The sequence below is a fragment of the Protomyctophum parallelum genome, assembly GCF_964188405.1.
Source record: "Protomyctophum parallelum genome assembly, chromosome: 17".
Classification (NCBI taxonomy): Eukaryota; Metazoa; Chordata; class Actinopteri; order Myctophiformes; family Myctophidae; genus Protomyctophum; species Protomyctophum parallelum.
This window is the reverse complement of record NC_139719.1, coordinates 20,271,981-20,416,159: the sequence shown is the minus strand read 5'-3', so window position 1 is coordinate 20,416,159 and position 144,179 is coordinate 20,271,981. Positions and strand designations below refer to the sequence as shown.

At 42.9% G+C, this 144,179-nt stretch overlaps 2 protein-coding genes across 2 annotated transcripts; one reads left to right on the top strand and one right to left on the bottom strand.

Annotated features, from left to right (window-relative positions):
• Positions 1-21,387: 21,387 nt before the first annotated feature.
• LOC310874944 (alpha-soluble NSF attachment protein-like) lies at positions 21,388-22,272 on the top strand (the record flags this gene model as incomplete). Its single annotated transcript, XM_083787881.1, has 1 exon — positions 21,388-22,272. One exon carries the CDS (start codon positions 21,388-21,390, stop codon positions 22,270-22,272), a length of 885 nt encoding a protein of 294 aa, XP_083644007.1.
• Positions 22,273-66,153: 43,881 nt separating this feature from the next.
• Positions 66,154-120,965, bottom strand: uts2r (urotensin 2 receptor). Its single transcript, XM_083787879.1, has 4 exons — positions 120,571-120,965; positions 116,449-117,239; positions 113,569-113,952; positions 66,154-67,834 (listed from the first exon to the last, which is right to left on the bottom strand). Exons 2-3 carry the CDS (start codon positions 117,235-117,237, stop codon positions 113,572-113,574), a joined length of 1,170 nt encoding a protein of 389 aa, XP_083644005.1. The 5' UTR covers positions 117,238-117,239; positions 120,571-120,965; the 3' UTR covers positions 66,154-67,834; positions 113,569-113,571.
• Positions 120,966-144,179: the final 23,214 nt, after the last annotated feature.

Below are 144,179 nucleotides of genomic sequence, written 5' to 3'. Positions count from 1 at the left end.
CATTTGGCCCTTACATCCATAGTTATTTAAAAATGTCTTGAGCTGTGCCTTAAAGCTATCTACAGAGTAGGGGTGGGACGATGGGTACCTCACGGTACGATATATTGGTGGCGATGTTAGGGCCTCTGTAATGATAATCTCACCATATTCAATATATTGAGATATTCAATATATTGGCTGCAAGAGATTTCATCAACGATATATCACTTTCTGTAACTAGAATTGTATTATTCCAAAATCTTACAGGATGTTTTGTGTCACAAACTGGCCAAGAATGTACTCCTGCCTCCTCCAAACGGTAAAACACTGACTGCAACTTTGCAACTTGTCCACAACTTGTCTGTCCACAACAATGGGTAGCCTAGTACTAACTACTAGCCTAGTTCAATATCACGATATTGGGAGGACGATATGATATATATATATATATATATATATATATGTATCGTGGCGATATATATATATATATATATATAGCGCAATATGGATGTATCGTCCCACCCCTATACTACAGAGGCTGCCTGTCTGACAGTAATGTAAGAGACTCAGATTATAGGACTGATATGTGCAGTGTGCTATAGGAGTGTTTTATACATACTAATATTTGACTGGCATGTGTTATCTCTGTAGAAGTGCATGCTTCTAATCACCCTCATTGTCATTAATAATTAACCATGTCCCAACGTGTGTGTGTGTGTGTGTGTGTGTGTGTGTGTGTGTGTGTGTGTGTGTGTGTGTGTGTGTGTGTGTGTGTGTGTGTGTGTGTGTGTGTGTGTGTGTGTGTGTGTGTGTGTGTGTGTGTGTGTGTGTGTGTGTGTGTGGAAACACTATACGGGTGTGTACTACTGGTCTGGCCCTCAGTGAGTTGCATTTGGTGAATGTGGCCGCCAACCTATAAAATGAATAGACTTTGTATGTATTAGGGAACGGCACAGGATGTTCACTCTCTCATGGCTTTCTGTGTCTCTCTCTGACATCTATCTTTTTTTTTTCCAAGGCCCCTTCTATAGAAAGATCTTTTGAAATATTTTCTAAACATTCAACCATTGTGCTGATGATCAGAGTTTGAATTAATGTAGAATTATGCGCAGGATGTATTTCGCACACTGATGTGAGGGGACTTCATTTTATTTTCCTCTCTCACACTTATGCCAGTGTGCCAGTGATCACCCTCTCCTGTGTGCCAATGTTGGCACCCGGTTGCCTACCCCATGGTGTATACAGTACTATACTGTAGATATATCTTTATTTCCTGCTTTTATTGTTAGCATGTTGCTATGCTGCTGCAATGTCAGAGACATTTTGACCAAAAAGCCCATCTGGGACAAGGAATAGGAGATACAGGAGATTGAAAGAAACGGATAGAATGGATGATTATGGTGCCGACGATCTGAGATGGGCGACACAGCTGCAACCCGTTGCTAACCTTAAGTAGCATTATGGCTGGATCGATCGAAAGCTCTATAAAAGCGCAATTGCCATTGATCTACAGCAATGGCGTTGAGGGTTTTATTAATTAATTTCATTCGATGCTGGAGCACAGTTGAACCCAGACAAGACTGAGCTTCTCTTCTTCCCAGCTAAGTCCTGGCCTACGCGGGAGCTAACTATTTCCGTAGACAACGCCCTGGTAACGTCTGTCCCAACAGCCAGGAATCTTGGTGTTGTCCTGGACAGTCAGCTCTCGTTCAAAACTCACATCACAGCTGTCACTCGATCCTGTAGGTTCACACTTTATAACATACGACGAATTAGACCGTTCCTCACCCAGGAATCAGCCCAGCTCCTAATCCAGACAACAGTCTTGTCAAAACTCGACTATTGTAACTCCCTCCTTACTGGCCTACCGGCATGTGCACTTAAGCCTCTCCAGCTGATCCAAAATGCCGCAGCTCGCTTGGTCTTCAACCAGCCAAAATTCTCACATGTCTCCTCCCTGCTCCGCTCCCTCCACTGGCTCCCGGTCGCTGCCCGCACAGAATACAAAACTCTGATGCTGGCATTCAAAGCAACCAAAGGTATGGCTCCCCCATATCTTGCAAGTATGATTGAACCATATACAAACCCTCCCGCGCACTCAGATCAGCCAACGCAGGGAAGCTGGAAGTACCCTCACTAAAAACACCGGGACAACGCTCCACACGTCCCAAACTCTTCTCCCTTCTGGCTCCAAAACTGTGGAATGCACTTTCCATTGCAGTCAGAACTGCAGCATAACTCCCAATCTTCCGCCGTAGTCTGAAAACCCACCTTTTCAGACTCCATCATGGCCAATAGCACTTACCCTACCCCCTTAGATAGCATTTCTGTAGACTTGGATAGCATTTGATACAGACTTATAGCATGTTATGTAGACAGCACTATAATTGCATTGTATGTAGTCATAGCACGTCATAGTACATATGTATAGCATAGTAGTATATATGTATAGTTTATATGTATAGTTTCATTATATAGATATTCCCCTGTTACTTTCTTAGCTTACGCATGTTTCATGATAAATGCTTTTTATGTGATGTATTCCCATGCTTTTTTGTTCTTGCTTAATGTAAATCACTCTGGATTAAGAGCGTCTGCTAAATGCCTAAATTGTAAATGAGGTCGTCTGTATGAAATCTGAAATGGACAACAAGCGTGAGCGGAGAAAAAGAAGCGGGGCGCATAGAGGGGAACAATGTGATGAATGTCCATAGAAGCACATAATCATGCTGATTCATGCACCCTGCTGCTGCTGCTGCCAATCTTTGGGGAGCTATTTTCAAGAGAGCCTTTCGAGACCCCTGTGTGCGCACCGTGTGCGTTGCCAGCCTTTAGACGAGCATGGTTTAGCAGCCCCACATAGCCACAGCTGGCTCTATGGAATATGGATGGATCAGTGGCTGGTTCCCAACCTTTTTAGCTCGAGACCCAAAAGAGAAATTAGACGATTGCCCCGTGACCCACACTAGTGAAAGGTGCGTGTGTGCTTGCGTGCGTGTGCATTCAAATTGAAAGTTAATTCGTTTCTGCATGTGTGAAAAAGCTGTGATACTTTCAGGTAATCAGTAACGGGTCGTTTTGAGGCAGCAATCTGATTGGTTGAAACAGCCTTCTAGCCGTGGTTCAAACGAGCACCACTTGACTCCACACCTAATCAAAACACATAATTCAGCTGCTCTGTTCTTCCAGAGCACAGCAAACTCGGTGGCTATAGGCTAGCTAGTTTCTTGGGACATTTGTGGTCGTAGTGACTACATCTGTCATTAAATAAATGTCTTTTCAGCGATTTTCTTAGTTTTAAGGGTAACTGTTGTATAATTGCAATATTAATAGTGCTTAATTGAGTACTATTGCAGGTCAAATCAAATTTGATAGAATGAGGCCACGCGGTAAGATACCCACACTGTTTCTGTGATCCGAGAGCTCATTTCCTCTGTACGTTTCATTGATGGACAATATTGTGCTCAGCTGGCTTGTGAAACAGGAAGCCCATATCTTAAGTGGCAATATTATGTGGTTAAAAATAGTTCAACATGCCACCGCAATTTCCTGTAACACTTGTGCCTGCAAACCGGTTGAGAGAGGAGATAATTGACGGGGGAACAACCACACACAAGTCGACCTAGTGAGGTCATCTCGGCACTAATCAGCACCAACACAAGTGGTCTCCGTGAACTCATACACAGCATGCACTTTGAGCTGACAGGCTGTCACAGATCCTCTTCCTGTTATTCCTGACTTGATGTAGTGTTTTCAAATCTAGGCCAGGTTTTCGGTTTTGACAAGTTAATAACCGTATATTCAGTGAGAACCCGAAGAGTGATACAGTTACTGCATAGGTTTCGTTGACTAGGAGAAAGTGGCCCTGAGTGCAGCCACAAATCATGTGGAGTCTGCGCAATATTGAAACCTGGATGAACTTCTGGTGGAGCTAAAAGCTGAGCCGACCCAGCCTAGGGATTATGCTTCCTCTGGCTTGACTTCAGTAAAAGTAATTTTTCAGTATTATTTCCAGTTTGATCATCACACACACACACACACACACACACACACACACACGCACACACACACACACACACACACACACACACACACACACACACACACACACACACACACACACACACACACACACACACACACACACACACACACACCTAGCTGACATTTAAAATACAATAACGTAATTAGATTTTTGCCCTTTTGTTGCTTTTTCAATCTTTTTTCAAATGATAGGCTAATATTTATTTGGTGTTGCTTTAATTTTAGTTGCCCAGAGATATTTATTGACTTTGAGGATTATCACATCAAAGTCTTGCTCATCCTAGAGTTCTTCCTTATCACTTGCATCAATTTCTCCTAAAGGAACTCACCTTTAAGGTGGCCTTACACTAGCTGATAAGCGGGCATTTTTGACGCTCGGGAAGTGCCCGACTCAATCGATCTGCTCGGGGCCGCTCAGGGATCGGGATATCAAGAATGTTTGATATTTGCTCTGCCCCGCTCTGATTATCCTGTGTGTGGTGCTATCAGATTTCAGATTGAAAAAAACCTTTGTTAAAGATTTCGGGAGATTAGGAAAACTATTTTGGAAACGTCTGAGTATGATCAGAAAATCCATGATTCCATTTGTGCAGATTCCAATATCAGATGGCCATCTTGGATTTTGCAAAAATGCAGATCTTTGGATACTGGTTTTTCATTATCTCGACATCTAGATCACTTACGATCATGATTTTTGGGGTATCCAATGGTGCTAATAGAAAATTAACAATGGCACAGTCATCATCAAAAAAAATTGGGGTGGGGGGAAGAAACATTTTAATATAACATTTTCCACTATTTTGACTTCTAGATTACACTTGATTCCAGTGGTCAATACAAGATTTTCAGGAAATTAAATGCAAATTGAAATTCAGGTTTCTAATTAGAAATCAGTATAGGTAGGCTACAGCTGATCAATGGCACATATTTAGGTCACAATCTGGAATTGATTGATATATATATATGATTAGCCTTGTACCTGAAGAGACAGAGACAGATGACTTCTGTCATTGACACAAAATCGTGTCATTTAGTTACACCCAACAATAAAGTTAATCAGCTCTATACGTCATCCTCACTATCATCATTGCTGTCACTATTCAGTATTTAAGTCCGTCATTTTGTAGTGTTACGTTACGTCCGGGTCCAAGTGGCACCAGCTCCCGTCCGCATCTCATTGTAAATAGAATATCTAAACGCGTGAATCTTTGTACAATGACGTTATTTTTCAGAAAGTAAGCCATTGAGGGTTAAAATGGGTCTTAATGCTTCCAATTCGAGTAGAATTATTAATGTTTTGTGTCGATGACAAAGAAAATATATGATGTGGAGACAATAAAGACTATTATTATCATTATTATTGAAGGTGGTAACTGTCCATTTGCTCAGTACAATATTTCGGGGGCATATTTAGAATGTGTGCAGGCTTGAGTATGTTGAATCTACAGTAGTTTGCAATTAATGAGGATTTAGTTAGACACAATGAAATAAAATGGCGATAGTATCCAGTGTGGGGCAGATTTGGGAGAGCAGCAGCTTTGTTTTTGTGAGGAAAGCGGTAAAATGAGACTTTAGTGGTTTTCGTCTTAGATTTAGTCCGGAGCGTCACAGTATAACTCTATGGGGACACAAAAGCGACACAAAAGTAGGACCCGGAAGTCTCTCTGGAGTTTTACTTTTACTGCAAACGTCATGAAATTGATCCATGAATTAAGTGATTCACCACGCAGGCAATACAAAAGCAGACCTATCCTGAAAGAGGGAGTTCCATGAAAAGTCTCTGTCATTTTCTATCTGCTGCAATAGATCATTGCGACAGAAGGTTGCAGTTAAAGGACCACTTCACCACTTTGCAACCTATCTTCATATAGGTCCTCACTAATAATCATGAAAAAATGGCACGATTTTTTTCTACTCAGTCTGTGTCTCATAGGAGGGCTGTGGGCAGTTTGGAAACAGTCTTCCAGTGACATCATCATTAGGCAGACTTTTTTTTTTAAACAAAAATGTTTAGATTTTCATTATCGCGAGAACGATGGCTTCCATTTTCGCATTGCAACTTTTCAGGACTAGAAAGCCTGCAGTTTCTATTAGCTTGTATTCTCCATCGATGATGTCACTGGAAGACGGTTTATGAACTGCCCACAGCTGTCCTATGAGACACAGACCGAGTAGAAAAAATATTGCGCCATTTCTTCATGATTATTAGTGAGGACCTATTATATGAAGATAGGTTGAAAAGTGGTGAAGTGGTCCTTTAACTGTGGAATCGCGCATTTCCCGTCAGTTGGTGTGTCTCGGCGCCATATATGGTGGTCGGCGGTGAGAGAGCACGTGACATCATCAGGGATGGAGCACGTGACATCACGTGACATCATTCTTTATCTAGCCTCTTCATTTTGATCTCAAAGTGCACCAGATTGAAGACTAGGATGTCCTAGTGTACAGACAACCTCAATTTCTGTGTTATCCGATACGGATACCTCAATTTCTGTGTTATCCTATACGGATACCTCAATTTCTGTGTTATCTGATACGGATACCTCCAATTCTCATCTCTAATTATGACTGCCTTGCCAGGCTATCTCTCATTAACTTGGCGTCACTCACAGCAGTCCGACTCATGGTGGAACGCCTACATACATGACTGCTTTATATAATGTGCTCTTCTTCGCACTTTTAGGCCTGGCGTGGGAATTTAAAAAATGTCTTCTAAATCAGACAGTTTTCTATCTCAGTGGTGCTCAAAATTTCATGTCAAGGACCCCAAAAATTATATGTAATTGGCCACCGACCCCCATCTAAAAATATGTTATTCTAGGAACCCCTCAGAAGCAAAGAGTTGAGTTAAAAACGTTCTGAAAGAATATAATATTCAAAGATTTGCGCCTCATTTTCATGATTTTTCAAAAATAGCAGATCTACAAGCTTGTAGCGCTATGAGCTTGTAGAGCTTACAAACACTGCTGTTTATTTCCAGTGTGACAAAATGCACAGGCGAGAGGTGTATTTATATTCAGGTTCAGGTTCAAGTTCATTTAATTGTTTGTCCCCGAGTGGCGATTTGGTTTACAGCAAGGCATAACACAGGCAGCATGAAACACAAAAACACAGTAAAAAGGCACGCACAAGTTGCACATAGAAACCGCTTATGCTGCAATTGACTCGACAGACATTTTATTGGACTGTCCTTGTCCATAACACAATTTGTTTGCAGGTTAATCATTACAACTAGGACCCGCGTGGTATAAGTCTACAATGGATTGTTACGATATTATAACTTATAATAATGCAATTCTCCTTGGAGAAACTTAATGGGAATTGTAGACACCACACTGTTTAGCTCTATAGTGTGTTGTGAATCTAATCATGCCTTGCTTTCGATTGCAGTATTGTTACAGTCAATTTGTGCAATGAACTGTGACTTTATTGATCGCCCAAACAAAATTCAGGTGTCAGCAGATACTGACCCCCATGCTGTCAAAGTCCTTGTACAGTACGGTATGTGTGAAAGCATACTTGGCCATTGAATGCTGATTGTCATTCCGTACCTCTTCAAGTGATGCAAATTTACTCCCGGAGTATTAGAGATGACATGGCTGCAGTGTGCCAGCATGTTAATGGTGCATCGACCACCCACCCATGCTTCAATTACAGGTGGAGACAGATAGACACATGCCGTCTTCCCTGCAAACTGAGGGCAGAGAGCCCTCAGTTTAAATAGAGCAAACCCTTAAAAAATGTTTGGGATAAGGTCATTGTTGAGATAATTCACCGACAGGGTGTTTAACCACCGACGCGAAGCTTATTTCACAGCTACTTAATACACAAATTAATAAATGTACCCAAAATTGACAACAAAACAAAGTATTTCCTAGCTTAAGGTTAATGAAAGCATTCCAAGTTGGCCCCGTAGAGGCAACGAGTCGCCTCGGAAACAAAGAAGTGAGTGTTGATCAAATTGAATTAATTTCTGCATAGAGCATTGTCTATTTCTCGCTTCAAATGTTTTCAAAAACATTCTTGAAAGCATGTTTAGTTAAATGACATTGTGTGGTAGTTTAACCTACATGGTTGTAATTTTGGGTAGCCTATACACAGCATAAAATCCACACAGCAGAGCGGCTGCAGCCAGGTGCTCTGAGGCTTTGATTAGTTATAGAGCGGAGCGGTCATTATCCAGAAATAACACGCAGATGAATTTGGCCAGACAAAATGGACAGGGCCACAATGGGCACTATGAATTCAGGCGAGACGAAAAGTTCAAAATATATCGCTCCTCTCTCCCGTCCTCTGTTGCATAATGAGATGCAGGAGTGCTCTTTCGCTTGACTGTTTATCTCTGTGTGGTTCCTTTCCTGTTTTCAGGTAGCTCTCCTTCGTCTTTCCCCACCTCCTCCTCCCCCACACCTCAGTGTGTCCCTGTCACCATGCAGCCCTCGAATAAACATAGCCTGTCTAATGCCTCATGTAGGTATGGCATGGTTTATATTTAGCTGTTGGTTTCCGTTGCACAGTGAAGAATTAATTAGGCTTGCTCTTCAACACTAATAGGTGATGTTAAATGTCAAGAATCGCTCTTCCAGTTGTCATCTCTCTTTCAGCATCTCACACCGTTGTTCCATCCACACCAATTTCATCACCAGTGAATGTGCATGCACATCTCAAACTACAATTGCTTAATACAAAGAGTTGAGCATATAAGAGTGTAGAAATGGATCGAGCAGAAGAGAAATAAGAAAGAGAGACTTGCAGAAATTCCATCATGATGTGATGTGTCCAGCATGAGGATTCTGCTCGCCATTTCTTTCAGACTATGTGCTCTCTACACTCCATGCCTGAGTTACATTGATCTCTCTCTCTCTCTCTCTCTCTCTCTCTCTCTCTCTCTCTCCCTCTCTCTCTCTGTCTACAGAGAGAATACAGTTTGCTATTTTCAATTGGATAGGGGGGGTAGGCTACTGTCAACGTATCGTGATGCGATACTGAACATACATTTCATATTAAATTATATGAAGCGTGACCACATCACTCCTAACCCTAATCCATATGAGCTTCTGAAGCTTCTTACTTGTCACTTTTAAAGGCCTACATGGACATCAGGCTCCCAAGTAAATTTTAAGGATCTAAGGCTTTCTTGGATGTCCTATAACGACATCCAAGGGGTGATCGTGGCTTTTGCGGCAGGCGCGCCTATAGGCTTTGGAACGCCCTCCCTGAGGATCTGAGACTATAGCACAATCAGTGCTCCCCTTCAAATCTCTTCTGAAGACACATCGTATAGGTTAAGTGCTGAGGAACTCTCCACGGTACTGGAATTGTCCCTCACTCATTTATGTGGTCACGTGGTGGAGGACCTATTACTCCTCCTCCCCACACCTGTGGGGCAGCAGTCGCTCAGGGTAGAGTGGCCGGTAGAGCAGCCAATTACGGCGCGTAATTTCTTTCTACGTCCGAGCATAGACATGGTAACGCCCCGCCTGCCTCTGATTGGCCTATACCGACACTGCCCGTCTTGACCCGCCAGCTGGTCTCTGTATGATCCGGTCGGGAGCTCTTCTACAATAATTAAAGTTACAAGTTACTGTCGCGTGTTGCCATTCTCTTGTACTATTATTTCCCACAACGGAGTAGCCTTGCATCTCGGAGGACAGGCAAGACGGGCAGTGTCGGTATAGGCCAATCAGAGGCAGGCGTGGCGTTACCATGTCTATGCTCGGACGTAGAAAGAAATCACGCAATAGCAACCGTGAAGTGTCCTTGAGCAAGACACTGAACCCCTAATTGCTCCCGATGTGCAGGTTGGTGCCTAGAATGGTTTCCTCCACCGTGTGCGCGTGCGCAAGGTTGTCTTTATTTGTCTCCCTTGGGAGAAATTTGTCTTGGAGACAGAGTCACAGCTGCATACAAATGACAGACACGTTCACATAAGAAAAGGAAAAACACCTTGAAACATACAAAACAAAGATATTATCATATTGCACACATTCCCTTGAGTGCAACTTGTCAATAAAGTGCATTCGGCAATCCCTGGATCTCTTATTGAGTCAATAAAGTGCATTCGGCAATCTCTGATTGAGCATTTTTATTGACAGGGGAACAAAAGAGTGTTTAAATCTATTATACACATACCGTGGAGTTCTATATCTCTTACCGGACGGCATTAGCTCGTACTCTCGGTACAACACATGCAAGGCATGTGAGAACTGAGAACACAGTTAAGTCTCACCCTCTGTGGTCTCCTAGAGAGAAAAGAAAAGTACCATTTTATTATAAAGGGGTTCACATTTAACCGAGTTAATTTATGCAACAGAATGTCTGGATGTATAGTAGTAAAAGCCGAGCTGAAGTGGATCAAAAGTAATGGCGTATGATACCTTTTACTTTATTTGTTTATTTGGACAGGACATTGCATATTAATGGACGTCACGTAAATACACCGGATATAGCACAGTTGCTCATTTTCATCCGCAGTCCTCACAGGAAACACAAAACGGAAAAACAGACAGTCAAACAGTGGATTACATTTACATGACATTACATAGGGAACACAGCATACAAAATAAATACACCTAAAATAATCATAAATGGTTGCGGCTTTGGTTTTCAAGCGACTTGAAATTTTTTTCAGATTGTATTTAAAAGAGGGAAATGTAGCACAATCCCTTATACGCAGAGGAAGGCCATTCCATGCTACACAACCCTGTACTGAGAGGACATTTTGGCCGAATGTTGTTTGCCGGGGCGGCACTTCGCAGTCTCCTCGAGTGGTTGCTCTGGTACTGATTCCCCTATATCGGGCTTTCGTTTAATGAATTCACTTAGGGGGGGGCGGGCACAGACCATGTAGGCTGTAGGGTGTGTGTGTGTGTGTGTGTCTCCACTCCTAAGGGAGACGGAATTTTGTTTAATTAGTTTGTTGCTGTTTTTATTTATGTATGACTTTGATGCCCCTGGGGCCGCGCCGGTAAGATAGTTTAAAGCAGCTAACATGAATTTTAAAATGTTTTTTAATATTTAATATCATATTGTCTATGTCCCTCAAACGTATTTCTAATGGTTTGAGCCTCAATCACCACTCTGATATAACCATGGCATTTCTGTTTTGCTTCTGAAGCTGTTTTAGCTGCAGTACCACAATGTCCTGAGGTGGTGGGGGTGCTCATTATAATACTGATGCTAGATAAGCACAGGCTTGTTTGCATTCCGTGTCAGCTTGGAAAATCAACAATGGCCGACATTGTAAAGTTGTAAACAAAGTGGAAATGCACATTTGGAACTGAAGACCGAAGAGAGGGAGGAATTATACAAAGTAGGGTGACATTGATGACATCACAAATACGACCAAATCAGCTGAGCTGTTCCTGAGAGCAATTTCCATAAAAGCCCCTATATGATGAGAAATCCTGATTGTTCAAAATTGCAATTGCATAGTCGGGATAGAAAATACACAGGAGAGCTAAAAAAACACCCAAAAAGTTGAATTTGATGTTATAGTCCTTTAACATTTCCCAGCTGCCAACACAGCCTTCCCTCCCCTATCTGTCTGACAGCCATTTCCAGGTTTGTTCACCGTGTTTGACAAACGCAGGCGTTAAGAGAAGAGACCGGGGAAATGACACTCTGGTAATTATACCCTACAGAGGACAAGTGTAGGATTTAAGCGGTCCATTACTGACACTGACAAATGAGTGTTCACCCCCTCTTCCACAGCTCTCGTTTGTCATGATTGCCTTTATTCCAGCCATCACAGCCGATTGACCCTCGGGATTTCCCCTATGACAGATTCTGCCTCATTCTACAGCTGGGCTAATTAGACATGATCATGGGTAGGGGTCAAGGATAGTGTCACTGGAAATTACACGAGTGGGTGATATGAGTACGACTAGTGTTCAGAAAGGACATGAATAAACGTGACCTTGACCTTGATGTACTCTTGAGATGCTAATGTTCAAGCTTTTTTCAAGTCCGGACCCCCAAATTGACATCCAGCAAGCCATGGATCCATTTCAAACTAGAAAAATGTGAGATCCCTGCCAGGCCGGGTTGCCTACCCAAGCCTGTGAAATTTGGAAGGCAGTCATAGGCAATTGGAATGGAATCTGCTAAATCTGACTGATGAATCTTGATCACATGTGACTCCAAAGATAAGGATATTATGTACCGATTTGTGTGGAAATGGCAGAAAATCTATTGCGGCACAAATGGCTGCAGGTCTATATGTTGAGTCGCGTCATGTTCCAAGGAATCCAGGGAAAGTTAAGTAGAGCTTATAGCGCCACCATCTGGCCAATTTGAAATGGTTGCAGTGGAGGCTTTTCTTTGGCCTACTGGCAGTTTATGTGCAAAGGTCTACAAGCAAGAGATTGTGTATTCAAGTGCTCAAGCAAAATTGTATCATGTATCATAATTTTGCATGGAAAATAGCAGTGATATTGAAAGCTATTGTCCCAATAGTCACTCATAGTCATACATCATTTTTCTGTTAGAATAATTTTAATTAAACACCACATGGAAGCACGTGATTGAAGCTATTCAACTGATAAGGTCGGGTGCATGTGTATACCCACTGACAAACCAAGCACTATAGTAACAGTGACCATAAAGATAGTTTAAACAATGGTTCCAGCTCAAGTGGATGGCATGAGTCCACAAATGATATAGTTATTGTTATAGTTATAGTGATTGATTCACAGATACCTTTTCATCCTTATTGCATTATAGACTCACATGGCAGCTCAGTGACATTGATCTGAGAAATCATTCAAGTGACGCAAACTACTGAAAAACAAAGCCATAGTTCCACTATGACCTGCAGCTCCATGGGTGGAGAAATTAGAATAGCAGCATGCTAACATCACCAGGTGTCCTGACAACTCTCCAGAGTGATCTGTGAGGCTATGAATGAGGTGCTGATCAGCAACCATAATTATGGAAACATTAAATTGAATCATATTATAGTCACAGGGGGTGAGCTCAAGTCTCCAGCGATTTGCATGGAGAATTGTAAACTCGATCCTCAGGTTCCCCCCGGAAAGCTCTTCTGATAAAAATAGAACAGCAGCAGCTTCAAGCTTCTCTCTTCTCCAAGCGCCACATCTCGTTCCCTTGTGTGAGGGACCGTGGGAAGGGTGAGTTCCACCCTTAGACAGTGCAGCAAGCACCTATACATTGACATAACAACGCGTCATCAGAGCGGAGGGAGGGGCGTCAGCTGCGACTCCGCGGCTCCGCCCACCCCCCGGGGTAAGATTTGTGATTTGTGATTTGCTCTCGTTCACTGCAATGCAATTTGCGGCATTTTCAAAACAATATTGCGCAGAGTAGCGATTATCAAACGTATTTGCAATGCCATACGTTGAAAGATCTGTTGCCCGCGGACAAGGCACGTTACCTCCGCAAGTTAGATATTATCGGCATAGGTGTTTGCCGTATGTGATTAAGGATTGGAAAAAGTTGCATTGGCAGCCATAGAAAATTCTGCCCAGGGTAAAACACCGGATGTGATGTTTTTGGGCGTTCCTGTCTTGTTAAAAAACCGGCTGTGACGTTTTTGGGCGTTCCTGTCTTGTTTCGTGTCAGTGTATCTAGAGTGTCGCAGTCCCGCCGCCTTTCATGACGACGCCAGGCCCAGGAAATAATTCCCAATGCATTTTTCCCATAGACATTTCAAAAAGTATTTATTTAAAGACCTTTTAAGCGTCGTACAAAGCCAACTCGAGTTGTGACAAATCACGATATAATTACAAGAAAACAACAAAAAAAGTGTTGTAACCTGCGTTTTATTCCTTCTTTCTAATTATTTGTTCGGCCCAAAACATTGTGTTTATTGTCATGATTTGTCACGACTCGAGTTGGCGTTGTCCGCAGCGTAAAGGTCTGTAAATAAACACTTTTTGAAAAATCTATGAGGAAAATGAACGGGTACATTCTTTTCCGGGTCTCTCGAGGGAGGGCGGGACTGCAACACTTTATTGTCTCGTCTCTATCTCCAGGCGAGTCACCAAGACCTGCATCAATCACCACCTTAAAGCTCTCTCCGGCCCAGTCTGTGGTCCCCACATGAGGTCCACCTGTGCTCAATAATCCCTGATTAGCGCCTGGTTGCACTAACCTAACCTTGGCGGTCATGAAGTGCTTTGAGAGGCTAGTTTCCCACCAGCACAGCATGGGATACTCTGATTGTGGATGCAACAGCCAAGGACCAACAATCCGTCATGATTAATGGGACACTGCAGGGTGAGCACTTTCAAGTACCTCAGTTCAGTGCACACACAGAGCCGTCTGGGAGAAATGCAAGGCCCTGTGTGAACTTTTTATTTATTAATTAATGAATTAATTAATGCTTATTTAATTCAAAGGAGCATTCAGTGATTTGGGTGATTTGGAAAACCCCCCGGTCCGCCCCGGTAGCAAGATGTGCACATGCACACGCTCTACAGTGGGGGGGAAATGCAACAGGCCAACAGCACGCACACCAAGGCCCGCCTCTGCTCGATCATGATTGGCGGAAGGCCCCTCTCATCCTGATTGGATGAAGACTTGGCCACCTAGCCAAAAATGAAACCTACGGTTTTTTGACCCCAGGGGCTCACTGGGGACAGGGAGGAACTCCTTATATGGTCAGCACTCTATAGTAGGGAGGATTATCACAACAAAACAAAAAAATAAGTGATATCTGAATTAAGTGAAATCACTGAATACACCAACTCTGACATTCATGATTTAACACTGTGATTCAGGGTGGGACGATAATGTGTACCTCACGATACGATATATGTGGCGATATTAGGCCCTCAATAATGATAATATCCCAATATTCAATTATTGCCGTGCAATCCCCCCCGCCCCCTCCTCCCTCCATAGACTCTATGGAGAATAACATGGGGATGGGGTCATCTTAAATTGTCTAATATAAGAATTGTGGTCCAAAAATAAACAAACCGTCTGTTGGGGAGGTGTTTCTGTATCGTTTACGACAGTCAGTCAGTCATTATGTTGATACAGTCTGTCCTGTGGTCACGGCCAGAGGAGCGGGGAGGTGGGTGGGCAGGGGGGAGCCCATGGCAACTGGCACGGCAATTAAGGCTCATTCACAGTCTGGATTTTCTGGTGGTGAGGTGCCCACCGGAGCTGAAATAACGTTGAGCGGTGGTGAGTAAAAACAGAGAAGGTCTGGGGGGCGATGGTTTGCTCTTCACCCGCGGCTTGTGATGTCATGTTGTAGTTTGGTGGTCACCTCACCACCGAAGATCTATGTCTATGAATAACGCTTTAGTCACTTGCGGGCCACGGCCCCACTGGCTAATTTGGCCCTGGAGAGACGTATGGTCGTTCCCACTTCAAAGAATTGAGAATAACAATAAGCACAAGCAACAAGGATGTTTGTTATACTCACAACAAGCAGCAGAGAATTGTGAGGAGGATTTTCCTCTTGGCTTGCCGCTTTCCTTGCAACAAATTCTGAAATAATTTCTTCATAATCGAGTGTAGATATAACGTATAATTTCTTTTGCGAGGATGGAAAGTCAAGAGATAAAGAAAATGTGTCAGTAAGATCCAAAGGGCAACTTTGCAGGGAGTAATATGTCCCGTTCCTTTTTTTTTTTTTTGAGAAACCGCAGTGTTTCTGGCACAGTCTTTAGGGCACTGCAAAAAAAGAAAAAGAAAAAAAAGCTGCCTAGCTCGAGGCCCTCTGCAGCTCCACTCCTCCTCGCACTACCCTAGTAGCACTGTGTCAAATAGGCAATACCAGTATTACCTCAGACAGCAAGGACTATTCAAGGCCTCCGAGAAGGTCAGCTGTCTGTTTTAAACTCGTTCTGTGAACCAGTAAACACCAACTCTGACAATCATGATTTAACACTGTGACTTACGATATTAGGCCCTCGATAATGATAATATCCCATTCTTTGATTATTGCGATATTCAATAATTGCAAGAGATTTCATCAACGATATATCACGATATCTGCACACACAAAGGGCAAAAATCAAGAATTAGTTGCCTCAACCGATTCTATATTTCTACTTTTCAAACCGATCATAATAAATAAATCACGTTTTGTGTCCCAGTAAAATGGTAATTTTAACTTTTTTTAATAACAATATTGCCTATGGTAATAACATCAACACATCAATTTAACTTGAACAACCAATGTCAATATGAAGCTATATGATTCCCTACTTTCATATGACATCAAACAAACAAAAAAACCTGGCAGTCCCTCAGTCAAATCTGGTCATAAATATAATGTATAACTTCAACTGATTCAAATATCGGTATCTAGGCCTACAGTTAGGCTAATGACAAGTTCAGATGCAAATAATAAAATAAAAGATATGGTAGGCTATATCCTATATCAAAGCAGCTTATATGAACAGTGCAACACTGCAGTGTTGCAGAGAGAGAGAGAGAGAGAGAGACACACACACACACACACACACACACACACACACACACACACACACACACACACACACACACACACACACACACACACACACACACACACACACACAGGGGGGGGGGGTCGCGTTAGTAACAAGCTAAGCTAACAGCATATCCTGTATACAGTAATAACTAACTTTGTTATGTTTTACGGACGCTATTGATAGATAATTTCGGTACATTGGTTGTTTGTGAATGATTGCAATGTTCCATGTCACTTTGACTCTGAGTGCTTAATTGTCCCGTACACTCTCAGCCCAGAGAGATAACTCATTTGATGGCCTTAATTCATTGGCGCCCCATTATCTTCTCTCTGTGAATAACATGTTTTTGGACTCGGTCTCCGGTAATCTAAAATCTAAATTTATTATAACAAGAGCTGTGACACACACTTTTGTAAACCCCTGAAGCCGAATACTTCCTAATGTCAAAAGATTGTTTTGAATCCTTTATTATATAACTATAGAGTTCTCCCACTGCATCATCAGTGGGAGAACTCTCTGATGCTGTTTTGGACTACATACTCCCCCAATACGACGGAATTATCATTTTAACACTTTCTTGCGTGTGTCAATTCTTTCTTAACGAGGAGATTTCCATCCTTAAAATGTTTATTATTATATAGTATACATTTTTCTATAATGCTAAGGTTACATTACATTTTACAACTACTTATAAAACTTAAAGAGGTATTTTTTATACTTTGGTCCTTCGAAATTACTGATATTGGGTTAAGAATTATATATCATAATTAAATTTGTTCATCAGCCGTGCCACCCGTTTTCCCTCCCGGAATTATTCCTCGTTACGGACGCTCCGCTCCCGCGATTATTTATCGCGGGAGGAAGTATCGATATCACATTATCGTCGATATATCATGCTTTTCTGCCTTTATTGATAGGATATAGTGGAGAGAGACAGGACACGGGGAGAGAGAGAGAGAGAGAGAGACAGGACACGGGGAGAGAGAGAGAGAGAGAGAGACAGAGACAGGACACGGGGAGAGAGAGAGAGAGAGACTGGGAATGACACGCAGCAAAGGTTGTCGGGATCGGGACTCGAACCCGTGACACGCCGTCAGGTATCCGCCTATATGTGGTGTGCCCCGTTTTTTTTTTTTTTTTTGCACACTTAGAACCCTTAACTACAGATATTCTGTCGGAAACTTGTCATTTCAAGCTACAGTGACATTTTCTAGCATTCGGTTCCACAGACCTAGTGGCACATTAAGATTAGTGGGAATCACCAAATTAAGGCCATGTTCAGTGAAGTTTAAAACTGCCGGGGAAATATAAGCTCAAGCCCCTGAAATGTCACAATCTTGCTCTTCAGTTGACTAAAACTCTCTCTTATAGCTCTCTGAATTGGTAATTTGGGGGCATTCGGTTTCCACACAGTAGGCGGCCCTTTGCCCTTATAATCCATTCCATGCTGTGCAGTGGGACCTGCATGATAAGCAGCCAGTGTGTTTTATGTGGGGTGTAAGAGTGTGGGAAGATGAGCAAAAGAGTGTGTGTGTGTGTGTGTGTGTGTGTGTGTGTGTGTGTGTGTGTGTGTGTGTGTGTGTGTGTGTGTGTGTGTGTGTGTGTGTGTGTGTGTGTGTGTGTGTGTGTGTGTGTGTGTGTGTGTGTGTGTGTGTGTGTGTGTGTGTGTGTGTGTGTGTGTGTGTGTGTGTGTGTGCGCGTTTGCCTATTGATACAGCAGCAGCCGAATGGGCCCAGCAGGCTGCAATAAGGCTAATGAGTGGCCTCACCGGGTCACAGTGATCAAAGCCGAGGCCAAATGAGCTCTGATGTCCATCGGCCCGGTGCTTTGATATGGCAATACGGTATAAGCTTAGTCACACTTAAAAGGGCACACAGTGAAAGCAGGGCTTGCGGTTCATAGCTTTGACATGGATATACTGTTCCATAAACATGGCATCGCCGCGGGTCAATCCAATGACAAGTAATGGTGGAGATTTAAGTCATTTTAGGCGAAGCAACATGGCATGCATGCATGTGGGTATTCATCTCGGTAATAATAGCCAGTGTGTATGATCAGATGTTCTGCATGGATATGAAGAATCTAATAATTGCAATTCCTTTGCCGCTTGTATTATATGCCTCAAAAACACATGGATGATTATGTCTCCCTCCCTGCTTCACTTTTCCACAGTCTTTCGAGGCTCACTAGCCTCCGCCAAACACAACTAGAGTCAAAAATGCAAGTCAAATTCTGAACCAGCACTCTTTGTCCCTAATCATCCGTCTCTCAATCGGTGGAGAGACTGTGTGATCGATAGCCAGATGGCACAAAACGTGGAGAAATCAGCACTAATGAAATCTAAGGGAACTTGATCGAAGTGTCACCTAGATCGATGAGCAAACGCAGTTCTACGGTTCTACAGTAATCTAATTAGCCACCCGCAGCTCCAAAATCAACACGATAGATATAGGGTTTAAGTGGTTAAGTCAGGAAAAAACAAAACCCGCCCAATCCTCTCACTAGAGGATAAAATCGCTAGTTACTCTCAGCCCTGTGTCAAGCGCCACACCATTGACTGAAATTAATCAATGTTCCAGACAGCCGCTTGGCTATTCACCATTCACAGCAGCAACATGCAGGCAGTTATCCATAATTATAGTATGTCAGATAACCAGCTAGATGGATGTTGTAAAAAGCATATAAAAGGCATATATTCTTTGTTTTCCAATAGAGGGTAAATAAATCACACTTGTGTGAAGTGAGGGGCGCTCCTATCATCGTACATCATCATGGTGTAACATGTCTTATTTGCTCATATTGACACATATGACGTAACTAAATTGTTATTGTTAATGGTGTAGGACAGAAATAGCCAATTTGCTCGTCCACATAATGTAAATTCCCCATTCATTGTCAATGGGAATGTCTCTCTAGATCGTCCTCAGACGAGCCTTCCATCGTCGCTTCCAGTCATCCCGGTTCTCCATACATCTGGCCAGCTCGTTGGTACTTTGCGCTCCTGCATCTTTCTTGAGTACATCCACATACCTTAGTGTGGGACGTCCTCGTGATCTATGCCTGTGTGTTGGTTCCCCAAGCACCAGTTTGCTGGCTGGCAGTTCTTGATGCCTTTGGCAGTCTCATTCTCCTGGCTGCTATTTTCTGGCTCACCCTTGGAGTCTTGTTAGTAACATTTACAGTCTTGCTGATGTTAAGTACTGCACACAGCATTCTGGTGTAGCACCCATCAAGGGACTTCTGCAGGGTTGGCTTCAGGGTCCAGCATTCACTGCCATATAGGAGAACAGACTCCACCGTTTCGTAGAAGAAGCTGAGTTTGATTTGACGGAGGAGATTGGAGTTCCATACAATTTAATGTTTGTGTAAGACGATGGCCATGGACAAACTTTTCCCTGGGAAGTGGCATATTCTGGTCTATTCCAGTTTATATCCTGCAGGCTAGGCCACTTTAACCAATCTTAAGCCTTCTCCCCCCTGTCATAATGAACTCAAATCGATGTTTTGTGATAAATGTGTTTCTCTCCTTACCTCAGGGAAATCTTTGTGATTGATGCTATGTTCTAAGATGGCATGTGTAACTTAGAGAGAGAGAGAGAGAGAGAGAGAGAGAGAGAGAGAGAGAGAGAGAGAGAGAGAGAGAGAGAGAGAGAGAGAGAGAGAGAGAGAGAGAGAGAGAGAGAGAGAGAGAGAGAGAGAGAGAGAGAGAGAGAGAGAGAGAGGTTTTGCATACTCAATTCATAATTAACGTTTCAATTTTGGAGCTCTGGCTCATGGACTAAAAACCAAAAAGAACTGAACCGGTTCCCATTGGGAACCAACTGGTGGAAAAGGGGCCAGAGAGACCGAGAGAGGCATGGAGTGTGGAGAGCACATATTATAGTCTGAAAGAAATGGCGAGCAGAATCCTCATGCTGGACACATCACATCATGATGGATTTTCTGCAAGTCTCTCTTTCTTATTTCTATTCTGCTTCATCCATTTCTACACTCTTATATATGCTCAACTCTTTTTATTAAGCAATTGTAGTTTGAGATGTACTGGCTACTGTGTGCATCACTGGTGATGAAATTGGTGTGGATGGAACAGTGGTGTGAAATGCTGAGGATAGTTTTTATTGTGAGCGAGCATGTTAATAACCTGACTCCGTCAGATGGGGTGGAATTAAGTTCACAAGTGCATGATGGAGTGTGTGACATCTAACCTGACTCGGCAGTATTGAGTTCACAAGTTCCCTCCTCCTGCCTGGATCTGGTCTCTCTCAAGCAGAAACGACAAACTACTTCATGGCCGTGACAGAACTTTTCTTTTTGGATGTATGGGCTATACATCCAAAAATAAAAGTTCTGTCGGATTGCATTAAACAACGTTTAATGCTTAGAAAAACCACTCTTGCTTAGAAAATCCACCATTTAAAAAATCACCCCGTGTGAAGTGAGGGGCGCTAGCTCTTATCATCTCATGAACAGTTAACTGCATTTATGTGATTGGTTAGCCAATTTGCTCGTCTACATATGACGTAGATTTTCCCTTTATTGTCAATGGCATTTAATGTTTGTGTTGCCACAAATTGACGTCATATTTGGGGCGGACATTTGACCTAATTTCTCCTTTCATTGTCAATGGCAAATATGAGACGTGTGTGGACAAAAGCTGTATATAGGAGGGTGCTAGCGCCCCTCAGAAACGTGTGAAAATGAGAACTAGGAATGCCTGCGCAAATTGGTGCTGTTACTAGGCATGCATGGCAATAGTTTGTGTAGTGTGTGTGATATCACATGTTCTTATACTTCTGTTGTAGATACATACAGTACACATGCCTCCCTCATAGCATACTTACCAGCATTAGTCATCAATGGATACCTGGATATTTAGGAGAAAGTAGGGACCGACTATTGAGAAAGAAAACGGAAGCACACCCAGTGGGGATGGACAAATCTGGTACAGAGAAAGCAGCCACGGCATTGGCCGAGGCCGACAAGAAAGTTAAATCGTCCCAGTCATTTTTTGGAGCACTGTTTGGTGGCCCCTCAGGGATGGAAGAGGCATGTGACATGTACGCAAAGGCAGCCAATATGTACAAGGTGGAAAAGAATTGGTGCGCTGCGGGAAATGCCTTCTCGCAAGCTGCCCGTCTTCAGCTACAAATGCAGAGCAAACACGATGCAGCAACTAACTTCATAAATGCTGGAAACTCCTTCAAAAAAGTAGATTCACAAGAGGCCATAAACTGCCTAAATCGAGCTATTGAGCTATACACTGACATGGGGAGGTTCACTATTGCAGCTAAATATCATATCACCATCGCTGAAATATATGAGACTGAGCTGGTGGACATTGATAGGGCTATTGCTCATTATGAACAGGCAGCAGACTATTACAAAGGAGAAGACTCCATCAGTTCTGCAAACAAATGCCTTCTCAAAGTCGCAACGTATGCAGCTCAGCTGGAGCAGTACCCACGAGCCATTGAGATTTACGAAGAGGTTGGGACCCACGTGATGGACAGCACACTGCTGAAATACTCCGCCAAGGACCACTTCTTCAAAGCAGGACTCTGTCACTTCTGTGTAGACATGCTCAATGCAAAACTCGCCGTGCAGAAGTATGAAGAAATGTTTCCGGCCTTTTCGGATTCTCGAGAATGCAAGCTGCTGAAGAAACTTCTGGATGCGTACGAGGAGCAGAATTTGGACGCTTATACTGATTCGGTGAAGGAATATGACCGTGTCTCCCGACTGGACCAGTGGCTCATCACCATGCTTCTTCGAATCAAGAAAACCATAGAAGAGGACGAGATTGACCTACGTTGACTTCCATGACACCGGCCCCATAATGGGCTCTATGCAACACATGCCGTTTTGGAAAGAACATGGGCCCCTTCCCTACTTCCTTCAGGTGTTATTGATGATACTAAATGAAGGCTCTGTTCCATTCTGGACAAACAAAGTCAGAGTGCCGTTATTGTGCGTGTTGGCTCACTGAAAACACTCTGCAACACCAGTGGGTCTCAAAGTGTCCTTGAGTGGTTTGGGGGTCCTTGAAATTAAAGAGTTTGAAAACCACTGCACACAAAATGGTTATGCTGTGTGCATATAGCCCATTCAAGCCATTTATAATCCCTGTTTGTCTTTTCATCTTATCCTTTCACGCATTTCTTACTCCCCCTTTGATCTTAATTTACAGTAGTCCGTGAACCAAGCACCCTATCAAGTGCATTCACTTGATATTTCTTTGTGGTTGCAAAATGCACATTTAGCTACTATACTCCAGGCCCATGCCTGGTTTAGCCAGGGGAGGGCGGTGTTGGACAGTGTCTTGACTGTCTTCAGTGCGGTTGGGTGCAATTCCCCGAAGATCCTCATGGGGGCCCTCCGGCCCCCACAGACTCTACGTCACTGCAACACAGCCCGGTGTAGGCCGCCGTGGCCGCGATCTGTGCGATCTGTGTCAGAGGAGCACTCCTTTATTCTTTGAGGGGCGCTCAATGCATGGAGCCTCTCCAATGCATGGCTTTTGAAGAGTACGTATTGTGGGAGCCATGAAGTCTATATGGGATTTTAATGTTTTTTTAGAGAGCATGACGTAAATCATTTGATAGCCAAATCTATGGACTTTGAGGATATTACAAATAGAGCACTTATGACGAAAATAGTTTGCCAGCCAAGTCTATGGTCTTTAATGTTTGCTTAGGGCACTAAATGAGGACATAAGATGTCATGTGGTCAATATAAATTCAGTGGGCGCACCTCACTTCGCATGAGGGTTTTTTTTTTTTTTTTGGAGAATGATTGTCCATTATTGTTATAATATACATAGTTGATACTGTAGGTCATTGTATAACAGGTACAACTGGTAGTCTTGACAACAAGTACAAGAACTACTACAGTCATCACCGAGTAGGCCTTTTACGCACTGGGTATAGGTACTCTAACATCGGGTTGACAGGTACAACAATTTACAAATTAGGCATTTTAGCAGATGCTCTTAATCCAGAGCAATTTACAATAAGCAAGAACAACACACACATGGCAATACATCAAATACATTAACCCATTCTGGGCGGGAACCCCTTTTGGTGTTAGCATTACGTTATGCTTTAGCTATTGAGAAATAGCAGATCTACAAGCTCATAGCGCGCCACCGAGTGGCGCACTACGAGCTTGTAGGTCTGCTATTTTTTGCGCTCCGGTCTAGTACTGAGAAGGTACCTGCGACAGGCAGTGCTGCTGCTTTTAGTGGAATTGAAAAGGTTGTTAGTTACATAATGAAGTGTTCATCGATTTCATCACCAAGCTTATAGAGAACACTCATATATCAGCTACCGTAGCCTCATTGCATACACTTCAAAGGGCAGTCTGTCCCTTTTAACTGAAGGACAAAGTATATGTCCCTTTTTCCTGAGCTGCCCAGGCCTGCCCGGCACTCCATCGTCTCCTACTCATAATCGAATCAAGATTCAAATCAGATTCTCCCTCAGATTTTGCCATTGGTTCCAGTTGTGCTCAGCATGCAGAGTGCTGCTGGGCTGTCCAGCACACTGCAGCTTTGGTGAGCACAGTGTCCCAGACTATTAGTGATGGATCCATATCGGTGAAAGCCAGCCGTTGCTGCAGGAAGCAGCAGGGCCATAGATTGTCTGGAGGAGTTGTACTGTAATCAATAATCAAAGATCTGACACTCTGGGCCCGGCAAGCTCAACTCTGAGCCAGCGAACAGCCATTAGAATGTTATTGTAAAATGTTTCATTGATTGTGTGTGTGTGAGGTGTGTGTGTGTGTGTGTGTGTGTGTGTGTGTGTGTGTGTGTGTGTGTGTGTGTGTGTGTGTGTGTGTGTGTGTGTGTGTGTGTGTGTGTGTGTGTGTGTGTGTGTGTGTGTGTGTGTGTGTGTGTGTGTGTGTGTGTGTGTACAACCCTCACACCTGCATCGCTAGTGTGTCTGACTGACATCAGTGCTTGACTTGTCAAACATTTTCTGTTTTGTCTGACAGATCAGAATGATCATGTTGAAAATCTAATCTCTAGCAACTGGGCGCCAGTGGCTCAGGGGTAGAGTGACCGGATGGAAACCGCAAAGTTCCCAGTTCAAACCCGGGCTCCCCCAGAGTTATAGTGAAGAAGTGGTGGTGCATCTGTAACCGATGGTCTCTATGGGAAATGAGAACAGGAATGGAAGATGTGTGGGCTACGCATTATTATGTATCCCACCGCAGTTCTAGGAAAGCCCCGCTGTGATTGGCCAGTAGTCGTTGTGATTGACAGTTCTCGTTTTTGCGACCAGTCATTAGTCCTACAACTACAACCTATCTCAAACCCTCACCCTAAACCTAACCTCCCGCGGGGCAGCACACCTAAACCTAACCTTAACCCATGTCTAACCAATGACTAGTCTAAACTAAGTATGCACCCCCCTAAACCTAACCCGAACGGCCTAACCTCAGTAAAACTATGCCTTCCCGTGAGCCAATCAGACACATGGTTGAACGTTGGTGGGATTCATAATCACGCGTGGGCTACGTGACTGGGTGTGGGATCTAACTGGCGTCATTCAGTTGAGAGGGGGAACATACGTTTGTCTGACATACCAGCAGTCCAACATGCAACATGCGTGGCTGGTTTGTCTCTTCTGAAATCTACCAAAAAGGTCTCTCTGTGCAGCCGTGACAACTGCAGTGTCAAGGGTGATATCGCCTCGCTGCAACTTAGCACTAGCTGCATTACATCGTTGAGAGTATACAGTGTCCCAAAACGCTGCCATTTCCAGCATTTCCATTTGCGTAGCACATAGCGCACCGGCTTCATTGCACGTCTCCCTGTTTTCAGCTTCACCCTCAGACAAAATCCTGAGCCTCTCTCTTGAATCTTTTGGTAATTTTTCCACTGTGCTTTTGTCGAGTCAGCACGGCAGCTCCAGCATGTATTGGATACATAGTTTTAAGTTAGATCGATGTGCACAGTTCCAACTAGAACTGCACTCTGTCGAGTGCATACTTGCTTGTTGCACACTAGTAGGCCATAAATGGCCAACTAGTGCGCAAGCAGAGCGCGCATGTAATGTTTTCGCCCGCTGTAAACTGCCAAATCTCAGTATCTCTGTGAAGGAATGTTTGAAATGATTAATGTTTAGATGTAATTATTTGCTACCTACTATACATGTAAACATTTAGTATTAAGTATGATTCTAGTTTCTATCTATATAAGAAATACTGTTTTATCGTTGTAGATATATTCTGGATCCCTTTTTTTTTTCAGAGAAAAATAAATCACTTATATGTGTTGAAAAAAAGGTATATAAACTGAATTAAAATATGTTATACAGTATACTTTTTCTGTAAACGGTGGAATCTCAATATCTCTGTGAAGGAACATTTGAAATGTGTAATTATTAGGTGTAACTATTTACTACCTATCTAATTTATGTATGTAAACGCCTATAAAAGAAAGTATATAAACTGAATTAAAAATTTAATTTTAATTTTAAATCTATTTCATGTTAGACTATAGTGATATTAATACTAAATCATGGTCAGAGTAATATGTGTCTCTAACTTCAATTTCTATAATAATACTTTCACATTTGTTAAAATATACATGATCTAAAATATTTCCGTAATCTGTAGTTGGATTTGTATTTAATTGTTTAAAGCCTAATTTTGACATGTAGGTCTTTATACTTCTTTCTATCTTAGTATTATGGTCTTCATTGAAATCTCCTATTATCAAAATTGCAGAAGTCGGAGATGATATATACTGTACCATGTATTCGAGAAATGTGTTTAATTTTGAAAGCTCTGTTTTAGGTGATCTGTACATAAGAATGATATATAGATTTTTATCTTTTACATGTATACATATATGTTCTACTTTCTCTAATATCCTGCTTTCAGTTGGAATTTCTTCAATGGAAATATCTTCTTTTATAGCAAACATAACTCCCCCACCTATATCTTTTTCTCTATATCTTTTCCTCATCCGCAGAAAAACATCAAATCTGTGCCCGTATTGCTGGATCAATGATGACGAAATGACCATATTTCTTACGTCATCATTTAGAGCTAGTCATACACGTATTTCTTACGTCATCATTTAGAGCTAGTCATACATCAAATCTGTACCCATATTGCTGGACCAATGATGACGAAATGACCATATTTCTTACATACACACCACGTACTCTAGTCCCAGCAGATCAGGCACAATTTGGTAAATTATTTTTTTATTGATTATGTATATAGTATACGTATGACTAGCTCTAAATGATGACGTAAGAAATATATATAGTATATATATAGTATACTGTATAAAGTGTGTAGTTGTAAGTTGATTAGCGGTATTCTGTGGTCACTTTGGTCCAAAAACCGTGACAGCCGTTCCGCCATTTCAGGACCCCCCCAGAAAAACATCAAATCTGTGCCCGTATTGCTGGACCAATGATGACGAAATGACCATATTTCTTACGTCATCATTTAGAGCTAGTCATACACGTATTTCTTACGTCATCATTTAGAGCTAGTCATACACATACACACACATTTGAGGCTTACGCAGAAAAACATCAAATCTGTGTCCGTATTGCTGGATCAATGATGACGAAATGACCATATTTCTTACGTCATCATTTAGAGCTAGTCATACACGTATTTCTTACGTCATCATTTAGAGCTAGTCATACATCAAATCTGTGCCCGTATTGCTGGACCAATGATGACGAAATGACCATATTTCTTACATACACACCACGTACTCTGGTCCCAGCAGATCAGGCACAATTTGGTAAATTATTTTTTATTGATTATGTATATAGTATACGTATGACTAGCTCTAAATGATGACGTAAGAAATATATATAGTATATATATAGTATATAGGCATATACTATATATGTATACATATATACTCTATACTCTATACTGTATAAAGTGTGTAGTTGTAAGTTGATTAGCGGTATTCTGTGGTCACTTTGGTCCAAAAACCGTGACAGCCGTTCCGCCATTTCAGGACCCCCCCAGAAAAACATCAAATCTGTGCCCGTATTGCTGGACCAATGATGACGAAATGACCATATTACGTGTATGACTAGCTCTAAATGATGATGTAAGAAATACGTGTATGACTAGCTCTAAATGATGACGTAAGAAATATGGTCATTTCGTCATCATTGGTCCAGCAATACGGGCACAGATTTGATGTTTTTCTGGGGGGGTCCTGAAATGGCGGAACGGCTGTCACGACAAATGGACCAGGCCGATCACATTACTTGCGCGCTCTGCTTGCGCAAGTAAATACTATGTTCCCAGTGATGCGTGGAGGCGGAAGTGAATGTACAGTGCCTTCGGAAAGTATTCACACCCCTTCACTTTTACCACATTTTGTTTTATTACAGCCTCATTTCAAAATGGTGGTGGCCTCCGACTTGGTCAACGATTCACCTTCCAACAGGACAACGACCCCAAGCACACAGCTAAGATAGTGAAGGATTGGTTTTAGGACAACTCTTTGAAAGTCCTTGAGTGGCCCAGCCAGAGCCCAGACTTGAACCCCATTGAGCATCTCTGGAAGGACCTGAAAATAGCTGTGCAGCGACGCTCCCCGTCTAACCTGACAGAGCTTGAGAGGATCTGCAGAGAAGAAGGGGGAAAATACCCCAAATTCAAGTGTGCCAAGGTTGTAGGATCATTCCCAAAAAGTATTAAGGCTGTAATTGCTGTCAAAGGTGCCTCAACTTAGTACTAAGTCAAGAGTGTGAATACTGTTTTTCCAGTTTCTTATTTTTAATAAATTAACAAAATATTTGAAAACACTTTTTTCACTTCATCATTATGGGGTATTGTGTGTAGATTGATGAGGAAAAAAACAAATTTAATCCATTTTGAAATGAGGCTGTAACAAAACAAAATGTGGTAAAAGTGAAGGGGTGTGAATACTTTCCGAAGGCACTGTATATGCTGCGTAACAAGTGTGCCCATAGCAATTCATCATGTCCCCTAAATGCGAGACCCCTCTCCCCTCTTGATGACGGAGACAACGTTCCTGAGATGCACATCTCTCCAATATTGCTTCTTTGCGTTCATCCTGCTTTACAACGAGGGAGTCCATGGTGGCACTGGCACCTGTTGCTCTATTAGGCCTATGCAGGGAAAGCATGCAGGCTATAATGTGATCTATACACTTCTCTCATTTTAGACAATATGCGCACTGTGTGTTTCCAGCCAGTAAAGCCGGTAACAACAAAGCCAGGCAAAATAAATATCCCCTGTGGGAGGGGAAGACATAATCCACCCTCTTATCAACAACATGTTCATTGTGCAGTGTACATTTAAGGTATTCATTGTTGAAGACTCGAGTCTTAACAAGTATTGTCAACTGCTGCATGAAGGAGAAGAGACTGGAGCAGCACGGACATTTAGAGCCTTTTATTAACAAAAAGAATGACTAACGTTTCGACCTTGCGGTCTTCATCAAGTCATCATTGTCAACTCTTACAGAGGCTGGATAAATGTACGCACCGATTGTGGACCTCTGTTAATAATAATTGACCCCTGCTCTGTCAATAAGAAAGGCTTTGGCCCGCTCACAGGCAAGCTACGGATTGTGTAACTGTAAAACATTTAAATACAACGTCTACCCCCAAAGTCCTTTAAAAGCATGTTGTCTTCATGACAGGGAATCATACCAGGAATTATACCTGACTAAAACATTTAAAAAACTATTACTAAGAAATAAAGGACACAACAGGGATGTACACACAACAAGAAACAGATTGTGGCCCTGCCAATTGTTTGAGCTGACCAAAACATTTCCAAGGACAATCCAGGAAACCTTCATACAACACTTTTTTTCATCATCATTTCTTAAAACTTTCATACAGTTTGTAATGTCCATTGTATGTCAGTCGTGGTCATCTACAACATACAGTATGGAGCCCTGTATGTGGGTGTGGCTCCCATGATTAAAGGCTTTTTCTCCAGTATTCCAGTTAAGCATGTCATGAACTGTGTACGGTACTTTTATTGTGTAGTTATGTTCCTAGTGTTTCCTGTCTACTCTATTTGTTACTACCTGTCTTGTCTCTACCCTGATTGCTAACTTGAGTCCACCTGTGTCAGTTCTCAGCCAATCATGTGGTGTTTGTAGTTATGTTTCACCTGTGTGAGTGTGTCTGTCTATTTAAGTCTCCCCCTGTGTTCAGCAGGCACGTGCAGGGGGGGCTAGGGGGGCTTGAGCACCTGGTGTTCAGTGTATCATTCCTTGCTAGATTATAAATTATACCTGTTAGTTGTTAATAATAATAAATACTGGACTTGATCTTCCTTCCTGCCGTGTTCTGCTTCTGGGTCCTCACTGACACGCACCGTGACAAAGCAAATTTGTTCTGCCTATAGTCCAGTTCCTGGCTTGTACTAGCAGTCTAGCACCTGTTTGAGGAGTCTTGAAATGCTCCTGAACACATTTTTTTATCCTCTGCAAAGAAACCTCACACGCACGCACGGTCACACACACACACACACACACACACAGATAGATAAAAATCACTAATGTCAAAGACATGAAAAGGAGGATGTGAATTTATTGCAGAACCGTGGAAACAAAGTATCGTGCCAGTAGAGCATTTTGCTCTAATATACTTTGACTTTAACATCTGGAGTGTGTTAATGAGGATTAGAGGCCAGACCCGGTTCAGCTCTTATCGACAAGGGGCTACTCTAAATCACACCAGGCAAAGATGGAAGATGAATAGAGCGGGTCAGAGAGGAGGACATGGGGTGAATGTAGCCAGGCTGATTGCTGAAACTGAAATATGCTGTCCTTTACTTCAAAAAGAAAAAAACACCGTCAAAGGAACACAGTGGGTAATACACATTTGCCATAGCAGTAATAAAAGCAGCAGCAGTCAAATTCAGCCGCAGGTTCCGCTCCTGGTGGTGCCCGCATCAATTCCTTTAAGTTTCAGCTTTGCAACCATACTCTCCCCGGAACCCAAAGACCGTTTTAATGTATCCATAACTCCAATAACGTAATGTTTATACACTCCTAGAGTCAAATGACACTTATTTGTTTGTCTATCTGTCACAGATCCAACGAAATAATTACAATGGGGGAGGGAGTGGCTCAGGGGTAGAGTAGAGTGCAGGCCGGTAGAGCAGCTGGATGGGAACCGTGAGGCTCCCAGCTCGATCCCGGGCTCCCCCAGAGTTAGTGTCGAAGTGTCCTTGAGCAAGACCTCGAGCAGGTGCTCGATTGAGATGCAAAACATTAATAATGTAAAGTAGGCTGGTGCTTCAACGAAAGTGGGACTGGAATACTAAAGACTAAAGACTTGAAAATGAGTAGAGGGTGGATAAAAATAGTTGTACTTTATTTATAAAAGTTAAAAGAAGCCGACATGTTTCGACTCTAAACGAGTCTTCATCAGGGCAAGTATGGAGATACTCCATACTGGATGGAGATCCTGATGTCATCAATGTTAAGGCCATGCATATCTGGGAATGCCCATATGGAGATCCCTGACATCAATATTGGCCAGCAACTCTACATCTGACCTCACTTAGATCTCCATATATGGAGCTGACCTGTTCTGACATTCCATATGTTGATCTGACCTCATCAAACCCTGTACACAAGATACGCTCCATATATGGCCAGTACAGAATTAATTCCATATGTTGATCTGACCCCCCATGCCAAAGTGTCAGCGCTCGCCCAGCAGTCTGCTGTCACCCAGGCGGATGCGGGGCGAGGTCGCTTCTCGCCCTCTAGTAACTAGTAGACTAGTAACATGGTGTGGCTCTGTAGTAGATATTTTGTCTATAAAGCAATGCCTCACTCAAAATGGAATCATGCAGGGTAGAAAGAAAAACTACAGGATTTGCATGGCAGAAACACCGGAAGACCGTATAATATCATGTCAGTCAGACATTGTGGGATCCCACGCCGTTATTGACCCTGTCTCATTGTACAGTATGTGTGTGTATATATATTTTTCTTTTTTTCATATTTTCTTTTTTAACACCTATTTGCGCAATGTCGGGCAATGGCCGGATTCTCACATAGTTTGGCCTCCAAGTACTGACACTGACCATCCACAATTGTTAATGTTATATCTATCTATATAATATAAATTCTTTTCCACTCCATACACTAGGGCAGGGGTGTCAAACTGGTGATCCGCGGGCCGCACGTCGTCTTATGCGGCCCGCCTGCCTCAAAAAAAATAAAAAAAAATAAAATATATATATATTTTTTTATATCTAAAATATAGGCTAATAAGTAAGGCTGCATGATATATCGAACATGTACCTTCATCAGAGTGGAGAATATAAGTATAAATCAAGTTGAGCAAAACCACTCTTCTATAACAGACACAGTTAACGATCGCTTGTTAAGTGCCTGCCAGACAGACAATCAGATTAAATGAAGGCAGGTGTAGAGTAGAGTGTAGACTAGTGAACTGAACATGTTCTCTTTATATCAAGTACTTCATACCATCCCCTTATGAAACTACTTCTCCCCAAATCCAAATGGATTTAATTTTCCATCCTGAATGGCAGTAACTAGCATACAATGAGAACTGAGAAGATCTCCACAAAGGTTTACTCATCTTCAAAACTGATTATAAAACTGTAACCATCAAAGCATGCACTCAACATATTTTTATTCCTCAATTTACCTCTATATTTGTAAAAAACTAAAAATGAATAAACGGAACATAAAAATAAAAAAAAGCATGCACTCAACATATAATGGTTATGTGACCATGGCATGTGCATAATATAAAATCTTATAAGTTTTATCTGATATTGATTAATATGGGGGGTGGGTTCAATGAATCGATTATTAATCGGCAGAGCTGTCGACTATTGTCAACATATTCCCCAATTTCCACTGAGATTATGGGGTGAATGAATGTGGCCAGACCCATCTTCTCTTTCTGTCATAGTGACATTGTCCTGCATCAGATCATGTCCAAATCAGGTTCTCCAATCTCCAGTTTTTTGAAGATTTTATGAGTGGTGCAACCACTCCCTTACGGAGCTATGTGTGTGGCTGGCTGGGTCTGAGCACTATGTGTGTGGTTTGCTGGCTGGGTCTGAGCATACATAGATAGATAGATAGATAGATAGATAGATAGATAGGATAGATATTATAGCAGTGACTGACTGAGACATCGAGCATGCGTGCGCAACTGGTTGTGGCCCCCATCAAGTGACCTTTTGACCAATGCGGCCCTCGCCCCAAGTTGAGTTCGACACCCCTGCACTAGGGGCTGCTCAGTCACGACGTCCCTTGAGACATTGGTCAAGCTGCTGTATAGATGTTAACTCATTCCTGTGCATTTCCCTAAAAAAGACGGTCAGGCGCCATGCATGTTGTTCTAACGAGGAGCTTCAAAGTAATATATTATACTGTAGTTGAAGAGATTGCCCCCACAATATGCAACATAATCTCACCCTGCAGTCATAAATTACATTTCAGTATGCAAAAGCCTAAGACCAGATGTTCCAGAATGGCTCCAATAAAAATATAGGGATTCTACGGGGAATTGGGCCATTAACATAATTAGCGTGGGAAACGGAGTGCGGCCCAAATGAAACATCTTTATTGAATAATGGAAGTTGCATGCAGAGTGCAGACACAAATTAGGAAGGAAGGTAAAATATGAGCAAAAATATTTTCAAATAAAGGATTTAATGTGAATAAAGCCACTCCTCGCATACCCTCAAAAAGAGTTTGAGTTCTGCTGAGGGTAAAACAAAACCTGGCGTTTTATAAAACCATCACTTTTTCAAGAACCTTTTGACCCTCTGAAGTTGGGGCTTTGTTAAAATTTAAACCGCATAAGACGAGACCCCCATTAACCCCTACACCCTCATTAATTCTGCCACAAATTAACCTTAGCCGAATTGATTTCTTTGTCCACATGGAAATTTGCCTTGAAAGTTTGATGATGGGAACTAGCTCTGTAGAATCGTTCACAGAATCCTGCTGCAATCCTCCTGAAATTACAAGAAGTACGTGTCAATGGGTTTTTACAGCCGTTGGACTTTATAGGCATTTTGAAATTGATAGATAGTCTATAGACAAAGACAATACATCAATAAAAAATAACTCCATTGTCGTCTGCTTAGTACAGTATGTCGGTGTGACTTGGTTGTACTGTACAAGGGTTTCTCAGAAATGCACTATACAGTACATGCGCGCGCACGCACGCACGCACACACGCACATACACACACACACACACCACAAACTTTGTCTGAACAATGTGATTGTTATTCTGAGGGAAAACCGTCAGCTTTCCTGTTTTGTTGGCTGTACACTGTGTACAGTATCCAGCAGCAGAGGTTATTCAAATAATTCTAAAAGGTACAGAAAACAATTCTATTGCCAAATTCTATTTGCCGTTTTTCACTCGCAACACGTTGCAACGCGGCAAATTGTACGCTTGAAAATCAACTATTTGCAGCAGTTATTTAACTATTTTTGCAGAAGATTCACCTCTTGTGACATGCCCAAAGTAAGGATGCTAGCTATGGCTCATGAGGCTGTACCAAGCTGATGTTGGGTGATGCAGTGAAAACAGCATGCAGAGTGCAGCTGCAGCATTTCAGCTGGGGGAGTATATATTTAATGATAAAGGAGGGATTTCCGCACACTGAATTGTAGCTCCCAGGAAAATTCTATATTTGTAACAACGTTTCGACCACTGTGGGTCTTCGTCAGGTATGAGTATACAACATCAAGAGGCGTATCAACAGCATATGGGCAGGTCTACAAGGAACAAGCTCTGTTGCAATGATGAAAATCAAGCTAGACACGCCCACCGCATCTACAAGGATGAGGCTGCAATGTAGGGCATGTCAAGCTAAGGACTCTCTATATATATGGCTCTAAGGCCAACTCTTTGGCATATATTTCTCTCTGTAAACATAGGCTTTCACACCTGCAATCAGCGAGAGCGATGAGTTGAATAACTAAAGAGGTGGCAGAGGCGGGAAGAACTGGGAAATTAGCAGGAGACAGCTAGCTAGCTAGGGCGTTAAATGATTTTCAATTAATCGTTAATCTGATTTTCAACCCAATCTGGAAATGAGAATTGTGAAGAGACTTTTGGCTTTGAATTGAAAATCCTCGACCTTAACGAACAATCAAAAATCATTACTTCAGGGAAAGGGAGACCTTTGTCCCGCCATGTGGATCGTTCATTTTCAGCTTCACCAAGCTGATGGCTGCCTAGATGGTTATGATGAACGCTCGTGGGGGAGGGGCAAGGGGACTTATTTTTTCCCCCCAGACAGCCATCTCGTCTCGACCCATTCAACTATAGCCACCCTTTATTCCTTTCCACGGAACCTTTTCCCAAACGGCCGCTCGACCCAAATTAAATTATAGGCACCCTAAATTACTTTCCACAGCACTGTACAGATGCAATAAATGGCGCTCAACAACAGCAATACACGTAACGGCAATAGCAACAAAGTGACAGAGAGCAGTATAGTGTATATAAGGCATATAGTTGAGTCTAAGGTGCGTGATTTAAATATGATATTGAGTCAAGGCCAAAACCAAGGGTGAGTATACAGTTCTCTCTGAGGACAGGACCTCGCTCCACTCAGTTTAATATTAATGAAGGCCATGAACACTTGCAATTCAAGGCAGTGAACATATATATTTTATCTCAAACAAACACCTTTTAACGTTGACTACGATATACAGTGTACCAAGGCCATATGTACATCTGGAACTGGTTCCCTATAACTTTGCCTTGGCCCCGAGACAATTCAAGCATGAAAAAGCTGAGTGAAATTCCTGTGGGAAAGCATGCAGCAGGTTGTCTCTCTCATTATCGGTGATTGTCGTTGTAATCAGCTACAGTATTATGGTGGTGTGGCTGTGGAACCAAGATAGCAAAAGCTTAATTAATATCGTTTCTCTCCAGCAGCAGGGGTTATCACTGTAACAAAAAAGATTGTTTGCCTCGTATTATCTCTAATGAATGTCACATGCAATGAGAAATGCAGCCTGTGTGACATACAGACACTCTGAAAACAAATGAGTCTCTGAATAGAGCACCACCAAAGTCTGAAATCAATATCACTAGAGGGCACTACACCACGGGTTTGTGTACTTTTTTATTTGTATTATAATCCCCATAGGGGATATCAGAACAGTGTTTGAAAAATAAACAAATCATCCGGCGGTTTCACTCACATGAATATGAAGCATCAACTGACTGTGATAAAACGCTAATGTTACTGCTGCCGAATTAGTTACATTTCCGCTGACAATATGGTGCAGAATGAAGCAATAAGTGCCAAGGCTATGCTTTACAATGATTTTAGAACAGCTAAGAGGTGTAATAGGAAAAATACTCAAAAGTTCAAAGCGGAGGAAACAACCTGAATTATTAACGCCTGGCGTTTTATACAAAATCTCCTCCTCTTAACTTTTGAATGCCATCTGTTTGTGCTTATGATTGCATGCCGCTTGATCCATGCAGGAGCACTGCTGATATTTTGAATGACTTTTCTTTTCTCAGTGAGCACCCTGTCACTTTGTTTTCGTTGTCTTCAAGCTAAGAGGTGTTGTTAGGCAGATTGCTATAATTGAAGTTCAAAGTCTGCAATCGTTAATGCCTAGCATCAGATATGTTTGTATCACTATTAAAAAAAGTTGGAATTTTAAAATGAACAGTATAATGACATGTACAGAATGAGATGTAAACAGTTACAGTCTATGGAAAGGTGGCAGTGCAAACGTCTCTTGTGACATGGGCGGTGTTAGGTTATGTTGTCATGACATCACATTGGTGTTCATCCGACGTGGATTTATGCTTGCATTTTGTTGGTGAATGGCTAGTACCAGCAAGTACATTTCATAAGCTAGAGGGACATTGTGATTAGTTACAGTGGTAGTATTAAACCAGGGTGGACAGGCATCCAAATGGATATACTGTAGTTCATAGCATTATACAGTATGCGTATATCATATGCTGGGGAGATTATTATTACTATGCGATTATGAATTCACAAATATGACTGGACTTAATTGTCGTTGAACGACTGCTTCCCTGACTTCAGGGAAGCAGGGAGTACACGGAAAAAGATAGTACAAAGTTGTAATCAGAAAATGAATCACTAAACTCTGGAGTTCTGGAGCGTGTCACTGAAGCTGAAACGACAATCCGACAATGAGTGGGAGAAGAGATGGGTTTTTTTTTTCTTTGTGGCTTTCGCCTTTTTATTTTATTAAGACATGCAGTAAAGGCCGTCGGGATCGGGAGTCGAACCCGCGGCACACTGCCAGACTGGATTACCAGCCAAGGTGCCTGGACCACTGAGCCATGGCCCAGGCCCCTAACTCAATTTTTGTATTTGTTTTCCTCCCATAAATCAATACTATTGAACACCTTTACGTCTGTGTGTTAAAACAATGTTGAACCGATGAAGTATTAAAAAGTATAAAAAAACTCCATTTGACCCTCAAACTGTCTGCTAAAGCAGCTAACTCCACCACCTCTCCTCCCATGCAAGTAATTGACAATATATAAAGTTACACCGACTTTGATCCAGGAGGGGGGGGGGGACCCAGTGTACTCTCTGCTGCCCCATCTGGCGAAGTCAGGTTAGTTATTTTCCCCAACAGCAGAGATAAGCAGGATGGGTGATGAGCTGATGGATGGCAGCTGTGCAGGGTCCAGGTGATTTAGGGGAAAATCTGGAACACGCACGCACGCACACACACATAGCAACAGAGGACACGGGAGAGGGAAACAGAAAAACAAGGGAAGTTAATTGTCACTGACAGTCATGTCCTTTGTCGAAGTCTTTGTTTGTATTCAGAAGCCATTACACTAGAAGCAGTTGATGTAAATTATTACCTGAGCTATTGCACTTTAGGATATTACCCATTAAAGCAATTGGAAAACTGGAAATTGACTCGTTATGTTTTCCTTCCTGGACATTTTCTCCACATCTTTCATAAATTTTCTGTTTTCCCCAACAGTCTTTATTCCACTAATTTAGTTTGCGCGTACCCTATTGTATTGACCAGAGACAGACAACATGCATGGGAGCTTCGTATAAGCAGCATGAAACCATTCACCCCGATCCACCACAAACATTTGGTGAGAATAGCCGATACAAGCTCTCAACGCATTGTGAACTTATAGATCGGCTATTCATCGAAAACAGGAGGGGGCCTAGAATAGAGCCCTTCGGAATCCGGTCAACTAAATGTAAGGTTTAAGTGGTTAAAAACTACTTGATATTATACGAAATAAAGTCATGTGTTAGTAGTTGGTAAATAGCAGTTTCACAGTATCTATCTCATTTTATGGCCAAGTACGATTATGTCTTGTACGTCCCATAGTTTTAGACATTTCTAATCCTCCATGGGAAGAAATATGTTGCTGAATTAATATTGTATAGGATCGAAATCTTCCATATGACCTTCATGCTGGCTCCTCATATATCCGAAGTGTGTCCTTGCAACCGTCTCAACCGAGAGTGAAGGCAAGAAGCATTGGCAACGCTCACTGTCCTCTGCAATATGACTCTCTCAACTTTTCAGGTCCATATACTAATGACCTTGTGGTGACGTGGAAACTGATGTGGGGGTGCAAGTTGGGAAGCTTAAGAGGATGACAGCCACTTAACACATCCACACGTGCCTGCACAGACACACGCACACACACACACACACACACACACACACACACACACACACACACACACACACACACACACACACACACACACACACACACACGCGCACACAACTGAAAACTGCATGGTTGGTTGTATTTTTAACCAACAGGCCTGAGGCATATGATCTAGTGTTCACAGGTCTGTGTCCAGCTGCGCAGGTCAGGAAGGATCCACATAGCTGTCAACCAGTGACAATGACCTTTAAGGCTACCCTAGATTTTTCTTAGAGGGGGGGGGGGGGGGTGGGGGGGTATGCTGAGGAATGTCTAAGCTTAGTGGCAGAGGACAGCAGGTTATCGTCAGCATAGGACAACTGAACACGCCACAGAGAAGCCACGAGAGATGAAGAGTATAGGTGGTCGTGTTGTGCAAATGCCCAATAGAGGGTATGCGCGTGACATCATCATACCTGGGAGTTATGCAGGAACGCCTACCGAGTGGCAAAACACTACTTTCTGGCCTTGACAGCCCACACATCCAAACAGAAAAGTCCTATTTAATTCCATTAAATGACTTTAAACAACATTAAAGGACCTATAACATAAAATTCAACTTTTTCCATTTATTTTGTTTTTGGGCTCCCATATGTGTTTTCTATCCCCACAAATAACCAATTTTGAACAATCAGGCTTTCATATCATACAGGTGCTTTAATGGAAATTTCTCTCTGGAACAGCTCAACTGATTTTGGTCTCATCGTGATGTCATCAATGTCACCCTACTTTGTATAATTCCTCCTCTTCTTTAGTCTTCAGTTCCAAATTTGCATTTCCACTTTGTTTACAATGTCCACCATTGTTGATTTTCCAAGTTGGCATGTAATGGAAACAAGCCTGGTTTTATCTAGCATCAGTATTATAATGACTCAAATATTAAATAATCTGCATATCAGCACCCCCACCACCTCAGGACATTGTGGTACTGCATCTAAAACTGCTTTCAAAGTCCAGAAAGAAATGACAAGGACTGGTTATATCAGAGTGGTGATTGAGGCTTAAACCATTAGAAATAACTTTGAGGGACATAGACAATATGATATTAAATATTAAAAGCAGTTTTAAAATGCATGTTATTTGCGCTTTAAATTCACTTTGTCACTCACTTTGCCACTCGATTTGCCACTCAATCTGCCATTCACTTCATGCATGCGCATACCCTATAGGGATGCCAGGTTGAGAGTGGTTAGGGTTGTCTGTGGGTTTGGAACACAGGTTATCCCCAATATTCCCAATATTTCTTGAAAAGAAGACAGTTTACAAACGTTTATGCCCGACTACACCATATTATTTCTACAACATAAAATAAAGATTTTTCATACGGTCTGACTGTATGAAGTAGCAAGTTAAAAGTCTGGGAGATTGTAACTTTGCAATACTCGGAGGTAAAGGAAACACATTTGCCTCAACAGTATAGCCTACATGGCTGGATTGAGGATTAGCACCCCGAGGGCCCCTGGGCACTGAAACTGGAAGGTCCCCCCCATGCACATGTATGTATGAAACCGGCATTTTGTTTTGGCGTTTTCTTTTTTTAATGCGGTTATTTTGGCCTATATTCCTGGCCGCCTCCCTGGTCCCAGAGTGACAGCCAGGCAGTAACAAGTAACAACCACATTCTTTATTTGACCCACATAATAAGCAAATGGGTGAGAGAATTCGCAAGTGCCAGTGTATTTCAGTGTTTTTACCTTATATGTCGAGCCACCTGGCGCGTTATGCGTGCATAATGAAAACAATGCCATGCTGGATGGCCGACAGACGTCATTTATTCCACCAGAATCATAGATATTTATAGATAGATGCGTCATTGGCCACTGCAGTTCATTGGAGCGATGTGTCTCAAACGAAGGAGGAAGTTTAGCGGAAGTGCAGAAGGCGCACTGCGTCACTGCCACTCAAGTAGGCTAACTACTGGCTAATTCAATCCAAGGGAGCTTAATTGGCATGAGAAAACATCCCCTTCTGTGACCCGCTATGCTTCACAAGGAATATCGGGAAAGCTTGCCTATACTCTTGAGAAGCACACGCCCAAGAGCCGAAGGAGGCATCTACCTTTTAATGTCTGACATTAAAAGGTGGGCCCACCCACCTTGAACAACAGCCAATCCAGCACATTGTTGCTGCTTTACACACAATTATACACACAAAAAAACATACAGGATCCAGCCCTGACAGTATAGTATTATTTCTTTGAAGTTGACTTATTTTCCGACCACATGGCCATTAGCCTCCTCCAGACAGTATGCCTCCATTTGGATCGATGCTCAGCTAATTGTACCCTCCCAGTTAATGAGTGTCATTAGCAGCAGACTAGAGTTCCACTTCTATTTGTAACCACAAAATTAGGTAACAATTGAGGCAGTGGATGCCATCACCTTTCCATGCATGGGAGATTTGCCTCCCCCTTTGGCCTCCTGAAAAGTGGATGTTTCAGGCCTGTTTTGAAGAAGGAAGCCATCCACGTTGTTTATGGCAGTGGTTCCCAAACGTTTTCATGTCAAGGACCCCCAAATCAACATTTATTAGCCTGCGGACCCCCATTCGAAATCATATGCCAGTGACCCCCATAAGAGAAGATTTTACGGCTCTAGCAGTGATTCCGAAACACATTAATTTCAAGGAACCCCAGTTTGACATGCTTTCTTCTACGGACCCCCATTAAATGGCATTTCTATCTATCTATCTGATTTATATTGTAAAACCACTGTTAATTTAACTCTGAGAGTGTACAACTACCACTACCTCTCCCCTACTGGACTGGACTTTTCTTTCTTTGTACATGAGTTGGGCGTCATATTCTGTAAAGCCTGGAAACCCATTCTGGCAGCCAGCTTGTCCATGGCTTGTCAGTCAATGGACTTTCAATCCATACCTCCCGGGTTCGAATCCTGCTTATGCCACTATTTTTGTGCCAACCTCAAACAATTTGTTTTTGCCGATAAAGTGATGTTTTAGACCGCAACAGAGTCCGACATATGTTGCCGGTAAAGACTCACCCGTGGCTTCCCTGTGAGGTTAGGGTTAGGTTAGGAGTTCCGTGTACGTGAGGGATGACGGCGGTAGTGACTCCCATTTGCGTAAAAGGTCACTATAAAGTTTAATGTCTCTTTGTGTGCAAAAACTATGTCGCTGCCGTCATTTTCTCTGGTCCCCTGCCAAAATACTTATATTAATGATAGAATGTCATAATTCAACCACATGGTTGTCAAATTGTTTTCCACAAAATAACGTGGCCTTTATACATGTTATAGATGCATTCATAAATAACTTTGTGAATCCAGTATGATGTTATATAACGTTACATAATGTGGGCTTCATTTAATGTTGAGGGGAAAGTACCTGCTCTAATCAAGATAGAGAGACCAACATCCAATTTGGGATAAAGTTAGATTAAGAAAGGCGATATGGGGACAATTTAGGCATTTAGCAGACTTAATCCAGAGCGATTTACAGTAAGCAAGAATAAACACAACATCAAACTTGGGACGTGTGGAGCGTTGTCCCGGCTTTTTTAGTGACAGCTAGGAGGAGGAGCGGCAGTGCCAGGTGGTGCAGCTTCGGCAAAGGGCCGTTAAGGTAGGTAGGTATAGGGGCCAAACCCAAATGCCTGAAAAATGCAAACCGCATTTTAGTTTTTAATTTTACAATTTGGACAATGTAAATTTAAAAAGTGCACAGGTCAATAACAGGCCATGATGACACACATGTTCCGTATGGCAAAAGAGCGCTCCTCTCCCACTCACAATTTAATCCAAATATAGGCTCACTAAAAGTTCCCAATTTTAATGCTTTGAAGTTGTCCATGGAAAATTGATAAATTTAATTGATCATTATTTTATCTAAATTTGATATTGATCTGATGTTCTGAACATAGTTCTATGTCAGATTTTGATGTGTGAAAACCATCCTATTTATTTACATAGCCTATTTGTCATATACATACACATAGATATTTATCACACATAGATACAGTACATACATTATCACACATAAACTGATATAATAATTATTGATAACAGCCAACCATTATGTTTAAGTCACCACATTCAGTCTTTCCGATGTAATGTGTAAAATTAGTACAGCCTTATTAATGAGCGAAATAGGTACGCATGAATGAAACAACCAAACTGTAGCCTACTAACCTTTTCTTTACTTCAAAATAAAACCACATCCAAATCTCATTAGTTCAGTGTCTTTATACTTGTTGGTGTGGCATGTTTACTGTTGAATTCCAAATGTTAAGCGCCAAACCTTCCTCATGGCAGTCATATAGAATGCCTTTAAAATCCAGTTTCTTGGATTGGAGGACTGTTTTCCTCCAGCCATAATGGCAGAGACAGGAAAGCACATATTACAGCACATTATTTAAAGGTCAGAAGGCTCTCTTGGGCAACTGACCAAGTGTGTCGCCAGCCAATGCCAATGCTGTCACCCACTTCCATCAGGCTAAGAGCTTATAAGATCTTGGTTTGAGATTAGTATAGATGAGAGATCTAAGGTCGTCACATGGGAGCCAGGGGGGTAATTGGGGCCACATACAGTATTCCCCTGGCTGGACTCTCACTATTCCCACGTAGGAGAGCTGTGCACATTAAAGGGGAGGAAAGGAAAAAAACAAAATAGATCACATCAATTCCATTCCAATTCATGGAGGCAATCACTCAGTCCCCATGTCACTATACTTACATGAGGACATCACATACTTGTAGGCTGCATTTTACAAATCTCACAAATCATATATATATATATATATATATATATATATATATATATATATATATATATATACTTCATACTTACTGTAATTGTCACTGTGTTCCCTTGTTTTGACTTTGCTTACCTGATGGGATACTTTCTTTTTTCTTTTTTACGATTTTGTAACCAATCTTTTCACCAAATGTCAATTATGTAATCATGGGCTCTACACTCCCTCTGCCAATCTGGGGAGAGCAACGGACTGACCTCATGCTTCCTTCAAAGCATGAGCAAGTCCAAGCCGCTTCTTTTCACCTGACAGGGGGGGAGTTACCCCGGTTGGACGTATAACGCGTGGAAGGAACACGTTATTCCAACTAGCTCCTTTCCCCTCCATCAGGTGCCTCGGCTGACCAGGGGGAGGCAGTTTGGAGACCAGGATTACTTCATGTTTTTTTGTGAGGGTATACAGTAGGCCTACCTACCCTAGGGGACACAGGGAGAACATGCAAACTCCACACAGATTCACAGATGGGGGGTCATTGGGGTTAACCCATCAGTGTGTGGTAAATGGTGCATTTTCTTTGTGCCCCAACCTGCACATTGGGAGCATTAGGGGTTCAGAGTCTAGTCAAAATTGTACTTAAATACAGTATAAGTAAATGTACTTAGTTACTTTCCACCACTGCTGTTTGCTGTCTGCTGTTTGCTCGATGGAGTGATAAGAGTAAGACTGTCCCATGACGCAAACATGCTTCAGTGAAAAGAGATGAGTGTATGTTCAACTGTTCGACTCCAATTTCGGGAGAGTGATTGCTTGGAGATCCACAGCTCAGCATGGTGTCTATGTTGAGCCTTAGTGAGAAAGCCAGGCTTGATGATGAAATGGAGGCTATCGTTTCTGGACACAGTTTTCACTGGAGAGTGGTGTTCACGTCAGGGCTGCTCGCTGTCCCCCCGGGGGGCTGTGAAAATGCAGCGCTCGAAGGCTTGAAATCTAATAAAAAGGGATTTGCGAGATAGAAACATATAGTTTTGAAGGCTTGCAGTGTATTTATGTGATAAAAAATAAACAAACTACATCATGTGCAATCATTATTTTGTATTTGAGTTTTACACTACAACTGTAGCACTTTTTTTTTTACAGTGTTTAACACATTCTCTGAGTTTGTGGTGTAGTTTAGTTTGTCATGGGTTTGGTGATGTGAAAACTTCCATGCATGTGTTATAAAGTGCATATATTGCACTTTATAATTGTCGTTAGGGCGTCCTTGATAAAGAGAGCTTGCTCTCAATGGTCTTCCCTGGATAAATAATGATCAATAAAAGATGTATCTTTAGTTTCAAATGGTGGATCTTTAGAATTTTTTATGAAATAATATAATGTATTAAGTATTTTTATGATGGTCTTATGTATTAAAAATAAAACGCATCTGACAGCCTGCCATTTGAATGATATTCTCTCCTAGGGACAATGATATGATAGATTGTTGATGACATTAGACAACTGTACATCATGAGAAATAGTAATGGTTCATAGTGGTGAATTTCACATATAGGCTACAATAGATTATTTGTGGTGGAATTGAATACTATATAAAATTATGTATTTTTATCACCCCTTTTCCATCCTTATGCCAAATTGATTCCTCACATTTGTGTTGAATCCTACTCACCCTCTCTGATCGGCTTCCCTCTCCCCAATGCCAATCGTGTTTGTGTATAGACTCGACAAAGCCGGATGCACCACGGTGGATTTGAACCCACTATAGCGGCGCAGAGGTTGGGCATGCAGATGTATAGCCCCCAGCCAAGACCCAGCTCGCAACAGCCCTGGCCAATCGGGCTCAGCCCTATTAGCACGGTAGGTTGCGCGTTGGTCTGGTGAGTGGAGTGGAAGGCCCGGGTTCAATCCCTGCTTCTGCGATAATGCTACACAGACACTATACCATTGTGTCTCCCCAGGGCCCTTCATGTACCTTACCTTTTTTTTAACGATATTTTTCTGGCTTTTTCTGCCTTTTATTGATAGGTTGCAACTTGAAAGTAGGAAGGAAATGGGGAGAGAGATGGGGGAAGACACGCGGCAAAGACCATCGGGATCGGGAGTGGAGCCCGCGGCAGTTTTTAGGTGCCCAGACGTTTGAGCTAACCATCTGGGCACATGTAGGCCTACCTTATCTTGATTGAAATGTGTATTTGAATAAAGCAATTTAAAAAAACAATATAAACAGAAACGTCATAATAACAAGCAGTACAAAAATAATAATAAGCATATTCAAAAGGAGTGAGAAGAAGCATGGCTTATTGCTCCCACCCCCTTTCCATTAATACTAAATATCATTAAATAATCTATTCAATACTCATAACAAAATCTGTGATATCTATGCATATAATTTTTTTTACACATACACTTATTACATACACACACAAACAACCCCCCAAGTCAGTCAAATCCAGTCGTACGCACGCACGCACACACGCACGCACATGGGTGAGTTGGCCATATTGGGATTGTTTTGAGTAAACACGACGTGTTGCGTGAAGTTTGGTGAGTGGAATGAAGTCTGACCAAAAGCATTCATTTTGCTCCATAAAATCCCCACGTCAGTTTCAATTAAAAAAGAACAAAAGTGCCTTGTGGCAAACATACGGTTGCTCTTTTAAGGAAATAGTAGAAGTAGGTAGGTTTAAAAAAAGAACTGCAAAAAACCTCATTCTTGATAGCCAAAAAGACCATTTTCAGTTTAAGTTGGATCAAAGCAAGGCAGTTTTGGGTTGTTTGGGGCTCCGTTGTCTGAAACGAGCTGCCAATGTAATGTTATCAGGGTAGCACCATTTAGTAATTAGTGAAATTTGATTACAAGAGTATTTCAGAGATTACATGTATCTCACTCTCAAAATAGAGATGATGAATTTGAGTATTGCAGCATGAACACGGCGGAAGGAAGTTTTTTAAACCCAGCATTAAAACCAAACAGCTTTTCATCTAGCCTATACCTTTGCCATGCACTCAGAGCATGACGGCTCAACAGAATTGCATCATCATGTAAAAATCCAAAGAATCTGCTTTTTCCTATTACTCATTGCAATATTAAATATATAGCAGCATGGTAATTTCAGATAAGAATTGGAGCCTTGGTGCAATTGCTTGATGAACAGTTCTTGTGCCTGCCGCTTGTAGTTCAAACCCCCATCAGCTGACAAGCTGCAATGCCGACATGAAAGGGGAAAATGCCAGCTGTTAACGTTGCCTCTCTGCCATTCAAGGCCATTTTTAATGGATGAAGTGAGTTTCTAAAGGTGGAAACTGCTGCACTTCGCTCACCTTCTCGCTGGAGTGAGTGCATAGCTGGAATAGGCTGCCTGGGAGGGATGCAGGAGGGGAGAGCTCCGTTGAAAATGCAACATGGAAACAGAACTTTAACATGGTATTTCGCAGATGCGTTCGGGGAAATGTAAATCACAAAACGACTGCCGTATGTTTCCTTTCCTTTCCTTCTTTCCCTTGCTTTCTCCCTCTGTCTGTGTGTGACACGGCTTGTGTGTGACGCGGCTTGGCCTGTTGAAGCGCCACCATGAGGCTGATTTGAAAACTGTCAAGTGGCATTTCTTCCAAAGCCTAGGAATGTGCATGCACAGTTTCACCACAATCGGACGCTGCGTTGAGTAGTTGTGGCGATTTGTACAAAACGGGTACAAAGCAGGCTACTCCTGAAACATTTAGAAGCCAATCGTAGCCAATGAGGGTGGATTATGATAAATCAAACAAACCCGTCTTGATCACATGACTATATAGAGCATATGTACCGATTTGCGTGAAATTTGGATAAAATCTGAAGGAGTAATCTTAGAAAATGTGTTTTACATATGTCGGCCTCCTGGTGGCGCTATAAAGAGCAGTTGTGAAAAAAAGGTTTTTTCTTGGCCTCTAGGGAGTTGGCATACAAAGTATAAAAAAAACACTTTTCGGCCAGTTATAGTGCCACCATGAGGCTGAGTTGAAAATGTTCATGTGGCATTTCTTCCTCTGCCTAGTGGGAATGTGCGTGCACAATGTCACGGAAATCACACGATGTGTTCATGATTTGCAGTATTTTGTTTGAAACTGAGAACTCCTGCAAACTTTGGAAGCCAATCTTAGCCAATCAGGATGGATTCTGAGAAATCTGAAAGACCGGTTTCGTTGAATGGCTCTAGAGAGACTGTGTACCAATTTGCGTGATGTTTGGACAAAATCTGTAGGTGTACTGTCCAAAAACTTGTTTTGCACAAAGCGGCCCCCTGGTGGCGCTATAACAGGCCGTTCTGGACATTTTGGGGCAGAGGTTCATTGTTTGCATCCAGGGAGTGTGTGTGTGAAATAAATTTGTCCTTTGGTTCTGTTTCTGTAGAACGAACCTCTAAACGTATTCGATTTTTTTCCAAATGGAGAAAGGTTGACACATCTTTTATCCAATTCCATGATGACACAGGGAGGGTTAGGGCTCTTCCAGTGGAGCAATATACGACGTCTGGCTATGAGGGAGGCAAAAGCAACCACATCAGCCTGTAATCTATTAAATCTGCCTCCTAAAGGAGACACACCGAAGATGGCTATTAGAGGACAGGGAGATACAGAGAATCCCAGAACCAAACTGAGTGTATAAACAAAAAGGATTTCCAAAAAGAGGCGAGCTTTGGACAGGAGAAGAAAGTGTGTGTGTGGTTTGTAGGGGGCTGATATGAAGGCACCTGCTACATGAGTCGAGTAATCTGTTTGTCATTTCATTTCACACATATCTTTAGAGCTTATTTTTTATTTCCACTTCTGCTAATAAGCAAGCTATATGCTTAGATGATTTCTATTTATTCTGTATATGTGCGTGACTGTAATGATGAAATGGAAGTGGGGAGGAGGTTCCTGCACTTCCTCTAAGTTATAGCCTATTTTTCTTTTTTTAAATTTTTATCCCACGATTTTGTAACCCAGTTTTATTTTCACCCAGTGCCAATTATCTAATGTAATCCTGGGCGCTACACTTCCTCTGCCAACCTGGGGGGGCAGCGGACTGACCTCATGCCTCCTTCTATGCATGAGGAGTCCAAGCTGCCTCTTTTCACCTGACAGGGGGGAATTTCCCCGGCCGGACGTAGCGCGTGGAAGGGACACGTTATTCCGACCAGTTCCTTTCCCTTCCATCAGGCGCCCCGGCTGGCCAGGGGGAGGTAGTTTTAGAGACCAGAAGTTATAGCCTATTTTAACTTAGAGGATAGCTCTTCCGACTGTATGACGGAAGCATTTGAAAATTGCGAGAGGCAACGTGTCTGACTATTGAAACGCTGACTACGCAATAAAATACAGGAGAGCTATTGCGGACTCCACTTCCTTTTGGGGTACTGCATGTATTTGCACTTTATTGACTCTCCCCTACATTACCCAGCATGCAGTGTTGTTTTTGACAGCAAAGTTTGATTTTAGCTTGTAAATCTGCTATTTTCAACATGCAATCAAGTGTAAAATGACTTATACTGGATCTCTTGTCCACTAGTCCCTTCCTAACCTTTTAGTCTTTATTTGTTGACGAAATTGTCAATATATTTAGTCTTAGTTTTAGTCCTCATAGATTAGTTTTAATTTTGTTTCCATTTAGTTTTCATCAGTGAAAAACGGTAGTCGACGGACGTCTTAGTTTTAGTCGACGAAATCAACACTGCCAGCATGCATCACCAGCTCTCTGAAAGAGGTAAACTTAGACATACAGTAGGAGGGTGTGCGTACAAATTGCACTGGAATGACAAGAAGAATCTTTTTTAAATTTTATGCCGTGCTTTCTGTATTTGACAGGGCAGATGTGCACCAGTGACTTCATGCATTCCTACATTGTCTCCCCCAGCAACAAGTCCCCTCAACAAAATACATATCCATTCATCTGTTATTGTAGCATCCGTGCTCTCCACGCCTATACCATGCTCTCTGCTTTTGTGTCCCTCATAACGACATACTCCTTCAAACTAAAGGTTTGACGTGGGGGAATGTCTGTTCTTGACACTGAATTGGACCACCATCATACAGTAGCAACCATGAGGAAACTTGCCGCCGCCCACCATAGTTGGAGGGAGTTCTTTATGAAAGTTGCTGGCTCATCCCATTTACATTTACAATTTACAACTTATTTTTCACCAACTTCTCTAACTCTATAAGTGGGAGAACAGTGGCAGATATATCCTAGATGGGGGATGAATACAACAGTCAAAGGACAAAGAGTGACCAGTTGAAGAGTGTGGCACACTAGTCAGTAGTCGGAGGGAGTCCTGTTCCTGTATGAAAAGTTGCTGGCTCATCCATGCAAAACCTTATTCAAAGTAATTTACAACTTTTCACCAACTTTTCTAACTTAGTGGGAGAACAGTGGCAGATATATCCTAGATGGGGGATGAATACACCAGTCATGCAAAGCACAAACATAGATATAGTTGCGTGTGGCGGCGCACTAGCAGTCATCCTGTCAGATCCTTCTGTGCACATTCAACATGTCAATAACAGAGCCCCAAAGTCCTACTGAGAAACTAAAGGAATAGCTTAAGCATTCACTTTGAAACTGTCACAAGAAAGAAACCATCATGATACCTTTGATGTGAGGACTTTAAAGTATAGCTGTGTACTCCATGCAGTATAGTCCCTTCAACTCTGTGGGGAGAAATCCCCAAAAAGCACGCAAAACAACAGCATTAGAAGCTTTGTCTAAGACACTGTAGTTCTCCCAAAATAAGCATATTCCAACTCCGCAGCCGCTCAATCTGCCTCCTGTAGGCCGACTCATCCCCTTTGGAGATGAGGACAGGAGTGGCGACAGGACACAGCCCTGCGGGGATCCGGTTGTGTGGAAATAATAAAAAAGTCCCCCCCATTCTGTGTTTCCTAGAACTGGAGGTCTCTCTCTCGGGAGGCATACTTTGGTTAGACATAGCATTGGTTAGACATGGGTTACGGTATCACTGTGTTTCTGGCACAACAGCGCCCCTACTGGTACTAATAGTCATACTGGTGCTCATTAACCAACACATAGGCACATAGGTGAACACATAGGTGAACACGGACATTGCTGTTCCTTGGAGTGGTTGCACCACTCAAACATCATTAACATGGTGAAACACATCATCAAATCAAATCAAATCAAACTTTATTTATAAAGCATATTTACAAAGACCAAAGGTCAACCAAAGTGCTGTACAGGATCAGGTAAAAGAAAAAGAAACCAAGACAAAAATAGCATGGTATAACAACACAAACAAAAGGGAGCAACAAACTACACAGTTGCAGTACAATAGAGCAAAAGCAAAAATTAAAATCAAGAATCAAATAGAGTCAAAAGCCATGGAGAAAAAATGAGTTTTAAGAGAGGACTTGAAAGCGACTTGAAAGGAGCGAGTGGACCTAATCCACAAGGGCAGACTGTTCCAGAGTTTGGGGCCGGCCACTGAGAAAGCTCGGTCACCTCTAGACCTGTACTTTGTTGAGGGCATAGTCAGAAGCAATTGGTCAGCTGACCTCAAGGACCTGGCTGGGGTGTATGGATTTAAAGTGTTAAAACTGTTTAGTAGCCATAAACTTCAAGACGTCTAATTGCCTATTAAGTAATGGATGCCACGGGCGTCAAGACCAGGTGGTGCTGAAAGAGTTTTAATATATAACTGAGCTAAAAACTATTGAAATGTCATGGTCTACAGACCATCCCTGTCAGCCACTCCCACTCTCCATTCCTACTCTCAGTCATTGTCACACACCTGTTCCCACTCCATCCCCAGCCCAGCAGGGCCACGCCCACAATACAAACCTGCATGTGAACACTTCCACAATCAACCTGCTCACTATAAAACTGGACTCATTCCACACTCACACTGTCAGAACATAAGTATTTGTTTCCTGTGATGATCTTGGAGTTGCCGGTTGCACTTCTGAATGGTTTGGACTTTGGACTTCACTGTCTTGTGTCTTTTTGAAGGTTTGCATTCTGCTTTTGGTTTTGTGCTCCTGTAAGGTTCAGCTTTTTGGCATTCCTTATTTTTCTGCATGCAGCTACTGCTGACATTTTGTTGTATGCTTGACCGTGTTTGGTTCAATAAATCAGTTAATTGGAACTTTCCTACTGCCTACCTCTGCATTTGGGTTCAGTCATTCTGCAATCGTGACATGAAAAGGTTGGGCAAATTAGTTTTTAAAATGCCCTTTACCACTTAGCGACCCTGTGGGCCTGTTATAATTGGCGAACATTATCTGAGTGAGAATAAAGTCTCTGCTCCGTTTATTATCACCACAGTATAATGCAATGCAAAATATAGCAATTCTTTATACATTTTCTGTATATCTGTTACAGTTACCACCATCCAACCCCCTTATAGTTACGGTATAACTGCAGTACAACCATTACATGGTTTTCCTCCAGATTCTGCATGTTTCATGTTCATCCTCTGTACAACTGCATGCTCTCATGGTCCTTTTATAATCCAATTGAGTCTGTTCCATCGGAATTACTTTTTAGGCTTAAGCAATACATTGACTTAAACTCATATACAACTGTGAGCATTTATAACTAGCTACTGTAAAGCCTAACCATGACCTCCCGTTAATCTCAAATGCTATTGGGAAGTCACACTATCGGAACTCACACTGTCGGACTGGAATAGGCAGCCCTCCATTCTACGTACGAGTGTATAATCAGTACGGCATAAAATGAATGATTATTTATGACATGACATGAACAGTTTATTTACGGTATTTGATTATTGGTCTGAAGAAGGTACAGTAAACAAGATGGTCTAATGATGGTTTGGCTTCCCTGTGGATCTCTGATGCCATCTTGATTCCACCTTGATGCCGTGGGACGGTTAACATGAGATTATGAATTGACAATCTTTTGTAAATGCTCGTGTAGCAGAAGAAGGATGGAACCCAGGGCTAGCTCCCACTCGCCAGACCAACGTGCAACCCACCGTGCCAATAGGGCTGAGGGCTGTTGTGGGCTGGGTCTTGCCCCCCCCCAGTCTTTGAAGCGTGTCCTCGTGCCTCTCACTTAACACCGCGGACCGCCACACACGATGTCCCTTGGCAGGGCTGTTGCGGGCTTGGTCTTTGGCTGGGGGCTACACTCTAAAATTCATAGTTATGTGAAAAGAAATTGGGATTTCAAAGTAAGTAAATTATAGTAAATGAGTAGGCCATGGAAGCGCAAGAAATGTGGTGCTCATCATCCATCAGGCTGGTCAGTGGTTTGCATTGCATGATTACTTAGCTCTGGACAGTCAGAGTCACACACACAGACACACACACTGTGACGGCCCCCTGGGCCTTTAGTCTACTATATGGGTTCTGTGTGTGTATGTGTGTCTGTGCCTTTAACAGTTCCATTGCAGTGTTGGAGGGCGGAGCCAGAGATGATGAGTGGAAGGGGAGACACCTGGCCAGTGTCCTCCCCAAACACTATTTAAGACACCTGCTCTCACAGCACTACAGATCTGCATTTCTCCACAGGCTGCAGGGGCGGCCGCAGGAGAGCACCCTTGTTCTTTTGTTTGTTCTTGGTTCTAAGTTTTGGGCAGCATGTTTCCCTGCCAGTTTCAGTTGGAAACTTTGATTACTATTTACTATTTACTATTTACTATTTACTAATTTCTATTATACAAGTATGAAATAAAATACTTATTTTTGGATTGTCCTCCGGTGTGGTTTCCCCCTTCTTCGTTATGGCCCCAGAGCCAGCCATAACATGGGGGCTCGTTTAAAGCTAAAAGTTTGGTAAGCTACAAAACTTTGTTGTTGTTGTAGTTTGGGCTGCTTGTTTAATTAACGAGCTAGCCAAGTTCAGGTTCGCACCTATCCTTTGTGGCAGCAAGGGGGTGGAGCCGTGGGAATAGGGGAGTCTGCAAGTCCAGTGACGTCAGCATTGGGGATTCTCTATTCAAGTTAATTTGGGGGAACCATCGGAGGGTTTGCTTGTGGTCACGGTGCTTAAGAACGTAAGTAATCTACTTTGTTGTTTGAAGTCATTTTTTGTTGGGCTGACTCTGTAAGGCAAAGCGCATTTCCCCTTTGGGACTTGTGAGCATTTAGATAGAAACATAGTGTGGGGAGAAAGGGTTAGAGCTATACGCTCGGGAGCACTTCTTTGGCCTTGGGGCGGTGGCCAGCTTGCTGGAGACTTTTCCCTCGCCAACGTTTCACGTGCATAATTACCTGTCCCAACTATCCCCTGAAGACTAGGGTTGAGATTTAGAGAAGTTTTGGCTAGGCAGTTAGAGGGGAGGCTCAACTTAATTTGGCTTGTTGGGCATTCTGTTAATTGAATGCGCTACGTTCTTTTGTTTCCGTTGGCTTGGAGTTGTTTTTGTTTTGTTTTGTTTGATTTTGTTTTGCCATGGAGGTTTCTGATTTTGTTTCTGATCCATCAGAGGAGGGCTTGGATTCCTTTAACAAGGACCAATTATTGTCAATTGCAGAGCATTACGGCATTGACATTCCGGACAAAAGGGCGGGGAAAGACAAGGTCAAGGTCATGATAAAGGAGATGCTGTATGAGCAGCACGTTTTGAGCCCGCAGCAGTATGCGTGTGAGGAGGAGGATGTAGCCTTAGTCTCAGTGCCCGCGGGGGCCACTGGGCTAACCTTCGAACAGCAGAAGGAGTTGTTAACCTTGCAGTTGAAGTTGAAGGAGAGGGATGTTGACTTACAAGTACAACTGAAGGAAAGAGATTTGGCTATGGAAAAGTTAAAGCATGAAGCGGAGATGAAAAGGTTGGATATTGAGGGCGCACGGCTCAAGTTGGTGAGAGATGGTACGATGAGTGAGGTAAAGGGGGGCGAGTCAGGTGGTGACAATGGCAACATTTTGAACAGATTACGGTTGGTACCCAAGTTCAATGAGAAAGAGGTGGAAGTGTTCTTCACTCTGTTCGAGCGGGTGGCAGACGCTCGGTGCTTGGGATGATTCGGACCGGACGGTCCTGTTACAGTGCGTGCTCACTGGACGTGCTCAGGAGGCATTCGCCTCACTGTCTACACGAGACAGCAGTAGGTATGCAGTGGTCAAAGCAGCAGTGCTGCGTACGTACGAACTAGTTCCCGAGGCATATAGACAGCGGTTTCGGAGTTGGCAGAGAGGCAATAATAAGTCCTACCTTGAGTCTGCCCGTGACCTGTCAACACACTTCGAACGCTGGTGTGTGGCTTCAGGGGTGGAAGACTACGATGACCTGGCTGCTCTTATTGTGCTAGAGCAGTTTAAAAACTCAGTCCCTGAGCCGGTGGCCTTGTATGTTTGTGAACAGAAGGCAAAGACTGCAGCCGACGCTGCAGCACTTGCAGATGAATACACATTGACGCACAAAGCGAGGGGGGACAGCCAGAACTATGTTGGTGGGTCTGGGGGTGGCAGGGATACAGGCCAGGTTGTTGGGGGAAAATACTTCCCTGCCAGGACCAGTGGGAGTGGAGTCGGAGCGTAGGAGTGGACCGGCTGGTCGTGCTCTACATGACTCTGATGTTTGTCATTTCTGCCATCAGCCAGGACATTGGAAACACCAGTGCCCTGTGCTTAAGTCACGTAATGAGAATGCCTCACCTGGGCCGAGTCCGTCTGCTTTTGCAGTGTCACTTTCGAGTGGCATAGATCAACCTAACATGTCAAGTACCTTTTCTCCATTTGTTTCAAAAGGATATGTGTCGCTGATTGGTAACACAGAGAAAGTGCCAGTAACCATTTTGCGGGACACAGGCTCATTTAAGTCATTTATCCTTTCCTCAGTTCTGCCGTTTTCTCAGACGACCAACACTGGGTCGTTCATTCCTGTGTTGGGCATGGAGATGTCAGTTTTCCATGTCCCTGTACACAACTTCATGCTTTATTCATCTCTGTTTAAAGGTGAAGTCAGGGTGGGAGTGAGACCAGCTCTTCCTATTAATGGGGTGACTGTTGTACTTGGAAATGATGTGGCAGGGGAGCGGGTTTTTGCAGATCAGTTTGTTCAGCTGCTAGAACCTGCAGTTGACGTGGAGTGCCAGGACAAAACTGCATATCTGTCTAACCTTCCTAGGTCCATTTCCCATGCTGAGTTGGTGAGGGAGCAGAAAGCCGATCCCACACTGAAAGAGCTGTTCAGTTTGGTTATCTCCAAACAGGAGGTGAAAAATCGCGCACAGGGGTACTTCATTGAAAATGGGGTGCTGCTGCGCAAATGTGTGCCACATGGCAATGGGATAATTGGAAACTCAATTTTCCAAATTGTCATTCCTTCCAAATTCCAGGAGTCAGTTTTGCGCATTGCTCACTATGAGTCAGGGCATATGGGGGTGCGCAAAACTTATGATGCAGTGTCCAAAAAGTTCTTTTGGCCCCGTGTTAAAAGAAGTGTGGCAATGTACATCAAAACCTGTCGGACTTGTCATGAAACTGAAAAACAAAATCAGTCCATCAAAGTGGCTGATTGGGTCCCTAATTTGGAGATAGCTCAACCCAAAACTGTTAAGGGATGCTCTGTGGGAAAAATGTTCAGCCCAAGTGATGACATTATGTTTCTGGAGCGTGACAGACACAAATCTGTCAATGTCAAATTTGTGAAACCTTCTGTGTCACAGGTGCACAAGGCACAATTGAGTTTTCACCCTGTTTGCATTTGTAATGCACACAGGAAGGAAAAACATGGCAAAAGTGATCGGCAAATGGAAGTAACTTAATGTGGATGCTTTATTTGGAGCCTCATGGATTAATCCTGTGTTCATAATCTGTTTTGCATTATGTCTTAACCTTCCTCTTAAAGGCTTCAAGGTACCAGTTGCTGAGAGTGGGTGAGGCTAAAGAGTGATGCAGATGTGAGCTGGGGGGGTTAGTTTCAGTGGGGTTGCTTGTAAAGTAAAGTGTGTACACATTTTCAGATTGTTTTTTTTTGTAGCACAAATGTTGGGCCAGGGTTCCCTTTGGGACCCTGTTTTCGAGGGGGGGGATGTGACGGCCCCCTGGGCCTTTAGTCTACTATATGGGTTCTGTGTGTGTATGTGTGGCTGTGCCTTTAACAGTTCCATTGCAGTGTTGGAGGGCGGAGCCAGAGATGATGAGTGGAAGGGGAGACACCTGGCCAGTGTCCTCCCCAAACACTATTTAAGACACCTGCTCTCACAGCACTACAGATCTGCATTTCTCCACAGGCTGCAGGGGCGGCCGCAGGAGAGCACCCTTGTTCTTTTGTTTGTTCTTGGTTCTAAGTTTTGGGCAGCATGTTTCCCTGCCAGTTTCAGTTGGAAACTTTGATTACTATTTACTATTTACTATTTACTAATTTCTATTATACAAGTATGAAATAAAATACTTATTTTTGGATTGTCCTCCGGTGTGGTTTCCCCCTTCTTCGTTATGGCCCCAGAGCCAGTCATAACACACACACACACACACGCACACACACACACACACACACACACACACACACACACACACACACACACACACTTTAATCATTTATGTCCACATAAGAGATACAATACAAGGACACAAATATTGACAAGTATAAGCGTCTTCGCCATATTTGTAGAGTAGATTGCACCTATATAGCCTAGTTCAATGATGGTCTGGAGGAGCGGCTGGTACTTAATGACTTTGGTCAGCTTCCTCTAAGCTAGAATCAAAGGTTCAGGCCACTTCAAGAATGAAAACTGATCTGTTCTCTTCATTGAGAGAGATGTGCAAAAATGTCAGTATTGAGGAGTTGACACATGGAAGGTTTGACACGGGAATGTTTGTACAACTACATTCTCAGACAGTGCAAAATGTTTAGATATGTCCTTTGTGTGACATGGTTTCTGTAACAAGCCCTGTGGTGTGATGCAAGCAATGAGGTGCATGGGTGGAGGGAAACCAGAGGGATAGGTTTCGTTTGGTGGGAAGGATCTGTAGCCTGGCTTTTACTGTATAGGTGATAATGTCCTCATTCCTTAGAAATGAATGGGAAACAGAGTGGTCAGCATGGGGGAGGCAAGCCAGTTTCCCCTGGAGTTTGAGTCCAGTCCAGTGTTGTTGTTGCCGATGTATGTTGGAACATATCCAACAGGGTCCGCCGAGCACCCTTAGGTGTCAACAGGTGGGTGTGTCCGCTGTAGGTCACTGTTGCTCTAACAGAGGTGAGAGGGTCAGTTATTATGTCCTCTGAGACCTCCACAGTCTCAGAGTAGGGTCGCGCCCACTCCAGGGACACACCGGCTTGGACGCAGAGGTCGTTCAAAAGGCCTATTCATAGTCTGGATTTTCGGTGGTGAGGTGACCACCACTCCGGTGGTGAGCTGACCACTGGAGCTGAAATAACATTGAGCGGTGGTTGAGTAAAAACAGAGAAGGGCTGGAGAGGTGGCGGCTCGTGACGTCATGTTGTAGTTCGGTGGTCACCTCACCACCGAAAAGCCAGACTATGTATAAACCTAAATCCCTGGCTAAAGGAAGTGGGGCTGTGGCTCCCTGGCTAAAGGGACCCTGCGTCTCATCAAATCGAGGATCAGGGAAGATCTAGCTAGCTCCCTTACATCCCTATCATTATTCAGCATGCTCAATAGATAGATATGCGCATGCTGATATAAATCCATGACACATTCGGTACAGCCAGCCCGCCCCCCCCCCCCCCCCCCCCCACTGAGGATGGTGAATAATATCACGGGTGCTGTGTACAGTGTGTGTTCAGGGAAAATCACTTGCGTACTAAGCTCACTGTTTTTATTATTCATTTAGCTTGGTACCTTCTGCTGGAGGTGAACATTGGAGAAGAGGTGTTGGACTTTAGACAGTGCTATTGGTCTAATGGCCTCTAGCTTCATGGTTAAGGGTAGAGAGCATCTGTCAATAAGGTCCAACCTAGATGTGAACTCGGGCAAGATGATGTTAATTTGTTCCGTCCATTCACCTGCAATGTTAAACTTATGCCCTAGATAGGAGTGTGTCTCATGAAGGGAGCCGTCCATGAACACACGTGGCTATTCTGAAATCAGGGCATGTGTCGGTGTTTGAGTGGTACCACTTATTTCCTCCGGCTCCTTCTCTCATACAGTACAGCACATTCAATGTCCTTAACTTCCAGGCCTGACCATTCCAGAAATGAATCTGTCCTGGCGAGCATGTTTTCGATTACTCTCTCTTCCCTGTTCTTGCGAAGCCCTGTACTGGGTTAGGTGAAATCACACCGTGGGGGGCACACAGACATAACCACTTTAACCACTGATTGAGGGCAATTATAAAATGAACTGCACTCCAAGGGCAGCCAGTTTGAATCCCTACCTTTAGAGGTATAGATGGAGTTAGCTGTTTCCCACAGATAACCTGCATGGAGGACTCGCAGTAAATATCTTTCACTATGTCGATGTACACTTGAGGTAATTTTATTTCCTCAAGTGACCTGATCATGGCATCATGTGAAAGGGTCCCAAATGCGTCTCTAAAATCAAGGAAGACTGAGTACAGTCTACATGACTCGTGCTTGAAATCATCTATCCTGTTTTAAGGCAAAACACATGCTCATTCATACCCTGCCTGTTAATATATGCTTTTTGTTTGCTAGACAAAATATCTGCATCTAACAACCACGGGATGATTCTAGCCAGCATACATTTCATAAAAACCTTATATGTTGTTGGGAGAAGGGAAATGTCTCTCCACTTCCCACCTTATTGCTCCCACTGGGAGAAGTATAGACATGTTGCAGCTAGGGGCTGTGATACTGGCACGTATTAAGTTAAGAAGCTAGCTGTTTACACATGACAGCACAACGAGGAAAATAAATACAAATACTTCATAGGGCAGCAAAAAGCAGGATTGCATGCTGCGGGGTCCCAAAGGAGAATCCATGTGGATTAAAGGAGAATTCCATACTAGAAGACTTTCTTACATTTATTTGTAGTTGTTACGTCCCCACCAAAGAGGTCCAGGTGTTATTTTGTGCAAAAGTTATTATTGACCTCAAGGGAGGTTGGGTTGTTGTGCTAATTCGCTTTTTTACATCGAAATAAGTAGTAAAGTGTGCCGCTTGGGATACTATTATTTACGCGAATTAGCACAACAATTGCAATGCAATGCAATTCAATGCAATTCATTGAGGGCTTGTGGTAGGGGAAATAGCCAATAATGCGCTTTTGCACAAAATAACACCTGGACCTCTTTGGTGGGGACCTATATAACAACTAAAGATAAAGATAAGAAAGCCTTCTAGTATGGAATTCTATTTTTTAAGGATAATTATACTTTTCCCAGCGAGACCTTAACGTCAAAAGTATTATTCAAATGTGAGGCCGATGATTGACGTTCAGTGCATTTTCCTGTCTTCTTATAGATGCAGATTTTATCCCATGATCAAGACATCAGAAAGTGGCACAGTGAGGCTATTGTGCTAGAAGATGATGTGAGAAGAAATTAAATCCTCCCACATAAATCTCATTGAGTCGTGCAGCTATACTGCTGCTGTTTTTTTTAAAGACTCCCCAAACACACAGCAGGACAGCGCGGATAGGTTTCACTTATTCCAGCAATACTCTTTTCACAGCAGAAATTATGAATGACACACATCGGCATGTATACCACTAGCCCTCTGGGCGTTTTGAATGCACAGCCTCCCGGACGGGTATTTATGCGTGCAAAGAGAGAAGATAGCCGATAGGTCACTGGTGTGAGTTGTATCTGTATGTACGTGTTGCGCTGGCCTGAGACTCGGAGAGCCGGTGAGGAAACGTGTATATTTGTGTCCCTCGAGGGTTAACAAAGACTTCCCTGGCACGTCTCAGCGATGTGGCAGCATTATGGCATTATGGAGGAATGTGTGGTCAGGGCCAGTTGAAACAACTGCGTGTGTGTGTGTGTGTGTGTGTGTGTGTGTGTGTGTGTGTGTGTGTGTGTGTGTGTGCGCGCGTGTCTGCGTGCGTGCGTGTGTGTGTGTGTGTGTGTGTGTGTGCATACATTCTGTACGAATACTGGACAACTCACCCCGGTGTTTGCCCGTTTTTCCTCCTGGATCTTTCACCAGTGAGGTGGATAACTTTGTAATATGCTATTGGCTGTTTGTATTCTTTTTGGAAAAATATTAAAAGATACTCCTGTGGAAAGGCTATATTATTTTACTTATATTGACCCTATAAACAATGTATTATTATTTAGTATATTATGTAAGGTTTTGCCCACTCAAATGGTACCTCGTCAGATAATCCCCACATATCCTACAACAACTTCTGTGAACAGACTTCACTGTAGTAGCTTTTCATAAATTATAGTTGTACTTAGGCTGTCTGCTGTCATGAAAGTTTATAGTTAGATAAATTCAAAGTCCAGCCGTCTGCTGTCCAGTTTATCCCACCCCTCGCTGGGGAAAATTCTGGGAGGAAAACAGAAACAGGGTGAGTTGTCTTGTTACCTTCTGTACAGTACATGCATTGAGAAAGAATCAGGGGGAATGTGCTGCATGGTTCGGAAATCATCACTGTACACTCATCGTTCTCTGACATTTGAACACTCATCGTTCTCTGACATTTGAAAAGGAGTGAAACATCCGTGAAATAGTCATCCATCAGCGCATCGCTTAACCCTGCAAGACCCGGACATATTTCTACTTGCAAAAAAGAGATTTCAACCTTTCAGATGGTGTTGTAGGAGTACTTTGGAGAGGAACATCTAATGTTTATAATAATCAGATCCGTCTGAAGTGCTGTTGGTACTGTACTGTACTGTACTGTACTGTACTGTACTGTACTGTACTGTACTGTACTGTACTGTACTGTACTGTACTGTACTGTACTGTACTGTACTGTACTGTACTGTACTGTACTGTATTGCAGGGGCTCTCAACCCTTGGGTCGTGACCCCTCTGGGGGTCGCCACATTATTTTGGGGGGTCCCCAAATTATTATTAAAAGAAAAAAAATGCATGCAACTGAATGGCTGGAAAATGGAAATTGAGAGTTTACATAGTACACATAGTGCATGCATAAACTGTCCTTAATGATTATATCTGGTTTGTACTGGACTGGACTGATGTTCGTATAGTTGTCAAAAGCTCAAAACTCAGAAATGGACCAAAACTATGGTCAGCGTGACATCTCAGACCTCAGAAACTACATCTCCCAGAGTGCAGCAGCAAGATGGCTGCTCGTTACCTGGTTTGGAGCACCTGAAAAGGATTGGAGGTTCAGACTTTCTCTCAAACAAAACACCAGATGCAAACAGGAAAGATCTACTCCTGGGTTCTACCTCCAAAGACGCCAATGGTTGGTGATATTGTTTTGTTTTATTTTCACTTATGTAAGCAATACTGTTTGATGTGGTTAAAGTCTGGCTAATTGTGTTTAGTAGGTTCAGCTGCTTCAGTTTGAAGTGAGGAAGGAACACATTAACACATTGGATTTGTACTGTACTGTACTGTACTGTACTGTACTGTACTGTACTGTACTGTACTGTACTGTACTGTACTGTACTGTACTGTACTGTACTGTACTGTACTGTACTGTACTGTACTGCATGGGTTCCCAAAGTGGGGTCCGGGGTCCCCTAGGGGTACTTGAAGGAGTTCCAGGGGGTACCTGGCACAATTAGAGATGAGAGGAACCAAATGGACCCTTACAGGTCTGTAACTCAGAGAGTGTACAAATGGTTACATTTGTACACTCTCAGAGTTAAATTAACAGTGGTTTTACGATATAAAATCGGGGTACCAGAGATAGAAATGCCAATCGGGGGTCGGTAGCATAATGCTTGTGAAACTATGGGGGTCCATGAAATTAATATGTTTCGGAAACATAGAGCCGTAAAAAATCACTGTACTGTTCATAGTACTGTACTTGCACGGCAACGTGTGTGTGTGTGTGTGTGTGTGTGTGTGTGTGTGTGTGTGTGTGTGTGTGTGTGTGTGTGTGTGTGTGTGTGTGTGTGTGTGTGTGTGTGTGTGTGTGTGTGTGTGTGTGTGTGTGTGTGTGTGTGTGTGTGTGTGTGTGTGTGTGTGTGTGTGTGTGTGTGTGTGTGTGACTTACATTACATACAGACAGACATTACATACAGACATTGCTATGTGTAGGATGGTTAGCACCACTCCGAAAAAATGTATTACATCCAGATACAGTCTTATTCATGAGCCCGGCAGATGTCTCAGGCTCATACATTAGACTAGCATATATTATGTTCTGATGAATAGGCTTTTACAGGAAGAGAAGCGTTCCTCGCACTTAATGGCTCTTTTCCCACGTTTGTCAGGGTGCATACAGCCATAAAATACAGCCTATTATTTCCAACAATGTCTGAATTCTTAGTACCCACTGAACCTTAGAATTTTATTACACTTGTTCTGTAGGTGGTGTTGATTTGGAGTCCTCTTGAGAACAGAGTTGGCCTGTTATGGTAGAAATAAAAGCATTTGATTTCGCAGCAACAATACAGCCTTCTCTTCCAAGTGGAGGGAAAACAACGAAATCCATCTAGCTTTGACTAACTCGCTTTGGGATAAACATCTATTTCAAATCAATGGACGGTGAAAGCTTCTTTCACAAAGTAATCACTGTTTGTTCACGGAAACTAACTAAATAAATACAAACATTTTAGTTAACTGAAATAGGCTTTATAAACAATGATATCTAACTGACACTGTTTTGTCGGTTTACAAACTAAATTTAAAAAATAGCAGATGTGACGTGTTTTGAGCCCGTAGATCTGCAATTTATGCGATTTTCTTTTTCCTGACCTTGGTAAACCCAATAACCTAATTCTGATTCTTGCCCCTGACTAATCCATATTACAAAAAAAAAATCAGAACTAAAACAATCTGTAGTTTGTCATATTGGTGGTTCTGTATATCTGTGAACTAAAGGCTTCCCCCGTGTTTCCATTAGACATATGTTTCCAAGGTAACGGCTTCCACATGTAGCCTGGCTAATATAATAAGCCAGACACGAATCAGCCGTTGGCAAAAAAACATTGCCTGTCGGTGCACAGTGTGATATTAGTCTGGTTTATTAGCCAGGCTAATCCACATGGGGGGAGAAGAGAGACCCTTTTAGCCAGAGACCAAGATACATTTCTGTCTCTCCTGCACCCAAATATACTTAATGAATTAACCACCGAAGCCCTATATTTAATAGTGAAAATTACAGGGGCACGGTGGCACAGTTGGTAGTGCTGTCGCCTCACAGCTAAGGTCCTGGGTTCGATTCCCGCTGGGGACGCTGTGGGAACTGGCGGCGTGTTCCCTCCTCCGCGTCATCAGTGCCCATACCCGAGGCGGGGGTTGGCGAAAGGGCCTTTCTGTGTGGAGTTTGCATGTTCTCCCCGTGTCCCCTAGGTTATACCCTCACAAAAACATGCCGTAATCCTGGTCTCTAAAACTACCTCCCCCTGGCCAGCCGGGGCGCCTGATGGAGGGTAAAGGAACTGGTCGGAATAACGTGTCCCTTCCACGCGCTACGTCCGGCCGGGGAAATTCCCCTCTGTCAGGTGAATAGAAGCAGCTTGGACTCCTCATGCATAGAAGGAGGCATGAGGTCAGTCCGCTGCCCCCCCCAGGTTGGCAGAGGAAGTGTAGCGCCCATGATTACATTAGACAATTGGCACTGGGTGAAACATTTTAAACTGGGTTACAAAATCGTGGGATAAAAATGTAATAAAAAAAATAAATAAAGTGAAAATAGCAAATCTACAAACTCACAATGTATATCGATGTGAAATGTAAGCTTGTAGCTTACACTGTCAATTATTTTGAAATATCTATGTTTATATTTTATTTTTTGAAATGATAATTTAAAACGATTATTACAAGAGCACATTACAATTATTATTACAAGAGCCAGAGGTGACTGACACACACACACACACACACACACACACACACACACACACACACACACACACACACACACACACACACACACACACACACACACTGTGTTCTGCTTTGTGTACTTAGTGAAACATTTTATCTCCGTTTAGAAAAGAAAAGAAAAACAAATTGATGTCTCAAGAAAAGCAAATAAGTGGTGACATTCGCTTCAATTAATGTCTCCAAGCAGTGCAGACACCCGGCCTTGCTGTGCATAGCATAGTGTCCCTGGGGGACCAATTTAATTGGTGGCTACTTGAGATCAATCAGTCTTTATATTGGACAGCTGGATGAGCTGGATGTCTGCTGTGCACATCTTTGATTAATTGATTGTTTTAATTTGGTGATAAAACGATAGAGCACACTTAGTAGAGGACCTGGCTGAGATATGTACGTATGCACTTCATTTAGGAGAGAATATCTCAACTGTTATTGGCTAATATGACCGCCGCAAACAACTTGGGAACTATGGCTAATTCTCTATCCGGGACAAAATACCTGAAAATGACCACACCCTATTTAAAATGACCGCTACACTGTAGTTGAAACATGGCTCTAACTTCTAAACCGTTGGAGCTACAGATTTTCTGAGATGCTCAAAATGTTCAGAATACTCATGTTTGAATACTCAATAGACCATATGCACACGGCGGTCATCTTTCCACAAGTTAATGGCAGGGTGGAAACTAGCCATAATTTGCCAATGACCGCCCATACATCCAAACCGACATAGTCCAATCTAATTGTATTAAATTATGTCAAACTCACCAACATTGCAGCTGTACGGAAAGCTTTAATTATCCTCTTTCTATCTGCAAAGTGTTTGCAGATTTTGCACTCAAAAACTCTACAAACTGGGGGGAGGGATGGGGTGAGGGAGAAAAAAATGGTATGTTCAAACTGTACTAAATTGTTGAAACCTATTACCAATAAACATATATTGAAAAAAAAAAAACTCTACAAAAACAGCTGAAGTACCGGTACTTGAAAGCTGCATTATTCTGAAAGTAATGAGAACAAGTAGACAACCTGTCTGGCTGTTTTGTTTCTTTGTACAATGAAAAGGTCTTTCATGGCGCGTGCGTGCGTGCACGCGTGCACGCGTGCAGGGCAAATAATTCAGCCCTGACATTTGTCACAGACCGGCGCACCACAACCGGCACACAGATAGATACTTGCTTCGCTCTGTTGAGGCTCACACAAACAAACAAGCCCTATAACACCACCACTTTTATACTGAAAAACATCCCTCCGTGTGCAGAAAATGAATGGAGCGGCCCACTCATTGGGTGGGCCACCGGGCATATGCCCGCAGCTGGCCTGTATGTCAAGTGGCCAGTCCAGGCCTGAATTTACTTTTACTCTTGAATACTTAAGTACATTTAAAAGCACGCACTTTTTTTACTCTTACTCAGGTAACATTTTGACTGAGCTACTTTTACTTGTAGTGAAGTCTATCTGAACAGGTCGTATTTGTACTCTTACTCAAGTACTGGGGTCGAGTACTCTGTCCACCTCTGCCGATAATGGCATATATCGGCCGATATAACAAACAACCAACCATTAATTTACACAACACCGATCATAGTGCTGTGAAATTAAATCTACGAAAACCTTTTAATCTGCAAAAACGTTTTTATACAGTATGTAGTCAGTGACATTATGGTCCCTGCTTCATCTCTCTCTCTGAAAAACATTGAAGACCTTTTGCAGCAGTACATCTAGTGTACAGTGGAGTATGAATGAATCAAGCATTACTCTGAGAGTGTTCAGCCTACAGCACAGCTCTATTAGTTACAAATGGATAAATGAACACCAGGGATATTACTGTAGAGGCCTCTGATCTATCTTGGATGTTTGATCTTTCGTCTTCCTTTCTTGCTCATCTGTCTAAACGTTTTATCTGTCTTAACGCTGAGGGCATTAATTCATAATTACCCGTTCCGTTTGATTCATTATATCATCATCGTCAAACATGAGTTACGATATCAACTCCTGGCTTGGAGAGAAAAAAAAGAAGAACATAAATAAAAACTCAGAAGAGCACTGCGTGCCTCATGTCGGCGAGGAGCCGAGGAATAATCCTGTGCTTGTCAGATGTAATCCAGTGCAAACAAACCGGCAGCTCTGAATTAAGGATGCAATCGAGCTCTTTCGTTGGTGCAAACAAATGGCGGTCAAATGTCTGTCTGTCTGTCTGTCTGTCGAATCAATCTATTCAAATTTACACTTGACCAAGGAAGGACAAAAGAGACAGCAATTCAGGTGGAATCAAGCAGATTTGATTTTAATAGAAGTGCTATTTGGCAGTGGATGGAATGATCTATAACAACATTTACACTGTACCCGAAGTGTTGTCTCACATCACTGAGGAAAAGCAATTAATGATACATAATTATTAATTACATAACGTGTGTGTGTGTGTGTGTGTGTGTGTGTGTGTGTGTGTGTTCTATCTGAGTGTGCAGGAAGAGACCAGCTGGTTAGGCAATCCTAGGAAAGGATTGTGTAACTGTAAAACATTTAAATAGAACGTCTACCCCCAAAGTCCTTAAACGTGTGTTTTGTCTCCATAACAGGGAATCATACCGGGATGAAAACACCAATCTTAGAAGCCACAGGAAAAGCCTTGGATATCTTCAGACAAAACGTGAGTTGTGTATATTATGTACATCTGCTAAGCATTGTTCTCGGCCTGTTTCCAGTCCTCTTGCAACAAATACAGATCTGTGATGTCTGCCACTTTGCTATCTCCTCATAGACACTGTACTCTCTCTCTCTCTCTCTCTCTCTCTCTGTGTCTACGACAGGTGTTCATAATCTTCTCTGAAGTGTCGATAAATAGTACGTTTTTGTTTCAGAGCATTTCTCCCCTTATCTCTCTCCCCAAATGTCCTTTTATGTTCCGTATAATGGAAAAAACCTCATTCTTGCCGTTAACCAGTTCCCCGTGCTATTTAACAAAACCATTTTCATCGACACAGTGTGGCTTGAGCAGCACTTCAACGTCGACTCGCTAGTGAGAATAAGTATAAGTCAAGGCTTCATGCCCGTCTTTGCGTCTGTCTGATGTTACTACTTGCTGTTTAAACCGGTATATAGTGCGGGATTGATCACAGAAGAGACCAATATATACAGTAGCAGCATGAACATGCAATGCAACGATTGCAAACATGGCAAACATTTTAGGTGTGCAACGAAGGCAAGAAATACAACTACAACCATACCAGAGAAGTATAGAGCCAGATGTATCCTTGACCAATCATCTATCAACATTTTGTCATTTTCTGTCCGTTTATTTGTTGTTGTTTATACAGGGAATTTTAAAAGCATGAATCCACAACTTGCCGTGGATTGAGACGAGGCCTTGCTGTACTTTGTCGATATAAACATCTTCTCCGTTACACCATAATATTGTGGTCCTTTCACAAAATACTCATGACCTCTTTTGCTGAAAGAAATGTGATATGAATGATGTTTTGGGAAATGTCAGTTCTCTGTCAGGTCTGTGGTCTCTGCTTTGCATTACTGACATTAATTAAAATCGAGCATATTATGTTCCGTATACAGAAACCACTGAAACTCCCTCCGTCCACTGCGATACTCTCCCGTCCGTTGTCAGAAAACAGCAATCCATCTTGAGTGAACGGTAGTTTTAGAAATAACTTTATATGTACATAACACTGTACATAATCTATGTTCATATTTAATACGGGGTGAGGGACTGAGGGTGGTAAGTCGGGAGAGAGGGTCAATGTGAGAAAAATGGGGGGAGGGGGGGGATAAGAAAATAAATAAAATAATCGCTTGTGTTCGGGTTTGGAGGTGTAATCACTTCGTCTTTGGCCAGTACAAACAGGAAGTTCAGGGAGTGACAGGAGGACTGTGTGTGTTTATAAACCAGTCCCCGCACGGGGGGGGGGGGGGGAAACAGTGGCAGCCAGTTCACCCTGTTCCTGCCCGTTTCAAATAGTTTCACTGTGCTCTCCACATCCACGCTGTCACTGAAAATATCTTTACAAAAGGAAACGACTCTTCTCATGGTCTTCGGGGTCACGGCCGTCCATCATCTCCCATCAGCCTTTTCCTCTTCCTCAGCAGAGCTGCTTCTTCAAAATTGTAGGCTACCTGTCAGTGAGACACAGGACATAACAGGCTATTATTACGCTGCTGGTAAATCCTTCCAGTGTATTAACACGCATACACACACAATTTACAGTGGTAGTACATTTACTTAAGTAAAATTTTGAGGTATTTGTACTTGAGTATTTACAATTTCCATTACTTTTACAAATATTGTACTTTTTACTCCACTCACTGCATTTAGTTGAAAACATACAAAACATAAGTATTATATTGACACTATATATAGCCCTATACATTTTTCAGTCATTTGAAAATAGCCGATCTACAAGCTCACAATGCGTCAAATAGCTAGGCATTGCGATCTTGTAGATCTGCTATTTTCAAAAGACATTTGAAAACTTTAAATTGGCATATAAGACAATCGGCATAATGAGTACTTTTTGACATCCGGACTTTTACTTGTAACAGAGTAAGAATTGATTGCAGACTTGATGCTTTTACTTAAGTAAAGATTGTGAGTACTTTTTCCGCCACTGACAATTTATGACACTTAATGCTCTCTCTCTCTCTCTCTCTCTCTCTCTCTCTCTCTCTCTCTCTCTGTCTCTCTCTCTCTCTCTCTCTCTCTCTCTCTCTCTCTCTCTCACAGAGAGAGAGAGAGCTAAAGCTTCATGTCATTATGACAGGAGGAGTGAGAGCTTATAGTTAACAGCAGAATCAGCGCCATCAGATAAGCTGTGTGAACATTGCAATATTCAATTCAAAGGGCTTTATTGGCATGAGAAAACATACGTTTACATTGCCAAAGCAGAAAGAACAATACAAAAATACAGCAATACAATCAAAACAAAAATGATGTACATTTGAAGGTCAGAATCTTCAATAGATCAAATTCTATGTACCAAGGTCACTCGATGCAGGTATGCAATACAAGTCAGTTGGCGGCTGTGAGGTAAACATCAGTCAAAGGAAGTGTGTGCACTTCCCCAGGTGGACTTTTAATACATAATTGTCCTAATACATAAAAGGGACCATTACTGCATCACACTACCGGTATACTAAAAGAATTGGCCAAATTGTCAAATAATGTAAGAAAGAGGCAAAGTGCATGTTTACATCATAAAGTTGACCTCATAATGTGGTCCTTAAAACAAGTAGCCTATACCCTGGTATAATAGTTGGTCAAATATCCAATTAGCTGCCTTCCCCATTCTCTGCTATATGGTTTCTGGTAATATTAGTGACCACTTATTGTATTCCCGTGGCAAACGTCTAATTTTGAGAAAATGTCCACCACAAGATGGCATGATGCAACGTATGCATGCATGTTTCCCAAGATGGTCAGCTTGTTTTGATATTAAAATGGATTTGCATTAACAAATGGGTGGTTGTTGTTTTAATAAAAAAAAGAAAATGCTGCAACTACAGTACAGTATATAGTAATCTCCTCCTTGAGAGCAGACGACAAAAAAGGTAACATTTCAGCTCTAGATTTTAGCTGGCATCAGCTGGCATCAGCACGCAATGAACAGGTTTACAGTTACACAAATGCGTACGTGCGTGCGTGCACATTTGTGCTTGATTGCATTTAGCATGTGCAGAGGCCCTTTCACAGCAAGTCACTCTTTCCACATGAATTTACAGCATAGGCTCCTACAGTGGAACCTGAATGTGTGGGAGCTCTGTCATTAAAACGATGCACTCATACAAAACTGTGGAATGCACTTCCCATTGAAGTCAGAACTGCAGCATCACTCCAAATCTTCCACCGTAGTCTGAAAACCCACCTTTTCAGACTCCATCATGGCCCGTAGCACTTACCCTACCCTCTTAGATAGCACTTTTTGTAGACTATAGCATTTGATACAGACTTATAGCATGTTATGTAGACAGCACTAGAATTGCATTGTATACAGTATGTAGTCATAGCACTTCATAGTAGTATATATGTATAGTTTATATGTATAGTTTCATTATATAGATATTCTGCACTGTTGCATTCTTACGCATGTTTCATGATAGCTACTTTGTATGTATGTGATTGCATTGCCATTCTTTTTGTTCTTGCTTAATGTAAATCTCTCTAGATTAATTGCGTCTGCTAAATGCCTAAATTGTATAATTACTCACCATCTGTTTTAATCAGGGGGGCAGTCAGACAGATTTTGTGAAGCCACTAAGGAAATCGGGACTTACTGAAAGTTCATATAATGGCCTGTTGTGGCGTTGTCATTGGGCCCAAAAAAAAACATATCTCCATAGAGGTCCATGTATTTGGGCCCAACTTCACCTAGACTGTATTACCTTAACTAGCCCTTACCCGTTGTGAGATATTTGCCCCCCTTGTGGCCGTGGGGGGTACTGCGCCCGGGTGCGTTTGTAATTGACTAATAAATTCATTAATAATCATTAATGTGTCAAATCGAAAAAAGGGCTTCGTTACGCCCTCCATATTCATATGGTCAATGCCTGTGTGAAAAGTGGGAGTGAGTGGTGCAGGCAGTAATGAGCTACGGCAGTGTTTCTGACAGACAGACACACACACAGACAGACATTGTTAGAATTATAGTATGATGATGATGATGATGATGATAAACATGGTATGAATACTTTCTGCTTCCAGTCACTAGTTTAAAGTCTCATTTCTCATGTCATAATATTCTAAATTATGGTCCCATTTATAACTTTTACCATAAAGTCGAGTATGTTCTGAGGGGCATGATTACCGTTACAGTCTATGATCGGGAGCCACCCCACGTTCGAGTCAAAATAAAAACCAACTAAGAAGAAGGGGGGAAGTCCCGCCTCGTTGTCTGGGCCAGCCAATGGCCAGCTGGGCCCAAACGGATCTAGAAAGATGGCGATTTAAAATTCAAGGACTGACTGGCTTTATCTTATGTCCATATCAGACGCTTTGTCCATATATTTTTTTACAGTCTATGGTTTTAATTCATTGTAATACGTGGTATTCTAGTTCAGTTTACTTTATTTAAGGCTTATTTATTATTATTATTATTATTATTATTACTTTTATTATTATTTTATGTTTAACGTTTTACTGTAATGGGGGTAGTCGCATAGTCATCTATGTGCTCACAAAGCGTAGCATCTCGATGTGTTGTGAGCTTGTCAATTCTTGACATTGCATTGCTAATTGCACACTAACAAGCACAGTCACACACCCACATACACTCTAATAAGCACACACATAGGTCATGTATGTACTGTACACACACCCACATACAATCTAACAAGTACACATGTACAACACATACAGTCTAACAGCACACTTCAGCAACCCAGCAAAGTCAAATGACGTCATGACGACGTTATGATGACGTCCTCCGGTGACGTTCAGGACTAGGCCAGATCACCCATTTGGGGATGATCTTTAGGTCATTTCCAGGACGTCTTCACCAGTTGAAATAATATAGCTTATTCTGGGCCGGATCTGACTAGTTATGATATGACTTAAGGGACTTATAGGCACCTTAACTGGCTGTTATCCTTTTGTCTGACTGCACAACTTCCTCAGTGATGATTAAACTAAACCGAAATGAAACGTTTGTCAGACCGCACGCCGCGCACGGGCAGTATAGTTTCTCCTTATAGATTGTGCTTTACATTCACACACACATTCATACACCGATGGCGGAGGAAACCAAACCATGCAAGGCACCAGCCTGCTCATCGGGAGCAATTAGGGGTCCTGCAGCGTCTTGCTCAAGGACTCTTCGACACCTCTGGGGGAGCCCGGCAGGATCGAACTGGTTCCCAAGCGTCCGCTCTACCCCTGAGCTACTGTACTTCTGTTTATGTGGACATGAACATATGTCACATATCAGGCTGAATCTCTGTGATTAAGAGGAAGCAAGTATTAAATGTCATGTGAGTGAGGGTGAGCCAAGAATATTCAGCAAATGTAGCCAGCTGGCCTGCCTGGAGCTCCAGGGCTTAAAGGTACATCAGGTTTTGTAAGATTTTGATGAGCCACTGAAGGCTAAAATTACTTTTTGAAAAGTTTTCTGCCTGGTTGCGTGCCAGTGTCCCTCACGAGCTTGTAGATCCGCTAGTTTTGGTATGAGATAATGCGTAACCAAGTGTAAATTGGGGCTATAGTTGATATGGTTGAAACAAAACGATAATTTAACCACTTAGGCATCCTTATTGTGGGGAAGGTCGACAAGCTAGTTCACAACGTGCTGCAGCGTGATGTCTTAGCCGATATACCGATACTGAATACCGATACCAGAGAACTATTTATAATAATAAAAATCACACCTGTGTGAAGTGAGGGGCGCTCTAATCATCATCCATCATCATCAAGAATGGTGGTCCCTTATTGGCCAAGGGTTCCCACGGACATGCTGATTTGCTCAGCCACGTATGATGTAAATTCTCCATCCACTGTCAATGGCATTTCATGTTTGTGTTCAGACAGAATCCACACTATAGCTGTTTTATAGAAGGAAAAAGAAAATCTTATTTTGAAGTCCACCGACCGGAAGTCAAGCGTTGACATTCGTCTAACTTGATACATATGCTATGCTAAGCTTTGCGCAGCATTCTTCACAAGTTGGACTAGTAGGGAACATTGCGGAACATGCGACAAAAGCTATTGCGTTGTATTTATAGCCTACTCCTCACTCAAACGTAGACTTGCAGGTTGGGCAACTCGAAAGCAAACTCCACATGCCCCGACATTTTATTTACCTGCCATAGTGGCAACCTTACCCCTGTGTCGGATCGGTGGTTAGACATATTCACCGATACGGATATGACCCGATATGACCAAATAAGGGCATATCAGGCAGTGTTTCCGATACCGATACAGTTTCGGGACATCTCCACTGAAAATCCACTAGTGTAGAGCCCTGAGGGTCAACCATATGGGGTTTAGCACTAGCATGTCTGAAGTAAAATGAGATCTTCAAAATCTCAAAAGAAACGGTCAAAATGACCTCTCAGACATGCTAGTGTTAGGTGGTTAACTAACAAACCCTAAAAGTGCACTCCTGGTTGTCTAATGCAGGGGTAGGCAACCTTTATCAGAAGAGCCATTTTTGGCCCAAAAACTTATTACAATTCTATCTGGAGCCGCAAAATAAGTTTGCTTTGATAAACCAAACTTTAATTATTCGTGATCTTTCTGTTCTTTCAATATTACATTTTATTGTTTGTTGATTTCTCAAAGCATATCAAGTATACTGTACCAGTAAGCCAGCAGCATTGGTGGTGAAAACAAACAGAGATGTCTTATCATGAATACATTCTTCTATTTTCCTTCATTAAATTTGATTCTTATTTTTATCTGCATGGTGTATAGGCAACATTGTTTTGCAATATCAAAATGAAAGAATAACTTTATGCCTACTACAAATGCAATAATAAATTATGATTAAATGTAAAAAAAAGAAAAGAAAAGGAAAACCTCTTATTCCTTTTCATACTTCTTTACCGTAGCAACTGGGAGCCACGGGAGAGGGCCTATAAGAGCCACATGTGGCTCTAGAGCCGCAGGTTGCCTACCCCTGGTCTAATGTTATGTGTACAATGAATACCCCTAACCATAAAATCCTCAGTGTTCCCCCCCGCCCCCCTCTCTCTCCTTGGCTGATGTAACTGTGCTCTGGGTGAAGCGCACCCCACGTACAACAGCTGCTAGTGATCTTATCTTATCACACATTGATTATGAATACTGCTTCACACGCTGGTCTTTCACACAGGTGTGATGATTCTTAAACCCATAGAACAGCTGCGCAACACAGCTCTCACAGTGTTTGACATGAAACCTCCTCACTCATATATCGCGGCTGTAACAACGGCGTAGAGAACAGTTTCTTGAGTTTTTAAGTTGGCGTTATAAGACTGTACATCTGTCTGTGCCCGCCTGCCTTGAGGGGGAATTCATAAAGAGGAAGCCTGTTAGTGGAATCGGCACTACATAGATCAACCACTAGAGGGGATTGTGAAATGCAGCATTCGGACATGTCCCATCAGCGCAGGGTTCATCTTTCATTGGCCATGAGATTATTGTTCTACTTTACCTGCTAGTCGATAACCAAACTTGCGACCATTCATATTAAATCAGTCATGCACTTTATTGTCTCCACCAGGCCGAAGTCATGGGGAGAGTATGTTTTGCACTCCGTCCGTGTGTCCGTCTGTCTGTCCGTCTGTGTACAGCTAATCTCCGGCACCGCTGGAGTGAGCCTCCGGCAAACTCTGCTCACACACTCACCTGGATGCCAACCACAAACCTCTGTCCCAATCTTTCCACAACAGCCTGTTGTTGACAATGTATCGTGCACTTAATTGAAAGTACCCTTGTTCCCAGCCTTAGACTCGAAGATGCGAAGAAATCAAAGCCTGGTCACGACTTAATGCAGTGTCTATAGGGGCCTATAGGCACCAACCGCCATACTTATTTCGACCAATCAAAACACTTGTTTCGGCCCAGGCGGTGGCATAACCGTTTGGGCACCCGACTGGTAATCCAGTCGCAGTGTGCCGCGGGTTCGAATCCCGAGCCAGACACGGCCTTTACTGCATGTCTTCCCCCATCTCTCTCCCGTTTCCTGTCAGCCTACTGTCTGCAAAAAAATATCTTAAAAAAAAAAAAAAAGTTTAATTGACGAAGAATGCAATGTATACAGATTTGTGTGTGCACATGTGTGTGCGTTTGTGTATGTGCACAACGCATATACACAAAGTCTATGAGCCACAAACGGATGTGTGTGTGTACATTTATAGACTCCTCTGGTTGTGAGCTGTAAACTATATTAGCGGCAGATGAAGGCGGCTTGTGGGAATTGACAGATCAACAAAGCCACCTCCCCAATGTCCCTGAAGCTCACAGCAATTTGTTTGGCCTTTTTATATAGCAGCGGGCAGAAAATAGACAACCCCCGCACACTGATCCAGCTGCACAGTGTGGGCATATGGTGTTGACTGGAGACCAGCATGAAAGCAGTGATAGGCATCGTGCCCTGGCTTGTGTGCCAATTAACCACTTCTTTCAACCTGCCCGCCCTATTTTGGGCACGTCATGATAGGCGATCAACAAAAACATAAAGTTTTATAACACATGTACAGTGTTTAAAACCACACGGCAAGAAGAGGTGTACACAACAATTAAATCATTAAAACTAGGGAGAACTGTAATGCAAGGGGAACAGATTTTCTTCTTTTTTTTGCGAGTCGGCATCTCTAACAGCTGCCGGGAGAGTATTCAATTTCTTTGAGAGCATTTTATTTTTTATTTTATTTTTTATTATACCTCATCAGCTCACCCTCTTTGGCATCTGTGCTGCTTGCCTCCTCTTCCTAATGAGGCCTTATCAGCCAGTGTTGCATTGGTGATTTTATCTTTGGTGGGATGCTAGTTTAATCACGCACACGTCGCTTAACACCTACACTATACAGCCTTTAGCAGGACACACAATGGACCCTTGATATGCATACAGGCTCAATCCTATGTTTAATCACGCTGGTGACACTCGGCAGTTGGCATGCTTTTGTAAAACGCTGAGGCGTGACCTTAAGGTTGTTTTTAATCGATGCATGTGCGTGCGAGCATGCTCCTGAAAAATGACCAATATGTGGGCGGCGGTGGCTCAGGGGTAGAGTTTCCAGATGGTAACCGCAAGGTCGCCAGTTCGAACCCCAGAGTTAGTGTCGTTGAGCAAGACACTGAACCCCTAATTACTCCTGATGTGCTGGTTGCATGGTTTCCGCCGCCATTGGTGTATGAATGGGTGAATGTAATGCACAATCTCTGTGAAGCCCAACACACACCGTCTGTGAAGCGGGTGCGCAGCGACGCGGCACGCCGGCACATTATTGCCGCGCGTCATAGCCGCACAGCAACACCCACAGGACGCGGCACGCTAGTACATACCTGCCAGCCACGCCCATGGATACCCGAATGGAGGCCGTGCGGCAACGCCTGGAAAATAGAACAGCGGCGCATCGGAGCGTCTGACGCCGCCGGTGTGGGATAGGTTCATTGGAAATAACGGAGGCGGCTGTTTTGACGCGCGGCGTACACAGACGGTGTGTGTTGTGCTTGAAGCACCTTGGATGAAGGTGCTGTATAAATGCACCATTTACCAATATGCAACACTGCCTTCAGCGTCCGCATCATCAATAGAGAATCATCGGTGCTTCAATGAGTGCTTCTCGGTATGCTGGGGAAGTAAAGCGTCATTAACATTGAGTGAATGCATATCTATGTATGGTAGAGTATGGTTGTATTTTGTCTCCCTGCTCTCTAGACATTTAGATTGTGTCAAAAGTCATATCTCACCTGGACACGGCCGGGTTCTGACACAAATTTTGCTCAATTTCAGAGGAAAGTTATAGTGCTGCTTTAACTCAAATAATTTACATCTAATTTATTAGTTTATCTTTTAACCGAGTTCTCCCTTGGTCGATTGTTTTATGAAATGTATTCATATGAAAATAATTACTTGACAATGTGTGAAAATACTGTACAATTATTGGTATTAGCTTGACAAGGTGTGAAAATACTGTACAATTGCTATTGGCAAGCAGAGCAGTATAAATCTCCTGGAGAAAGATTTACGGGGATAATTATGGTTCTCATCAGAGCTCTGTTATATTGTGCACGCGTGTGCGTGCATTGTGCACACATGGATGGAGTTTTTCTGTGCTCCCTGCAGCCAATATACTCAAACTAATGAAATAACAAAAATGTTGAATTGACTAAACAAAGTAGAAACGAGGTCTTTACTAAAGAATGATGACTCACTGGCGCTGTGTTGTTTACAAAACGAACTAAAACGAACTAAAAACATAGTTGGGAAATGTCAAAAATCCGCAAGCTCTCAACAAAATAATAACGAAAACTAATGTTCAAAAAACTGCTTAACTAGCCGAGGGCTATTCTTTCATCTGGTTTCCAGGCTATATAACCTTGCACCCAGTCCTCCTGTGTCTGTCTGTCTTTCTCTCTCTCTCTCTGGTAGGACATTCAGACCTGCTAATCCTGTCTTGGATTAACACGGGGGGCTCTGCCTTATCTCTGTCCCACAGCACCCCAGGGCCCATGCATGCATACATGTAGCTACATCACCAGGCCTTCTCTGGACAAGACTGAAAGAACACCTTGTTGCCTGCATGCGCGCGTCGTGTATGTACACATTAGGGGTGGGACAAAAAGGTCGATGCGTGTGCTGCAATATATCACCGCACTTTATCTTGCTGAGCGTTATCGATACTGCCTGGCGCCGAGGATCGATATTTTACACGCTATCTGTCTGACTATATTACCGATTGCCCCCCGGTGATAAACTTGTGGCGCCAGGCCACTGCACGAGATCTGTGCGGTCAGTATTACTGATCATCCGTATCTCAGTCAAGTAAAATGTGGAAACATGCTGTGTTTTTAGTAGCTACTGCACATTATACATAAACACGGAAGAAGAAGATATCAGACAGACTGCAAAACTAAGAAGTGCATCCTAACCAGACTACTGTAATCATAACACCGATCCTGCCGGCGCGAGATGAATTGCACACGTTTCGCCGTCTGTTTTCCATGGATGACACCTCGCATCTCAGACTGTTCTCCATATTGGCCTGCTCACCAAAAACATTGCTCTGTGGTCTATAGTTAAAATACGGATATGATTTGGATTAGGATTTTAAAGATGAGATGATCATGTTAATCATGTTAATCATTCATGTTAATCGAAATGTAGGTGCTGAAGCGGCTAATGTATGTTCTGTAATAATAATCAAAATCTACAAAGTAAGTAGTACTGTAACTAAGTAGTAAAGTACAATATTTGCCTCTGGGTGCGTAATGGAGTAGAAGTAATTGGAAATAAAGTAAAGTAAAAGATACCTCAAAATTGTATCGAGTACAGTAAATGTATAGAGTAAGTGTCAACGTGGAGTCAGTCAGTCATAATAATAATAATAAGGGACATGACTCGTATTGGCTTGGCCCCTATACAGTAGGTCCGGGAAAAGAAGCCACGCAGGTGGTGGTGGGATTTTCAGTTAATTATAATTTGGTCCGATGGGTCCGATGGGTTTCTTTTTTCCCCCGTGAAGTCCCTGTAGTATCGCTGTCCTTTGAACAAAACCAGATAATACCATGGCATCATGGTAGCAAAAAGCCAGCGGTCAGCCAGGGGGAAGAAGATCGAGGCGTCCTGCCAGAGAGAATAGACAGAAACGTGTTTATTTTCCTCAAACATTCGTCCTCTGGGTGCTGTTTCCTTCTTGTTTCATTCTGGTCAGAGGCTGGGTTATTGTACTCTCTCTAGGGATTGATATAGGTCGATGAATATTTAGGAGCTGTGTGTGCGCGCACGCGTGTGTGTGTGTGTGTGTGTGTGTGTGTGTGTGTGTGTGTGTGCACGCTGTGGTCAGCATTTTGCACGCAGCATTGTTCCCATCAAGCTCTGTGTGATGTCCTTAATTCCGTTTAATTTACGAAACATCCAGCTAGTGCAACGCAAAGAAATGCCATTTTTTCTCGGATGAATTGAAACAATATTATATATTTCTTTTTATAGTTCAATTGAGCATCCTGAAAAGTGATCTGCATATACAACATTGTCAAGATGTGTTCCATCTTTCAAGCAGCTGAATTGAACGAAATTGCGTGTTTTCACTGCTGAGAGAAAAAAACAGGAGTTCTGAAATCATGGCGGTTCCATTAGTCTACTTGCCAGCCCATAGAGCCCGGACATGTTGAGTACACCAGAAATATTGAGTATGAATCTTGCAAAAAAAAAAAAAAAAAAACACTCATTGGGCTAAAACGGCCATAGCCACTTGAATTATGAAAACTACTCAACATATGCAAGTTAGCATCTGGCAGTTTCTACATGCTCAGGACTCATACTCAACCTTTCTAACATAAAACGTTGGTGTACTCAACATGCCTGGGTTCACATTCTGGCAAGTGGACTATTAGGAATGAATGGACTAAACGGAATCACAGGCATCACACAGAGCTTACTGGTGTGCAGACTTCTTGCGGAAATAAAGTCACAAGAACAAAATGAAGTAATTGCAGAGAAAATAATCCAACACAGTCCTTTTTGGGCCATGCTTTGCGTTTCTACACCACTACAAATTACATTACCAATGTCAACATTGTGTGCGATTGCATGGTCATACATTCAAGGTGCATGCTCGTGATTTATTATGTTTTGTCTCCGCAAATCTGCCAGCAAAGTAATGCATTTTTAAAGGTTTGAAGAAATGTTGACTGGGGCAGTTAGGAGGAACAAAAACAATGTAAATCCCTCTCTGGGACTATTATATGCTGTACAAACAACGACCTGATGAAAACAAATGATTGAAGATAGGACACACTTTGTCCGCTGAAGAGAGTGCAGGGATTACATTTCAGGGCATTTTCATTTGGATTCCATAGAAGCCTGCCGCTGTGCCTAGTAATTTGTTCAGAGGCGTCAATGGTCGGTTAACGGTTAAAGCCTTGCAGACTGTGTTTTCTTAACCTGGTTGGCAGTATGTAGAACAGCAGGAACAATATTACTCAAGCATAATTGTACATTAGGACTTGATCATACAAACATAATGTTTTGCTTTAATCCACAAGAGTGTATCTGCTCTCTCTCTCTCTCTCTCTCTCTCTCTCTCTCTCTCTCTCTCTCTCTCTCTCTCTCTCTCTCTCTCTCTCTCTCTCTCTCTGCTAATGGTGACAAAGCACATCAGAGGTTGTTGAGTGGATTCTGGATATCCAGGAGGCACAATGTCCATTCCAGCAGTGTATACACTGCTGGAATGGACATTGTATACCACATTGTCATGGGCGGAGCTTGGGGGGGTTCAGGGGGTGCACTGCACCCCCTAAAAAAAAAAAAAAAAAAAAAAAAAAAAAAAAAAAAAAAAACTTTAATACCTTCTGGCTTCTGACTGTAGTTTGTAATCATCTCTCTTATCATGATATGATGACTCGCTGTATGGCTGTAGTGCATGTGTGTGAGCTGCTGTATTACCTAAATAACTCATTTTTAGGGGTTAGGGCATTGTAAAAACGCTAAAATAATAAAATAAAGGTTAAAAAAATCGCGCGGGTGTCGTTGGCCAAGCAGTCGCACCCCCCAGCGTCAACTTCAAGCTCCGCCTATGCACATTGTATATATTTTATATAGACAGGTCTAATGTCGGTCGGGTCTAATGTCGGACGCCTAACGGAGTCGCCTCATCATGTAGAAAAATCCACAGAAAACTTCTGTTCTGTTTCGGAAAGCCAATTATACAAGTTGACTTTGTTTGAAGTGTGCTTCACACAGTGTGCTTTTCACAGTCCTGGCTGTCACTGTTAGCTAAATGTGTTTTTCAATGAAGAAAGATTAAGTCCATTAGACTGACACCCTTGTTAAAGATGAAAGGCTGCAAATTGTGTCACATTTTTGCATATCAGTGGCCAAGTGATAACTAATTCATGCCAGTCTTTTGAAAAACATGTGGAAAAAAGGTCATTTGCACAGTTCTATAATTTTACTTCTGAAAATGTGTTTTTATCAGGAACCAACAGATGCTTTTTAACTGAAGAAATGTATTTCCTGTCGTGGTATGAGTATTGAAAGAAAATTTAACTACTACTAATAATAATTAGTTAATATATAATTAATATATAACTCAGACATCGCATACAATTGTATGGTTCTGATTGTTATACGAAAGCCAGCAAAGTATAATCATAGTAATATATCAAAATCTCAGTTTGTGTCTGTATTTAGAATTATAGCCCCATTAATAAGCAATGGCAAGGAATATTAAGTAGAATAGTGTAAGAATATGATGTGTATCACAGTATGGTCACACATGATCACTCAGCTCAATGTGTTCCCTTGCTGGCCTGGTGTTCACTCCTTTGGTGAACTCAGCTGCTATACGTATGTCTCTTGTGGCATCCTCCACATGCCGTATCCCCATGGCCCCCACCTGCTTTCTATGTCATTATCGTGAATTATTTTAAACTTTTCTTTTTTAAATCAATTAGATCAATGTTATTGCCCAACGTTGAATGTTTAATGGACCACAATGGAAACACCTTTGGCTTTCTTCATCCATTTGTCTTTTTCTTTACATTATTTTACTTGTTGGACTGCTGTATTTTTCAGTTTTTCCTGTTGCTGGTTTATCACAAATCACTCCTGACATTTATCCCCATCCGTTCCACCCTGCCTGCGCTCCCTTCTTCACCTCTCTTCCGCAATCCCCAGTAATTTGACCCCAAAGTGTTTCAACTCCTTGGCCTTCACCACCTTCACTCCTTGCATCCTCACCGTTCAACCCTCCTCCATCTCAACCGGTTCCCTCCTCTCGATACAATAAAAACGTTATGCACAAACATCATCGACTTCTGCCTTGATGATTTATGTACTGATGATTGATGTACTGCAAGTGTGCATTTGTGTGCAGTCTTGATATCTTAATGTACCAGTTTCATGATGTACAAGTGTGTTAATTACACTTTTCCCCGGTCCATAAGCCTGATTGTCAAAAGGACATAACCAAAATAGGGTGTTGAAATAGTTGAAAGTGCGGAAAAGTCTGCTATTAGAGGTCCTGTGTCGGACGGGATGGGACATCCCGATGGGACATCATTGCGGTGTCGGGCCCAGTATCATGGGGGCGAGCGTGATGCCTTGATCAGATTCCACTTTTAATGGCATGATGCCATGCTTCATTACAATGATTGAACAGCTCCATTGCACACGCCAGCTCGTGTGACTGTCAAAGCTCTTTCAAGGCTTAGTTCTAGCATATTAAATGTACCCTTGACCCGGGCCATACACCAAGATTCAAAGCCGGAGAGACTTTGAGAGATCCCCTGAGGATTTCATCATTGTAGGCCTTAACAGATGCACTGTGCAACAGTGCAGAGTGCTGTCATGTGGCTCAATCATGCAAGCACATCATGCGTCCCTCTCGATGGCGAGTGATATATAACTTTGAAAGTGTTCAAAGTTGATTGGAGTTGGAGTAAATTGGGTCCCCATTATTTTAGACGGTATACTTCATCCTTTTTCCCCTCTACGCCAAATCTCTTCCCTGCTATTTTCCCCAATGCCTTTCTTGGGACGAGTAGGCCTATATTTCGCTTATTATGCCCAGAGGGACAATCAAACTATACTGTATTTCATGCGGTAAAACTGTGAAGCTTGCATGCTGCATTATGGTGACATTGCCAGGAGAACTCATCACGCTGAATAACGGCTCTGACGACTATGACAATGATGTAAAACAATTAGTGTAGTCCTGTACAGCAAAATGTCAGAACATTGATTTTCGGTGCTTGTACTTTGGCACAGACACGTGCATGTGTAACACCCCTCCTCATACACCCTGAATACACACACGCGGTCCAGAGGGAATCTACTGTTAACGTGGCAGTGTTTAAAAGCTCTATACCTCTTTATAACAACAACCACAGTGTGGTCTAATGAAGTCAGCGCTAACAGCTAGAGCAAATACCGTAAATCTGGGTGCTAGGAGTAGGCTATAGAGCGTCGCAGTCCCTCCCCCTTTCAGAACAACGAGTGGCCCAGGAAATGATTTTCCATTAATTTTCTCCATAGGCTTTTCCTAAATTATTTATTTAAAGACGGATACGCCGCGGACAAAGCCAACTCGGATAGTGACAAATCATGACAATGAACACAATGTTTTGGGCCGATCAAATAATTTATAAGAAGAAAAACAACAAAAAAAGTAAGTAACCTGCCGTTTTTTTCTACTTTCTAATTATTTGTTTGGCCCAAAACATTGTGTTTATTGTCATGATTTGTCACGATCCGAGTTGGCTTTGTCCGCGGCGTAAACGTCTTTAAATAAATACTTTCTGAAAAGTCTATGAGGAAAATGAAAGGCGATTTCTTTTCCGGGTCTCTCGAGGGGGCGGGACTGCGACGCTCTATAGGCAGTGTACTGTATGTGAACATGCATGTGAGATTGAGTTTATGTATCTGTGCCTGCGTGGGTGCGTGCGTGCGTGCAAATGTGTATTCATTCGTATACCTCTGAGTTTTCATGTGCGGAAAGCATGTGCTTGTGTGCGCCGGTGCCCCAGCAGTTAGGTGTATAGCCTGAGAAAAGGTAGTGGCATCATGGCATGCAGTAAAAGTTTGCCCCTTGAGTGCTGGAAAAGAAAGCACTTGGCTGTCTGGTTGTCTGTCTACAATGCTGGTTTCTTCACCACAACTCTGTCTAAGAGTTAAATGAACATTATGTGCGTTAAACGCACATACTGTACAAGGTTTCATCGCGCAGGTGTTTCTTTTTTTTTTTTGCGGCTTACGCCTTTTATTGATTTTTGAAGGGACAGACAGTAGGCTGACAGGAAACGGGAGAGAGATGGGGGGGATGACATGCAGTAAAGGCCGTGTCGGGCTCGGGAGTCGAACCCGCGGCACATTGAGACTGGATTACCAGTCAGGTGCCCAGACCGTTACGCCACGGCCTGGGCCGCGCAGGTGTTTTTCTTCAAGGTCTTACGTCATTCTTCTCCACAACCAACAGATATTTTTCTCCTCACCTGTTTAGAAACAGCTAGCTCTCCTTTTTTTTCCTCTGTGTGTGCGTGCGTGACTGTGTGTGTGCGGTGCGTGTGTGCGTGCGTGCATGCATTTTATGACTTTCTCCTTGGCTATCTTCGTCAAGGTGGCAGAATATGTGACTTGTCCACACGTCTCACATTTCACTTGAACCATAGCGAGCACACTATATAGACAGCCGACCTGCGGGCAGCGCAACCGCAAGTTTATTTTCAGAACAGAGTCAAAGCTTTGAAGAAAAACTCCTGCACAGTGTTGATTTCGTCGACTAAAACTAAGACGAAAAATGTTCGTCGACTACCTTTTTTCACTGACAAACTAAATGGAAACTACATGATAATTAAGCTATATGATGACTAAAACTAAATATAGTGACAATTTCATCAACAAATAAAAACTAGACTAAAATGTTAGGAAGGGACTAGTGGACAAGAGGACAAGGTTTGAGGGACCCTGGTCATATTTTAAGTGGGTAAATTGTGAGGTCACTTGCAGTACCAATTTAGCTGCCATATATCTATAGGGAAGATACATCAGCTGACCAATCAGCACAAGCACCCTTTCATCCATTGAAATATATCTGGAACTTTGGAGACTTTCATAAAAGGCCCAGAACCAAGTTAATTGGACATGGGATACCCTATTGACTACATTTATTATGCACAGTCTGTGGCTTTTCATCAGTTTCTGTTTCTTTGTGAGATAGATAGGATGTCATGGCTAACCAGGCCTTTCTAATTGATGATGCCATTCCCCAGATATCTATCAAGCTATGCTTTTAGAGGCAGCGCTCCAATGTTTTTTCCCCTAGTTTGACTGTTAACAGAGGTAAGGTCAGGATGCTCTTTTGGTTTTTAAGTGCTGTTTGTTTAGGCCAAGCGTGTGCGTCATACTCATAACTTATAAATTACATACAACGGGAAGGGAGACCTTTTTAATTAAGTTATGGGGAAAAAAACAAAGTGGTGTGTTTAGAAAGAAATAAGTCACACCAAATGTCAAGTGAGATTTCATCATTGCATTGTTTTTATTTGATGTCTGGCACAAGTGCCTCGGCCAAGGAGGTGATTCTGGGCTCGACGTATTCATTTTCTTGAATGTGAGTGTGCGGGCCGGTGTTCACTTAGAGCAGTGGCTGTCAAACATTTTCATGTCAAAGACTCCCAAATTGTATGTTGTATTTGGCCACAAAACACCCTTTGAAAAGACTAGACAAAAGTTCCCTTCTGGCGTTTGGCGTATGTGAACTGAAAGTACAGGAGAATATTTGCTTGCATATAGATTTAATATATCGTTGCTGTCGGGAAGAAAACACCTAACTCCATTTTTGAGGGGTTTTTTTGCATAAATCTGTGCTATTGAACACCCTTTACGTCTGTGTGTGGTTTAAGAAATATTGAACCAATGAAAAAAGCGCTTTGGATAAACCTCTTAACTACATTGGACCCTTAAACTGTCTGCTAAAAGAGCTAACTCCACCACCTCTCCCTCTCTCATGCAAGTAATTGACAATATATAAAGTCACAACACCAACTTTGATGAGGCAGTATTGCTTTGTTTTCAAAATATAAGGTTTTCTTACATTTTGGAGTTAGGCGTTTCTTCCCGACAGCAGACATAGGCCTATATATTTTTTGAGTGGCGCTAGCCCCTCCTATACATTCAGCTATTAGTGTAGATTCTCATCACGAACATTAAATTCACATTGACAATGCATGGAGAATTTTACGTCATAGTGTCTGAGCAAATCGGCTTAGTGTCTATTTTTGTCTAGCCTATAGCTGGCCCAGCCATGCAGCGTGCTTTCTGGTCTAGAGGTGTGGGTGCGTATGGAGCAAGCACTGGAGAATATTGGTTCACCGATTTTAAGATTTGTTTTTGGCTTTTCTGCCTTTATTGATAGTTTCAAGTGGAGATTGACAGGAAAAAGGGAGAGAGACCTGCAGAAAAGGTTGTCATGAACGGGATTCAAACACACATATAGGCCAGAGCCTATATGTGGCATTCAAAGATGTCCCTAGAAGCTTTGTCATTGGTCGGAAGAAATAACCCGGTCGCAATGACTAACCAATCAGGAAGCAGACAGGCAAATCGACTGAACAAAAAAAAAAAGTTTATTAAATTTTTTGACATATTATTACTTATAGAAGCTTTAAAGCATAATGAAATTTAGAACATTTTGCCATTGGTTGTTGATTGTACCGCAACTTTCAGCAGCTGTCAAAAAAATCCCCCTAGGGTGGTTGAATATAAACCAATGTGGGATATAGAAACCTTAACACACACATTGGTGAAGAAAAGTCTTGTATGGCTGCAAGCTAACTCACATCACTGTCATCCCTAACATCGTCCCTAACATTGCTCTGAAAATAGATCAATCTCTCTCTATTCAAATTTGCACTGTAAATTATGCACACACAATCTTGACAGTATGGTGCACGACTTGTATATGACCCTTGTCATGACCCTGTGCCAATGGTTGTCATGGTGTTTCCAACTATAATTGTGTGTGTTCCTGCCTCCATGCGTGCGTGTGAAATCTGAAGGCGTGAAGTGTTGTGAAGTCCTTCTACTGATTTTACATGAAATTACATGATATTACAGTGCCAAGTAGCCCTATAATTGCGTTCTGATTGCATCGTTATTTTTTCCTCACAAAAAAATCTGTAACTCATTCCATGGCTTGTCATGGAAAGAATATTGAAAATGGGAGATTAGCTGCTCATAGTTGCACGCACGCACGCACGCATGCACTTACGCACCCCCCCCCCCCCCCCCCCCCCCCCACACACACACACACACACACACACACACACACACACACACAGACACACAGAAACACAGACACACACACACACAGTCATGAAACGGTAGTTCTGTTTCATGCCAATTACCCAAAAATGATATGTTTTGTATTGGCCAGGCCAGGGACCTCCGTATCTTAAAATGTTTTGTGCCAGGAAACCCTCAGAAGAGAAGATTTGTGTTAAAATAAATTAAAAATTATTCCATATGTTTGTTCTATTTTTGAGAATCACTGTTCTAAATCACTGTTCTAAATCCTACAAGTTGTGAAACAAGTATGACTTTATAGTATACAGTATAGCTCAAATATAAAATTTGGTTTTAAACTGGTTAATGGTTCCACACAACAATGTTCAACCAAGACTATCCTTTCAGAGAGTTATGGACCTCTACTGGTCCAGATTTGGTTACATGTTGAACTCATTTTGTGCTTATTTTGAATTACAGTATATAGTTTGACTGTTGGACCTTCATCAAAGCACATTACATGTCCATTAGTCAAACCAGTGTGCAGGCTATTTCAGCGATAACTCATGACATGCCATATTATATTACCATTATATCACTTTTAAAGGACCACTTCATATAATAGGTCCTCACTATCCATCACGATTTGTTTCTACTCAGTCTGTGTCTCATAGGACGGCTGTGGGCAGTTCAGAAACCGTCTTCCAGTGACATCATCATTAGGCAGATTATTTTTTTTAAACAAGATTTTTTTACAAAAATATTTAGATTTTCATTATCGTGAGAACGATGGCTTCCATTTTCGCATTGCAACTTTTCAGGACTAGAAAGCCTGCATTTTTTATTAGCTTGTATTCCCCAACGATGATGTCACTGGAAGACGGTTTCTGAACTGCCCACAGCCATCCTATGAGACACCGACCGAGTAGAAAGAAATTGCACCATTTTCTTTCATGATTATAGGTGAGGACCCATTATATGAAGATAGGTTGAAAAGTGGTGAAGTGGAGAAATTCAGCCCAAGGCTGGATGCTCAATACAAAAGGTGAAGCAACAATACAAGGCCAGCTCAGTGGCCTTGTGGTTAGTGTCCACCCCGAAACTGGGAGGTTTTTTTCACCCCCCGAACCCACCTCACCCCTGCCCACTTTGACAGGCTGGGATGGCTTAGGGTCGACGACAGAGTACAGCATCTTGCAATGGGTCTGGTCCACAAGATTTGATACACCACCAAGATACCCGCATGTACCTGTTTAAATACTTCCTTAATGTAAACGAAGTCCACACCCACAACACCAGAGGGAGTGCAACAAACCATGTACAACCCAGATTCGGCACAAACAAGGGACTAAATTATTTTCGCTCCTATAATAATAATAATAATACATTTTATTTATAAGGCGCCTTTCAGGGCACTCAAGGTCGCCGTACAGGTTTAAAACAGTACAAAAACACAGTTAAAAGCAGAACAAAACACAGCTTGCAGCAGAAGACACTAGAGGTCACACAGAGTCATAGGCCTGCCTAAACAGGTGGGTTTTGAGGTGAGTTTGGAAAATGGTGATAGAGTCCATGTTTCTGATGTCAGGGGGGAGGGAGTTCCAGAGGTGAGGGGCAGAGCGGCTGAAGGCTCTTGACCCCATGGTGGACAGACGGGCTGGGAGGACTTTCAGGGTGAGGGAGGAGGCAGACCTGAGAGACCGGGTGGGGACGTTGACGTGGACAAGGTCAGACAGGTATGGGGGGGCGAGGTTATGGATGGCCTTGAAAGTATGGAGAAGGATCTTATAGTCAATGCGGGATTTTATGGGAACATGGGAAGCCAGTGTCGAGAACAATTAAAGCATATCCGACTTTGACTTTGATTACATTTGTAATCGCTTAAAGCGTCACTCTCTCGCTGAATTCAAAGCTTCATGGGGTGTGCATAATTGAAAACATGTAATTTTAAATTATAAATGTATCTCCGGGAGTCTGGAAAAGATGCAAATGATGCCCACTCTTGCCTTCACCTCAGACAGATCTGTAATAGACTCTCACATCTGTCTACCATCATCCTCTCTCAGATCTCATCTTGCCCCTCTCTCTCTCGCTCTCTTTCTCTACACATATGGTCCTGTCATGTCAAACAGCTTTCACTCACTGCAATGTTTCAGTGCCTAATCCATTTACCCCTGGGTGGGATAGAGATTGGCAGAATGCTTATTGGTTTTTAGCACGTTATGTGTGTAGCATCCTTCTGCATCGCTGTAAATGAGTTGACACCGCATCCGAGTCTCCACATACAGTATAAAGTGAAGATGGCACATTACCTTTTGGAACAAGCGGCGTGCGTGCGTGCGTGCGTGTGTGCGTGCATGTGCATTGCTATAGGCACAACCAGTGGCGTATATCTAAAATAAGGCGAGGACAGGCGTCCGCCTGTCCAAATCCATTTTCTGCCTGGCCAAAATCCATACACTGAGGACAAAAACAAGACCTGAGAACTATTAGTGGACAGCGGACTGGCCGTTGCGGTAGAGCGCGACCCTCAATCACCCATTCAAATGCAAATGCATGCCTTTCAGCCTTTGTATCCTACTGTCTGGCAGGTATATCTCTTTGAAAACCTTTAGTGCTACTGATTGTGCGCGGGGGGACGACAATTAAGACATCTTGCCTGCCCAAAATGTACCAAGGACATAAGTTCATATGTTTCATCTGCCACAATGTATAAGCACTAAGTTTCAACTGCCATGCATGTTTATGCACAATAATGAAAATTATGCCTTTTCAGTAACTGCTAACACACCAAATGTTGTTATTGTTGATGAGGACGGACAGTAGAGAAGTGATCATTTTGGAAGTGGCATGTACATTTGACCACAGTCTGGAAGAGGCATTCCTTACCAAGGTGCTTAAGCACTAGGATGCTATTATACAGCTTGGCTACAAATGTAAACTATACTTCATATTTGTTAGCCTCGGTAATGTCCATAAATCAGTTGTGAGAGGCCTGCAGATTGCAGGAATACCCAAGCCGAGAGCTAAGGCATTGGCAAAATTCTGTTCAGTATTTGCGATAATTGGCAGTCGCCATATACGGACAAGCAGAATAAATGTTTAAGCCATTAGTCATTGTGATGCTGCGAGTTTCATCTGGATCTTGAAGTTTGCTTTTATCATCGCCACTTTTTCCTAAAAGCCTGAACGTTTTACATTTCGATTCTTGGACGGCTCCCGTGAAAACGAGATGCTTATCTCAATGTGACACCCCCACTTAAATAAAGCTTACGTGATGAAAGATTAAGTACAGGCGAACGGCAGGTTAGATAGGCCAGAAGGCGAATCAAGGGTGAAGCTGCCTCTAAAGCTTCAACAAATACACCTCTGTGGTCGTATAGCTAAAACAACACGCACTTATAAGAGTTCAATTGGGGTCGCTGAACTCCCCAATATACTGTAACAAAAGCCCATATTAAATTAACTCACTCCTCTCAAAGCGGAAATGAGCTCATAGGGCGGCTGTGCAACTGTTAAATGTGCCATTCCCAGTTGGAATTAAAACTCCTAACGCTGCCAATGGAGGAATAAATAAATTGGTCCAAAGGCTTTGGAAAGCATCAGGCACTGCATCACTCAAACACTCGAGCAGCTCATTAAACCTGTCCTGTCTAATAAGCCAGACTAATATAATATCACACAATAACACTGTCGAGGCTGATTCGGTCTGGCTACATTAAACCAGGTACAAATGGATTGGCCTTTTTCTGAATTAGAGGGAGAACTAAGTCAAAACAAAATGCACAAAATACACGTGCAAAGCTAAAAAACGAAAACAAACTAACTAGCTATTTCCGTGTCAATCAGTGGGACATAGGGCTGTTGCTGTTTTCTAAAGTGGGCCTGTGGTGAAAACTGTGATTAAAATCGAACAAAACTCCACATGCCACTGCTTTAGAAGAATTGGACCGTTCTAAAGACTACTGGGAATGGCCCCGTGTAGTTTGAGAGGGATTTGATATAGTACAGCGGGATCACTTTCTCACAGAAAGGCTGATTTATACGTTAGTTATTCCCTGAAGGTAGACCCAAGAGGCACTTCCGAGTGTGGGAATTAGTGAGATCAGACCATTACATTAACTGTTTTTATTTCTTATCGACTGCTCCCCCCCCCCCCCCCTCCTCAATTTAGTTGTTATACACCAATTACCCCCCCGTGTGATACTTAGTCACTGTCAGTCGTCAACTAGGGGTTGACAGTCTTAGGTCTTAGACAATCACGTCTCCTCCGATACATATGGAGTAACCATGTACTTTCTTCTCATCTGTTGGTGAAGAGTTTCCCTGCGAGGATTTAACGTCTTACGGAGGAACGCGGTGTCCTCTGCTGAATGGGTTCCCCAAACAAAATCTAAACGTTTAAACTTAACGTTTACATTTATTTTTCTTCACATACTAATAATCATAAAACTTTATTTATATAGCACCTTTAAAATGTGCATTACAAAGTGCTTCACATCAACAAACAGAAAAATGTACGGCAGAAGTCATTTCACTATAGCAGCAGGAAAAGAATACTAAAATATTAGATTGGCAGTGAAGGCTAATCTATAAAAGTGTGTTTTCAACAGGGATTTAAAAGAGGACACTGATTCAGCACGCTTGATCTGTAAGGGCAGTGTGTTCTACAGTTTAGGCGCTATGGTGCTGAAAGCCTGCATGATCTCCTTTGGACTTTAGCCGACAAGTTGGAGGATCAAGAAGGTCTTTGGTTGAGGATCTCAGGGAGCGGGTTGGGACATGGGGCGAGATTAGATCGGCGATGTAGGGTGGAGCGAGACCGGACCTATAGCCTGTATATGGTGAGAAGGAGTTTGAAATCGAGATTGGGAGCCAGTGCAGGGACGCTAGAACTTTTCCTGGAGCCAGTTAACAGGCGAGCAGCAGCATTCTGTACTAGTTGGAGACGATGAATAGATATTTTTTAGTGAGGCAGGTATATAGAGAGTTACAGTAATCTAAGTGTGAGAATATAAATGCATGAATTACTTTTGTCAAGACAATGGATAGAAAGGTCATTTTTGTAATGTTCTTTGCCAGTCCTTTTTGTAATGTTCTTTGCCATGCCTTAACTCTTAAAAAAGGCTTTTTTTCACCTCACTGGAACAGAGCCTTGGATCCTCTTCTTGAATGTTATGATTTAACCTCGCCAACGAGCACCTGCATTCAGTTCAACAAACCAAGGACCACGGCAGTGCTCCCTTCCTCTATTCAACGGTGGATAAAAATGATTTGATTTTATGCACATAATGCTGCTGTAACGCATCATGGGATAATAAAGTACATCTCATCTCATCTCCCCTCACTGTCGGGGGCCACAGTTGAATGGATTTCCTTTTCCCGCAGACATGGACAACTCGTCGGCAGTGCTCGACCAAGAAATGTTGGCCCACTGAAGTCAACTGCCAGCAGGTCAGGACATTGCACACACACACATAGGCCTACAAGCACATATTATTCAAAGAAATATTGAAGCACTCCGTCTTCAGGTTTTTTCTTCTTTTTTTGTTTTGCCTCAGTACGCCGTCAAGGGCACTGCTATGTTTGTATTCCTGGTCCGGAGAGTAAACACGGCACGGTAACACGGCACCTCAACCTTAAAATTAGAATTAGTTTATTTTTTATTTTTCACATTATGGTGCTGTACCGCATCGATTTCCGCGGGGATAATACAATACATCTCATCTCATATCATCTCTCAAACTGTAGGAGTCACTTGTCGGGGGCCACAGTTGAACGCAAACGGGGACAATTCGTCGGCAGTGCGAAAGAAATGTTGGCCCACTGAAGTCAACTGCCAGCAGGTCAGGACATTGCACACACACATATTAGTCAAAGAAGCAAAGGAACCCAAAGTTCTTCTTGTGGTGTGGCAGACTGAAGGGAAAGAAATGGTCTTCAGGTTTTTTCTTATTTTTTTAGTTTTGCCTCAGTATTTTCTTCCCTGCAGTCTGCCTCGCCACAAGCAGAGCGTTTGTTTCCTTTTGCTTCTATACGTATGTATACCTGTTCCACTAAAGAGCACCTGTTTTGAGCCACAGTGATGGTCTGACACCAGATGACAGCTATAATTTCATGGTCATTAGCCACAGCCGCCACAGGTGCACTGCGCGCACACACACACACCACACACACACACACACACGCGCGCACGCACGCACGCACACGCACACGCGCACACACAGAGAGAGAGAAATGGATAGGGCGAGTGAGTCACCAAAGGACCCATTTAACCGTATGTGTGTGTGTGTGCGTGTGTTGGCGTGACGTGTACTAATTGCAACGATCCCACACCGTGTCCATGTCTCACATGGACAATTAGTGGCCGAGAACAATCGGTTACACCTAATGAATAATGGGACTCTGATTGATGAATGTGAAACCTCAAGCCAGTCCGCCTCATTAATTCAGCTCCGTCGGACTTGGCGGCCGGGGGGCTCTTGTCCTCGGTCTCAGATGTGTCTTTTCTTTCATTCTTTCATTATTTTCCTTCTCCGAGTCCCCACTCGTTCTTGGGCAATCCCCCTATAGAATCTCTCCTTTCTCTCTCCGGCCTCACAGAGAGAGACAGACAGAGTGGGCCAGCATGAATGAATGCACATTTGACCCTCCATGTGCTTTGAACTTATACAGTACCTTTATAGCATGTGTTCCCAAAGTGGGGTCCGGGGGTACTTGAGGGAGTTCCAGGGGGTACCTATAGCTCAATTAGAGATAGTTAGGAGCCAAATGGACCCTTATGGGTCTGTAACTCAGAGAGTGTACAAACAGTGGTTTTACAATATAAATTGGGGTACAAGACATAGAAATGCCTTTAAATCGGGGGTCCGTAGCATAATGTGTGTGAAACTGGGGGTCCATGAAATTATTATGTTTCGGAATCACTGCTAAAGCCGTACAAATCCTCCCTCATCGGGGTCACTGGCTGGCATATGCTTTCAAATGGGGCGTCCGTAGCCTAATAAATGTTGATTTGGGGGTCCTTGACACGAAAACATTTGGGAACCACTGCCTTATCCTGTATGTTTCCGCATAAATCCTGTCCATGTGCTTATATACACATACTTTCTGCCTGTTCGTTGACACTCCCTGTGCTCGTTTATGCTGTTCTTCCAATTCCATACACACATTTATTTGTCGAAATAACCTCTCCTGGTTCAGCGGCCACAGGTTATCAAAGGGCACGTTCATAGCTAGGACAACTTTAGTTTTTTTCAACCAAGGTTCATGTTTTAGGTTGTTATTAGAGAAAGTAAAAGATGAGTGTTGATTTTTCTTCATTTGCTGCTTTCTTTCGTTTTAGGGATTTTAGCGGTTTTTGACAGGGGGGCGGGGGCATTCGAGCATGGTGCTAAATATGTATTTCTTTACAAAATATTATGGCGATTTTTATTTTTAATTATTATTTACTATAGTCCTACTAGACCCCAGGAAATTACATCTGGCCACAGAAATTCACAGGATCTACTGAATGTGAAGGTAGCCTATTGGGGGGAAGCAACACTGTGTTATAGGCTCAATATGTCAGTTTGACACATTCAGTAGATCTCGTGATCTTTGGTGGCCAGATGTAATTTCTTGGGGTTTAGTAGGAGTAGAGTAAATAATAAAACAATACATCGCTATAAAATCTTGTACAAAAATACATATTTAGGCCATGCTCGAATGCCCCCGCCCCCCTGTCAAAAACAGCTAAAATCCCTAAAATCCCTAAGAAAGCAGCAAATGAAGAAAGGTTTACACACATCTTTTACTTTCTCTAATAACAACCTGAAACATGAACCTTGGTTGAAAAAAACTAAAGTTGTCCTTTAATATGGACATTTGGGTATACTAAAGCTGCTGATCAGTGTTTATTTTGACAGCAAATTTAGATTTTAGTTTTAGCCATATAGTCTTTTCAATAGTTTTCAAGAACAGAAGGTTTTAGTCGACCTTTACAGTATTTTCATGGAGAGCCTTGATGCCGTCGTAATGGCTCATTTTACACGATCTACAAGCTCACTGTTAGGATCTGTCTCCCCACAGACCATGTCAGCCCTGGCCACTCCCACTTTCCTTTCCACTCACTCAGTCCCTTCACTCACCTGTCTCCAACTGCCTCGTCAGCCCACCTGTGAACACTTTGACAATTTACCTGCTCACTATAAGACTGGACTCTTTACAAACACTCACTGTCAGTACATTTGTCATTGTCCCTGAGCGGTACCCCGAAGTTCCTGGTTCTCGGTTTTGTTTCGACTTAAGGTTTGCTTTTTTGGACTCTTTAAACTACTGCCTTGTACTCTGTAGTGTTTTGCCTTTTGGACTTAGTATTTATTTTTGTATTCTTGAAATGTTTGGGCTCTCCTGAGTTCCTGAGATTACAGCTACTACTCATTCTCTGTTTACCTTTTTTTGTTCTGCCCTGGACTTTAATAAATACTTAGATTTTGAACTTTCCTGTTTGTGGCTTGCATTTTGGGTTCGGTCATCCGCCTATCATAACACTCACAAGGCGATGCGCTGTGACGCCTTGTGAGCTTGTAGATCAGCTATTTTCATCATAAAATGGCTTGCGTCTTTTACTTATACTGGATCTATAGTCTTAGTTTTAGTCATCATAGCTTTTCATTGAGTTTCCATTTAGTTTTTGTCAGTGAAAAAAGTCAATGAAATCGTCACTGCAGCTGCTGATGTCTCCCCTTCATGTGCATCATTATCGTTGCCTCCTACTATTCTGGACGATCCGGGCGTTGACCTTCACCATGCAGGCTAACATTCACTCCTTCCTAAGAGTTCCTCTTAACCTTTCTTTCATTTGTTTTGTTATGAATATTATTATGCATGCCCTATGCATAAAGCAAAGATCAACATTCATCCTGCGTCGCTAATGTAAGAGCTTTATTGTTTATTGTTTCATTTTTCAAAACAAAATGAATGCATTCTGAGCACATCCAGCCCACGTTTTCCATTCATATTTATAAAATACTGGCAGTGACCTGTGTGTTCTAACAGGAAATACACCGTGTTTTTGTCCGTGTTTTATTTCGTAATATTCATATTTTATATACATTTAGGAAAATATTCTCTGTCACACTGTGCCATGCACACACACTCACTCACTCACTCACTCACTCCCTGGAGGATTAGTTGAGCTCTCCTCAAATGCAGCATGATGGCAATGCACATAGCGTTCATACGTAGAGCGTCCCAAAATCTCCTTGAGTGGTCGTCAACATATATGTGTCACGTGGTCGCGGCCGCTATACTTGTTGGCCTGTCTGGTTTGTTTACATTGAGCGACTATCCGGTGTGCTTGTATACGTTCTTTTTTTAAACTGACCTCACAATGGTGCAGACTTGCTCAGTAAAGTAGTACCACAGCAAGTCACGTCGAGGGAATGAGCCAGAAAACGGAATTTGATTTTCAGCTTTCCAGCATACACGGAGACAGCATCAAGGAACCCAGATTGACGAGTTTACAAAAAGACGTAGAATGGCTTGGATCTTGGCTGTACACGGCGCACGGGCGCAGAGACATAACGTTCAACAAAGTATCTAAGCACAGCCGTGTTTGTTCACGACATTTTCCTTGTCATTGCTTGTCCGTTCTTTATATCCATCCTGGTGTTGGTTCACTATGTTGTCGCCAAGAACGAGCTCAATATTTACAGAAACATACCACCGTCACTCTATTCTGAGTGCTAGAGTTTAAAGCCCACACGAAGGCCGCCGCTAGCTTTTCAGACGCCGCCCCCCCTCTTGGTGATGTACACGTTTTTACACCCTTATATACAAAGGGTCTCTAAACTGATGCAGTCAAATCCATGGCATCTCGCTAATCCCCAAAACACACATCTAAAAATTGTTAAATTGTTTAATTGCTGACACTAATGCCAAGCCCAATATTGAATGTGTTCCCTGGGATGGATCATTTGATCCCTTTATTTGTGGACTTGAGGTGGCCGCGGGCAAGGGCACTGCTATGTTTGTCTTCCTGCTCCGGGGAGTTAAACGCGGCACCTAAACCAATGGCTCAGAACGACAGTCTTCTGATAAGAATCCATGGCCTGATGGGAGGGAGGGCTGTCTGTAAACGAGAGGTCAGAGAGAGGAGAGCGAGATTGATCATGGAAAAACCAGAAGTGAAAGTGAAGTGAAATCCCTGAGGGTTCATTTGACTCGGAGAGTATACAAATTCACATTGTGTACACGCTCGGTTACAAATGGATAAAACAAACAGTAAAAAGTCTAAAAATGTAACTTGCTAATGCCCAGGATTTGGCAGAGTAAAAGCATGCAGGGACGGTAAAAACGCACAAGGCAGCCAAGTACTGTGAGACCCCACCAGCTAGTTCTTCACGATCATTGGGCGCCAAAGACTTTCTCCACACCACGTCACTCAACAGTATAGGAACTACACAAATGAATGGTATAATTACGAATACAGTGGAAAAGAATACTTCCACAGATGTGTGATGCAAGTCCAAGAACAGCGATGCAGGCTGCTATACGCATCCGCTGATTACATTTGGATCATGTGCGGACATCGGAGAAGCTGCAATAATTATGCTGACCCGCAAGCTCCAGAACTCTCGCAACCCGGGGTGAGCATTCCTCAGGCCAGACTGGGTCACTTTCCCCATGCAGGAAAGAGCTGACGGTGTAAACGACTGCGTAACTGTGTCGACACCGTCATCTTCAGAGAGTTGAAGTGCTATATATTTTTAATGTGACATTTAATCAAATCATGTTTGGGCCTATATATCTATATCCTCATGCTTTATTTCTATTTGAATAAGGCCATGCTATTATTTTATTTGCTATTTATTTTGTGAGTATGTAGTATGCATATGCATGTATATACATTGTACTGTATGTACATATACTGTCTATGCTGTCTATACATATATAGGTGCTTTACAAAGTTATTATTATTATTATTACGGTATGTATTTCATTAATTAAAGGTTCTTTAAATAGGCGCAGTGGTAAAGTCTTTGCCCACCACCACAGAGGTTGTGGGTTCCAATCCACCGTGGTGCTTTGTCATGCCATGACAGTGCAGTGCGGGGAGTGGGTACTAGTTGTCACTGCAATATATTCCTATACTAGTATACTGGCTGGGGCGGCACCTGTCAGCATGGTAACAGGACACAGGCTCCACAAGTCCTCCTGGCGGAGACTCCTCACTGGCACTGATAATGTGGTTTTTCACATTATGTCATGGCAGCTTAGCTTGACTGTCTTGTCTGTTCTGACTCTTCTATCTCTTTGTCTATTAGGTTGGAGGCTGCATTCCACATTCGGGGAGGTGTGTCCTGGCAATTAGGTGGCTGGTCTCATGGCTGGCTACAAATACCTGGCTGTGACTGCAGTGCATGAGTGCACTCTGTGCTCAGTGATAAATTAAAACCTCCTTCACTCAGTACACACCTCTGTGCTTTAATTTATTATTCAGCTTTTGGAAGCTTGGACATTAGTTAACATTTTTGGACTTGTTTAAGTTTTTCCCTGAATCCTGTGGCTTGTGTTTGACGCCTGCCTACTAAAGACTTGATTGAATACACTCTAAGTTTGCATCAACATTTCCTTGGTCTTTGTCTGCATCTGGGTTCTAACTGCCTTTGACACGTTACCAGTCTGGCTTTAATGCCAGGGTACCTCACTGGCATGTGAGTCAGTGCAGTGGGATACAACACAGAACTATGTGTGGGGAGGAATTAACTGGCATGACGACTAAACCGGTGCAGAAAAAGGGGGTAAAAGATAATAGGCTACAAATAAGAAACATTGACGACGCAATAAACATACAGTGCAGCGGAGCTTTTTCATAGCATCACCGGTGTGAAGACTATTCTCTTTCATCATACTTTAGCTTGTCTTGTACCTGGGCCATAGTGCTTGTGCACTATGCCTTCCTCACTATTATGATCATCATTGTCGTCAGCCAAAGTGTAATGCGTCAACAGCGCTCCTGTCCTGGTTAGTGTCCTGCTCTGCCTCTCTGCTCATGTGCACACTACGCACCACACTGGTCCATTATGTCTCGTTAAATTGACTGTCATTTGTCCCCTCTACTGTAATCTCCGTCCAAAGCTCACAGTGCTGTTTTGTGAATCAGGCCCGGCTGTGAATACATTCTTGCCAAAACCTGAGCTGCGCATTCAATCAAACTGGACTCGCGTGCAATCAAACTGGACTCGGCACAGCCAAATGGCACTTTATAGCTTTGCATGTCTTATTGTTATCAATTCTTGTGCATTAATATCCCATTAACCTATTAAAAACCCGGGAAAGCATCCGTGTCATTTTAGATGTTTTGGCTATTCAAGAATAGCACATATACAGTACGAGCTCATAGCGCTATACTTCATGCTACTATGAGCCTGTAGATCTGCAATTCTTTGAAAAATCGTGAACATTTTGTGAAAATCCTTGAATATATTATATATATATATCAAACTTTTGCTTCAGGGGGTCCCTGGAAGAAGATATCTTGAGATGGATGGGGGTCATAAATATATACATAAATATAATCATTTTGGGGGTCCTTGACAGAAAAACTGCAAGGATTTACAAGACATTTGTAGATTCGACCTCAGGTCTAATCATTACCAGCATGAAAATGGCCGATCATTATTGATTATCTTCATTGAGCGACACCAGCTTACTATAAATCAGTAAATCAGGGCTTAGATGAAACGGCCTGTTCTTTGATCTCAAATCCAGACCTCCTATTGATCAGCCCATGGTTTTGGCAGATCACCATGATTTATTACACCGGCCAGCCCAGTGTCGAGTACACACGCAGTCGCATATACACTAGTGTGCCGCACACACATCTGAATTAATTAAAGCTATTTGCCAGAGAAGGGCATCTATAGTGTATAGTGTACCTGTTAAACCATAGAGACTGGGGTTCGATTCCTCCACGCACATCCAGCTTGGCTGGGTGATTGCACGCACTACATATCCTTATAGAGCACCGAAGTCTGACGTCAATATCGGTAGAGGGTGCAAATCCACAGGTTCATGTACTTTTTATTTGCATTGTAATCCCCATAGAGGGATTTTAGATCGCCTCATATAAGAACTGTGTTTGAAAAATAAACATGTCATCCCGCCCGCTTCACTCATATGGATATGAAGAATCAACTGACTGAGAGAAAACGCTAATGTTACTGCTACTGAATTAGTTACATTTTCGCTAGAAGCAGACTGTATCATATATGAGTGACTGACTGTTGCAAACGATACAGAGACACCTCCCTGACAATAACGCAGAGACAGCTTGTTTAGTTTTGGACCACAACGCTTATAGTAGACGATATTAAGATCACCCCATGTTATTCTCCATAGAGAAATTACTTCCGCGAACCAGGGGAATCGAAGGGATGAGCGAGTTACGTCAGGACTTCGGTGCTCTATTGCGTTCACATTTAAAAACAAATTCTTGAACACAAACAATAGTATGCACAAACGTCTTTCAGGATACAGCTGATCACGACTGCCAATTATCACAGACACTGAACAGAATTTTACCAATGCCTTATAGGTCTTGGCTTTGGGCATAATTCCTGCAGTCTGCAGGCCTCTAACAATCGATTTATTGACATTACCGAGGCTTCCAAATATGAACACAAGCAGTTTGCATTTGTAACCCAGCTGCATAATAGCATACTTAAGACGTAAGCACCTTGGTATGGAATGCCTCTTCCAGACTGTGGTCAAATGTACATGCCACTTCCAAAATGGTCACACGCGCACGCACGCGTGCACACACGCACACGGGCTGGCAGGCGATGGTGTTTTCTAATCTCTATCACTGCACTATAGTTACAGTATACTTCTACAGGCTGGGGATCAACAGGGAATTGGAACGGATAACGTGTTCCACGGTTTCACCACCACATGCGTTTTACACGGCCCCAGGTGAAATACACGGCTGGTTGAGTAACACGTGTTCGCCAGAGAATGTTTATGATTGCCGATGGGCTCCAGTCGCAGAATCCCGAGCCTGGATTATTAGTGGGGTGACGGAAGGATGTTGTGAGGGAATCTTTAACCCAGAGACATGAACAGTGCAATTTAGTTAAAAGCTCCCTGGCTTACCTTATCCTGCAGGAATCCAGAATGCTTTTAATTAAGATGGCTGCATGCATTTTGTGTGTGTGTGTGTGTGTGTGTGTGTGTGTGTGTGTGTGTGTGTGTGTGTGTGTGTGTGTGTGTGCTTTAATATAAATCCGAATTGAATCGCCATCAAATCGCATCGTATCGGTAGAGGGGTGAATCGTATCGTATCGCAATGTCCAGAATTGAACCGCCATCAAATCGCATTGTATCGGGGTGAATCGTATCGCATCGTATCGCCAGGAGATTCCATGTATCGCTAAAGTATCGTATCGCTGGCAGTGCATCGAAATGCGTATCGAATCGTGAGATGAGACGAGATTCACATGCCTAGTGTGCGTGTGCGTGTGTGCGCACAGGGTATAAGTTAAGGCAAACTCTTCCTTCCCGAGCTGTTTAAATAATGGGGAAATAATGAAAATAGCTGATCTGCAGTTTGAGCACAAAAACAATTTTTTTTGTTTAACAATTCACTCTGCTGCTCCCTAAATAACAATGAATCACCTGTGCGTCACTGCACCATGCAATACTGCAAGAAAGGTGTGAATGTGACCACTGCGTCAGGGGGACGATGTCGAATCTCGAATGCCTTTTGCGATGGGTCATTGTCGGGCCACATTGCGGAAGATAATAGTGACCAGATATGGACGTGCAGGAACTGTCTAACATGAGTGCAAGTGGTTGTAAGTGTAGCTGAATGCGTTGAGAAATATTAACAGGCCTGGAGGCTTGGAGAAGTAAAGGGCACCTGGCGACACCCATGCATGTGCTGCAAGATAGGGTGAGCACCTTCAGCCGTAGGCTCACACTCCCCCCGAGAATGCATGCGGAGCGGTATACAGACTCTCTTCCATGCCAACTGCTATCAGACTGAGACTATAATGCAAATGCATAAGAACTGCCTCCCCCAAATGGCATATTGTATGGTCCTCGTGGTCCTGGTCTTGTGTGGTTATGTCCAATTGTGTCTATTGTTTTTTGAGTGGTGCAACCACTCCAAGGAACAGCAATGTCCCTACTGTATGTCCACGTACCTGTCCCTATGTCTGTACCTATGTTTAGAGTACCAGTAGGGGCAAAAGTGGCGCTGTTGTGCTAGAAACACAGAGAGAGAGAGGGAGAGAGAGAGAGAGAGAGAGAGAGAGGTGTCTGCTAAATGCTAATTCCCCCACACATGTAGTCATTTATCTACTGTTTTGGTCACGGGGCGGCTCGCCAGAACCGAGCTGGCACCCTGGGCGTGTTCCTGTGGGTCTGGAAGTTCCGGGGGACCCCCACACGGAGTTGCACCACTCAGTTCACACGGGTGTGATTTTTTTCTGTTTGTCCAGTAGTTTTAGCTTTATTTATGTGCCACATTATACTGTTGTAACGCTTCAATTTCCCCTCTGGGATTAATAAAGTATATCTCATCTCATGGCTATGTTACACGGGTGTACTGAGAGCTCATTTTATGTGTCACCACTGCAGGGATGAAGCTTCACGGTACAAATTTCAATTTAGATGGAAATTGTGTGAATTGATGGATAGCATGGATGGATGAGATATGGATCAAAGCAATGATCTGACGTTGTTTCTACAGAATATAACCATCTTTTGTGGTGGTGCCTCGTCGTTTCTGTGCTTGGGCAGCTTGTCGCATGCCTTGAAAATGTCCTTGTGTAAACCCAACCCAGCGGGGAAGAACAACAATAATTTCCTCCGGCATGCAACGCAGGGGAGGAGGCATGTCGAAGGAAACAGGAAAACAATGGCTTGTATAATCTTGTGAGGATCAAGTAAATGATTTATAGGATTCATGGGGGGTGGCTGATCTTTTCTTTGAAGTCTTTTAATGTATACCAATGTTGTGTGCCTATGCGTTATACCCCTCGACCCGCCCATGACTGCCACACTGTACACATATGCCAGGCACTTTTGTCCACGGTCAACGGAAAACTATTTACAAGCGTGTGAGTTGCCTAAGGAGCAGTCTATAAACACAGACAGCTGTCCGGGGTCACCGCACGGCGCACGCACGCGCACATTTCTGAAAGGTGGTTTTACGAATGCATTTATTTATTGCCATTTTCAACTATAACCCTGAAGCCAAAAGGTCACGGCTCGTTGCGAGTGTAGATTTGCGTGACAACTCTGCAGCACACGACTATAAATCAGGAATAACTCAAATCCTATAACCTAACCGTTTAATGTCTAATCATAGCACACACACACACACACACACACACACACACACACACACACACACACACACACACACACACACACACACACACACACACCTTATCCCTAAACTTATTTGCCATTGTTTACTTGTTGTGAGCTTGTATATTGGTTATTTTAACTACTTTTTAAAAGGTTTTTCAAAATAGTAAAAAATGGGTAAGGGGTGGCGTGGCACAAGATTTATAGCTGATATAGAGTATTATTCTCACAGCCATGCTCCAACCCAATTTCAGAACCTATTGTATCTCATTGCATCAGTGAAATTTACATATCACCTTTGTCTGTCTTGCTGGGTTTTTATTATTGGTATTTAATATTGTCCAGTGCCACAGACAGTACCTGTCCTGAATAGTTTCAGCTTTCTTCATTTCTCTTTACCATGAGAGCTCAGGGTAAATTAGTTTAGGCCTGCTTAGCTTGATACAGGTACATTCTAAACAAACCCTGGCCTACTGTCGACACCAATACCCAACACCAGCCTCTGAAAGTAGCCTTTTTAAAAGTGCCAACTTTTAAAAGTGGGACTGTCGGTCCCGATGTGGCTCATTAGGCCTTGCCCTAATAGCCCAAAATTTCTCTCTGAAAAGAATTGGCAGAGTGCTGAGAGAGGCAATGAAGTGCTTAAGTGAGGTGAGAATGGCTACGGTTGAGTTTGTACTGCACAACAATTGGAGCTATTATTCAGCTGTCAAAAGCAAAATAAATAAAAAAACACAAATCTTGTAAAGCTCATCAATGAAAAAAAGCATTCTTTTCAGATACAGTACAAACCGAAGGATGTCTATTGTCTAGGTTATAAATAAGGGAATGTCTGTCTGTATGTCTGAGGCAAATGTCACTGCTACTCACTGGCTGCACCAATGGCTCTGAATGGCTCTCTCCACAATTAAGCTTAAGCTCAGCTTCAGCAGAAAAGGGAAGACAAAGAGAGGCAGTGCTTTGCTTGCTTCGTGGACCACTTGGGGGGGTCCACTGACCACCTGCCTCAAAACGTATCATATCAATAATAGGCTATGATCTATTTTTGAACGGGTGCTAAGGACTAGCATAAGACATTTTAGCAAATCACACTGAAGCGACAATGCGCTCACATTTTGACTTCGAAACGCTGCATGTTTCATCCACATGAGACTTTTACAGCACTGTGAAAGCAGATGACAGGGCACTCTCATAGTCAGAGGTTACAGCACTGTGGAAGCAGATGACAGGGTACGTACTTCATCACTGTGGTGTCAGTGTAATGTCCCATAACAGCAGAGAGCGGCGAGCCAAGGTGCAAATTGATCACACAGGTGACAGGTAGTAGAGTATAGAAGGGCCATACCTGGCAACCCTGGCAATATCTATTACAGTGAGTGAGTGAGTGAGTCAGTCAATACCAGTCTATCATCTATCTATATGACAAGGATGGGCTTCCCTTTGCTGGGAAAAGAGCCAATGTAATAAGCTTACATGGCTGAGAAATCAATAGTACAGTACTCATCGTGTGTGTGTGTGTGTGTGTGCACGTGTGTGTGTGTGTGCACGTGTGTGTGCACGTTTGCGTTTGTGACACAGAGAGAGAGAGTTATTGCCTGTGCATCTAGTGTGTGTCCTTGACTGACCTCTAAATAACTGCCCTCTGCTTGGTTGCACCCTCACCCCCACAACTGGTTCACTGGCCAGATCCTCTCTAATACAGAAAGCCCTGGGGGAAAGGGATGGTAAATGGTAAATGGTGCATTTATATAGCGCCTTTATCCAAGGCGCTTTACAGAGATTGTGCATTACATTCACCCATTCACACACACATTCATACACCGATGGCAGCGGAAACCATGCAAGGCACCAACTAGCACATCGGGAGCAATTAGGGGTTCAGTGTCTTGCTCAAGGACACTTCGACAGTAACTCTGCGGGAGCCCGGGTTCGAACTGGCAACCTTACGGTTACCATCCAGGCACTCTACCCCTGAGCCACTGCATGGGATGATGGCACTGTCTCTCCTTCATTCTTATAGCGATGTCCAGCAGAAACCTTGTTTTTAGTTCGGCCCGCTGTGAGCTTGTATAGATCGGCTTATTTTCGCTATCACTGAAACATTTTGGAAAGTGAAAGTGGTTAAGTCATGTATGTGACTTTCTGTGGGTTTTAGAAATAGGCTATTGAGTGTATTGAACCAATGAAATGTTTTAACAAGAGCCAAGCGGGCCAGCTAACACGTTCACTGGATCCATACTGTAGGTTGTATTTTCCATTTATAGAAAGGCCTTCTGTAGGATGATAATGTGTCACAATGTGTCAGCTGTATGTGATTACAGGGAGCGATTATACCATTTTCATGTTGTCAGATTGAGCATGAAGAATCATGTCATCAATGTAAGAGAATGCAATATGTCATGCACATGAACCATGCTACTGACGGGTAGCCTTTGTCTTCCTCTCGCTGCTCTCCTCGTGGCAATATTTACAAGGTTATATGATTAATGGTGCATTGATAAACAGGCCATGTCTTTCTTCAAAGCTTCAAGGCTTTACAATGTGCAACACATTCATTCATCCATTCACACACTGGCAGAGGCGACCATGCAAGGCACTAACCTGCTCATCGGGAGTGACAATTCTATACTTTCATCATCATCATCATCATTTGAGTGACCTTGAGATCTGCGACACAAGCTGCTTCCACTGGGCAATGTTGCTCATTAATTGCCACACCAAGTTCATTCACAGTCAGTCCTCCTGTGCCCCTACTCAGAACAACTGGAAATGTGAGTGGTCCTGTTCCTCTTGATGGGCAGGGTAGTCTTGTAAGTATCCACAGAAGAATATCCAAAATGACCTGGCCTTTTGGAGGGGGAGGGGGAGGGGGGAGGGGGAGAGGGAGAGGGAGGGGGGGGAATTGCACCACTCGGTTCACACGGGTGTGATTTTTTATAAGATATTTTTAGGGATTTTCGTCTGCCTTTATTGATAAAAACAGTAGTCTGACAGCAGGACAATGGGGAGAGAGAGATATGGGGATTGACATGTAGTAAAGGTCGAACCCACAACGCGCTCTCAGGCGCTATTAGCAGCCTAGCTAGGTGCCCAGGTGGCTACGCCAGCCGCCCATGCATGTTTTGTGCATCCTTATGGGTGTAGTGAGTTACTGTAGGATTTATGGACTTCTGTGTTCCTTTTTGTTTTGAAGTAACATTCCTAATGTTTCTTGTTTTCTGTCTTGTCTCACCTACAGTACTCTGATTATTGTTAATTTGTGTCACTTGTGTCCCGGTTGCCCCAGCCAATCCCTGTGTTGTTTACTGAGCTCACCTGTGTCTATAGTTAGTCCTATGTTTGTTTAAATTCCCTTTGGCGCAGGCACACCTTCACGTCAAAAAACCCCGGCTAGACCAGGCATATCTTCCCGGTTTTTAAACAGCTGGTGGATGAAAATGACACTCGCCTCTGCAAAACAAAACGCTTTGCCGATGCTACTGGTTGAAGCCGCGCGCGAGTGTCATTTCCCTTTCTTGACACCTCTTGATGCGTATATTATGTGCCCACGCTCACTGTCCGTTAACTGCCAGTTTGTAATTGTTGTTGCCAGCATGTTAATTTCTATGTTATGATCTCCTAGTGTTTTCTCAGTATTCCTTGTGTTTCTTCTCAAGCTCCTAATGTTCCCCGCTTTTGGTAAATAAATCATCTTGCACTTGACCTTCTCTTCCTCTGCCTGTCTGCAGCTGCATCTGGGTCAGTCTGAGTCCTGACAGATCCTGGATTTAGAGCACTTTTCACGTACAGTTTGTCACAGTTTGTCAGTTTAAGTTCACTATTTTCCTTTATTCAAGACACAGTTTTAATGGAATATGGAATGGAAACAAATTATTTTGAAGACATAACTGATGTGCTATATTTTAACAATATTTACCAGTGTTTCTTGGCCTGCAACACGTGTAAGAATGTGGTCTCTCAAGTTACGGATTGCAGCTTTTACGCAAGGTTATCAACCTTTGATATCTCTGGAAGTTGAATATAGGAAAGAATGAAGCTAAAAGATATGTCAAAACTGATAGAACATATCTATATCCACCGCCCACCGCCGTTTATTTATTGCTAACTAGTCAGGCTGTATACAAAACATTTGAATAATGTGTATACGAATAATGTGCAAGTATGTTGATGCCCTTAAAAATAATCAAAGGTAAACCTTTGGCAGTGGCAGCTTAAAGAACGGTATTAAAAAAAAAGAAAAAAACCCTGAATCATGTGTTTTGTCAAAAACACAAGGATGTTTTTGCTTTTCGTTGGTGGCCTATAGACTCCCTACAGTAGCCTATGCTGTCTCTCACCCTGTCCATTCTGCCCTGCAGGCTTTTCCTCCTTATATCCATGACGGGTGCTCCTAGCCAGACTTTTCATCTTGGTATCAAAATATACTTCCTCTGCTGACTAACTTCCTCTCCTTATCGTGAAAGGGAAGGGCATGCATTTAAATATGCCACTATGACAATGAAAACACAATACTGGGAGTTATGTAAAAGACTATTCCATTATTGTACATGTTGCATTCTATGTCTGATCTGTTGTTCCTGTACATTAGCGTTAGCATGGCCATTGAGACTTTTTAATCGAATGGCTATTTGTAAAAGCAGGGCCACGTTGTTTAAGAACTCCAGTCAGAGGCTGTTTCTTACTGAGATTATTGTGCCATATTTTGTTTTGCAGATAACTGCTGCCGAGTCGTAACCGCTGCTGTGTTGCCATAGCAGGGGACTTAATTCCATGAAAGTAAGTGAATGAATTGAAAACACAAACGCCCCATTCCTTCCAAGACAAACAAATTATCCAATACTGTTGCCTATTTCAGCTCAATCTCACAAACAAGGGACCATGTTACTCCTCTGTCCTTACGTATAGTTCAAACCCTGATGAGTGGAGGTTTAACAAGTAAACAAGGTTATTATGAACAATAGTGGGTTTGCTAAATGAACTTGACCCCGTCCGAATTCCCATGTCAGAGTTTGTACACTGGCTATTTCCTGGAGGAGTTGCTTTGTTTTTGCAGCGATGAGATGCAATCTGCATCTTCCATACGGCCTGCCAGGCAGCTGTCACTGCAAGGGCGACTGACACAAAGTTCAGCCTGGGGCAACATTTTCAGAAGTACTTTGTATACCGACTGCACTGGAAAAATTACATCCAAAGTGAGGGTGTGTCGTCAACAGATTTAACCCAGTAAGAACTGACCAAAAATTTTCGCTTTAACATTTTTTTATTCATTCACAGATTTGCAAAAATGTTCTTTTCTTGTTCTTCACATTTTCTAATTTAATAGCAGATCTGCAAGGTCATATGAGCGTTTATATCTGCTATTTTTGAATAGCCAATAGTATAAAATGACACAGATGCTTTACGGCTGCTTTTAATGGGTTTAAGGTTCTTGCTGAGTAACGCATTTTTGGGGAAAAACTGTGAAAAACAACTGTGATACAGCTTTAGAAGCATATTTTCTCTTGACCCGTTGAATTCTCCAGCCGCCCGCTGATCACGGGATTGCTAGTATAATGATGCAACTGCATGTACTAACTGTACTGTAAAACACCTTTCAGTACAAAACATCTACTTGTAAAACAAATAATGATAAAAAGCAACACAGAATACAGTATTCCTTATACAGTTCATATGGAGCCGATGAAATGGATGGTTGTTGCTGGTCCAATGAGAATCTATAAAACCATGGCAGTGGGACTGCTTTTCAGTGAACAAACAACTACTTCTAGTATTTCACTAACCTGGATCACCTGGGTGCTAATTTATAGGTCAGTTTCACCAAAGTCCGCCTGAATATATTCCAATCGTTTGTAATATTGTTCAAAAATATTCCACAGTCTCGACAGCAACAACAGCGGGAAACTGCTGGGGCACACGGGCGTGGCCATTTCCCCTCATAGCCTCAATTTCCCAGAAGCCCTGAGAACCCTGTGTGACTGATTATTTTTTTTCGGTCACGTGATCCAAAAGCGTGACGTATCCTACTGTGTCCGCTGGAAACCATGTACCATGTAAGTGATCAAAAACTGCAAATTAAACAATGAAAACAAAAGTCAGGGTCATGTCAGAGTTTGGTGCACATGGGGTAAAGAGAAGGGGGACCATGAGCTTCAATTTAGAAACCTACAATGAATAAAATGTAATTTAGTGGAGTTAAAATAGAAGAAAATGTAAGAGTATACTGTCAAGTGATCTTACGCTATCGTATAAGGTTCTATGACAGAAGAGATAATGATATACATTGATGCAGGGATTTAGTGTCCCCTATATGTGCACATAGTTAGAGGCAGAAGGATCAATTTCTATTGAAGGCTTATGGCGAGCAGCTGGCTTATCCTTATACTGCCCTCCACCAGGTCACCTCATTACATTCTCATAGAATGTCATGTAATCTATGCAGACTCTTGGCTGGATAATAACTATATGTCCCTCTGCAATATACGTACATAAAGGTTCATGTTATATAGAGCGTCGCAGTCCCGCCCCCTTTCATGACGACGATAGGCCCAGGAAATAATTCCCCATGCATTTTCCCCATAAGACATTTCAAAAAGTATTTATTTCAAGATCTGTAAACCTCGAACAAAGCCAACTCGGATCGGGACAAAACATGGGCCGAACAAATAATTACAAAGAAGAAAAACAACAGAAAAAGTGTTTTTGAAATGTCTATGGGGAAAATTAATGGGGCATTATTTCTTGGGCCTGTCGTCATGAAAGTTGGCGGGACTGCAATGATCTATATTCTCCTGGATGGTGTCAATTTACTGAAAGCTCTCTATCTGTGTGCGTGCGTGCGTGCATGCATCGTGATAGCAGTTACTGTAAGTGCCTTGCTCAGGGACACTTCAATGCAGAATCTGAATCAACTTTATTATCACATCACATGGTTTACACGTGTAAAACAGTCAGAGGGTGAAATTTGCTTTTGTGCACGCTCCATAGTTTTTGTTGCTGTTGTGTGACATGACTTTCGTGTTGCCATATTTGGTAACCGTTTTAGAAAAGAGGGGAAAAGCCATGGTTTACTGTGATTTTAGAACGGCTAAGCCTAGTCGCTGTTCTCAAATCCGTGGTAGACCCAGGGGCTTGCGTGCCAGCATGATTTCGCATGACTCGATCTCCCTGGTCTTTAATTTGTTTCTATCTGCGGATGTGTGTTGTTTTTCTAAGACTCAGTCTGTCTTGGGCATTTTGTCAGAGTGATTGTTGTTTGGTTTGATTCAACTGCAGAGCGCTCTACCTTCCTTTCGGCACAAGGAGAGCCGTTTTCTCTCCTACCCCCCTTTTTTAGCCGTCCCAAATAATGAAAGCTCGTACAATGTGCACGTGCACGTGCACACAGAGAGGACCGTATGCTCTGCCCTTGTGAATTGTGGTATAGTTGTTGTCACTCGGCGAGGTATATTCTCAGACAAAGAGGAATACATTGCAGTGACAACTACCCCACTCCCCGCACCGCACCATTTGTCATGGCCGACAAAGCGCCATGACAAAGCACCACAGGCAAAGACTTTACCACTGCGCCTATTTAAAGAACCTTTAATTAATTAAATACATACCATATCAGCATGCAGCACTGCTCTCACAGCTGCCTTGAACTCACAGCACTATAGCAAACTAAAGTGAAGTACGTACACAAAGTTATGACGAGTTTAGGATTCTGGTCATTGGAGTTCTTTCTGCCGATGGAGTTATAAGAAATAGTTATAAGAAAACCGAACCGGCTATTATAATGAAGCTTTAGGAGAATAATAGGTTCCTCAGAGACGTTACGAGAATAAAGGATAATACTCAAAGAAGAGCAGACTGGTCCCCTGCTGCTTAAGCTGGGTTATGACAATGTGTGTTATTGTTTCCACAAGCCTGACCACTGTGTACTGACGAGGAATTTCCATCATCAAGGCTCATTTGAAGCTCATTTGAATACATTGAATAGTCTAGACAACCTTAGCTTTGAAAGCTCTGAAACATCCTGTGAGAACAACAGAACTTAACACTTAGCTCTGTTGTCCTGGAGCCTCTTATCACCTGTTCCCCCCACCCCCCCCCCTCTTCCTTTGTGTGTAAGCAAATGGTCCTTACATCGGTATGAGCTTGTATTCACTTCTGCTCCACCTTGTAGGTGGGACTAAGACTGTATATAAACTGTACCTCTGTGTTGTATCTGGATGCCTGCAGGGAGACCGGTCTGTGTGCTTGCAGCATCCGTGGACGGCTGTACACGTTAAATAAAGATCAACAAAGAGAACTTGCTTGCCTCCTGATTCCTCACGCGTTTAGAGTGTGTAAAACTGCCACGTCAGTACAGTGGCCAGTGGCAGAAAAACCCCATGTGGAACAGTGCGTTATTGCTTGTGTGCTGTTAAAGGGATAGTTCAGATTTTTTCAACTTAAGCTGTATGAAATACTTTCCATTAATATAGTGGTTGCAAGTTGCAACACTATTACTTGATTGCCTGAGTCCTGTGGTGGGAGTTCTGCTCTGATTTTGGTGAAATATTAAGTAGTTCCAGTCATTTTGTGGGGGGTACAGGGGGCCACGCAGTAAAAGTAAATTAATCCACAAAACTAACGTAATTTGTATTGTTGACCTATTTAAAAAATATGAGTGCAACTTTCGTTCATTTTTTACCCCTCTATCACACGGAACTATGCTTTTTGTGTCCATATCACTACGCCAAAAAAATAGTTCCATGTGATAGAGGGGTCAAAGTTGAACGAAAGTTGTGCTAATATTTTAGAAATAGGTCAACAATACAAATGACGTTCGTTTTTTTAATTCATTTACTTTTACTGCATGGCCCCAGTACACCCCACAAAATGACCGGAACTACTTAATATTGACCAAAACCAGAGCAGAACTCCCACCACGGGACTCGGGCAATCAATTAATACAATTGCAACCACTATATTAATGGCAAGTATTTCATACAGCTTAAGTTAAAAAAAATCTGAACTATCCCTTTCAGAAAAATATATATTTTTAGTGGTGACGGTATTTCATGCAGTATATCTGTCTCCTTATACATACAAATCCCTCAATCAAATCAAAACTCTATAAAAGTTTATTGCGGGGAACCTGCATTGTTACGGCACGCGATCCGCTTTGACCCGTCGACTTCAGTATGTCTGTGTGCACTGTGCACGTACAGGACGTGTGCGTGCACACGCGCATGTCTGCATCCTGCCCTTTTCCAGTTGAGCGAGTGATCTACAGCTGTAGCACATGAAGTGCAGAGCTGTGTCATAAAACGGAGTGCCTGTGTGTGCCCCTACAGTACTCAGACCAACACCCTCCCATGAGCCAAAGCCCTGGGCTCTTACCCCCAAGTTCCCCTCCACTGCAATCAGCATATCACAAGCACCCGGTTTCTACTCCAGGGAACACTTAAGAACGGGGGGGATTACGGCGTATACCGCTGGAGACGGTGCACACTGATGAATTTACACAGATACACTGACACGCATGCATGCAGATATGCGTGCAACATGCAGCCACGCATGTTCACACACAGGCAGACAGATACTGCACGTATCGTAAACCCCAGGCAGATCGTTTCGGGGCCGCAAACTCATGCTTAAGGAAGCCCTCTTAATCAAGAACAGTTCCCCTGGCCGCGACATGAACCGTAGCCCCGTGACACATGGCGATTGAGGCTAAGTAATAAAACACCTCGGAGAGCAGAAGGAGAAGGAAAAATAAATGAAGCTACATTGAAAACAGTGGAGAGTGATCGTTTACCGATTCGCAACCGAACTCTGAACAGACAAGAATGCAGACAGTTGAATGTGTGGACCGTGGCCAGGCAGACAGGAGGGCATCATTTATTTTTTTTGGTCATAGATGCTTGAGGCCTCAACTTTCATGCACAACCTTGTTCTCATTCAGTGATGAACCACGGTCACCCTGACCCTGGCAACCCCGGGCATGTCATAGGCGATTAATACAAACCTTTTTCAACATTTTCTAAACTTTTCGAACATTTTCAGAAATAATCAAAAATAGCCGATCTATGAGTAGTAGTACAGTAGATGTTTCAACAGATAGGCCTAGTTTTGTAGTTTCTCCAAAACGAATGACTTATTTTCGACCAGTTACTCATCCCATGGAGACTCGAGTTGAATTCATGGATTGACGTATTCCTAAGCCAATAATTTGATGACACACTCCATTGTGTCTCCATAGAGTCTCCTTTGGGTCTCTATAGGGAACCACTGCTGGACATCAAATTATGGGTTTAGGAATGTGACAAAAAACAAAGAAAATATCCATGAATTCAAGTCTCCGCATGGGGTGAGTAACTGATCGAAAATAAGTCATTTTGGAGGTGAACTCCATAATGGGGTTTTGAATCGAGGCTTTGTGGTGCAGGTCAAAGGAGAACAGATGTGTAGATGTCCTACAATATGAATTGGGTATAACAGTTGACTGAATGTTTACTGTTGTCCAATAAAGCACACGTTACCTCAGATTCGGCTCTACGCCTAAACAAAAAAGAAAAAGAGGCACCCGCTTGTCGTGTTTACATGATCATAATCGTATCGTGAGGCTGACGGTCCCCCTGTAGACAGACATTGTCCACACATGGGAACCCGCATTAATGTAACCCATCTGCCAACGTTAGCCCCCCAGGATCAGACGTTCCTCTCTTTAACAGAGTCAACAATTCCAAAAACATCCAGATCTGAGCCACACACACAGGCCGTGGAACTGGTACAGCGCCATGACTACACGCATGGAGCATGGAACATTAGCATTAGGATCTGGTCAAGAATGTATGTGGTCAACTTGTTGTTCGAAAACTGCCATGACAACTTAAGCCCTATATCTCCGCACGAAGACTGGGGCGAAAATAGTGGCTGCGCCAAGCTCACAATGCTCGTAGATGTGCTATTCCTGCTATATATATTTTTTGAAATGTGATGCCTATAATTACCTATACGTGGTTGAGAATAGAATAGGTCCTAAACGACTCACGATACAAATGAACATGACACAACGATAAAAGATTATCACAATCGGCTTACCTCTCACAGGCTGCTGTTGTGGGCGCGCAGGGACGCGGTGTGCGTGAGCACGAAGCTCTCGGTGCACTGCTGGCTGCTGGAGGAGGTGGTGGACCGCCGCGGCGAGCGCTGGAAGCGGTTCCTCCGGCTGAAGTAGCTGCCGGTGGTCCAGGAGCGCTGGTGCTTCCGCAGGTACTCCTTATAGTTCTTGGTGAGCAGCGTGTAGAGGAACGGGTTGATGCAGCTGTTGCTGTAGGTCAGGCAGGTGGTCAGGTAGTTGATGTTGCGCTTGGCCTTGGAGGACAGCTGCAGCTGCGGGTGGAACTGGCTCAGCAGCTGCCAGATCCAGAAGGGCAGGAAGCAGGCCCAGAAGATGAGCACGATGGTGAAGATGAGGTACAGAACCTGCAGGAGAACCCAGCAAGATGGGGTCAGTTATATACTGCAGGCCCGTTATAAGACCATGAGAACAGATTCTACTAAATGTCCTCTAAATCATGACAGTTTTCTGAAAAATATATGTTTCTATGGCAGCGGTTCTCAAACCTTTCCATGTCAAGGATGTAATTGGCGGCCAACGCCCATCTCAAAATGTGTTGTTTCAGGGACCGCCCAGAAGCAAAGATATGAGTTAAAAACGTTCGCTGGGAAATAATATATATTCAAAACTTTGCACACATTTTCACAATTTTTCAACTACAATTCTTTTAAATAATGTTTAAAAGGTGACACAGACGCGTCCTCAGGTCTAATTGCGTTAGTGGTGGACATTTAGGGATTCTTGTTTTGACTGTCACCTACATCTGTTGACTGTTCATCTGTACAGAACTTTTGATCCAAATCTAATCTTCAGGCATGTGTCATACATAAACAAAGACATGCATGTTTCCGCTATAATGGCTTCATTTTTAAATTTGAGTTTTTCTCTAGCCTGACAATGACGACAACTTGAATTTTCATTTCGTTTCTCTTCATTATTCAGACTGAAAGCCTGAATAATACGTGAAACCGAATACGGCAGCAGTTTCTGGGATGAGTGTTGCTAAAGCGGCAGTCTTCACACCAACAAATCAAAATGGTATAGCAAAGCACATGACGTCGCTGTCAATCTGGGTAACCCGGTTGCTGCTAACCAAACAAACACGGTCAACGAGCGCTGCTAGCATGTAAATAAACACGGTAACATATGGGCCGATTCATACACCTATTTTACCGCTGTTTCGGCGCTGTAGTGCCGAAATGATTTTGGCTCGTCAGAAAATTTCAGTAGCACCGAAGAGCCGACTTTAGGACGGTACCCACCCCCCGAACCTCAAATGACGTCACATTGTAGGATCTACAGAGCCGAACCGACTTTTATTAGACTCTAAAATGGTAGTCGGAAGATGATGTTTCTAAAACCTGTCTTTTCTGTGAAGAAACTATTATATCATAGGGCGATTTAATAGCCAGATCGATACAGTTGCATGTTACCACAGTGGGGGCAGCCATGTTTGTTGTTTGACGTCATCGAGTTGAAACGGCGCTGATTAGCCGTAGCCGCAGTATCATATTTTCAAGCCAAAAGCGATTCAGGGGCTGGAGCAATGCAGGCTACATTAACCCATTAAAAAACAGGAAAGACTTGTTTGTGTTAAATAGAAGAAAATAATTGCAGAGATATACAAGCTCACAGCACATCACTTCGTGCTGTGCTGCCAGCTTTTACATCTGGTGTTTTCATCTATTCTTATAATGGGTTAAACTGTTTTCAAACTTTCCTCAATAATGGAGTTAACATTGCCACGAAATCATTGTGCAGTTAACGAGATATGGACACATGCTCAGGTGGTACAGGGGTAAAATACCATAATATTCCAAATACCATATTCATGATATATTTTCATTTCTGCTAAGCAACAAGCTATACTGTATATCCTTTGATGATTTTGATTTATATTAGGATACATTTGCGCGACTGTAAAGACGAAACGGAAGTGGGTAGGATCGAGGCTTCACTTCCTTATTATTGCTAACTCATGATCAGAGCTTTCGTTGCTCCAGAGAGTATGACGGAAGCATTTGAAAATTGTCTGGCAACGCGAGACTATAGTAAATATGGGCTAAACTACAGTAAGGTAATTTAATAGTCTAATTGCAATGAATGAATGAATTAATGAATGACATCTAGTTCAGTCAGATAACTCACATACAGATTGTATAAAACATTTGATTAATAATGTAAACACAGGTGTGAATACCGTATTATTTTTGCATTCATGCTCTGCTAAATGTTTCTCCCTGCACGAAGATGAGGCAGATATACCGGTACTGTATACAGTATATAAAAACACCCACAGCAGAAACAGAGCCCCCAGGTAGCACTGGGGGTGGCCACGTCTCCCCCCGTCTCTCTCTCCCTCTTCGCTGTCATTCTTCATTTCGCAACCTACGTTAATCATTAGTCGCGGCAAACGCCAATAAACGTATGTTACGTTTATTCAGTAGTATAAATGTTTTGATCCAATCTAGCCGAAAGGCTACTCACATTAGTTTCGCATGGCTATCTGTTGTTAGCCATATCACTGGACTGCGCCATCTTGATTTGCGCGTGCAACCGCACACCTTCAGTCGCTTTTATCTCCAATTCCCCGTCCCAGGCGGCATTTCTGGTCAAAACAACGCTTATTGCACGGAGCATAGCGGTCGCTCTAATGGCGCCGGCCTGTACAGTACTTCTCATCAGCTATAGTGAGAGATCTGCACCTAATCCGACACATACCATTCAGTTAACATCCGGTTCCGGTCGTGGGATTTTGGATCTTCAAAATAATGGTTGAACAGGGGGATATCCTGCCATATATAGTAATCATTCTTTAATTAATCCTGGCAGCCAAACATTTAAAATGCTAATGCACCAACCTTCTGATTGGGCAGTTTCTTCGTCTGCTTGAAGGTCTCCGTCTGCGAGATCCAGTAGGCGCGCGCCAGCCGGATGTACAGGTATCCGATGATGAGCCCCGGGGCCACGATGCTGGTGCAGAACAGGCAGGAGATGTACACCTTGTACGCCGACTCGGACAGCGTGGTCAGGCACATGGCCTTGTCGCCGCCCGTGAACAGCTGGATGGTTACGATCATGGGCAGCGTGAGCACCAGCGAGGCGAGCCACACGGCCAGCGCGATGGCCTTGCGGTAGCTCTTCGACCGCTTGACCGTGTCGAGCGGCTTGAGCACGGCGAAGTAGCGCTCGGTGCTCATGGCGGTCAGCGTGAAGATGCTGGCGTGCATGGTCAGGAAGTCCATGCTGATGAGCACGCGGCAGCCCACGTCGCCGAAGTACCAGCCCTTGAGGAAGTGCGTGCAGACCACGAAGGGGATGGTGAGCAGATACAGGAGGTCCGCCAGCGCCAGGTTGACGATGTAGATGTACATGGAGGCCGCCACGCGCACCGAGTGGCACATCACCACCAGCGTGTAGATGTTCCCCGTCACGCCCACCAGGCACATGACGGAGAGGATGGTGCCGATGGTGAAGGTGGCGGCCACGTCCTGCTGGGACCCCGGGACCGCCGACGGCAGCGGCGCCGACGACGGGAGCAGGTCCAGGTCCGGGGCGGGCGGCGGCTCCACGGTGGCGTTGAGGAGAAGGACCCCCGCCTCCAGCAGCGCCGTGGTCAGCGCCAGGGGCTCCGTGGACACTGTGGTCATCGCTGTGTGGGTGGGGAGACAGTGGTGGGGGGGGAAAGTGTTCAATTGTTTTACTTTATTCAACCCGTAAAAACACATTGAGACAGAGGGCTCCATCTTGCGCCACCCTTATCCTTTATCCCTAAACGTATTTGCCTTTTTTTTTTTTACTATTTTGATTTTATTTATTTTTATAGTTCAACTAGCCGATCTACATCGTCACATTGTGATTGGCTGCAGATCTACAAGCAGAGCTTGTAGATCGGCTATTTGAACTATTTTTAATGTTTGTTTTTTTTTATAGTAGAGCTGGGACTCGATTAAAAAAAAAATTCTAATTAATCAGAGGCTTTGTAGTTAATTAATCTAGATTAATCGCATTTTAATCGCATATCATTATTTCACCCAAGAACTGTGAGAGCCATTTTTTCAAATGGATTTTGGTTTACTAGTGAATCAATGAATAGTGAATACATAAGTTTAAGCAATAAAACATTGTTTTTGTAGTAATAGGGGTAATAATTCTTTATTGAATAATTGCACACAACTGTGCTGTAATCCATGCTACCATCGGATAGCCTTTTAAATCCTATTTCCAATCCACGGGGACAAGCAAAGTGATCTCAGCGGCTTCCCCCAGTCTGGTGAACTGTCTGCGGTGTCTGGTGGTGCTATTGTCTGAAGAGGACACGGACACTTGGTGCGCAGGTCCGTCTGAAAACTGTCCAGTGACAACGTTCCGCGGTGAAAGAAATAGTGCGATTAAAATGCGTAATTTTTTTTAATGCATTCATTTTTCTGTAGTTAATTAATCACAATTAATCGCAGTTAGTCCCGGCCCTATTTAATAGTAAAAAATGGCAAGGGATAAAATAAAAAGGGGTGGCACAAGATATAGCCCAGAGTCTTTTTCAAGTGGGAGCTGGCCTATAGTAGGAAAGAGGCAGAAATGAAATTACAACTTCAAAGCTACATCGTACATGTCAATTACAACTTCAAAGCTACATCGTACATGTCAATTACAACTTCAAAGCTACATCGTACATGTCAATTACAACTTCAAAGCTACATCGTACATGTCAATTACAACTTCAAAGCTACATCGTACATGTCAATTACAGAACAGACAATATACATCCATGACACCCCATTAAGTCAGCAAGAGCGATATAATTCAAATAAAGTCCAACGTGATACTTAAAGGGGCATTCCACTCATTTTCAACATTTTACTATGTCATTAATATACCTTAGAGCTGTTAATAATAATAAAAGTCCCCCCATTCTGTGTTTCCTAGAACTGGAGGTCTGAAAAATCTTGATGAAGTCATCAAGATGTGATTCACCATGTTAATGATGGTATTCCCCTTAAGTGAAAGTGTCAATGCTGCCATGCAGAAATAGGCTACTCTGTTGCAAGTAAAGGTCCAGAATTCAAAACTAACTTGAGTAAAAAGTACAAAGGTGTTGGCATCAAAATGCACTTAAAGTACCAAAAGTTAAAAGGTACTCGTTATGCAGAATGTCTCATTTCATGTTTTTAAATGTGTACAAATCTTTTGAAAATAGCAGATCTACAAGCTCACAAAGTGTCTGCTATTTTCAAATGGCCCAGATGTGGACAGTGCTGAAGTGGTCTATGTATGTTTTGTAATAATAATCAAAATCTACAAAGTAACTAGTAACTAAAGTTGTCAAAAATTGTAGTGGAGTAAAATTTGCCTCTCTTTGCCCTCTTTTTAAAAATTCTATCTGTCTAATGTCTGCATACTTCTTTGCAGATGCTTCTGGCCGCCTGGTAAAGGCCTGATAGACATAAGATTTATTGAATACACTTAAGAGAAAGCAAATTCCACCTCTAAGCCCCGTTTCGGAGAACGACTCATGTAACAGCCTCTAGCTATGTCTAGGTCACTGCAATTACAGTTTTATTGACAGTAAAGTCTAATCGTATTGTTGTTTCTGGAAACGAACATAGCCCAGACACTGGTTGGACAGAGAAATGTGATTTAGAATGTTCTGATATGGTAACATATATTATTTAGTGACCAGTTAAAAAGTCAATGTAAAACAAAATAACTTCAAAGTGAATTGTCATTAAAAAGGCTTCAGACAACTTTTTGGTATTATGTAGTGCGCCTATGTGGCTCAGGGGTAGAGTGGCCGGATGGCAACCCCAAGGTTGCCAGTTCGAACCTGGGCTCCCCCAAAGTTAGTGTCAAAGTGTCCTTGAGCAAGACACTGAACCCCAAATTGCTCCCGATGTGCTGGTTGGTGCCTTGCATGGTTTCCGCCGCCATCGGTGAATGTAATGCACAATCTATGTAAAGCGCCTTGGATAAAGGTGCTATATAAATGCACCATTTACCATTTAAGAAACAAAACATAATGTTACTGGTGAAAGAAGTGGAAGTGTAGATCATGCACATATTCTGTGAAATGTAGGACTGTAAAAAGTAATGTTGGGATTTCATTTGGAGGCAGTATAAAATATTATGTGAGCCGTCACATGATATCAAATAGAGATTTCAGAAAACACTCACACACAGCAGATGACACAATGTTGAATCTGAACCTGATTTCTGTAAATAAATACCCAATGAATAATTCCACACAAGATAGCCTCTATACTACAGCATATTAATTCCTCAATTCTGGACATTGGACCCTGCCCCAAAAAAACGAATAAATTGGACCAATCCTGTTTATGGAACACAGAGTACCGTTCCTCAGTCAAAACGATCTCTTTTGGTAGAGAGACACATCAGTCTACTGTGTGTGTGTGTGGGTGTGTGCGTGCATGCGCGTTAAATCACACCCTTGCATGTGTCTGTAAGCAGAACAGTGGCAGTGGGTCTCCAACTTTTTAATTTGAAGGAATTAAAATGGTCCATTTGGTCCAAGTTCAACACACTCAGAGTTACAGACCTGTAAGGGTGCATTTGGCACCAGCTTCAAGTAAAGGCCTATTAATAGTCTGGATATTCGGTGATGAGGTGACCACCGCTCCGGTGGTGAGCTGACCACCGGAGCTGAAATAATAATAATGTTGAGCGGTGGTGAGTAAAAACAGAGAGAAGGGCTGGAGCGGTGGCGGTGGTTTACTGATCACAGCGGCTCGTGATGTCATGTTGTAGTTCGGTGGTCACCCCACCACCGTAAATCCAGACTATGTATGAGCCTTAACCATGAAGGTCCATGGACCACACTTTGAGAGAGCCACTGTTGAAGACATTCAATTACACCTCTGCTTATCATGTGTATGTGTGAGCCCCTCTCTTTTTGCGTGTACAGCGTGGTGTGACTGTGTGTGGAAATACCTCACAGAGAGAAAGCAAGCGTGCTCCGTGCTTACCTTGACAGTGTGCCGGGAAAGTGGGCTTTAGCACTTAACTCCTGGTCTCTGGCTATCAGCCATGCTTTCGCTCACTGGGGTCCTCAAAACTTCACACATACTGTACTACGGACATTTCATGCTCTATAAAAGTCCTACATATATGCGATCCCGAAGAGCATCTGAGTTTTGAAATTACGATGAAATACGGTAATAAGCCAGAAATTCCTTGAGGCAAAAGAAAATCAAAGGTGTCCTCCGGTGCTGTGCGGTCAAACTCCTGCCATTGATGAATAAATAGCCTCTCAACACAAAGTCAGGATATCCAAGGTGCACAGATTGAATGGAAAGATGCTTTGGACGAAGGGCTTATAAAACTTCTCTCCTGTTCCCCTCTCCCCCTAAACACCTCGATTGCATCCAAGATCCAATAAAGGAGACGTCCGATTTGACACATTGAGATAAGCGAGCAGCGGAAAATCAGTGGAGTGACGAAGAAAGATCTGAGGATCACAGCAAAGCTACAGCTGGCTAAGCAGAGGAACCCCCCACCCCCCCCACCACCGCTCCTTGTTCACTGAGAGAGGGAGAGTGCTGGAGGGTGAGAAGCGCTCGTGAGTGAGAGACGGAGAGAGGGAGAGCAGAGAGAGATAGGGAGAGGAGTGCACTGGTAGAGGCACTCTCGCACACGAGCACAAAGTGGGAGGAAGAAGCCGGAGAGAGCAGGCGAAAGGGGAAGAGAGATGGGGAGGGCTGGGGCATGAAGGGAGGAGGTATGTAGGAAATATGTTCTCTCTCCCTCCCCCCCCCATCTCTCTCTCTCTCTCACATGCACCTACCTTATGCCATCATCGATTGATTTCCTATATGCAACAGGAGTAAATGGAGCCAGAGCGAGAGAGATGAGACAGTGAGACACATACCATGTCTAATTCCCAGCTGTCACACGTGTGTACTGTACATCGTCAACGATAATCACCCCAGAGTCTTATCTGTGTCATTATTGTAAATGGATATATATGCATGGCCAATGCTTTGGATGTTAAGGGCCACGCCAGTCTAATCTGTTTGGAGGCTCGCCCCGACCGAATCGGTTGATGCTCACAGAGTCAGACAGGGAGAGACGATGAGCTCTCTCCCTTTCCCTTTACCCCCTCTTCTCTCTGTATCTCTCTGCCTCCCCTCTCTTACCAACAAACACTAACATTATAAAACTAATGTTCTCACACGGCGTGTTCTTAATTTACAGGACCAGAGCCACAGATGTGATTTTGGGATGGAACAGAAAGTTGTGTGTTTGCCCAGATATCTGATCAGCGATGCCCCAAAGGCAGAAATGGTTCCAAGCAGAGATGGACATTTAACCACTTAAACCCTCATGTACTTTGCTGACCAAAGTCCCCCAGGGCTCTACATTAAGCCCCTTCCTGTTTTTTGCTGTTCCCCATGGGGAGGTTGTTATTGTATATTCCCCCTGCTCTTAATGGCTAATGATGGTTATCTAATTGTGCCGAGCAGGGACAAAAATGTAGAGGAGCCTGAACGGCAAGATAAAATATATATCCCACACTTCACATTCACAATTTTGCTTCATTCTATTTGTGAGTTGCCTGACTGTAATGACCTTTTTCATTTCCAGTATTTTCAGCCAGGACCATTTTCACCTCAAAGGTCAGGCTTCCATTCACAAAGATAAAGACCACTTCATAGATCTACTATTTTCCAAAGAATAGGGACGGTAGAGTTCATGTGGTAACCACCGTACACACCAGAATGGCCAATGTCAAAGTAATTGGACTCAGGGGTTTCGGGTCTTTCAACAATCATACCCCCTCCTTTTTGCAGCCCCCGTGATGCCTAGTATAGCGTGAACACCTTGCACAGTGAGCGACCAACAATGCCTACAGTGACACACCCCACTTCAACTCGCAGTGTGCCTTCCAACCTCTTCTTTGGCAATGCTCGACCAGCTCCTAGTATACTTTAACGCTAATACTTTATACTATAACGCTTCCGCTCATTACAATTACAATTTACAATTTAGGCATTTAGCAGACGCTCTTAATCCAGAGCGACTTACATTTAAGCAAGAACAAAAGCATGGGAATACATCACATAAAAGCATTTATCATGAAACATGCGTAAGCTAAGAAAGTAACAGTGGAATATCTATAATGAAACTATACATACACTATACATATAAACTATACATATTTACTACTATGCTATACATATGTACTATGGCGTGCTATGACTATATACAATACAATTAGGGGTTAGGTGCTATGGGCCATGATGGAGTCTGAAAAGGTGGGTTTTCAGGCTACGGCGGAAGATTGGGAGTGATGCTGCAGTTCTGACTGCAATGGGAAGTGCATTCCACAGTTTTGGAGCCAGAAGGGAGAAGAGTTTGGGACGTGTGGAGCGTTGTCCCGGCGTTTTTAGTGAGGGTACTTCCAGTTTCCCTGCGTTGGCTGATCTGAGTGCGCGGGAGGGTTTGTAGGGTTCAATCATACTTGCAAGATATGGGGGGGCCATACCTTTGGTTGCTTTGAATGCCAGCATCAGAGTTTTGTATTCTGTGCGGGCAGCGACCGGGAGCCAGTGGAGGGAGCGGAGCAGGGGGGAGACATGTGAGAATTTTGGCTGGTTGAAGACCAAGCGAGCTGCTGCATTTTGGATCAGCTGGAGAGGCTTAAGTGCACATGCTGGTAGGCCAGTAAGGAGGGAGTTACAATAGTCTAGTTTTGACAAGACTGTTGTCTGGATTAGGAGCTGTGCTGATTCCTGGGTGAGGAACGGTCTAATTCGTCGTATGTTATAGAGTGTGAACCTACATGATCGAGTGACAGCTGTGATGTGAGCTTTGAACGAGAGCTGATTGTCCAGGACAACACCAAGATTCCTGGCTGTTGGGACAGACGTTACCAGGGCGTTGTCTACGGAAATAGTTAGCTCCCGCATAGGGCAGGACTTAGCTGGGAAGAAGAGAAGCTCAGTCTTGTCTGGGTTCAGCTTGAGGTGGTTGGAGGACATCCACTGTGAGATGTCAGCCAGGCATGCAGTGATGCGCTCTTCCACCTGAGTGGCAGAGGGGGGGAAGGATAGGAACAGTTGTGTGTCATCGGCGTAGCAGTGATAGGATATATTGTGAGCAGAGATGATAGTGCCAAGGGATTTAGTGTACAGTGAGAAAAGGAGGGGACCAAGTACAGATCCCTGTGGGACCCCAGTTTGGAGGGGTCGGGGGATGATAACAGACCTTTCCAGGAAACCTGGTAGGTCCGGTCGGTTAGGTAGGAGGAGAACCACTTTAGTGCCGTTCCACCGATGCCTAGCTCCGCTAGGGTGTCTAGGAGCAGCTGGTGGTTCACTGTGTCAAATGCTGCTGATAGGTCTAGGAGAATCAGTACTGCAGAGTGGGAAGCAGCTTGGGCAGCATGTAGTGCTTCTGTGACTGCCAGCAGGGCAGTTTATGTGGAGTGGGCCTTCTTGAATCCGGACTGGTTGGGATCCAGCAGGTTGTTCTGTGAGAGATGGAGAGAGAGCTGGTTGGAGACGACACGTTCAATGGTTTTAGAAATAAATGAAAGGAGTGATACCGGTCTGTAGTTCTTGACATCTGAGGGGTCAAGGGTTGGTTTTTTGAGGAGTGGTGTTACTCTGGCTGACTTGAGGGCAGATGGGACGCAGCCTGAGGTTACTGAGGTGTTGATGATGGAGGTGATGAAGGGGAGCAGATCAGGTGCGATGGTCTGGAAGATTGGAGACGGGACAGGGTCAAGAGGACAAGTGGTAGGTCTAGAGGATGTTACTAGTTGTAGAACCTCGTCTGGGGAAAGAGGAGAGAAGGAGGACATGCATGGTATGTTGGGGTTGGTGTTGGTTGAGTCAGATGCCACTTTATGTGGGAGGGGAGGAAAGGAGCTGCTGATATCATCAACCTTCTTCTCGAAGTAGTTGACAAAAACATCAGCAGTGACGGATGAAGGTTGAGTGGGGGGAGGGGGTTTAAGGAGGGAGGTGAAAGTGGAGAAGAGCTTCCTTGGGTTAGAAGTACAGGATTGGATTTTGGTGTGGTAGAAAGAGGTTTTAGCAGTGGTTAGTGAGTGGGCAAAGGCAGAGAGGAGTGAGTGAAAGTGTGAAAGGTCATCTGGTAGCTTCGTCTTGTGCCATCCGCCGCCTCTATGCGATCCTCCCAGGGAACTGTCAGTTCTATACAAGCAGCACCTGCCTTGAAGATGACGAAAAGCACAATGTCTGGCTTCTAAGGAATGATGTTGTGACGTGGTCTGGAAACTTGAGCTGCTTGCCCAAGTCAACTCGTAGATCCTGCAGTCCAACAACACTGAGGTGAGAATTAAAGCCGGCTGTTGGTTTGGGCTGTGAATATGCGGCTGCTCTCCATGAGCCCTGACAAAGTCCACGTTTCCTCTTGCCATGTTGTTGCTTGCCATTGTTGTTTTTGGCCACGGTAGCGTCTCTCCCCCCAGAGCTTTCGAGCAGCTGCTTAGGATGTAGCCTGGCGCACGGTGGCACGGCCAGACTCATAGTGTGTGGATTCACTGACTACTTATTCAGTATTTAAGTCCGACGTCATTTTGTAGTGCTACGCTACGTCCGGGTCCAAGTGGCACCAGCTCCCGTCCGCATCTCATTGTAAATAGAATATCTAAACGCGTGAATCTTTTTACAATGACGTTATTTTTCAGAAAGGAAGCCATTGAGGGTTAAAATGGGTCTTAATGCTTCCAACTCGAGTAGAATTATTAATGTTTTGTACAAGTGTCCATGACAAAGAAAATATAATGATGTGGAGACAATAAAGACTATTATTATCATTATTATTGAAGGTGGTAACAGTCCATTTGCTCAGTACAATATTTCGGGGGCATATTTAGAATGTGTGCAGGCTTGAGTATGTTAAATCTAGTTTGCAATTAATGAGGATTTAGTTGACACCATGAAATAAAATGGCGATAGTATTCCGTGTGGGGCAGACGGCCTGTCACAGCCAGATTTGGGAGAGCAGCAGCTTTGTTGTTGCGAGGAAAGCGGTTTAGACTTTTGTGGTTGTTTTCGTCTCAGATTTAGTCCGACAGAACATCACAGTATAACTCTATGGGGACAGAAAAGCGAGAACAAAGTCGGACCCGGAAGTATCTCTGGAGGGGGCGCTCGCGTCACGGCTAAAATACTGAATAGGATGTGCTCCAGAGAGCCTATCCTGGAGCACAGAACACACAGGCTGGAGAGTCAACCATGCCCCACAGATGGAGATTGGCTGGGCTGCATGGGTATAGGACATCATAAACGTCTTGAACCATGAACGCTGGGGGTTCTGCCTGTCAGATCTCAGACCTGGTCACCTAAAAGCCATCATAAAAGCATGTCATGACAGAGAGGCTAGAAATATTGGAAAATACTTTTTTGCCATAATTTAGAATCCTTCTTTTGTATTGGCTTGAATACTAAACCTGGCCATTATTTCCATCTTACAAATAGCCCTGTACATAACAGTTTTCTGAATGATGTTCTCACTTTGGGTAATATCAAACCTTAATTCCTTCTCTATTGCATGTCTCGTTTGATATTCATGATGAGCAAAATGTGTGGATAACTTTTTACATAATCTCTGTGGGGACTGTGTGACTTTTATATTTCTGATTGAATTATACTGAAAGACAAATAAAACTCCCGCATGCTGTCTTCAAATGCAATTAAAACGTTTTAATGGGAATAACAGAATTTCAAGCCTCGGCAACCCATGGGCATTTTCTTTGTTTTGTTTTACAACACATTTTGGGCGGGAACCCCTTTTGGTGTTTTAAAGCATACTTTAGCTATTGGAAAATAGCAGATCTACAAGCTGAAATTGTAGGTCTGCTACAAATACGGTGCAACATCATCGTAAGAGCACCTTTAACAAAAGTCTAATGGCAGCCAAGTCTATAAACTTTTAATGTTTGTTTGGGGCACTAAATTGACGACGTGAGACGTCATGATGGCCAATATAAATACATCGTGTGACTGTTCTTTTTAATTATTTTTTTATCCCATGATTTTGTAACCCATTTTTCACCCATGTGTCAATTATCTAATGTGATCCTGGGCTCTACACACCCTTGAGCAACGGACTTGAACTCATGCTTCCTTCATGCATGAGTGTCCAAGTTGCTCCTTTACACCTGACAGGGGGGAGTTTCCCTGGTTGGACGTAGCGCAGTTCCTTTCCCCTCCATCAGGCGCCCCGGCTGGCCAGGGGGAGGCAGTTTAGAGACCAGGATTACTGCATGTTTTTTGTGAGGCTATACCCTAGGGGACACGGGGAGAACATGCAAACTCCACACAGAAATGCCCTTTCGTCAACCCCGCCTCGGGTATGGGCACTGATGACGCAGAGGAGAGGACACGCCTCCAGCATCCACAGCCCTGCCCTATGCGGGAGCTAACTATCTCCGTAGACAACGCCCTGGTAACGTCTGTCCAAACAGCCAGGAACCTCGGTGTTGTCCTGGACAGTCAGCTCTCGTTCAAAGCTCACATCACAGCTGTCACTCGATCCTGTAGGTTCACACTCTATAATATACGACGAATTAGACCGTTCCTCACCCAGGAATCAGCCCAGCTCCTAATCCAGACAACAGTCTTGTCAAAACTCGACTATTGTAACTCCCTCCTTACTGGCCTACCAGCATGTGCACTTAAGCCTCTCCAGCTGATCCAAAATGCCGCAGCTCGCTTGGTCTTCAACCAGCCAAAATTCTCACATGTCTCCCCCCTGCTCCGCTCCCTCCACTGGCTCCCGGTCGCTGCCCGCACAGAATACAAAACTCTGATGCTGGCATTCAAGGCAACCAACGGTATGGCTCCCCCATATCTTGCAAGTATGATTGAACCCTACAAACCCTCCCGCGCACTCAGATCAGCCAACGCAGGGAAGCTGGAAGTACCCTCACTAAAAACGCAGGGACAACGCTCCACACGTCCCAAACTCTTCTCCCTTCTGGCTCCAAAACTGTGGAATGCACTTCCCATTGCAGTCAGAACTGCAGCATCACTCCCAATCTTCCGCCATAGTCTGAAAACCCACCTTTTTAGACTCCATCATGGCCCATAGCACTTACCCTACCCCCTTAGATAGCATTTCTGTAGACTTAGATAGCATCTGATACAGACTTATAGCATGTTATGTAGACGGCACTATAATTGCATTGTATATAGTCATAGCACGCCATAGTACATATGTATAGCATAGTAGTATATATATATATTTTATATGTATAGTCTCATAATATAGATATTCCACTGTTACTTTCTTAGTTTACGCATGTTTTATGATAAATGCTTTTGTGATGTATTCCCATGCTTTTGTTCTTGATTATTGTAAGTCGCTCTGGATTAAGAGCGTCTCTAAATGCCTAAATTGTAAATTGTAATTGCACAGCGTCCCCAGCGGGAATCGAACCCAGGACCTTCTAGCAGTGAGGCAACAGCACTACCGACTGTGCCACCGTGCCCGACCGGTTTGTTTTATACAATAACACACTGCAATCATGTCTCGTAACATAGAGTACATATAGGCTATATAGTGGCAGTGAATCTGCAATCGTGTGGCAGCCACAGTGGGCACTAGAGCGGACGCAGAATACGCACATCGACAGGCTGGGTGCTGGGCTGAAGAAACTTCAGCAGATGAAGAGACTTTCTTCATTGAGAAATCTTACAACATTTCGATCTCTTTGATCTTCATCAGGTCATGCCACAGCAGCCACAGTGGGCGCCCCTCACTTCACACGAGTTGTGATTCTTTCTGGACGTGTCCCAAAGTCCATATCCTTTGGAGGTTTGTAACCATACTGACTAACGTAGATAGATTAGATTAAATTGGAAACGGGAGGAGTCCTCGATCTTCCCCCAAGACTTCACCCTCAAAGGCGTCAGACAGTCAACATCATCCATTAGGATCTGGAAGCCCTCTAGACTATGTCAACGTCACTGTAATTCCACAAAGACACCTTTTATTGCACTGTGATCTACTGTCACTGTAGTGCCGTTGCGTGGGATTGGTGTGGCTTCATGTACAGTACGATGGGATTAGTCATTTTTTCCACACAACTCTGGCCCATGTCGTCTCTATGCAAACCTGGTCCTCTATTGTATTTGTGTTAGGTTCAGTTGTCTTCTTTATAATTTTTGCCTTCTCTGTTCAAACGTTGCTATTATCATTCCACTGATGAAAACCCAATAAAAAGCCCCCCACCACGCACGCACGCACAAAACCGTGAGCCGTTAGTGTTGCTTGGCTCAGAGTTCACTTTTTTATTATTACTTGTTGTATTTCTGCACTATACAGTATAATATCATTGCTGTCTGAAAAAAATAATAAACTGTCTGCTAAAACGGCTACAACTACACCACCTTGCAAGTAATTGACAATATATATATATGTTTTTCATTTTCTGAAAAATGAACATTTTGGAGTTAGGTGGTTTCTTCCCAACAGCAGAGAGATCAAACTTTACAAATCCTGTCTGAGACATGTAGGCTACAGCAGGTGTAAGGAGATGTTAACCACATGAACACTAAGCATCCCTATTCTGGGCGATTCGTGAGGATTTTGGAGAAAGGTGATTCGCGAGGATTTTGGAGAAAGGCAGTTCACGAGGATTTTGGAGGATGGTGATTCACGAGGATTTTGGAGAATGGTGATTTGCGCGCACACGTTTACGTGGTTAAGATGACACTTTTCTGTATTGCATGTGTATGGAATGTGGGAATACCTTCATACTAGCACATGGTTAAAGATGGAGTGCCGTGATTTTTTTACACCCTAAAACATGATCATCAGGTCTTATTGTTATATAAGGAGGTATATTTTTTTCAAAAAAGTGTATAGTATTTGTTAAAATGTTATTTTGATTTGGACACGCCCACCAGCTCATTAAGTATGCCTGGTTTGCCTGGTGGGTGGTGATGGGTGGCGATCCACCTGAACTGAAGCCGCACCCACAGCTGCAGTTGTATGATAAAGGGGGAGGGGTTAGGGGAGGGGCTGATAGTGTGATGTCACTATATTACTGTTTATTTCATTGGCCCGTTTGACTGTCAAGGGTTCAGCCTCCAGTAAGAAACCCTAAATACAAAGTTAATACACCATTACATTAAAACGACTCCGGGGTGTCTAATGAAGTACTGTCACTTCATAGACACATGAAAAACTGGAAAAATACAACAATTGTGGCACTCCATCTTTAAGGTTGTAGATCAAAGCGATGATGACCTCAACAGTTTGCATACAGCGACCAGTCTGCTGGTGTATGTAAAGATGTTTGCTCTGGCTCTGTTCTAGGGGGGGACACTGAAAACCACTCATGACAGGAAGACCATATAGGTGCCTGCTATAATCATGGGCTCCAATAACATTCACACTCAGAATGTTCTGATTACGCACGCACGCACGCACGCACACACGCACGCACGCAAGCACGCACAACCTTATGTAATTTTATAATGCTTAATACATAATTATGATGAATGTTATAAAGCATTATGAGTATGAGTCCTTATATTATAATCCAGATTATAATATATTTAACCTTAAGTCATTAATAAAATGCTTCATAATGTGTTGAAAGCAGATTTTACAGCTTTATAAGGATATTTGTGTGTGAACGCGTGCGTGTGTGCATGTGTTTAGTATTCTCATGCCTTTCTGAATGCGCAATCTGTTGAGGGTTGAATAACACCTTAATTTGATACCTACTATTGCTCTTATCTTTTAGTAAAATAGAAAAAATAAATGATGGCATCTTGGGGAATGGTTAGATGTGTGGGTGTGTGTGTGTGTGTGTGGGGGGGGGGGGGGGGGGGGGCGGGCGTGCGCCAATGCCAAATAAAGTCTTACATGTTAGAACTCCCTCTCACTGTGATTTAGAGGTGTGTGCGTGTGCGTGTGCTTGCGTGCATGCGTCAATGCCAAATAAAGTCTTACATGATTTAGAGGAGCAGATTAATTGATATCGTTGAATACATATCATTTATTTTAATGTAATTTAATTCGTATCAAATTGAATTACATCATGATGACTCGCATGACATGCTTGCTCATTTTCAAAATTCCACATGGTCCAATCAGGATCCAACCGGTGTCCTCGTGAGTCGTTACCATGCCCGCCACGGCGCCACGGAGCAAACAAAACAGCGTTCCAGCTAGGGTTGTCCTGATCCTGATATCATGATATTAGACTGGATATTGTCTGTGTTTTGGGGATTTTGTACTATTGTGATATGGCATAAATGTTCTAAAAACATTTTGGATCCATCCATCTTCAACCGCTTATTCGTGGTCGGGTCACGGGGGTAACAGCTCCACCAGAGTGCTCCAGACTTCCCTCTCCAGAGCAACATTAGTGACTTCCCCCTTCCGAGACGTTCCAAGGCCAGTGAGACGATGTGTTTCCTCCAACTGTGCCTTGGTCTGCCCCGGGGTCTCCTCCCAGTGGGATGTGCGTCGAGGACCTCCCTAGGGAGACGCCCGAGAGGCATCCTAACCAGATGTCCCGAACCACCTAAGCTGGCTCCTTTCAAGGCGAAGGAGCAGCGGTTCTACTCCGAGTCTCTCTCGTGTGACTGAACTTCTCGCCCTATCTCTAAGGCCACCCGTCGAAGAAAACTCCTTTTTTTGGCCGCTTGTATTCGCGACCTTACACTTTCGGTCATGACCCACACTTCATGACCATACAGGTAGGTGAGAGTAGGAGCGAAGATTGCTCGGTAGACAGAGAGCTTTGCCTTCTGGCTCAACTCTCATCTCAAATTTGGGATGCACGATTCATCGGTAGCATAATCGGAATAGGCCATATCGGCCATAAAAATACCATATCGGTATCGGAATGGTCTCGAAATAATACAGATTATTATTATTGTTATCGGATTTCAACAGCAAAAAATAAATACAAATTTAAATAAATCTACATTTAATTTGTGTACTCATCTCATTCAGTAGTCATTCAGTTGTGAAAACAGACACTTGGAAAAGTATTATGCTATTTATTGATTGATTAAATACTTTATTAACAGGCTTTGGGCCAAGCCCCTATAGGGCCTAGGCTTGTTTCCATTGTGGTCCTCTGTATAATATCGGAATCGGTCAGAATCGGCAGATATGACCCTGCAAAAAATCGGAGATTGGATATCGGTCATAATTTCATAATCGTGCACCCCTAATAAAAATATAGCTCTAAAACGATGACAAAAAAAGTACAGCATACAACGCCATCAAGGCCCACCACAATACATTTCAATCGCCAAAATCAACTGTAGGTTTAGTCGACTAAAATCTTGTGATATTTAAGTCGATATATCGAGTGAACTAACACTGAAACATTTCAGATGACTAATATATGACTGTGACGGTTCCCTATATTGTGTGTTATATGTATATTACTCTTAGTTTGTCTGGTTTAGGTATGTTGTGTTTACTGTTTGCCCTATAGTAACCTCTGTTCTTTGTATCCAATAGGATTGGGGAGCAGAGCTAGACATGATCAGCCTAAGTGGCTCGCACCTGGGCCCGGGTGTCGACGCCCTATAAATGCCTGCTTCCCCAGTCCTTCCCCAGATCTGTTCCTTTCATTTGCCTCCTGCACTCCACCATGCACACTTCTCAACATTTATGTTAATCCATACAACACGCACACTATACATCTCACTCATGCATACACGCACTACACCACTGACTACTGATCTCCACACTTCATCTGTTCAATCATGATTTTGTTCCTTAATTTACTATTTTTGTTTAGTTAATAAATTCTATTTATTTGGTCAACTGCGTCTCCCCTGTTTTTTGTTGTGTATCGTGGCACCCCCTAGGCCAGGTACATAACAATGACTACAACTAAATATTATTATTATTCAAAAGACTAAATCACACGCAAAATGTGCTGTCAAAATCAACACTGCACCAGAAGGAAAAGAGAAGACAAGAAGAAAGAGAATGACGCAGCAGGCAATTAAGGGTGCCAAACAATTGGAACATCTGAGAAATACCAGAATGAGGGAATAGAGATAGATGGGCCGGGGCCGGGGAGAGAGACACACACACAGAGACAGCTAGAGGACTGTTTGCCGGTGTCTGAGTAGCCTTATCCAAAATGCAGCAGCCAGAGTTTTAACTAGAACTAAGATGAGAGAACATATTACTCCAGTTTTGGCATCACTGCACTGGCTTCCGGTTGTTTTTAGGATTGATTTTAAAATTCTTTTACTTGTCTATAAAGCCCTCAATGGTCTCGCACCTTCCTACCTACATGACTGCTTGCCTGAATATGTCCCAAACCGCCCGCTAAGGTCTTCTACTGCTGGCCTGCTCGCTTTGCCTAAAAAAATGGCAACTAAAAAATACGGGGAAGCAGCTTTTTGCTTCTACGGGCCATCGGCATGGAACAAGCTCCCTCTGTACCTTCGTCAGGCAGCCTCTGTAGACATTTTTAAAGCTCAGCTCAAGACCCACTTCTACAACATTGCCTTTAAGTGATCTTATATTTTGTGTTATTCATGTCCTCACTGTATTGCACTGCTTGTTTTTTAATGTCGTTGCCTTGCTTTTCTTTTATGCTTTGCTTTTATTTTATTCTCCATTGTTCTGTAAAGCACTTTGAGCTGCATTTGATGTCATGAAAGGTGCTATACAAATAAAGTTTTATTATTATTATTATTATTATTATACTTCATTTGTTAGCACTATCGATGTGCAATGACACACTCAATACTCCCACAGAGTTCAGAGCTTCAATATAAACTATAACTATAGCACTGTATGCACAAACACTCACGCACGCACATGCACACACACATGACATCAATAACCAGCGGTGGGAAAAAAGTACTCAAATGTTTTACTTGAGGCTACAAGTAAAAGTCCAGAATTCAAAATGTGCTTGAGTAAATGTACAAAAGTTTTAGGATAAAAATTTAAAGTAAATGTAGAAAGTACTCTTCAAATGTATACAAATATTTTGAAAATAACTGATCTACAAGATCACAATGCGTTGCGATGTGACGCAATGTGAGCTTGTTGATCAGCTATTTTCAAATCACCAAATAGGTCTGAAGTGGTTCATGTTTGTTTTCGTAGTGATAATAAAGATCTACAAAGTAACTACTAACTAAAGTTTTCAAATAAATAGTGGAGTAGCAGTTGGAGGAAACCTCACTGGCCTTGGAGCGTCTCGGGATCCCCCAGGAGGAAGCCACTAATGTTGCTCTGGAGAGGGAAGTCTGGAGCTCTGGTGGATAAGCGGTTGAAGATGGATGGATAGATGGATGGATGTAGACATGTAGTGGAGTAAAAGGCAAATATTGCCTCTGAAATGTAGTGGAGCAGAAGTAAAAGTATTGGAATTTGGAAATACTCAAGTAAAGTAGAAGAAATACCTCAAAATTGTACAGCACTTAAGTAAATGTACTTAAGTTACTTTCCACCACTGCAAACGCCTGACATCAATAACTAACCTAGACGCTAGCCAGCTTCGGCAATAAATACATTGGTTCAATGTGTGCGTAAGTCTTTCGCCCGGGATTGTGTGGGGATCTGTGTCTGCGCGCTGCAGCTGACACCATCGCTCTCCGGTGGCTTTGAATGCACATCTGGAGACCATCATCACACAGACACTTAATACTTCCACCAAAAAACAGCAGCTGAACCTCGGATCCAAATCTAAAATAATATCATCAGGCTTTTTGAGACTTTAGATAGATAGATAGATACATAGATCTTTATTTGTCATTGCTTGCATGAAACAACAAAATTCAGTTTAGAGCTTCACCACTGGCATCAAATAAATAACCATACTGTACAATAACCCAAGTGCAATAGTGCTGGTGCAATGTAATAGTGCAAAGTTCAAAGTAGTCCAAAGTTCAGTGCAAGACCAAGTCCATTTTCAGTACCCTTTTAATACTTGCGACTTGACATGAAACGTTTAACTCGGAAAAACTAGAAAGGTTGGTAGAGCTTGGTAGAGCACATTTCTTTTAATTACATAGTTATTGTTAACTTTGGTTCAGAAAGAAATAATAAATATAACACTGATCGGCCTAGAGGTATGCAACATTATTTGTGGAGAAACACAAACAAACGCAGACAGGCACGCACGCACCGGTGAAAACATGATGTCCTGGCACAGATCATTATGGCTGGGCAGCTTTATATAAAATTGATGAAACGCCTCCGCAAGATTTGCTAATCGAGGCCTCGACCCTTCGTGAGTGGCCAGATCTGAAATACAAGCGCTGTCCTCCTTTCTCGTTTGTTTGTTCGTGGGAAATTGTGTAGGCCTACCAGGCACAATTGCACAATTTCCGTTCTAGTGTCAGTGAAGTATAGCCTATGGGTCAGGATCTGTCATGAGAAAACCATGCATGGCAATAATGATGTTTTCGTCATTGTCTACAACTCGGATCCAAATATTGTACTCCACTACAATTATTTGACAGCTTTAGTTACTAGTTACTTTGTAGATTTAGATTTTTCAAATTCTTTTTTATACATTTGAAAACTTGAAATTCTGCTGGGGTTAAGTTTAGTATGCTATGAGTATGCTTAGGTTTTAGCACTGTTTTATTGATGCACCTGCAGTATCTGGCCTTCTAAACGCCCACATGGCTTAATAACCGTCCTAAACCACTTTTCCTATATACCGGTACCTATAAAAATAGACGATCTACAAGCTCACAACGCATCACATTTGTGACGCGTTGTGAGCTTGTACAGCTGCTATTTTTGGCTAATGCTGGGGTTCAAGTGGTTCATTTCAAGGACCCTCAGTTTGATATGCATGCAGAGAAAAATTACTGTGGCTATTTTCAAACTTCTTGCAGCTTTTCACGATCACTTTGTATGACATTTCAGAAGCTTCAACACAGTTTTCAGAACCTTTGATACAATCTTCACAACACAATCAAAAGGACTTTTTTTCTCCTTCAATTGCTTGGATCAAGCTAGATCTGCTATTAAAGGTATATTCAGTGATTTCACTTAATTCAAATATCACTTATTTTTTTGTTTTGTTGTGATAATCCTCTACTATAGAGTGTGCTGGCCATATAAGGAGTTCCTCCCTGTCCCCAGTTAACCCCTGGGGGTCAAAAAACATGAGGTTTCGTTTTTGACTCTCTATCCTGATTGGACGAAAGGCTGGGTCCCACAGCCAAAAACGAAACCTAAGGTTTTTTGAGTGAAATCACTGAATATACCTTTAAACTAATGAAGATGGGTAATTTTGGGATATTTAACATCACAAAATCTTGTATGGGGTCCCCTAGCACAAAATATTTTCAGGGGGCCTTGGACAATTAATCTGGGGGTCCTTTGCTGTGAAAATGTTTAAGAACCACTGGTTTATAAACAAGGACACAAGCCCAAATATGCAAACAAGTTTGAAAACAATGGCATTTTACAGACAAACAAGCCTAAAGTCGCTTATAATGATATTGGCAACACTGACAGAGAATCAGAGGAAGTCGAACAGAAGGAGGAGGTGGAGGAACACTCCTCTTAATTCTGGTCATGTCTATGGTCTTATAAGGCTCAGGTTTCATCCAATAGGTGACCAAGGCTTAGAGAGATGCGTGCAGGGAATACCGACAGGGTTGGGAGGGTTACTTTTAAAAAGGAATCCCCTACAGTTACAAGTTACTTGCTAAAAAATGTAGTCAGTAACGTAATCCCGATTACTCCATTTAAAAAGTAACTACAAGTTACTTTCAGTTACTTTTCGATTACTTTTAAGTAAAACTCAATTTAATTAGATAATACAAGTTTTACCATTGATAGACAAGAATGTTGAGCCTATGAAATTAAGATAAGGACAACTGAAATATGGTTAAGGTCATTTCATTGTTAAGAATTTGACCTCTCTGAACAGTTACATTACTGTAGAGTCATTGTGTCAACTTATAACAGATCATAAGAAAAATGCATCTTGACCTACAGAACCATTTTGATTGTTTGATTGACAACAACCAACAACTTTGACAACCAACAACTTCATCCATGTGTGGTCAAAGTGGCAAATAAAAACTCTTTTTGACATTCCTGGCTGACACTCATTTAGATAGACATGGCATGAGTTTAAAACATTGACTAGACAGTAAAGACTAATTTATATAGTCTACAAATAACTCAGCCCTATACAATTATATTTATACCCCGTAGGCTACTCTTTAAATAAAAAGTCTCAATGTATTTGACCTAAAAGAGAAGACTGCGCTACCCATTATTTATCCCTAATCCAATATATCATAATTATGCTCTCCTATCTAGTATCTCTGCAGTGTTGCCTGGTCTGATTATTATAAGCAACATTTGGCTTATTTTTCTGAAGTTGCTTGTAAATAATGGTAGAACGGTTGTGAGCTTGTAGATCGTCTATTTTCAAATAGCCAACATATATAAATATGCACATTGTTTAATGGACGATATATATAGCTTTGAAGTGCTCGTGTGGCCTTTTATAGTCGCTTCTTTTGGGCTTGTTTTCATAGACCTGGTTGCTTATTTCTCTCGCAAATTGGCAACACCGCCAGCAGCTGCCTCCACTGTGAGGATTTTACACAGAGTCAGAGAGGTGCGCGCTGCGCTCAACTCCAATCCATTCCGTTTGGTGTTATAATAATTTATAACTTGTTTGTAAAATTAATGAGGGGAAGGGGAGAATGTAATCCTCATGTAACCCCCGTTACAACACCCCCGTTACTGTAATCCAGATTACACATTTTAAAATGTACTCTAAGACGTTACAGTTACGTTTTTTTTTTACTCTGATTACAGTAACGGATTACATGTAATCCGTTACTTCCCAACCCTGAATACCGATAATCGGTTTTACCGGAAGATACTCGCCCCAAATCACAGTCGCCACCCCAGCCTTTTCACGGACAGCTCAGCACCAGCGGTTCTTGTATTGTATTCTGGTTTAAAGGGACACGTCACCCTTTTTGCAAAAAAATATATATGTTAATGATCCTGGGGGTCTTTATGTGTGTAATTTGTGGTTTTAGATATTTTAGATTTTAGCAGTGAGCCCTGCAGTGTCTCTGATGTCATAGACACTTACTTCCTGATCTACAATTACCATAATGCTTTGGTGCACTGCTCCTCCTTGTGCATAGGGGAGGGCTGAGACAACATGTAGTCCAGGAAGTAAGTGAGCCCATGCAGTGTCCATGACATCAGAGACACTGGGCTCACTGCTAAAATCTAAAATATCTAAAACCAAATATTACACACATAAAGACTCCCAGGAAAGTGTTCTAAATCTTCTAAGCGTCATTAAGTTTCCCTTTAAGGCCTAAACTGACCTAAAGCTAAATGTGTGTACAAAGACTATAAGCTTAAATCTGAATTTGCTATTAAAAGTACATTTTGGAATAAGGTTACAGTAGGTTTCGTTTACTGAGGTTACATTTAGGAACAAGGTTAGGTTTATAGGCGTAGTTTTACTGAGGTTACGCTTAGAATACCTGGTGGCGGACTGTTCCGAGGTCGTCGGATTTGACCCGGGGCGAACGTTCCTGTATGCAGAATATCTGGTAACTAGAGGCCACGTCAGACCAAGATAGATGCAACAAAAGTTGCATCCGTTTAGTAATTGTGGATTTGTGTCATCATTGGTGGCGTAGCCCTGCCTGAGGCTGATACAGTAGGTTCAGCCCAATATCCCATGATGAAATGTAGCCTCAAGTGTCAGAAGAACCTCCGTCAACATGTAGTATCAGCTGTCAAATTGCAGTATAATGCATGCTACTGGATACCACCCAATAGGACATTAGTATAGGCTACCACCATTCACATTTCAGTAATACAGTCATTTTACAGTTACCGGGATTAACTGTATACTCATTATGTCATCCATGTGTGGCAGGGATTTTATCGGAGCCTACGCATCTTTATAAAGCCCAAGGAAGCCAGTTTCAGTCAACCAATATAGACTATTATGCTCTCATGTGAGTCATTGCAGCTCAATTATTTTGAGAACAATTTGTTTTATGTGTTATTTTGTTGTGTGAGAGAGAGAGAGAGAGAGAGAGAGAGAGAGAGGGAGCGGGAGCGGGAGAGGGGGAGAGAGAGAGAGAGAGTGGTTGTGTAATTAATTATTTTGATAAAACATTGTGCTCTTGGAGGTTACTGTGGAACTGTAAAGGTGGACACTGCAGAGCACAGATCTCTGCCAGTGGCTGAGCGTTGCAGTCCCGCATTTCAATGAAAGCAATAATTGGTACACCCGCACACTGTATTTGCTCGGCACAAGAGTATTGTCTTATTTAATGAGGCAACGTTTCGGTCCCTCCGGACCGTCCTCAGGCACGCCTGAGCAAATACACAGTGTGCGCACTGTGCGGGTGTACCTTATTGCTTTCATTGATGTCCACTGGCCTACGCACCTGCATACGCCTGATTGCTAGGTGTGCGAAGGTTTTCTCCTACCATAGACATTTCAAAAAGTATTTATTTAAAGACGGTTACGCCGCGGACAAAGCCAACTCGAGTTGTGACAAATCGTGACAATTAACACAATATTTTGGACCAAACAAAGACAAAGAAGAAAAACAACAAAAAAAGTGTTGTAACCTGCCGTTTTTTCTTCTTTCTAATTATTTTTTTGGCCCCAAAATGTTTTATTGTCACGACAAGAGTTGGCTTTGTACGACGCTTAATAAAGTCTATGAGGAAAATGAACGGAGAATCATTTCCTGGGCCCTGGTAGGGGGGCGGGACTGCGACGCTCTATAAGCATGCATGTAAATTAACTGTGTTATTCTAAGATACAGTGAATGTTATTAGTGGGACGGGCAGCTTCTTCCATTGGTTGATTGCTTATGCTTGCTTGATTGATTGAATAATTTATTATCTTGCTTTATAGCTGTTTTAGTAGGCTATATGTACGGAAGTAGATGTTTTGAGACGGTGCTTCAAAACACCACTGAGCAATTTCCACTGACATGAATAGCGGAGGGGGCGGAGCTTCGCGCCAGATCAGTCTCTATCCTTCTTTATACTCTATGGTCCTTGGGGATCCTCCCGTCTGCCATGCGGCGGACATGATAGTGTCAGCGTTTGGGAGTGCTTGTTGGATATCACTAAACAGCCCTGCTTTTGACCTGTTTTGAATTTGCACATAATGCAGGAGGCAGCAGGAGGTTGCTTTACTAAAAACGAGTACTTCCAAACTCCAATACTTGCAAGGAATTTCAAGCAATTTATTGACAGGAAGTAGCACATAACAAGTCTACAGTGGAATTTTATGAAACAAACACTTTGCAAATAGAAAGAGGATAATTGAAGCTTTTTGCACAGCTGCAATGTTGGTGAGTTTGATGTTGTTTAATACAATCAGATAGGACTTTTCTGTTTGGATGAAGGGCTGTCAACGGGAAGTTGCATACAGTTAGTAACTTGCTAGCTGGCAAGATGGCCACGGTCTGAAAATCGTCAATTGACTGAGCTCACAACCAAAAGAAAGGAAAAAGAAAGGACTAGAGGTGATGGAGCCTATGCTGCGTGGAATAGCCTGCCACTTCATATTAGAGCCTCCCAGTCCATAGAAGATTTTAAATCACTATTGAAGACTTTTTCTTCTCTCTGGCTTCTGGAGCATAGCTAAATTTGATACACTCAACAATGACATTGATTTCACCTCATTACTTTTCTACTGCATTATTTTAACCTCTTTTTCAATTGTTGCATGTACTTGTTGCACATCTTTTTGTGTCATTGTTGTTTCTTCTGCTGTGTTGTAACTATGGTTGGTCTCGGCCATTTAAAATGTGCTCTATAAATACAATTTGAATTCTGCAAACTCGCCTCGATCCCTCTTTTGGAACTTTCCATGGTTTTTACTGACATTGTGATACGCATTGTGATCAGCTTAATGCAGTTCTCAAACGGTTTAATTTCAAGGACTGCCGCCCATAACCCATTTAGTTACACAGGAGGGAGGCCCCATGTGCAAATAGTTTATTAGGCCAAACACCACCATTTGATACTTTTTTTTATTGTTTTGTTGTTGTAGTTTTAATGTCTGGGACCCCCAATTTACAATTGTGTAGGCCTACTGTTAGCTCTGATAGGGTACAAATGGAACCAGAAGGTTACAGACATGTAGGGGTCCATTTGGAGCCCTGGTTGTCCGTCGAAGTGGCGTTGAGAAACAGTGTATTGGGCTATGATGCGGTCACACCATACTTTAATTCTGCTTATGCGGCAGATTCAGTCATTGCTTTTCAATGGTTTGTTGCCATTCGCATATTCTTGAGAGAGAGAGAGAGAGAGAGAGAGAGAGAGAGAGAGAGAGAGAGAGAGAGAGAGAGAGAGAGAGAGAGAAACAACACCACTCCATTCCCATCGAAAAGCATTGGCAGAATTCCGCCGCATATATGGAAAAATTAACATTCGGTGTGACCGCCCCCTTAGGCTACATTTAAACCTATACAAAATATTCTGTCCAAACATTACTATATCTACGCATGTGGCCTCAGCCTCCAGTCACAGTGCTTTAGTCATGGCCAGCTCTATAGTTAAATGTTACTGAGGTGGAACTTCCAACATGGCAAAACCACCAACTCTAAGTGAATAACATCATTATATAATTTGAGACTTTTGAGGCTGTATACTTTCTTCACAGCCACAATGGAAACTGCAGTGCGCCCCATGTTTATTGTATTCACTGTCTAACCATTGCATGTACACAACGAGATTTGATTTGTGCCTTCTTAACCAGGGCAAGTGGGCAACGCAGGGACATTGGTAAAAAATACGTAGTAAAATCCTAACTCTGAGGTACAGTTTATAGGCCTGAGACTGCCTTTTTCGCCCAGGTTATGCCTAAACCTAGGTTATGCCTAAACCTAACCCTAACGTTACAGTAACCTCACAAAGACTATGCCTAAACCTAACCTCACGGAATAATAACCTCAAATATGCACGGCCACCTGGGCGAATGCTATGCGAACAAAAAGCTTTCCCATAGTAGGCCTATACTGTATTATTTGATAGACAACAGAAATCGTTTCGCAGAGGTGTCCTTTCAGCAAAGTGCGCGCCCGAGATTGAATGAATCCCTGTCCCATATGGTCTGGTCTGGAGCAGATGACTCTTGAGAACTCCAAGGCCATCAGTGTGTGACGGTGATGGAATTGTTCTGAAGGCTCACATTCAGAATATTTGAAAACCTGACGTTAGTCATGAAAATCTCTCATGCTTATTTGAAAAGCCTGTCAGAGGCATTACAATGCAACAGTCAAAGCAGAACATTTTTCATCTTGTCTCTGTCGAGCTCCGGCCCTGTTTTCGTAATTCAGCATACAAAAGTTCCACAGAAAAGTTGTGAAAATTGTTACGGCTCACTCCTCCTCACCTTCACATGCAAGCACTGATTAGCCACTCCCCCCTCACTGACTACTCCATGGCTCTACTCAGCACACCTGCTCTCCTGCACCAATCCTCTGCACCTGTCTTCCATCCTGCAATCAAGCACTGCCTCTACAAGAACCCAGTCTACCCTTCTTTCCACGCCAGAGCTTCTCGTGTCAACACGTATGGTAAAGTACAGCTCCAGCATTAGTATTGTTAAACTGAGTTATAGAACTAGTTACAGTTTAGCCCTACGTAGCTTTTCCCAGCTGTTCAACTTTGCAGCTCCTGCCTTTGTTGTTTTTTGCCGTGGTGATTGTTTATCTGAAGACTGACGCCTCCTCTCCTTCTCCTCCTCAGTGTTTGGAATCCATGCTGAGTTTGGCCAACCTGGAGAGCCACCAACCTTCTACCACTCCATTCCTTTCCCTATTACCTTTGTGAATAAACCTGAACAACCTCTGAACAATGCCTCCTCTCTTGCTGTGCACTTGGGTCACACTTACTAAATATAACAGTAAGCTCTGGCCATCGGGACCCAGCCAGCATGGAGAAAACAGGTGGACCAGCTCTCTGCCGTGGTCCAGAATCTCGCTGACCAGGTTGCTGCACTCAGTGCTCGACTCCTTCCACCCACGGCTCCCCCCGTGTCTGCTTCTGCCCAGTCTGGGCCTGCTCCAGACCCGGCCCTCGTGCCAGCCACTCGAGAGCCCAATCTGGTGGCACCGGCTATCTATGACGGGTCTTTCGCCCACTGCCGTGAATTCCTCATGCAGTGTGAGTATGTTTTTGTACTTCAACCGAGCATGTATTCCACTGCCGCCGCCCGCATAGCCTACATAGCAAATCTCACCACCGGTCAGGCTCGCCGGTGGGTTATGGCTAGTCGTGAGGGCTCCGCACATTACATGCATGACTATGCTGCATTTTCTGATGAGTTCAGGACTGTGTTCGATCATGATGTCCATGGGCAGGATGCAGACTCAGTCCTTTCCACCCTCCAGCAGGGTTCTATAGCTCTGTGGCGGAGTATGCCACAGAGTTTCGTATCCTTGCAGCTCGTTGCCAGTGGAACAAGCCTGCTTTGTTCAGTGCTTTCCGGCGGGGCTTGGCAGAGCCCGTGAAGGATGCCTTGTCTGGGAGAGAGAAGCCCTGCACATTGAACCAACTCATCTCCCTCTCTATTTCCCTTGATGAGCGTCACCGGGAATGCAAACGTGAGAAGGCTCACCAGTCTCGCCCTGCTGCTGGGCCGTCTTCCTCGCCTTCAGCCAGCCTTAGACGGCCTGCTCTCCTTCCTGATCTCGCTACATCTGCCAGTGAGGAGCCTATGCAGTTGGGCCGAGCCCGCTTAACCTCTGCTGAACGTGACCACCGAAGATTACGGGGACTCTGCATGTATTGTGCAGGTTCAGCACACTCTGTGGACTCTTGCCCCATCCTGCATTCCAGAGCCTCCTCAGGCCGACTGCCAAAAGACAGGGCTCACCCGCTCGGGGGTTCCGAGTGAGCCGCTTGTCCGACCCCCTGTCCCGCTCCAGCAAGTCCAGGTTCATTGTCACTCTTGCCTGGTCAGGGCACACACTCACCGTTCCTGCCCTGATAGACTCTGGTGCTGATGAGAGCTTCGTGGACCAAAGTTACGCCCAGGAGGTAGGACTCCCCATTGTGCCTCTGGAGAAGTCCCTCTCTGCTTTCGCTTTGGATGGCCACCCCATGGGTCCTGTCACACACCAATGCGAGGCTTTCACCCTCACTGTAAGCTTGTGTAATCATACATTACACAAGAGGGAGATATGCCTATACCCCCACCACCCACCTCCACGATACCTCCGACTCTAAATCAGAGCATGAACAATAAAGTACTGTATCTGTATGTAGTACTGTATGATTTGACACTTTTAATGAATGTTTTAGTAGCCTATATGTTTCTCTTTGCCAGTGGGAATAGCTCGCTACATACATATACACTCCTCATGTAATATTGAAAATACATTCATTGATTTCATTTAATTCAATGCCCAGGGGTCCTTGAGGGAGTTCTAAGGGGTCCCCAGCTATGCTACCAAATGGACCCATAGATCTGTAACTCTGAGAGTGTACAAATGGAACCAAATGGACGGGTATACATTCGGTTCCATTTGTACACTCTCCGAGTAAAATTAACATTGATTTTACAACATAAATTGGGGTCTCAGAGGTAGAATTGCAA

Bases quoted from the DNA above. Each gene is read 5' to 3' on its own strand.
- uts2r (XM_083787879.1), bottom strand. From the start codon at position 117,237: ATGACCACAGTGTCCACGGAGCCCCTGGCGCTGACCACGGCGCTGCTG. The intron at 113,953-116,448 runs GTTGGTGCATTA...GTTCTCCTGCAG, and splicing joins AGAAACTGCCCAATCAGAAG to GTTCTGTACCTCATCTTCAC.